Source organism: Prionailurus bengalensis, chromosome D3 (genome assembly GCF_016509475.1).
Source record: "Prionailurus bengalensis isolate Pbe53 chromosome D3, Fcat_Pben_1.1_paternal_pri, whole genome shotgun sequence".
NCBI classification, from domain to species: domain Eukaryota; kingdom Metazoa; phylum Chordata; class Mammalia; order Carnivora; family Felidae; genus Prionailurus; species Prionailurus bengalensis.
The window spans coordinates 18,096,306-18,215,444 of record NC_057356.1 but is presented as its reverse complement, the minus strand read 5'-3'; the positions used below and the strand labels follow the sequence as shown (position 1 = coordinate 18,215,444).

General features: G+C 50.4%; 1 protein-coding gene across 5 annotated transcripts; it reads right to left on the bottom strand.

The window, feature by feature from the left end:
- Positions 1-7,196: 7,196 nt before the first annotated feature.
- Positions 7,197-117,747, bottom strand: ACACB (acetyl-CoA carboxylase beta). Of its 5 annotated transcripts, XM_043557837.1 has the most exons (53): positions 117,499-117,741; positions 109,428-110,083; positions 89,257-89,389; positions 85,921-86,059; positions 82,810-82,919; positions 82,521-82,602; positions 81,171-81,269; positions 80,004-80,113; positions 79,797-79,907; positions 76,269-76,478; positions 75,799-75,969; positions 73,134-73,295; positions 71,586-71,749; positions 69,687-69,837; positions 69,484-69,587; positions 68,143-68,224; positions 65,635-65,780; positions 64,318-64,468; positions 62,163-62,297; positions 60,688-60,834; positions 59,176-59,364; positions 57,188-57,288; positions 54,715-54,803; positions 54,511-54,635; positions 50,109-50,222; positions 49,862-49,975; positions 48,905-48,994; positions 45,578-45,696; positions 40,749-40,886; positions 39,927-40,026; positions 39,730-39,837; positions 35,546-35,602; positions 35,264-35,305; positions 34,044-34,259; positions 32,290-32,445; positions 31,350-31,553; positions 30,355-30,510; positions 25,038-25,160; positions 24,665-24,934; positions 23,651-23,748; positions 22,428-22,548; positions 20,472-20,582; positions 19,466-19,609; positions 18,500-18,620; positions 17,019-17,115; positions 15,370-15,466; positions 14,684-14,819; positions 13,670-13,847; positions 11,738-11,850; positions 10,630-10,784; positions 9,837-10,007; positions 9,595-9,731; positions 7,197-8,937 (listed from the first exon to the last, which is right to left on the bottom strand). In XM_043557837.1, the coding sequence occupies exons 2-53, from the start codon at positions 110,072-110,074 to the stop codon at positions 8,811-8,813; spliced, it is 7,371 nt and encodes a 2,456-aa protein (XP_043413772.1). In that variant the 5' UTR covers positions 110,075-110,083; positions 117,499-117,741; the 3' UTR covers positions 7,197-8,810. The 5 variants fall into 5 exon arrangements, with proteins under 5 accessions (XP_043413772.1, XP_043413773.1, XP_043413774.1 ...); XM_043557838.1 differs by lacking the exons at positions 109,428-110,083; positions 117,499-117,741 and adding an exon at positions 104,797-105,055; XM_043557839.1 differs by lacking the exons at positions 109,428-110,083; positions 117,499-117,741 and adding an exon at positions 99,869-100,151.
- Between the last annotated feature and the right edge of the window lie 1,392 nt (positions 117,748-119,139).

Genomic DNA, 119,139 nt, shown 5'->3' with positions numbered 1-119,139 from the left:
GGGAAGAATGGCAGGGGCGTTCTGTGCTGGAATTAAAGACACTCCTGATGGAGGGCAAGCAAACTGAACCATGTAAAACTTGACCCATGCAGCGAGTGGGGGCCAGCAAAGCTATAATGCAGAGTATTTATTGGCACCTGTTTGTTCATTGCCCTGTGACCGTTTTATGTTTTGTTTTTGTTTTTTTTTCTTTTTGTCAACTACTGATTTTGCAAGTGGTGGATTCTGCAGACGGTGGGTTGGAGGAGGGACAGGAGAGGGGGGTGGGGAAAAGAGAAGGTAACTCGGGATCTTCCAGCTAAGGTGATGCCAAGAATCTGCTAGACTGGCTTGTGGCACTGCCCTCTCTTGCCCAGCTGGATGTTTGGCTCCTGTGTCTGCGAGTTCCCAAACCCAAGAGCCAGAATTTTCATCAGCCAGCCACCTGGAGGGTTCAGGGTTTAGACTTGTCTTGAAGGGCCACCTTTAAGTACTTCCTACCTGGTTCCGGAACTTTCTGCCAAGCAGCCACCGTCTTTCGACACAGCCCGGTGCTGTGCGTCTGAGCAGGACCGCTCAGCTGCTTTGTGTGATGTGCCCCCCCGATAAGTTAAGATGTTTGAGTCATTGTCAACAAAGACCCCGCGTTCGGGCAACACCAAGACTCTGTAAGAGTAGTGACGAATAAATGTCTTCTGTCAATAAAGGCTGAACGGCAGCCCCGTGGCTTGGGGGAAGATGGGGGAGGGGGGAGGTGAAGGACAAAAACACCGTTTGTCACAACCCTCACGGGTGAGGCCCCATTTACAGATGGGGAAACTGAGGCCCAGAGAGGCAACATCGAAGCCAGGCCTCTGATGCCAGGTTCCCGTCGCCCCAGAAACTGGGGGGAGTTGGCCCTTCATCGGTAAAATCAGCGTGGCCATCATTTACGGTCCCTCAGTGCCAGGCTCTCGACAGGCATTATCTCCGGCGGGGATGTGAAGCCCGTTTTTTGCTCAGAAGGCGGAGGCTCACGTGAGCTGAAGAGGCAGGACTGGGTCTGTGTGTGTCAGATTCCAGAGCTAGAGCTCAGAGGCGCTGCCTCTGGTGCATAGCTGGGGTCAGAGAAGGCCTCAAGGGCGAGGAGACACAACCTTTTGAGCACCGGGCCCTGTGCTGGTCACTCCTATCGATCAGCTCCTTCTAGCCTCGTGACAACCCTACCAGGCATGCCGTAGTTACTGTACCCATTTTGCAGATGAAGAAACTGAGGCTCAGGGGAACAAAGGAATGTCCTGCCATCCAAGATAACAGCAAAAGGGCGTATGAATTAGGCGTCTAAGTCTTAAGCCCTCCCAGGGAGTGGCCTGCAGCCTCACTGGGGAGACCGGTTCACACATAGGCAATAATTCGCAGGAAAGGAAGGGTAGGAGGATGATGGGGAAGTGGGGATTGGGCCTACCTTAGTGGAAACCAGGCAGGTGACAGGGAGAGGGTGCCCCCGGGGGTGGCCCTGTGACCCCAGCCTGGCCAATGAGAACATCACTGCCCCCACCGCCCCCAGTGATTGGTTGGGGGCGGAATGACACTGGCCATGTCACATGTGACAGCCGATCGACATCACCTGGGGACTTTGTAGAAGCTACAGGACAGGGCCGCCACACTGGAGGGTACAGTCTGAGCAGGTGGGTCACCACAGGGAGAGGGCTAAGGAGCCTTGGGTCTGACACCTACTCCTTACTATGGGCACTTGGGGCAGGTATGCACAGAATCAAGGCAAGAATGCCAAGATCATAAGGTCACAAGCTCTAGGCAAAGAGCCCCAGTCACAACCCAAGCCCCACCTGTGCAGGGGCCGTGCTGACACAAGGACGAAGCGTGAAGGAGAGACCTGAGGAATGAGGCTTCTCTAAGGTTCTCTCTGCAGCTGGTCAACTCAGGAGGAAAATACTCATCGATGTGAGCACCAGCTGTATACTCTGCACGAGCTAAACAGCCAGGAACCATCTCCTCGAGATGGCACAACCACCCTCAGAGTCAGGAGATGGTCCCATTTCCCAGGTGAGAACACTAAGGCTCAGCTCACGATCATGCAGCTTTCCTCTTCTCCCTCCAGAAGAAATCGTCCACATTCTAACAACAAAAATAGTAATGACACGGGGTGACATGCTACATGCACTGCCACATGGCTTATTTCGTTCATCCCGTTCTCCATGGGGCACAGCTGTCATCACCTGTGGGAGGCAGAATACTGGCTCCCAATGGTGGCCACGTCCTAATCCTGCGACTTTGTTCGGTTACAGCAAGGAGAATGAAGGGAGCAGATGGAATTAAGGCTGCATTAATGAGTTATTTCAAGCAGCTGTCTTAAATGAGGGAGAGTATCCCGGATTATCTAGGGAAACCCTGTGGTCATCACAGGATCCTTCTAAGTAAAAGAGGGAGGCAGGAGAGTTGGTGTCAGCCCTGGAGATGTAACCTTGCTGGCGGTGAAAATGGAATGGGGCCTCTAGATGCTGGAAAACACCAGAAAACAGACTTTCCCTTAGAGATTCCCAAAGGACCACAGGCAGGGGGCGCCTGGGTGGCTCAGTCGGTCAAGCGTCTGACTCTTGATTTCGACTGGGGTCATCATCTCACAGTTCGAGCCCCATGTCAGGCTCTGCACTGACAGTGTAGAGCCCACTTGGGATTCTTTCTCTCTCCACCCCTCCCCACTCGTATGTGCGCTCTCAAAATAAATAAATAAACTTAAAAAAAAAAAAAAGGAACCACAGGCTTAGCAGCACCGATTCTAACCCAGTGAGACCCATTACAGACTTCTGAGCTCCAGAACCGTAAGATGACAAGTTTGTGTTGTTTTTAAGCCACTAAGGTTGCGTAAGTGTCACAGCTGCCACGGGAAACAAACATCCCATTTTACAGAAGACAAAACTGAGGCTCAGAGTGGCTGAGCCGCTTACCTGTGATCAGGAAGGGGTGGAGATGGGATTCCAATGGCGCTCAGCTTCCCACAGCCTATCGTCCATCTCGGAGGGCTCAGCTAGCCCGTCGCTTGCCGGGGTTACTCTCCCGGCCCTTTGCACGGCCCTGGCGCCTCACCGCCTCACCTAGCATTTGCTCCCCAAGGCTCAGCTGGTGCAGGTTCAGGGAAAGGGATGAAGGAAACGGACAGAAGTAGACGATGAGATGAACGAGGCCGGTGTTTCCACCCCTGGGGGGGATCGCAGCACCCCCACCTCCAGGGCAGGGGTAGCAGCCGAAGACCAAACTGGCGGAAGGAAGGGAGGCCTGGCAGCCGGGGCAGGAGCCGCTGGGTGGGCGGGGGAAGCAGGAGGCACAGGAATGGAAAACTTAAAGGCGCACGCTAGGCTGCGTTTCCCCGCCACCGTGTTTGAGCGACGCAGGCGAAAAAGTCCAATGCCTTGAGTAGACAATTACTTCCAGGCTTGATCCGGAAGGATCGCTCCCGTGAAAACGAACAAAAAAAGCCATTTCGAGTGTCGGCGAGGTTATGGGGAAACCAGATCCCGGGCGCGCTGTCGGTGGGAATGTAAAAGGGCGTAGCCCCAACGGGAAGCGGGCTGGCGTTTTCTCACAAAGTGCAGCAATTCCACGTGTGGGCATGCGCTCCGCAAGGACCCGGAAGGGCGGACTCGAAGACGTATCTGCACGCCCACGCTCATGGCGGCGCTATTCACGAAAGCCAAAAGGTGGGAGCAACAGAAGTGACCACGGACGGAGGAGTGGATAAGCGGAACGTGGGTGCCACGGTCTGAAAGGCTGTGTGCCGCGGCCCCCTCCCCGCCATGCGTATGCTGAAATCCTAACGCAGATACGATGGCATCAGCAGGTGGGGGCCTCTCGGACGGATGTAGATCATGAGGGTGGCCTCTTCAAGAATGGGATTAATGCTCTTACGAGAAGCCCAAAGATGTCCCTGCCCCTTCTGCCACGTGAGGACACAGAGAAGTTTGCGCCCCAGAAGAGGCATGGTGTCACCCTGATCTTGGACTTCCAGCCCGTAGAACTGTAAGCAATGAATTTCCGTTATTTATAAGCTCCACACCCCCCTCCCCAGCCTGTGGTATTTTGTGATATATATATATATATATATATATATATATATATATATATATATTTTTTTTTTTTTTTTTTTTTTTTTTTTCCAATGGAATGTTATCTGGCCTTAAAAAGAAGGGAGTTCTGACACCTGCTACAACATGGATGAAACCTTGCGGACGTGGTGCTGAGTGAAAGAAGCCAGACGCAAAAAGACCAGCACTGGATGCTTCCACTTGTATGAGGGACCTCGAGTAGGCAAATGCATACAGACAGAAAGCAGCTGGTGGTTGCCAGAGCTGGAGGGAGGGGGAAACGGGGGTGTTTGAGGGGTAAGGAGTCTCCGTTTGAGGTGATAATGCTATAGAGACGGACGGTAGTGCTGATTTGCCCAACAGCGTGACTGCACGTAATGCCGCCGGGCTGTACATTTCAAAGACGGTTAAAACGGCTAAAATAGTAAATTTTGAGGTGATGTATATTTTACCAAAAATGGTAAATGGTAAAAAAAAAATGAAGAATGAGAAATCCTAGGCTACTGGCCTGTGTTTCCTGTACATGAAGCTGCTCAGAGATATACAAGGGTCAGAGTATCACAAGATACAGATCATCAGGGGAAAGCGGCCTTTTCCCTCACCTTCCAGAAGGGGCCACCCTCTGCCAATAAGACGGCTCTCAGGGCACCTGAGTGGCTCAGTCGGTTTAAGCGTCCGACTTCAGCTCAGGTCACGATCTCGCGGTCCGTGAGTTCGAGCCCCACGTCGGGCTCTGGGCTGATGGCTCAGAGCCTGGAGCCTGCTTCCGATTCTGTGTCTCCCTCTCTCTCTGCCCCTCCCCCGTTCACGCTCTGTCTCTGTCTCAAAAATAAATAAAACGTTAAAAAAAAATGTTTTAAAAAAGACGGCTCTCCAGCATCCCTCCTCAGCTCAGTAGCCAGAGGAATTTAGGGATTTCTAGGTATGTATTTCATTTTCAAATCCATGTTTCAGATAGATGATAGATAGATACATAGATAGATAGATAGATAGATACAAATCACACAAAAGGAGCAGCCCAGAGGCTGCAGGACCACAAGCCATGGTCTCCCAACCCACTGGGGAGATGGTCAGGGAGAACTGCCTGGAGGAAGCACCATGTGAGTTGGGTTTTGAGGGGTGAGTAGGAGTCAGCCAGACAAAGGCCGGAGCGGAAGAGGGTTTCTGGCAGGAGAAACAGTCTGCTCACCTGGCAGTGAACCGACAGGCTTGGTGGCTGGTGATGACAGAGTCCCTAGGAACGATGTGCAGGCTGGGTGTGGCTCACGCCAGTCCATGTGGGGTTAAGCGAGAACTCATCCCAGCGGGTACTTGGAGCAGTGAAGGGGCATTTTGGGGATAGACTGTTGGCAGAGAGCCTCGGCGTGGCTCTGGCCATCAGCTGCATGGATAAAACCCAGAAGGTTTGCTCATGCTATCAGAGTGCACAGGACCCTTTTCTGTGCCTGCTGGTCATCTGGGGACCCTTGCTGCGGTCTTGTGGGTGATCTTCTCTGTTCGGTTCCTATCACAGTGACCCTGAAGGGTGGACCCATCTCCGAAAGAATGACAACAGACCCTGGGCATTTGACGAGTTGTGGCCATGAATATCCTCTACGGTTAACCCTTTGCAATTTCCGGCTTTGGGGACCCTGGAAAAACAGCTCCCGAGGGCAGGAGTGGGCTGTCTTGCTCACGGCTGTGCCCCCTCACACATAGTACGTGCTCAATAAATAGTTGATGAAGATACGCTTGGCACAGACAGAACCCGGCACCGTGAGGCTGGAGATCCCCTCACCAGCCACACGATGGGCCACCTCACCTCAACACAGCTCTGTTCTCAACTCTCTACTCTCGGCTGCAAAGGAGCTCAGGACATGATTTAAAGGTAAAACAAAACAACAAAAAAACCCCGGTGTTTGGAAACACAAATATCCCCCTAGAGAAGTATACAGATGTCTGCCATTTACTCTGAAATGTGTCCAAATAAGAGAATGGGTTGACAGGTTGAGAGAGGGGCGGATAGATGGATGGACCAGGACAAGCACAGGAAAAGGACTGTGATAGCAGCCAGCACTGAATGGCTGTGTGTCTGCCACAGCGAAGTTGACCTGTTGGTGTTTGGAAATTTTTCATAATAAAGTGTCAGGGGAAAGTGACCTTGGGTTAAAAGGCCAACTGACTTTTGGATTTGGAGAATGAGGTGGGGGAGGCAAAGCAAGAGCAGAGGTTGGGATGACCCAAGAAGGGGGTGCCAGTTTGGTAGCACCCCGCTTTCGTGATGTGGACAAGCTGTACGTCCAAGGACACGGGGTTCCTTCAAGTGGTTTGGGGGGGGGGTGCGTGGTGCTCCAGAATCTGCTGATCCAGGGAGGGAGAGACTCCAGTGAAGGGAGAGGGTAGCTTGTCCCCCGCCGAGGCCTGGCCCTGGAGGGGCCAGGGTCTTGATGGGGATCCGAATGAGGACGTTGGTTGGATCAGCTGGGGTGAGGCGGGGGGCTGGTGTAGATGGTGCCCTCACGTGCCAGGACGTAGCCTTTGCAAAGGTTCAGGATTCACGGGACAGCAAAAGGCCTCGCAAGATCGGGTCTGGGTCAGCCTGGGTGCCTGGCCCCCACCTCACCAGCTGTGTGAACTTGGGCACGTCTCTTCTCTCTAAGCTGGAGTTTTCTTGCCTATAAAAGTGAGGAGAGAGTGTAGCATGCACTTGAGAGGCTCTCAGGGGTCACATGGGATGAGGTCACCACCCTGAGCATCCAGTTTGGACCCGAGCTGCCCACCGAGGCCTCTGGCCACACTCAGTGGCACAGTCCCTCCCCTCTTCCCTGGAGGGGGCTGCACTGAGTCCCCGGAAGCAGGGAAAGTACTATCAGCTGATTGCCAATGTGCTGAACTCCGCCCCATCAGCTGGCAGACAGCAGCACGCGGCCATTTTTGAAATCAAGCTGAAAAGACCAAGTCCGCCCGTGACTTCCGGGATACAAACTGTCACAAACTGTCTGACTTCTGGGAGACAAACTCTTTTCAGAGCTTTGTCTTCCTGGGATGGGGGCTTGCACAAGATCTCGGCCAATGGGGCAGGCCGGTGAGCTCCAGGGCAATCACCCAGGCAGGCGGCCTGCCTCTTCTGGTCCAGGTAATAAGTCAAGGCCAAAGTGCTTCCTTTAAAAAACACTTTATTCCACACATCTCCTGGCGGGATCCCCCACCCACTGCCCCTGGGGAGCAGCTCGTTATGGACTGCCTTTCCCTCCAAAACCAAGGGAGCCTCCCGCACACGGAAACATTCAGTTCCCAAGTCAGCGTGGAGTCCCACGCCCTCCCCGAATCGGCCCCAGGATGGGACGACAGATAATCCCTCTTTCTCCCATCCCTCACTGCCTCCATGACACCTTCATGTGCCAGGTCCGTCACTGGCTAATGGCCAAACTCTGTTTTTTTTTTTTTTCCACTCAGGCAGTGGAAGCATCCAGGCTGGTGGGGGGCTTCCCCTGGGCAGCCTCGTCGGTCTCTGAACCGGCAAGGTTCCTCAGACAAACTTCCCATCCCAGCAGTGGGGGGGGGGGGGGGGGGGGGGGGGGGGGGGGGGGGGGGGGGGGGGGGGGCAACTGCCCCCATCACCGGCACCCAAGAACTGATGGACGGGGCCGGGAGGACAGCATGCCCCCGATGCCCTGTGGCCTCCAGAACCCAGTGCTGGAGGGCAGGTCGCAGGGGCCTCCCTGAGCAAATTGGTGTGGCCCTCCTGGTCCAGTCCTTGCAAACCAAGAGCTCTGCCCCTTGGGGCCAGATCCCTGCCCAGACATCAAGGCACCAGGTGAGGGGGTGCCGGCAGAGGGGGCCTCCGAGGTGAGTAGTGGCAATCCCCGCAGTGACACTCACGAGCCAGCTGGGCTGTGAGCCCGGTGACCGTCTGCCTTCTGCCTTCGTGTTCCCAACCCGGCCACGAGGCTGCACGCAGGGGACCGGGGGGCCGTCCTTGTCCTCCTCCCAGGGAAGGGGCCGGCTGGGAGGGCTGGGAGCCACACGGAAGCTGTCCTCAAAGGTCCTGAAATGTGCGGCCAAACAGTTCTGCCCATTTCCTTTCCCCCTTTCAAAAACAGAATCAGCACGGCCTTACCAGCGAGACGTTCCTGGCGCCCCTCTAGGGGCCACGTGGGGGAACGACCTACCGTTTTAGTCTCTTAAAAAACCATTCATGCCCTTTCCCAGGTGACTTGACAGTTTCCGGAATAAGCATCATGACAAAAACCAGGCTGTGTCTGCGCTTCCTTCCTCGGCCTACTTTGCCGAACTATGTAAGACGCTTACAATCAGGAGTTGGTCTCAGAGTAGAAAAATACAAAGATTCTGTGATCTGATATAAAACGAGCCCAAGAGAACACCTGGAGCCCGCACACCAGGCACTGGAAAGCAAAAGGAAATGGGGGGGTTTGGGTTCAATGTGATTCAGGGATGCGGCAAAAAAAAAAAAAAAAAAAAAAAAAGGATGTCTCAAGAGACACCAGAGCCAACTTCCCAGTGATGGAGAGGAAGCTATTTCTGCTCGGAAGGGGCTCTCCTGAGCTTTTTATTGGGACAGGAGTGAGTGGGAGGCCAGCAGCCCTGCAGAGATGCCTAGGGTTTGGGGGGTTTGGGGGTTTTGAGGGTTTTATTTTTTTTGCTTTTTTCTTTTTAAAAAGCAAACCCCCACGGTCCTGATGAGGCCTGCGGTAGGCGGGTCAGCGTGGTTTCTTTTGCCCGTGGTCCTGAAAGCGGCCGGGTGGGCCGGGGTCAGGTGGAGGCTGGGCTGTCCATGGTGGACAGGAGGTGAATGACTTCGGCCCGCTCTGCTGAGCTAATGTGCTGGCTCAGGTACACGATGCAGTCCGCGGCCACCTCAGGGTTGTCTTGAACCAGGCTGCAGGGGGAGGGGAGAAAAGGGCAGGGGTCATTCCTGCCACTTAGGTCAGGGGGTCCTAGGGCGGTCGCTAAGAATTCCTGTGCAGGGCCATGCCATGTTCCTGGGTGGGTGACAACCCAGGGCTCCCAAGTCTCTCTGTGCCGTGGTCACCGTGGCAGGAGGGGGGGGGGGGTGTGGTCCTATACGGCAGGAGGGAATTCTGGGGGTCAGAACACTTGGAAGGACAGTGGACCCTGTCAGTCACTAGCTGTGTGACTGGAGACCCAGTATTTCCCCTAAATTTCAGCTTCATTCCCTAAATGGGGTCCCACATGATCGATGACCCATCTCACAGGGGACCCCATGGGAATGGGGTGAGCAAATCCTTTGGAAAGGCTGGCACCATTGGAAGCCAGCAGCCTACGGCCTAGCAGTTAAGAACTTGGGCTCTCCCAGATGCGCTCTAGCCGTGACCTTGGACCAGCTGTCCTCTATATTCCAGCAAGGAATACAGCCCCCGAGCCGTGGACCTCGCACGCGAGGCTGAGCCGTAGGCCCGAGGACCATGCAGCGTCATGGAGTCAAGCTGGCACTCTGGGATCAGGCGGCTGGCGGTAAATCCGGCGCTCGCCAAGAAGTCCAAGGCATGGGCGGGTGGGCGGGGTGGCCACTTACCGTCTGATGGTCTTGAGGACGGAGTCGCGCTTCAAACACTTGATGTTCTCGCGGATGGTGGAACGCAGGCCGCCCCCGCCCTGCCAGTGCTGTTCCAGCCACTTTACCACCATCTGGTTGTTATCCCACAGGTAGGCCTGGGGGCAAGGGGACAGGCAGCCTCAGAGAGGGACCCCTGAGCAGGCTAGCCCCGGGAGGCACGCACCGACCCACCCACCCGTCCTGTCTCCGCCCAGGCCCACCTTGACGGCCCCCTCCGTCTCCACGAACCACCGACGCAGCATGGACTGGATGTGCACGTGGCTCAGCTCACTGCTGGCCTGCAGGATCTCCTGCTTGACCTGGTCCTCCAGCAGGAGGCGGCGCAGACGCCAGTACAGGAAGGCGCGTGAGGTCTTCCACTCCACGATTTCCTGCGGACAAGCCCCAGGCCTGAGCCCTCTGAAGGGGCAGGGGCGGGCAGAGATGCAGGGTGCTGCCCAGGGCGGGGCCCTGGGCTAGGCGCAAGCTCGGTGATCATTCCCGTTTTACAGGCGGGGCAGCTGAGGCTCGGGGCGGGGGGTTGGCGGGGCCAAGATTTCACCGGGACTCTACTCGGGCTTCCCAGAGGCACGGAGAGGCTTAGGCTGGCTGGGAGGGAGCCCCACACACAGGGGTGGTAGGTGAGCGTAGGGTATCTTCTTAGGGGCCGAGCGATGGGGTGGGGCTGGTGAAGGCCAGTGCTGGGCGGCAACAATCCTTCCCAAGTCTGGCCCGGGGTTAGAGACACCCATGGAGGTCAGACTGGTGGTTCCCAAACCTTGCTGCCTGTTGGAATCGCTTGGGGATTTGCAGCCATACTTATACGGGGCTCCCACCCCCTGATACTCTGATTTAATTGGTCCGAAGAGCCACCTGGGCACTGGGATTTTTTTTTTTATTGCTCCCTGAGTGTTTCTAACATGTAGCTTTCGAGCCCAGATCTGCTCCGGTTGGAAACCAGGTGACCTTAGGATGGGGCATTCATGTGGGGCTCCCACAGCTGCAGGCTCTTACAGAGACGACACCCTTCTCCAGCAAGCCGTGGGCCCTGTCGTGGAGGTCGGCGAACAGCACCGCCACCTGGTGGTAGATGGGCAGGAGCAGGTCCTCCCGGGCCTTCAGCTGGCCCTCCAGGTCCTTGCGGTCCTTATCGGAGAGCTCGGACACTCCTGTGGGCAAGGGCACAAACCAGGGTTTGCAGGACAGGCCTGCACTCTGATTCGGAAGCTGCCCCCAAACCAAGCTGCTCGCACGGTCTCAGAAGTGTGCTTACCATGGCGAGACCGCATTCAGCGTGCAACTCTAAATGTGCCCCCTTCTCGGGAAGAACCACTGTGCTCACGGGCTATGATCACTTACTATTTTCCACACATATTGCAAAATACAATTAAGGGGATATTATGAACAACGCTGGGCCAATTTCACACCTTAGATGAAATGGACAAATTCCTTGAAATATACAAACTATGGAAGCTCTGCCAAGAGGAAACAGATCCCCTGAATAGTCCTACATATAATAAAGATGAATTTGTAGCCAGAAACCTCCTATCAAAGATTTAAAGACATAATGCCAGTTCCGACTCAGAAGACAGGAGGAAACACCTCCCAACTCATTCAAGAGATCAGCATTTACCCTGACATGAAACCAAAGAAATTACACACACACACACACACACACACACACACACTCTAAGAAATCTTGTGAAGGGCACAGTTATAAAGGCACTGTCACCCAATATGGACTTTTAAAGAGAATTACATCTAAGGCTACAAGTGAAACAAAACTATCACTCAGACAAAATTGGTAACATACTTCAGGTCTGATGGAAAATTCTAAAGGGACATTTTGCTGTGCAAATTCTCATCATCCTCACTGGCCCCAGATACTTCCATTGTTATATTTTATGTGTGTTCAGAAATAAATACACTAAGGCATTAAACATACTTTTTGATGGTAAAGGGCTGATTTTGCTATATGAACATGTTTAACACATCCCCCGATTTTTGGAGCTGACTTTTGGCATGCTGGCACTTTGTTTTTACCAGACTAGAACCCCCCGGGAGGGGAGCGGGCTGGGTCTCTCTTGCCCTCTGAGACCTGAGGCGTTTCCACCCCTCTCACCTAGCTGTTCCACGAGCTTCTTATAAACTGGGTCGATCCTCCTCATGGTCTTTATCAGATCTTTCTTTCGGAACTTAATCTCCACTGTTCCCTCCGGCTCCAGAATGCTCGCCCTGAAAAAAGAAGAGGAAGGGGTAGAAGTGTAGGAGATGTCCCCCCAACAAACTACAGCCAGGAGACATGGGGGTAGAGACAGGAGAGCCAGGAAATCCGGGTGTGAGTTCTTAGATCTTTCACAGACTCACTCTGTGACCTTGGGCAAGTCAGAGGGGACTCTCCAGTCATCTGCTTCTATATCCATAAAATATACAGGGGCTGAGCCAACTTCTTAAAATCACGTTTTCTGGGGGCGCCTGGGTGGCGCAGTCGGTTAAGCGTCCGACTTCAGCCAGGTCACGATCTCGCGGTCTGTGAGTTCGAGCCCCGCGTCGGGCTCTGGGCTGATGGCTCAGAGCCTGGAGCCTGCTTCCGATTCTGTGTCTCCCTCTCTCTCTGCCCCTCCCCCGTTCATGCTCTGTCTCTCTCTGTCTCAAAAATAAATAAATGTTAAAAAAAAAAAAATTAAAAAAAAAAATCACGTTTTCTGAACTCTGGAATGCCCTTTCGGCTCTGAGAGCATAGGCCTCTTCTCCAGAACAGCATAGCCCTCCTGTTCTTCAGCTATAGCCCTTTGTGACTTTCCTAATCTCTGCTCTCCTCGGGCCAGGGTACTGTTTCTGATCTCCTCCAAGCTCACAAAGGCACAATGAAGAACTCAACATGGTTCAGTATGAGCTGGCCCTCTCACTCACGCCCCACACTGCCCCCTTCATCCTCTTTTGATAGTTTGGAAGCCCCAAGAAATACTTGATGTAGCTCTGAGCTTCCTGGTGGCCAGAGTGAAAAGGTAACGATGACCCCACTTGAGGCTGCTCATGTCCCGAGTCATCCTGGAGGGCGGACCTCAACAGTCCCCCGTGATGGTCTAGGTGCACTGAAGGCGGGACAGGTGTCGCTCATGTGCACCATATCACGATATCTACCATGATGTCTGGTACATAGTAGGTACTCAATAAATAGTCACTGAATGAATGAATGGGTAACAGACATGGGAAGAGGATGCCTATATTTGGGGCAAAACTACTCCTGAGGTCTTGACATCCTACACAGCATGTAGCTTAGAGTCTTCCTTTTTTTTTTTTTTTTTTTTTTTAATTTTTTAACGTTTATTCAGTTTTGAGGAACAGAGCGTGCGTGGAGGAGGGGCAGAGAGCAAGGGAGACACAGAATCCGAAGCAGGCTCCGGGCTCTGAGCTGTCAGCACAGAGCCCGATGCGGGGCTCGAACTCATGAACTGCGAGATCATGACCTGAGCCAAAGTCGGACGCCCAACCGACTGAGCACCCCAGGCGCCCCAACTTAGAGTCTTCACTTTAAAGTTACTCAAGCACCATGTAGCAAGTACCACTGTCATTATCCTTTCTGTAAACGTTCCTGGAATGAATGAATTCCTCCTTAACAAAGTGCCACAGGTTTCTCTCTCCCGACGAACCAGTAACCTCTCAGGCAAGTATCTGTCAGTCATTTGTTCAGCCAGGATTTCCCAACCACCTGCTAGCGGTCAGGCATTGTGCGAGGCCCTGGCCTATAAAACTGAATAAAGCACAGCCCCTCCAGGAACTCACAGCTTGGGCAGAGACTCAGAGCCCAGGGAGAACTAGAGGACTGGTTATGTTTCCCTTTTTATCCTGGCTGCCAGGAAGCTCAGGTGCCATGAACTCTCCTGATAAAATCCACCTGTGCACTGGATGCTAGTTTCGGACTGGTAAAATTGGAGCCTCTCCATCCTTCAGAACCTCAGAATGCCCTGGCAATTCCTGGCCAGTGGCTCAAAGATGATGGGGCCTCGGGAGTGGGGGTGAAGGGAAATGAGGCTGAGGGTCACACACCCACCTGCTCTCCTTGTCTGCGTACGTTTCTATGCGCAGGGGGTTGATGGAGGAGTCCACGGCCACCCAGGAGCCCCCCCGGAGTTCCCCGTGGGGTGGGATATAGATCAGGATGGGCTGTTTGTACTGCCTGAAGCTGTCCACGATGTAGGCTCCAAACTTTAGCACCTGGTCGTACATGTCTGAAAGCAAAGCAGTTAGTTGCCCGGTGAGGAGGCTTCAGGCCCCAGCACCTGCCACACGCCAAGCCCCCAGCCGTCGCTGTCCTGGGGAGCCTGAGAAAGAGTGTTCAGCCGGGATGCTTCGCGGCACCACGGAAAGGGCAGTAGAGGAGGCCAGGTACAGACTGCACCCTTACTGTCCGTGTCACCTTGGCCAGGCCACTCTCCCCTCCCTCACACTGGGGCCTCTCAGTGCCTCCATCTGTAAAAGGAAGCGTAGGGCAATCTCAAGGGTCCCTTCCTTCCAGCTCTGACTCCGGGATGCCCTCACTGGTGACTGCCCCCCGCCCTGTCCTGACGTTCCTAGCACACGGAACCCTATCTATCCAGCAATAGCACAGATCCTTCCCTCCTGCCCACAGACAGCGTGGTCGTTATTTTCCACCAAGACGAGGCTCTCCGAGTACCAGGCACCTTATGTGGTTAGGCTGCAATAATAAAATTAACCATCATCATGCCAGGAGCCAACACCATGCACCCGTGATCAGCTCATATCAAACCCTCACTTCAGACCTCTCTCAGGTTGGTCTTACTCTTAGCCCCTTCACAGGAAGGAAAGTTCCCGGGGTCGCCCACCCTGCCCTGCCCCTCACAGGGTGACCTCTGGCTAGTCACACTGGGAGCCCTCAGTTCCTCATCTGTGAAATGGGTGGATGTTCCCTGAACTGCTCCCATCCTTGGAGGTTGTAGAGGGGCTCGGCTAAGATGATGACGCGACAGCGCCACCTGGAGGGGGTTTCCCCGTCCTGGGTGCTGACCCCACAGCTTTGGGACACCCACAGGAGAGGTGGCTTTACCTTTCATGCCACCGGAGAACCCCCTCCAGTTGGCAAAGATTATCAGGGGCAATCCCTCTCGGTTGAAATCGTTGATGGCCTGGGCCGTCTTGTAGGCTGAGTCTGGGAACCACACCTGGCCCGCCTGCTGGATTATCTGGAACACAGGGTGGCCTGGATCAGACTCCTCTGTGCAAGACCAGCGAGGGGACACGGGGACAGTCTTCTGAGCCACACCCTAGAGGGCAGGCAATCTGATCTGCGTTGGCACCCACACCAGAGCCAGGGCTCACAGGGAGGGCCCGAAGCTCACCTGCTGGGGGCCCTGCTTCTGCAGCCCAGGGAGGTTCCTTCTGCCTCATTTACAGGCTCAAAGGGGTGCCAAGCCAGTCCAGGCCATACCGAGTCCTAGGACCCACCCTCTGACTCCTGAGCTCCTCCCATATGTGCCATGGCCCAGCTAGAGTCAGTGACAGGGACAGGGACAGGCGCAGAGGGCAGGAGGGATTCCCAGGGACCTGTCACCCCCCTGAAGAAGAAAGACAGCGTAGGACATTTATGCATCCCGCAGAGACAGTGCTGGAGACGGGCGCCCCTGGGGCCAAGGACTCCCCTGAGGCTGGAAGGGCAGGCGTGTGACCGCCCAGGATCCACTCCGGCTGGCTGAGCCAGCTGAAACCACAGTCCCAAATTCCCAGCCCTCTGACCTGGGCCTCGGAATCCAGGTTGGCAGGGTCTGCAGGCACTACCACCTCCACGGTCCGCGTCTCCACGGCGATCACTCCAACAGGGATCCCCCCTAGCCTGTGAGGTGGAGCAGGGGCGAGCGGGGAGCTGGGCGGCAGCCCCCTTGGATCCGGGGGTAGACGGGTCCGCCCAGCCCCGGCTGACATTCTACGGGCATCCTGGGTACCTGGGCACTAAAGGCTGGGACGCGGGCATGCGTGCAGAAGCGTGCACAGCTTTTACTCTGGCGGGTTATTTTACTGGAAGGCAAAGAAGCCGTTCCAAAGCGGTAAGAGCCTCCTCGCCAGCCGGCGGGCTGGAAAGGTGCCATCGGCGCCCTTCTTGGGGCAGCAGCCATCGTGGTGACGGGGAGGGTGAGGCCAGTGCAGGAGCAGCGCTCTCCACTAGAACTTTCTGGGACGCTGTGTTCCCCCTGGCCCATCCAGAACAGCAGCTGTGACATGCTACCTCGGGCGGATGCTCAGCACCTGAAACGTGCCAAGGGCAACAGGGGAACGGAATACACCTTCCTCTCTCAAGTCACCGAGATTTGAATTGCTGCACGCGGCCAGCAGCCACCGCGCGGGACGGGGCGGGTCTAGGCACCGCGGCGTGCTTTCAAAGGGGTGGCGGATGTGGAGCCTGAAGGAGCTGCGGCTCAGAGGATTCCATGACATTAGTAACTGTCACCCGCCTGCTACCAGCCAGGCCTGAGCCAGGTGCATCCCTGGGTCACTCGTGTCTACGAGGCAGGTGGAGAGAACGTCTTTAAATAAAGGAAGGGTTTCCATGTAGAAGAGGGAGATCTCAACGCAGGTCTTAAAAAATAAAACACTTAGGGGGGAGGGATGAGCTGTTAGTACTAGGCTTAACATTTAGTATTTTAATACTTATTTATTGCCCGGGAGAGAAATAACAGCACCAACAAGGACAGGAATAACAGCCGCTGGCACTGACGGAGCACTTAGGGTGTTTTAAGAGCTTGACACACGTCCTCACAGCAGTCCTCTGGGGGCAGGATTATCATCCCCGTCTTGCAGATGAGGACGTAAAGGCCCAGAGAAAGTGAAGGACCTTAGATCGGACTCCAGAGCCTGGACTTGTAACAACTGCCTCGTGCCACGATCTGAATGCTAACTTATAAGGATAATTATAAGGGTCAATTATACGGAGAGGATCCCGCAGGTGGCCAGACATGTCTAAAATGGTGACGGCTGCACCACTGAGGGGTGAGCTGCTCAGCTCTGAAAGCATCCAAGCGATTAAGCCGTCCACCAGCTCTGCGTAGACAAGAGGGCTCCTGATCGTGGCCCTCGTGGAACAGACCTCATAGTTTTGAGTGTCTGTGTGGTTTTCTGGTGGGAGCACCCAGCGCTGTCTTCTGATTCCCAAAGGGGCAGACTCTGGCCCCCAGCAAGCAGATGGCCACAGAAAAATCCAGACTTTATGAAGAAGTTCAGCATCCAGAAAACCATCCCCCCCAAATTGGTTTTCCTTTTGGAAAGCCCTGAGGCCAAAAGGAAAGTGTTCTTGGGGGTCACCCAGGAGGAAAGGACCCACGGCTAGTGCCTGGGAGTCCCAGTGCCTGGTGAGGCCAGGCGAGTGCAGGCTGCCCCGTTCCCAGGGTTACCTCGCTCTTCCTGTCACCACCGTCTGGGCCCAAGGTGCCATGATTTCCTTGAAACTGCCGTGGTCAAAGAATCCACTCTGCCAGGATCCCTTCAGAGCTGTGGGCAGAAGGGCAGAGGCCCAGGCCAAGGGGCTGGGTTGATGAGGGTCCCCATGGTCTGCCTGGTGGGGCAGACAACCTGACCTTCACAGCCCAGACACCTGTTTCTCCAGAAAACCACACAGACCCCGACCCCATTAAAAGAAAGCAAAGCAAAGCAAAACAAAACCCTCCAAAAACACAGTTGCAGAAAATACCCCAAGTCGGGAATTCAGCCCATTTGGAACATCCAACCGTATCAGCTCCTGCCAATGCCAAATGCACGGACAAGGATCAGCCCAGGAGGCAAAGAGAGCTGACAGGGCCCCTTCAGAAGGTGGGATCTGGGGAAGGGACCACCTGCCCGGAAAACCTCATCCTCAATGTGCCGGCAGTAGCTTAATAACATTTAAATGTTAACTGGGGGGCATCTTCAATTTCAGAGAGAGAGAGAGAGACAGAGGGAGAGGGAGAGAAGAGGGGAGTCGGGGAGGGGCAGGGGAGGAGGGGAAGGGAGATGACTTGGGGAGGGGGAGGGGACAGAATATGATGATGCCAATTGCAGCCGTCCCTTTAAAGGAAGCATTGGCGCCCTGGTGTCCGTGACTCCGGTTTGGCCAAGGAGAAAGGAGCCAGGTGACGCGAGGGTCACAAGCCGCCAGCGAGGGAGGCTGGGTGCCTGAAAACAAAGCAGCCCAACTCCCGTGTCCACCCGAGGGCTGGCCTGACTAGATGGGGAAAATGGTCAGAAACAAGGTGGACATTTTTTTAGTCAAGATAAAGCCATCCCCCTCAGAGCTCACGGGGAGGAAAGCTCGAGAGAGGCACAAGAGGGGCAAGCGAGCCGCGGGGTATCCTGAGCCGGCAGCGCCCGGCGCGCCCCTGACGGGCACCCCTCCTGCACCACGCAGCTGGACGGGCAGGCGGATCCCTAAAGGCAGCGGCATCTGAAATTCCAGACTCGGGATCATGGTAACGGGGTTAGCTCAGCTTCCCTGGGGTGTTCTGCTTGCTCAGGAGGTAATCAAATACCTGCTTGCCCCTTTCAGAGAGGGGGTGGGGGTTGTAGTCTTGTCTTTGAAACCCTGATGTCTGCATCTTCCTATGTAACCACGGGGCAGCTCGGAGGGAGGCCAGGCCCCCTGTTGCACTTTCCCTGCATCTGCCAGCCCGAGGACCCAGAGCCTGTGCCCACCGCTTCTTTATTAACGACTTAGGAAAAGTATAGAGAAAAGTGGCCCCCACCCCCAGCCTCCACTCCCTCTGCGTTTGATCTCAGGTGTCCCCGTCCGGGATGTGTGACCAAGGGAGGATCGGGGCTTCTACCAGAGGGCCCCTTCACGCCTTCTTTTCAGAAAAGAAACCCAAGAGCCAGGTCTCCGGCAAAGCACTTAGGGACTCACTTGGGTGAGGCCGTCCTGCAAGCAGCCACCGGGGGTCGTAGGGAGCCCTGGACGGGAAGAATCCAATTTCTCGGTCAATGGGGTCCGAGGGTGTGGTGATGGGGACTGGACTGCGATTATCCTAGAAGAGAAAACGGCCTCTGTCTTCCGTGCCGGTCAGCCATGCCTGTGATCTGCTTCTCTCCTCCAACCATGATCATGCCTGCCTGCGCCACAGAACCCTGCCCGAATTAGCCAGTCATCGCCAGCATGAGTGGCGTTTGGTGAGGGCCTGCCAAGGTGCAGGCTCTCAACACCATTGTACTGAATCACCAAGGGAGCTCCCTAGGGTAGGTGCTATTGTTATTCCCATTTCACAGATGGGGAAACTGAGGCCCAGGAAGATGCACAGACTGTCCCAAGGTCTCACTGCTAGCGATGAGGAAGCCGGGAATCGGATCCAGCCCGACTGCAAAGCTTCAGGGTTCTCTATTGTTCAGCGTTACCTCTTTTGATGAGACGCAAGGCCACCCCTTTATAAAGGATCGGCACATAGCATCTTACAATGGCATTAAAATTTTCTTTTAATGTTTACTTAGTTTTGAGAGAGAGGCAGAATGCAAGCAGGGGAGGGGCGGAGAGAGAGGGAGACACAGAATCCGAAGCAGGCTCCGGGCTCCGAGCTGTCAGCACAGAGCCCAACGCGGGGCTTCAACTCACGAACCGTGAGATCACGACCATGAGCCGAAGTCAGATGCTTAACCAACTGAGCCACCCAGGCGCCCCAGTGGCATTTTTTTTTTTTTAAGCAAAGAACAGCTAGACAGAGCTGGGTGTCTGAGAGGGAAGGAGGGAGGAGTGAAGAAAAATTAAGCCCAGCCACAAGGGTGGCACTTCCTGGTTCCCAAACTCCCATACCACCCAGCAAGTGAACCTGATGACAAAGTCTTCCAGACTCTACGGTGCAGAGTGGGGGGGATACTGTACCTTTGGCATATAGGACAGCCACTCCAGGATGGTGTACACGCCCTCGAAGTCGTCTGGCACAGTGACGTGGGAGACACCGTTGTGATGCATGATCTGCACGCCGCCCAGCTGGTTGTTGGAGGTGTAAACCTCTCTGCCCAGGACCTGCTTTGACATGGCAAGGTTAGCAAGGGCCCGCCCGGCTCAGGCCCCTTGCACCTGCTCGGAAGTCATCTCCCTTGGCGGTCCTCAACCCTGGCCGCCCGTGACAGTCACCCGGGAGTTTTCAAAACTCCCAATGCCCAGGCTGCATCCGGACCAATTACAGCAGAATCTTTTGAGGCTGGGACCCAGGCATCAGTACTTTTTCCTTAAACTTCTAGGTAGTTGGAACTCCGTGGCCCAATTTGAGGACCAGCGATCCAACCGATTACTTGGGTCTTCTCCAAGGCGAAACCCTACTGGGTATTTCTGATTCGGCAGGTTGGCGCTGAGGCCTGGGAATCTGCATTCGTAACAAGTTCCCGGGGGATGCTGCTGCTGGTTCCGGGACCAGACTTGCAGAACTTCAGTGGGATTTTATCAGACATTATCTTACCAAGGCTTTACAGCAACGTGGGGTATGTTTTCATACAGTGAAAACAGAATCCCAAACCGCACGCTCACCAGGCGTCATGGAGACAGAAGATGGGATGGAAAGACACCAAAATTTTAGTAGGAGCAAAATTATTTTTTTGGGGGGTGGTCTTTTTCCAATTTTCTACAATATATAATGCCACCTTAATAATTTTTTAAAAATTTAAACTGTCAGCACACAAGAGTTTTAGCACAAGAGCCTAACACTTAGAAAAAAATTGTTTTGGCTCCTGAGAGACCCAGATGAGTACCAATTGGAAAAACAGCTCCTAGCTCAGTTGGAATGACACTGGTTTCATACTGAGAAAAGTCCCCCATTGGGAGACAGTGGTTATGTTAAAATGAGTCCTGGCCCCACACGCCCGCCCCCTACAGTCTCCTTTTCGGTCACCTTGTTGAGAGCGCTGGCTCCCGTCAGGATGATGTGCGAATTTTCCACCTGGATCACTCGCTGGCCCAGCCTCACCAAGTAGGCCCCGATCCCAAGGGCTCGGCAGGTCACCTGTGGAGACAGCAGCCCTTTGGAATTCCGGAGGCAGGTGTGGCTCAGGGCAGGAAAGCCCAGGAACCCACTGGGCACACGTGGAGGGTACGATTTGGCCACTGGTGGCCTGGCTGGTGACCAAATGACACAGGCACAGGCCACTTCTTCGGGCTCACCTAACCTTGGCTTCCAGAAAGAATGTGGTTAATGAAGAAGAGTGTTGTGAGGATAGACAGCAGACACAGAATGTTCTGGTTGTTGCTTCACACAAGGCATAGCTTATATGTAGTTCTTCTGAGCCATGGTAGCCTCTCACACAGCCACAGGGCATCTGGGAGTGCGTGCAAAACTGGTGATATCTGACTAAGGTCTATACCAAGGTAAGAGTGTTGTGCCAATGTCAATGTCCTGGGTTCGATAATGTATTATGTAGGATACTGCCTTGGGGGAAGCTGGGTGAGGGGGACAGAGGACCTCTCTATACTGGCTTGTAACTTCTGGTGAGTCAGTCGTAAACTTTTTCAAAATTATATATATCTCGGGGCGCCTGGGTGGCGCAGTCGATTAAGCGTCCGACTTCAGCCAGGTCACGATCTCGCGGTCCGTGAGTTTGAGCCCCGCGTCAGGCTCTGGGGTGATGGCTCAGAGCCTGGAGCCTGTTTCTGATTCTGTGTCTCCCTCTCTCTCTGCCCCTCCCCCGTTCATGCCCTGTCTCTCTCTGTCCCAAAAATAAATAAACGTTGAAAAAAAAAATTAAAAAAAAAATTATATATATCTATATAGCTATCTATCTATATCTATCTATATATACATATATATAAATAAATACATACATACACACATATATATGTCATCATATATAATTATATATGTGATATATGTCATATATAATTATATATTACATCATCATATATAATTATATGATATGTGATATGTCATAATGTATATAAATGTTATATCATTATATATGATATATGTGTGATATGTGTTATCATGTAATTATATATTATATATGTCATATCATGTCAAATATATGGCATATATCATGATGTCACCATCATAATGATATATATACATTATGACATATATCATATATATATTGATATAAATGATATTATATATGATACATATAAAAATACGTACTTTGGAACATATAAAAATACATATCTTTTGTAGATATTAATATATATAGATTTTGAAACATATATGAAATATATGTAAATGAGATGCAGAACACTAGCCTAAGGAAGACACTCATGGCCACATTTTCCACCCTGGAAACTGAAGATCCAACACCGAATGTAAAGATAAGGTCTTAAACGACAATCTACCATGAAAGAGCAGTATTACCAGAAACAGCAAACACTTTTGAAAAGGCCAAGGGAGGGAAGGGGGAGATATTCATTCGGTACCAATTAAAACCCGACAAAAGTTCTTCTAAATACTCAGTACCTTTTAAATAAGAAGACATTGGACTGGGGTTCAAACACAGCTCTAAAAAGATACATTTTGAGATAATTGTTAAAACTGACCCCCGAACCAGGTTTCAAGGATATTGAAGAATTGCTGTTGATGTTGGTGTAAGAACGGTACCGTCATTTTGTAAAAAAGCATGGCGGGGCAAGGTCTTTATCTAGTAAAGATCTGCATCGGAGCACCCACAGATGGAAAGACAGGGCCAGGGGCTTACTTTAAAACATCCCCAAACAGGAGAGCAGAGGGACCGAGGGGACAGGACGAGCTGCTGGCTGACAATCACCGGAACTGCACGATGAACGCACGGGGCTCTTTACTTCCGGGACGCTTACAAAGATTCCGTAAGAGAAAGGCGAAAAGGAAAAGGAAGTATAATAGGAGACTCACCATACTGATGGTGACGATCTCTTCGTAAGCTAGGGAGGACTCCCCTGCAATCATGCCCGAGCCCTTGAGGTTCTCCACACCCAGGCCACGGTCCTTCCCGATGATATCCGTGATGACATACCTTCAGGAACCGAACATGGATTCAAGACCAAGCTCTAGCCCAGAGAAATTCAAGGCAGACGCACTTCCCCGGGACCCAGGGCAGGAGGGACGGATGAGCAAGGTGAGGGAACAGAAGGTGACAAAGCAGCCAGGGGTGAAAGGAAAGCAGAGGTCTAGGACCTTCACAGTTGGTCCTGAAGTTTCTAGAAGGGCAAGTACAGCATCAGCGATTATCACCCTTCCAACCAAAGATGTCTGCCTATTTGGAGGCTATCCTCATGAAATGTTGCCCCCACCCTGCCTACCTCCAAAAACCATCTAGAATAGCGTTTGGTCTACAGAGAGATGGGGAAAGCCACTTAGTTCACAATCAATCAATCAACCAACCAGTCAGTCAAGAGATTCTATGGCCACAGAAGTGTAAGCCACTATACAGTCCAGCCCCTGTTAAAGATTCACAAGACACTGCAACCGTTAAAGGTTCTGAGAAGGTCTGCAGTAAAGATGCTTTTTAGATCTCCTTTAAATCCAGTGTTCCTCAACTTACTTGATTATGGAACTTTTTCTACACTACCCCCCCCCCCAACACACAACATATCACCAACTAACATTCCAGAAAACCTAGCTGGGAAATTCTGATTTTGTCAACCTCACTAAAACAAACCAAATCAAACCAAACCAAACCAAACCAAACCAAAACCTGCAAAATTCCCTGGAAAAGATAGCTGGTAGCTGGTAGCCTTGAACCTTCTCACTGGAGCAGACTCCCACCTTGCCTACACCTTACCAGCCTGCCAAATCGCTGCTGTGTCAGTCTGGCTAATTTGGGCACAAACATGAGCTGGCAGCTCGGGGGAACCCATCTAATTCTTCTTGCGTGAGGTACTATTTTTATGAAAGCTGTGACTCGTTTTGGGATGGCAAGGAAGGGCTCACCCTGGAGAATTCCCCAGGTGTCTAAGTCATCGGTGTCCAGAAAGCTCAGGGGTCCCCACTGTACAAACACCACCAGCCCATTTGAAAACGTCACCCACAAGCCCAGAGGCAAGGAGAGGGATTGCCCACTAGCAGCTGAAATCGACCGGAGGCAAAATGAAGGAGCTACCTGATAAATTACTTACCTGGACTCTCCCTCTTCCTCGATGTGTTTACAACGGACAGAGTTTAGGGAGCTGATTCTGGTGTAGTCTTGAGGTGTCAGGTACAGGTATTTAAATCCCTTAAAAATATATATACTCCAGTGAGGCTGTGAATTCAGCTCCCTGCACTCGACAGCCAATGTTTTTTATAAAAAACCACAACACTATAGGGGCGGAGGTTAATAACGAGTCAACAATGTGTTAACAGCCTAGGTAACATGTCTGATATTAATACCATATTCATAACGGCTATAAACTGAAGGTCTGATCAGTGCTAAGAGCTTTCCACTCATCTTTACACACAACCCCACATTTTTCCTGCTCTGATTCAGTTCCTCAACGATCTTTTCATCGTTGCTCCCCTGAAGGGTCTCTTTTGTTCCCTTATTGCCAGCTCCCTCCACCAAATTTTATTATATAGTTTACGAACCATGCGTATGTATGCGTATGTATACGTGTGTGTGTGTTTACTTATGTACACATGCTTTTTACATGAAAAGAATAATTTTTGCCCCTCTGGCAGAGGCAGGATCACCCCCTTGAGAATGCATGCTCTGCCTGCAAAAAATAACTGTCCCCTGCAGTTCCCCATCATGAAATGCGTGCTTTTCTCTCATTCACTGTGCCTTTATCGTGGCTGGTGCCTCTACGTCTCCCAGATCATTTCTGAGAATTCTCTGAGGCCAGGGACTATGTCTCATTCACCTTTGTATCCTTCATGTACAGTGCATTCAGGAGGTGCTCAGCCTATATTGGCTCAAAGTTTATAAACTTGTCTTCATTATCGTTCCCCTAAGGTGCCTTTTTAGACATTTTTTCCTAATTGCCACCCCGTCTCATGAAATGTTAATGCTGATCAACTTTATACGCCTTTTGTGTGCTGTTCGTATGTCTGTGCTTTGTACACAAAGACCGCTAAGATTTTTTCCGCCCCCTTGTGGGCGCCATCACCCTCACTGGGTGGCGCCATATCACCAGGCTGGCTTTGTGACGTACTTTGTGGGGGTCTCCTGGGTCCACCCAAGCCACCTGGAACATGTGCTTGATCTCCTCTGCAAGGCCGATACAGGCCCCGCTGTTGGCTGCGAGGTAGATTTTGGGGATACCCTCTGCCCGGGCCATCTCAGACGCACGCAGATACAAAAGGTCTTCTCCCAGGCCGAAGGATCCAATGCGGAAGGTGATGTCATTGCTGATGACGATCGCGTCCCGCCCTTCTGGATACTCTCGGGTCTTAAACCTCATCTTGAAGGCCACCATGCCCACCTGCCGAGGGGATGAACGCACAAGGAAAACGGTTTGTTTCTTCAGGGGGACATTTTTGGAAAGGGTGATTCCAGCCAGGGGCTGGGCTCTGCTGAATTCTTGCCTCATTTCCTCCAGGGAGGCGGTTCATCTCCACCAGCTGGCCCTGAGGGTCCAGCACGAGCTCAGTGTATGTCAGGATGTCTTTGGGGTACTTGTCCGTGGAGCCCCACAGTTTAAGGAGAGCCTGGGGACAGGGAAAGAAAGAGAAAACCTGAAGTCACCATTAGGGAGGCACATTTTCTAGTTCTCTCTTTTTTTAAAGCATCCACTCTTTAAAGCACGCACAGAAAAACCACACAGAATAATAAATACCCAAGCACCTACCTCGTGGTTTTGTCAAATCCTAATTTTTCCGTGGTTGCTTATGAATTTTTTTAAAGGAATAAGAAAAATGCAGTTGAGGCGCCTGGTGTAGCCCTCCCCAACCCGTCCCTCCAACCCCTCCCCAACCCCAGATAACCGTGTCTTGAACTTAGCGTCTACTAGTCCCGTGCATGTTTTTATGCATTATATATGCATACATTTAAAACATGCCGGGCGCCTGGCTGGCTCAGTGGGAAGAACACGTGACTCTTGATCTCGGGGTCATAAGTTCGAGCCCCACGTGAGGATCGAGAGTTGTGTGCTCTTCCCACCGCACCAGCCAGGCACCCCTGCATGATTTTAAAATTTAAATAAATGGCCTGGCCCTGGACACATCCTTCTGCACCTTGCCCCATCGGCTCCCCCATAGGTGTGAGAAATTTATCCATAATGAGAAATTTAACTCTGGTTCATTTTTTCTACTATTCAGTTTCCATGGTGTGAGTAGATCATAATTTACTTATTCATAGCCTTTTCTAAGGAACATTTAGGTTGCTTCCAATTCTGCAGTACTAACAATAAGGCCGTAACGAGCATTCTGATGGTCTCTTCTTATAAACCTGGATGAGTCTCGCCAGGTAGGTACCGAGGAGCGGAATTGCTGGGTCACTGGGTTGGTGAAGCTTCAAGTTTGATCAATATTATCAAACTGCTCTCTCATTTTTTTATGTTTATTTTTAGTTTTGAGAGAGAGAGAGAGAGCGAGCACAAGTGGGGGAGGGGCAGAGACAGAGAGGGAGACACAGAATTTGAAACAGGCTCCATCCAGGCTCTGAGCTGTCAGTGCAGAGCCCGACGCAGGGCTCGAACTCACCAATGGTGAGATCATGACCTGAGCCGAAGTCGGACACTTAACCAACTGAGCCACCCAAGCGCCCCCTGCTCTCTCATTTTTAAAGACCCTTTACAGGTCCAGTAAGAAGGCATAAGAATTCCTTTGTTCCATGCACTTGCCAATACCTGTTTTGTCAAATATTTTAACGTTCACCTGTCTGCTGGGTGTGAAATTATACTGCGGTATTAATCTGTTCTCTACTGATTATTAAGGAGAGCCTCTGAATACACTTATCGACCATGGGAGTTTCTTTTTTGCCAATTTCCTCCTGTTTGTAATTCCCGTCCATATTTTTTATAGTTTTCCCTGTTGTTTTTTTTTTTTCTAACTGATTTATACGTGCTCTTTAGATAATCTGTTGTAATCCCTCGCTGGTAATAGGCATTGAAACATATTCTTCCAAGCTGGGACTCATCTTTCCTTTTTTGCATCAAGAACTTCAAAATTTTAATATAGTCAAGTTTATGGGTCTTTTCCTGTACAGCTTATGCTTTAAACTGACTCCAAGTAGCTTTAATCCCCTTGAAATTTATTTCTGCGTGCTAGATAAGGTAGAAATCAAAATTTACTTTTTCCAATTAGATAAATCCTCCTTTACCCATGCAGGATATGCGCCAAGATACCCAGCGGATGCGTGAAACCCCAGACAGTACTGAACCCTATATATGCCGTTGTATTTCTATACATATGATAAAGTTTAATTTATAAATAGGCACAGTAAAATTAATAATAAAAGAACAATTATAACAATACACTATAATAAAAGTTATGTGAGCACAGTCTCTCTCTCTCTCTCTCTCTCTCTCCCAGAATGTCTTATTGTACTAAACTCACCCTTCTTCCTGTGATGGCAGGAGATGATAACATGCCTACACGATGGGCTAAAGTGAGATGCCTGATGTAGGTACTGTGACATAGCGTTAGGCTAACACTGAACTTCTGACCACACGTCAGAAGGAGGAACCTCTGGTTCCAGACTGCCGTTGACCACAGGTAACTGAAACCGTGGAAAACGAAGCCACGGATAAGAGGGAACTACTGTACCTTTCGGTGACGTGCACTCCCTTGATTCACAATCCCACCTCTGCCTTCGGTCAAGGCTGTTTGTGAGTGGGTCTGATTTTAGGCTCTATGCTGTTCCACTGGTCTACTTGTCTGGCTCTATTGCAACAGTACACCGAAAAAAGTACTGCTACTTTAAAACAAGTGATGACGTTTGTTAAGACAAGTCCTCTTGCCTTTAGTTCTTTGTTTTTGCTATTCACAGCTTTTGCTTTTCCATACGAATTTTGCAGTTTCACCAAAAAAAACCCTCTGGAATTATACTGAATTATTCATTTGGGCAGCACTAATGTCTTTACTATCGTCCCATCATTCATGAGCATGATATATCCCTCCATTTATTTAGGCTTAAAGTATTTCTTTTTTTTTTTTTTTTTTAATTTTTTTTTTTCAATGTTTATTTATTTTTGGGACAGAGAGAGACAGAGCATGAACGGGGCAGGGGCAGAGAGAGAGGGAGACACAGAATCAGAAACAGGCTCCAGGCTCTGAGCCATCAGCCCAGAGCCTGACGCGGGGCTCGAACTCACGGACCGCGAGATCGTGACCTGGCTGAAGTCGGACGCTTAACCGACTGCGCCACCCAGGCGCCCCTAAAGTATTTCAATAAAGTTTTAAAAATCTCCTCCACAAGGGTTTTGTATGTTTTTGGTTTGATTTAATCCCAAATAACCTCATTTTAATGTTGTTAATGGTATTTTTTTCTAATTACATTTTGTAATTACTGCTGGTCTATAAAAACACAGTTAAGTTTTATACACTGATTTCGTACCTAGTAATCCTGCTACACTATCTCACTGGTTCTATACATTCTTGGATTTCTTTTTTTTTTTTTTTCTTATTAAATTTTTTAAATATTTATATATTTTTGAGAAACAGAGATAGAGTATGAGCAGGGGAGGAGCAGAGAGAGAGGGAGACACAGAATCCAAAGCAGGCTCTAGGCTCTGAGCTGTCCACAGAGAGCCCAACACAGGGCTCGAACCCACAAACCATGAGATCATGAGCTGAGCCAAAGTCGGACGCTTAACCAACTGAGACACCCAGGGGCCCCAGATTTCTTACAAAGACATCTATATCATCTGCAAATATACCATTTTACTTTCTTCTTTTGCATTTCAGTCTTTATGTCTTTTATTTCTTTTTCTTGTCTTATTGCATTGGCCAGGAACGCCGGTAAAAAAATGTTGAATAGATATGGTAATAATGGATATATATATATATCTTCTAACATTTCACCATTAGGGGCTATTCATTTGAGATTAATATCTCAAGTATATCTCAAGTGTATCAACATAAACTCCCTTCTATTCCTAGTTTATTACAAATTTTTATTAGGAACAGATGTTGTCAAATACTTTTTTTGTATCTATTGAGAAATTTAAATTTTTTCTTAATCAAGTAGTATGGTGAATTACATTAATAGACTTCCTAATATCAAATCATAGAAGCAGTTACAGGATAAACCCTACTTAGTCCAACTTTAAAAATCATTACTGGGGGGTGCCTGGGTGGCGCAGTCGGTTAAGCGTCCGACTTCAGCCAGGTCACGATCTCGCGGTCCGGGAGTTCGAGCCCCGCGTCAGGCTCTGGGCTGATGGCTCGGAGCCTGGAGCCTGTTTCCGATTCTGTGTCTCCCTCTCTCTCTGCCCCTCCCCCGTTCATGCTCTATCTCTCTCTGTCCCAAAAATAAATAATAAAAACGTTGAAAAAAAATAATAAAAATCATTACTGGATTTCATTTACTAATATTTTGTGTCCATGTTCATAAATGAGACAACATATTTCCCTTCTCCTAATGTTCTAATCTGGGATTCCATATTAAGGTAATAATAACCTGATGAAACAAGTGAAAAAGCATTCCATTTGTTTTTCCTACTCTCTACACAATTTTTATACAAAGGTAATTATCTGTTCTTTGAAAGTTAGATAGAAATTGTAAAACCATCCGGGCCCAATTTTAATGAATAGACTTGCTGAACTATTATTCAATTTCATCAATGCTAGTAATCTGTTTAGATTTTCTACTTCTTCTTGAGTCAGTTTTCTTGGTAATTTTCCTTTAAGTTCTCAAATGTATGGGTTGTCCATACTATTCTGTCTCTTTATCTAAAAGAAAGGGGATGGGGGCACCTGGGTAGCTCAGTCAGTTAAGTGACCAACTTCGGCTCGGGTCATGATCTCGCGGTTTGTGAGTTCGAGCCCTGCATCGGGTTCTGTGCTGACAGCTCGGAGCCTGGAGCCTGCTTCCGATTCTGTGTCTCCCTCTTTATCTGCCCCTCCCCTGCTCATGCTCTGTCTCTCTTTCCTTCAAAAGTAAATAAAAAAATGTTACTGCACTGACAACGGTGAATGGATTCCATTAGGGTGGAATTTTATTTGCTGAGACCCATTTTCCTGTATTTTCCAATGAACACTTCAATCACTAGGAAAACACAACAAGACACTGTTTTTAAAAAGTAGACTAGGGGCGCCTGGGTGGCGCAGTCGGTTAAGCGTCCGACTTCAGCCAGGTCACGATCTCGCGGTCCGTGAGTTCGAGCCCTGCGTCGGGCTCTGGGCTGATGGCTCAGAGCCTGGAGCCTGTTTCCGATTCTGTGTCTCCCTCTCTCTCTGCCCCTCCCCCGTTCATGCTCTGTCTCTCTCTGTCCCAAAAATAAATAAAAAACGTTGAAAAAAAAAAAAAGTAGACTAAAAGTTCCTTAAAGCTAGTGAGGACCCCACCCTCTTCCTCAGGGTCGACCTACCCATAGCATGGTGCCTGGAATGTGGCAGGCACAGACCTTCACAAATGAGCTCTTAATAAACGAGCTTTCAAAAGGCCAGGAGGAAACACACCAAAATTATTAAGCAATGTGTCTTCAGGACACGGAACTATGAGTCACTTTTTTCTTTTTTTCCACGCTCCTTTATTTTCCTAAGCTTCTGGATTACGTGACTTTCTAACATGCGGAGGAAAGTAGGTTCATTTTAGACAAGACGCTAGGAAGCCATTCCCAATACGGAGTTCTTTAGGCTGGGGTCTTCAGGAGAGTAACTAAGGACGGGGAGGGGTGTGGGGCGGGTGGAATCCCTGGGGGGACCCGGGGTGGTGCCCCAGGAAAGCCACAGGACTTGCCTGCCTGAACATCTCTGGGAAGTCATACACGTAGGTGGTGCCCAGGGACTGGGCCTGGAATCGCTTGGCCTGAAGCAGATCCTTGGTGACGTAGGGAGTGTTGATCAGCATCCCGTGCTGGGGGCCCTGTTTGTTGCCAAAGGAGTGAAACATGATCTAGGAAGACAGAAAGAGAAACAGAGTGAAGGAGGGGACTCCCAGAGAGCCACGCTCCCGTCCAATTTACTCCCATCCTCCTCAACGAAAAGGCACCGGAAAGAAGCAAAGCACATCACATCACGTGACAAAGCGCACGCCCCAGAGAGCTAATCTTCTTTTCTCTGCCACTGTGGGCAACCAGCACGAGAAGGGACAGTGACAGGTATGGGAGCGTAGCTCCAAAAATGTGACTATCATAGGGCTTCACACACACGCAAAAACTGGTGAAATCTGAATAGAGTCCGCATGTGTGTTATTAGCGCTGTACCAACGTCAACTGCCTGTCATGACAAGGTCCCATTGTTTACAGTGCTATCATTGGGGGAGGTCGGGTCAAGGGTGCTTGGGAACTCTCTGCAGTAATGTTTTCCCCTCTACTATTTTTCCAACCTCCTGATACTCTTTAATCGCTTAAAAATAAAAAGTTATAGATGTAATGGAAGTCAATGGGATATTTGATTTGGTTTACAAAGATCTGTTCTAAAACACGGCTGGGGAAAATACCCATTGCCCTAAGTGAGCCAGCCTTATGGGAGCTGCACGACGGTGACCCACGGCACTCCGCATCTTATCCCAAATATCGGTCCTTGAATGGATCACATTTTGGATTGAGTCTCCTTCCCAGAGGAATGAACAACTGGCATTCAGAAGCTGACACGTCTACCGTAAACTCAAAGCAGCCACCCCAATCCAGCAGATGGTCACCAAACATCATTTCAGTCTGTGTCTTGCTCTCTCGAGCGGACAGACCCCGACTGCACTTTGAGGTGGGTCTCTGTGGGCCCGCCCAGCCTTACGTTTCCAGATCTGGGGTCGGTGACTTCTTTGTAGAGGCTGATGTCCAGGTAGTAGCCCGATTCGTTGGTGATGAACAGGCGGATGGGAACAGCACTCCCGGTGGTGGTCTGGCGGATGTTGATCTTGACCTCAGCCTGCAGCACGCGGAGTTTCCACAGCCGGCTGCCGTAGCGCATAACCATGGAACGCACGGACTCCTCGATCTGCCCCCAAATCACAGCAATTCCACTCTCAGGCCCCAATCCAGGAACACTGGTAATACATAGGTCTAGCTATTTATAAATAGTTGTGATAATAACGGAATGATGAGGGACACTGAAGGCAAAACACCTGTGACACAGTACGGACCCAGAAATAGCCACGTGCTAAGTACGTGAAGATCATGATCTCATTTCATCTCATAATTACTCTGAGGGCGGCATTTTTATGTCCCACTGACAGATGAGGAAACTGAGACTGGCAAGTAACAGAGCTAGTGTGCCTACATTATATCAATCTTTATCTGCACCGTGTAGCTCGAGCCTTTGCATTTTCTTTTCCTGGGAACTATGTGGGTTGATGGAGACGGGGCATCAGCACGGGCCCTCTGCACCCCACAGATGCTATGCTGATATCCCAGGACTTCTTTCATCCCAGAATCACCAGCACCAACCCTGCCTGTTGATGAAGAACCAGCCACGGGAGAACGGTTCTCTATCCCCTTCCCTCCTATACATGGTCCCCAAGAGCCCAAAGAGCCAGGAACCAGGGATGAAATTTGGGGCATTCGCGTCATCCCAAGAGTGAAGCATGCTGCCCGGGAAAGGGAGAACATCAGAACAGGGATAACCCTAAGGGGGTGGCAAAAACAGGGCTCTGGAACTTCATGGACAGGAGGTTGTCCACCTGCAGCCACAGGCCCAGGGAAAGTTGAACCCAGTGCCTCCCCAGAGGCGAGACCTTGAAGGGGTCCATGATGACGGTGGGCACGAAGTTCAGGAAGATGTGGTTGCAGTCGGTGCGCACACTGGTGTTGTTGAACGCCACCTCCAGCTCATCCATGGCTTCCAGGAGCAGACGCTCACCCTCGTTCTGCAGGTACTCAAAGGAGGCTTCCTGCCAAAGCGGGAGGGACAGACGCTAAGGCAAGGGGCGCAGGGCTGGAAACGGGGCCTCAGACACACAAGGAGAGAGGAAACATTTCCCCTCCCCCGAAAAGTATGCCCAGCGAGTATACGCCGAGCCCTGCCTCTGAAGGTGAAGGCACGTCAAAGGCTGTCCAGCGTCCTGACCCTGCCTTCTATCTTCTGTGTGTGATGCTCTGACCACTGGGGGCCTCCCTGACCCCGGAGGGACCTCCGCTTCCAGGGTTACCGATTCCGAGAGACAGTCAATGACTCACCCCAAAGTGAGTGCACTTTGCAAATGCAAACCAACCAATTTTCAGAGCACACACCTCCTCTTCGGGGCTCTCGCATTCCAAGTCACTGTCCACCTGCCCTAATCACCCGAAGGCCCAGGTGCCGGACAACTAGAGACAGCCCCTCAATTCCAGAACCTCCTGAGATTATTCAAACAAGCCAAACCCAAGCCGGCCTACCCTGCCGCACCTGATCCTTCCTGCAGAAACCACCACAAAGGTTCTTATCCACGTTTCCCCCTCCTCCCGGCCTCTCGGCCGCCCCTGGTGCTTCCCCATGTGGCTCCCTGTGTAAGGTGTGCCCCCACTCTTGGGATCTGAGAGTGACAATCTTTTCAGTGGTAACTGCTTCCTGAGCTATCAGCCTTACTGTACCTGAAAATAATAAGACCCCTGGAGGTAGCTAGTTGACTGAGGCAGCAAAAAACTGACATTAGCTTAACATCGATCAATAGAGGATTAGGAAAAAGAAAAAAAACAAAACAAAACCACACACACGGTACATCCAGGCAAAGACAGAGCATGAGGCATACCATCTTCATCAACACGGGAGATGAGGTCTACGAGGCCCTGACCAGTAAAAGAGCAACAGTATTCAAATGGTTGGTCCACCGGGAGCCCCGCCCACAACACTACACCTGCAACTCAGGTCATGATCTCACAGTTCCTTGAGTTCGAGCCCTTGAGTTCGGGTTCTGTGCTGATAGCTCAGAGCCTGGAGTCTGCTTCGGATTCTGTGTCTCCCTCTCTCTCTGCCCCTCCCCTGCTCACGCTCCCACGCTCTCACACTCTCTCTCTCTCTCTCAAAAATAAACATTAAAAAATTTTTTTCTAAGTAGTTTTCAGGGGTGCCTGGCTGGCTCAGTCATTTAAGTGTCCAACTCTTGGTTTTGGCTCAGGTCACGATCTCATGGTTCGTGAGTCTGTGCCCCACGTCAGACCCCAAGCTGACAGCACAGAGCCTGCTTGGGATTTCTCTCTCACTCTCTCTCTCTGCCCCTCCCCGGCTCGCTCTCTTTCTCTCTCAGAAAGTAAACAAATAACCATGAAAAAAAATTTTAATCAAAAACCATACTTTCCAGTGTGATTTGAAAAGCTCGCAACAGAATCACAGGTGACTTTTCTGGCTGTGTTGGAAAATCATCACGCACTCAGTAGGCACATACAAGCAACTCCCTGAGTACGCCAGGACTCTGCTACCTGCTCAATTCCCTTCACGCGGACAGAGCGAAGGGAAGGCCAGCGCGCGAGGGACAGGTTCAGGGGGAGAAAGAAACACTCCACGACGTTTTACCTTCGTAATGAGGTCCGAGTGCCTGATGATGGCGCGGATGAAGAATCTGTGGTCTGTCACCTCCGCGCCTTCTTTCACTTTGGCGGCGCCCAGGTACAGGTGCATCTTGTGGTTGGCGCAGGGCACGGCGGTCAGATCGAAGCTGCGCATCCGGCTGAGCTCCAGCTGGAAGGCCAGGGCGGGTTCCAGGTGACGGTAAATGCGATCTTCTGCAAACTGCGGGCCGGCCAGAGAGCGAAGACGGACAGACACACAGACAGACGCTGAATTTGACACTGGGGCCGCCCGCCTGTCTGGTGGGCGCCCTGTCCTGCAGACCCCTGGTGTTCGTCAGCTTAGCACTCAGGGGATGTAGCCTTCACGGTGTCACCCGTGGGCAGCTCTAGGGCTCAAGAGACTCGGGGTTTGGGAAGGTCCAGACAAGAGCCACGAGCACTGTAAGACCTGAGTGCCGGCACGAGCCTCTCAGCTCCCAGGTGAGCCTGCCCGGTCCCCAGCGCCTGCCAGCACGGCCTCTTCTCTGTCACAGCACAGGGTACCTCTCAGGAAGTCACTAAAGGCTTGTTTCTCTGTGGAAACTGGTCCCCGAAAGGAAGCGACAGACAGTGCTGGAGACCGAACTAGAGGAGAAGATGAAGACCCGAAAGAAAGGATGGGTCTTACGCAGAAATGGAAGGCTTTGGATAAATTAAACCACAACACGCCGAACAGGATGGAGTCCGGAGTCTGTGATGGGAATAAGCCTGCCTGTTCTAGAACAGGGATGAGCAAAAGCTTTTCTTAAAGGGCCAGAGAGGGAATATATGAGGCTGGTGGGCCACACGGTCGGTCAGAGCCACGTGATCTCTGCCACTGGCACAAGAAAGCCACAGCAGAAGACAGGAGATCAGATGGGTGTGGCTGTGTTCCAGCCAAACTCCGTTTATAAAAACAGGCAGCCGGTCTGCAAGAACGTTAAGAAAAAGAGGTTGGGAGAGCCATCTGAGGACAAAAGTGATCCAGATGAGGGAGAAACCAGAGTGAAGTCTGAAAGGGCAGGAAGCATGGGATCTCAGCTCCACAGAGAAACACAATCCCAGAGGAAGGCTGGAGTTTACACAAAAGTTACATGTCTGTTCTTGAAAACGGAGGTTACCTCAAGGACTGGGGACTATACTCTTCCCGAATATCAAAGATGCCAGGGAGGCAAGAACAGTATCACTGCTTTCTTTACATCATACCTCATCTCTTGCTCTGAATGTGAAAAACTTCGGAAATTCTTTCTGCAAAAGAAATCCATAGACGAGACAATGAAATCAAGTAAGACTCATACAAATACTTGTTTTGTGATTTTTTTTAAAAGCCATAACCCCATCTGTTTCCAGAATGAATCCTTTGAAAACCTTCTCTTTTCTAGTGATTGCTCTCTTCAACCCCCATCTACTAAGTAAACATCAAATCAACGGCACCGAGTCTTAAGGAATGTTAAAGACTCACACAGATGCGCTGAGAATCACACTGACCTCTTGGGCAATCAGGAATGTGATTCTTCGGAGTCCATATTCCACAAGGATGTTTTTCTGCATTAAAAACCAAATATGTAATGGAATAGTATTTAGCCACAAAAAGAAATGAAGTACTGATACAAGTTCCCACATGGATGAACCTTGACAACATGATACTGAGTCAAAGACACCAGTCACAAAAGACCTCACACTGCATGATTCCATTTATATGAAACATCCAGAATGGGCAGATACATAGAGACAGAAAGTAGATTAATGGTTGCCCAGGATGGGGAGGGTGTTTGGTTGAGGGAAAATGGGGAATGATTGCTAATAAGTTTTTTTGGTAGGTGGTGATGGTGAAAATGTTCTAAAATATATTTAGGGGTGCCTGGATGGCTCAGTCAGTTAAGAGTCTGACTCTCGATATCAGCTCAGGTTGTGATCTCACAGTCACAGGATCAAGCCCCATATCAGGCTCCATACCGGTCATGGAACCAGCTTAAGATTCTCTCTCTCCCTCTGTCTCTGTCCCTCCTCTCTCCCTCTTTCTCTCAAAATAAATAAACATTTAAAAAAAGTAAATAGTGGGGCGCCTGGGTGGCTCAAGTCAGTTAAGTATCTGACTTCAGCTTAGGTCATGATCTCATGGGCCATGGGTTCGGGCCCCACATCAGGCTCTGTGCTGACAGCTCAGAGCCTGGAGCCTGCTTTGGGTTCTGTGTCTCCCTCTCTCTCTGCCGCTCCCCCATTCGTGCTCTGTCTCTCTCCGTCTCTCAAAATGAATAAACGTTAAAAAAAATTTTTTAAATAATAGATAGAATAAAATATAATGATGGTTACACAACTGTACTAATATTCCAAAAAGCGCTGAATAATGTAGTATGTGAATTATATTTAATAAAGCTGCTATATTAAAATATATATATACACAGACATACAATTCTTTAACATATCATGAAATCTTTTTTTTTATGAAATCTTTAATAAAATTGAGGAGGGAGGTCACTGTTATATTAAAAAGAAAGACAAGTTGGGGTGCCTGGCTGCTGGCTCAGTCAGAAGAGCACGTGACTCATGATCTTGGGGTTGTGAGTTCTAGCCCCACGTTGGATATAAAGATTACTTAAAAATAAAAACTTTAAAGAAAAAAAAGATAAGTTGAGTAAAGAAACAAAAAAAGTATACTTTTTGTATATGCAGTATGACTGCATTTACACAAAATTCCAGAATAGATGAAACTAATCCAAACTGTTAAAACTCAGGCTAGTGGTCGGTTATCTCTGGCAAGGAGAAGCTGGGAACATTCATTTTTTCTATCTGAATGCTGGTTATACTTAGGAATTCACTATGAAAATTCACCAGGTTGTACATTTATGATTTGTACCCTTTTCTGTATGTTAAACTTCAATAGGAAGGCATCCAAGAAAAAGTACAAAACTGTTTTTAGTTAATCCCTAAATGAAATATTATTACATACAGTATTATATAAGGGGAAAGAAAAAACCCAAAAGACAAGGAAATACAGTTCTTGCTTAACTTGTCCATACGGTAAAGAAACTTATCAGGGGAGATGAGTTGTCTTAGCGCATTTCAGAAAGACGTAACTAGACAAACACAAAAGAATACTTAATGGGGGGGGTGCCTGGGTTAAGCGTCCAACTTTTGGTTTCGGCCCAGGTCATGATCTCACAGTTCATGGGTTTGAGCCCCAAATCGGGCTCCACACTGACAGTGCGGAACCTGCTTGGGATTCTCTCTCTCTCTCTCTGCTCCTCCCCTGCTCGTGCTCTCTCTCAAAATAAATAAACTTTAAAAAAAAAAGAATACTTCATGGAACGCTGGTTGCAAAGAGAACAAGATAAACCACAAAACAAAGAGGATGTGAATGCGGCAAAACTAACCTGGTTAGGGGGAGCCTGAATCATTAGTTCTCAACTAAGGATGTGCATCAGTGTGTGCGTGGGAATGTATATGTATATTAATGTGTGTATGTGAGAATATGTATGTAGGTCTCTGCTTCATGTAAAAAAAAATTTAAATACTCTAGCAATATATTGGAAAGGACATTAAAAGTCCTTCCTTTCCCCCAGGTATATATTGTAGCCCTCCTCTCTTTGATATGTTACGTATAGACATACACATATCACTCACTGCCCATACTTTTCCCTCCACTCTGCCCTCTCCAGGCAAGAAACACCAATTATCGTGAGCATCATTTGATCTGGTTATAGGGTAGGGCTAGCCGCAACCACTCAAATGTTGCCTTATCAACGCCATGGGACGCCACGTGTAACTTGAGTAAGAACATCAGCTATGTCAAGAAGAAACCAGCCAAAGGGAAACACGTCAATATCTTCATCCCGGGGCTGGACTGTAGGGCTGTGGGTTTCATTTTAAAACCTGCTTTTCAGGGGCGCCTGGGTGGCTCAGCCTGTTACTTCAGCTCAGGTCACGATCTCACTGTCCGTGAGTTTGAGCCCCGTGTCGGGCTCTGTGCCGACGGCTCAGGGTCTGGAGCCTGCTTCAGATTCGGTGTCTCCCTCACCCTCCGCCCCTTCCCCACTTGCACTCTGTCTCTCTCAGAAATTTAAAAAAGTAATAAATTTTGAAAAAATTGAACAGTTGAAAAATAAATAAATAAAACCTACTTTTCAGATTTGTCTGCACCTTAAACATTTTGTACAATGAACGTCATTACATTTATTTTATTTTATTTATTTGAGAGAGACAGAGATAGCGCAATTGGAGGAGAGGCAGAAAGAGAGGGAGGGAGAGAGACGACCCCAAGCAAGCTCTGCGTTGCCAGCACAGAGACGGACACGAGTCTCAAACTCCTAAAACCGTGAGATATGACCTGAGCCGAAACCAAGAGTTGGACGCTTAGCTGACTGAGCCACCCAGGCGCCCCCTACATTTGTTGATTAATCAAGTAAAGACTAAGTAAATCACTGACAATAACGTCCCTAAGCTTCCATGGCGTTATCTGGGACTCAGCATCATTCACCCCCATCTTCTGCCTAGGAAGCCCCAGGTCCCCTGAGGGACACCGAGTCAGAGGAGGTAATAAGTGTCCCTCCCACTTGGATACTATGGAGAACACAACAAATGTACAGGTAAATAGACTAAAAACCAACAACTAAAAATTTCCAAGTGGTCTCGAAGTTGGGACCAACTCAGAACTAACAGCCGGGCAGTGTGCCTGGGATTAATTTAGGAGTTCAGAAATCTCAGCATCCCATTTTACAGATGGGGAAACTAAGGAACAGAGAGGTAAAGTGACCTGCCCGAGGTCACACAGTACCTTCCCACTGTTTCCACCACCTACGCTTGCCAAGCTGCTCCACATCTGTTCGCAGCTGAGGTCTCTGAGCATATATAACAGCTGTCCCTACTGCCCGGGTGAGAAAACATGCTCACAACTGCCACACGGTTATAAAAGCAAGTTCTTTGCATAGATGGCGGTCAGCGTGACTATTTAAAGATTTGAGTTTTTTGGGTTATTTCGACAAAAAGCATTCCCCCCTAGACCCCAAACTATTCATCGAATGCCTCTGTGAAGTGGCATATATACACTGGCTCATTTCATCATTGTGCGGGCTAAGGAGTGTACAGGTGACCCTTGAACAACGTGGGGGTTAGGGGCACCGACCCCTGCACAGTCGATAATCCACGTATAACTTTCGACTCCCTGAGAACTTAATTATTAACAGCCGACTGTTGACCCAAAGCCTTACCTAGAACATCAACAGTCAGTTAACACGTATTCTGCATGTTGTATGTATTATGTGCTATACTCTTACGATAAAGCCAACGAGAAGAAGCGTTAAGAAAATCACAGAGAAGAAAAAAATACATTCATAGCCCTAATCCGTGTAGGAAAAAATCTGCGAATGAGCACACCCGCGCAGTTCAACCCATGTTGTTCAAACGTCCACTGCACATACTTTGCCTTTAGGTCGTTCCGACACCCGGGGAGGGAGAAACTCTGCCCCCACGTTACTGGGGGAGAAGCCAAGGCGCTACCACGTTCGGCTACTTCTGCCCAAGGTTACGGGCTCCCAGGAGTAGCAGAGCTAGGATGGGAAGCCGGGTCTGTGGCTCTGAAGTGCACATGAGGACTCGGGCCCATGGGATGCCTTGCCACGGCAGCCCTTCCTTCCTGTCTCAGTGACTTGGGACCAGAGGCACGGCCGGCGTACCTTGGACTGTACGAACGTCCGGAAAATCGGCACCAGCTCCTCATCTTCCAGGTGGTCCGCGTACTGGATGGCCACATTCAGGATGTGGATTGGCTCCTCTCTGAGGCTCTTGGGGAGAAAACAAGGGCAGGGGGCAGGAGGCGTCAGGGGTCCCAGGCTGCCCCCTCCTGGACAGGCTCCCTGCTCAGGAGACTTACCTTGTTCTCTTCTTCAGAGTACAAGGGAGTGCAGGCCTTCCTGAAGAGGGGGATTTCCCTGGGCACGTTGGCAAAGCAGGAGATGACTTCGTCGAAGTTTCTGGGGGTGTGGGGTGGAGAGGTAGGGCTGAGGGGCTGCCGGCTCCTTAAGGTCATAGGTCAAGATTTAACTCTGGCCAGACGGAAGGACTGGGCCCTTCCCCTTTCCCACCGATGGCTCTAGGAGCTCATCCAACTCCGCCCAGGGCTCACTGGGTTCCTGACCAGGTCCAAGGCACCACTGATGGGGTATTTCCCCAAAGGGAAGAAGGGACCTATGTGATCTGAGATCGTGAATAAAAGAAAGGGTGTCCGGTGCTCGGGGGCATCAGCTGGGTTCCCTGTCACTGGCCGGGAGACCCTCATACCTCACTTCACCAAATCAACTAAGGCCATTGCGGAGTTACAACAAGATAACCCAAGCACGAGGCACAGCACACGGGAACAGGTGGAAAATAGGCGATACTAAGAGGACTGATCGCTGATGTTTACTGAGAATGCCACCTATCCCTTAGCTACACTTTAAATACGATGTTTAATATACTCCATCTCATTTCATTTTCCTGGTGATCCATGAAGTAGATCCTTCTCTTATCCCCACGATAAAGATGACAAAACTAAGGCACAGAGAGGTTAAATAATTTGCTCAGAGTCTCACGGCGAGGAAGCACATGGCCAGAATTTAAATACGGGCAGGCCACACAAACGAACAGGTGGGGGCCAGGAGAAGCTTGCCTGGCCCGTCTGCTCAACGTGTCTGGGAGACTGGGCCACTCTGGGTACCTTGTGAAGTCCTCAAATCTCCTGAAGGCAACCATGGCCCCCATCCGCTGACACAGTGGGGCAAAGCCGCTGTCCATGAAGAGCTCGGTGCTGTGCCTCAGCAGGTCGGGGTTGGTGACACTGATGGGCACGGCCATCCTGCAGGGGGACCAGAGGAGGGGACTGATGCGGCTGCTTGAAGACCTGGCCCCAAGAGTTGCTCCTGCCCTGGAAGCTTCGATGAGCCAGACTAGCATTAGAGCCCTCCCACAGTGGGGCTTAAAATTGCACGTGGAACGGACTGGGGTCTGGGGCTGAGGAGTGCTTTTATTTTTTTATGTTTTTTATTTATTTCTGAGAGAGACAGACTGTGAGTGGGGGAGGGGCAGAGAGAGGGAGACACAGAACGCGAAGCAGGCTCCAGGCACTGAGCTGTCAGCACAGAGCCCGACGTGGGGCTCGAACTCACGAACCATGAGATCATGACCTGAGCTGAAGTTGGAAGCTCAACCGACTGAACCACCCAGGCATGGGGCTGGGAAGTCCTCTCTGATTGCTCAGGACCTGGTACAGACTAACTGCAACGAGCAAGGGAGGGAATGAATGAATGAATGAATGATCCAGACATGCATGCGTGCAGACAAGTCCAGCCTCCCCATGGTCCCAGGGAAATCCAGAACGGTGAACTCAGCCACAGAGCATGAACACTCTTAGTGCCAACTTCTCCTGGACAGCCCAGCCCTAGGCGGCTGGTGAAAGGGCAGGCTTGGTTCTAGAGAGACACGCCAGGCTTCTGCTCTCCCAGTCCCTCCCTCTCCATCAAACCTGCTCTTGGGACAGGGGTCCGGAACCAAAACCGGCCCCTAGGCCAGCTGCCCATGAGAGCTTAGCTGGCCACTGCCCCCAGGACTGGCAGCTCACCAGCAATAAACACAGACAGATCCCCTGGAGCCCTGGAATCAAGTGAAGAAGGGGTTACGAGAGGGGGTGCTGAAAAGAGGCCTGCTCTCCTGAAAAGGAGACCTCCTTGCAAGACTGGCCCTTGGCTGGTGTCTGGGAACTTGGGGAGGGTTCCCACCATTCCCTGAATCATACAAGAGGCTCGCCGTGCTCCAAATGTTTGTGCCGTGTGGTTTATGCAGAACACCTGCCTTCCTTCTGGAGTCAGGGATTTCAGCAGAAATCCCCGTGTTCGGCAGAGGGTGTCTACACGACCAGCTCCCAGCAGAAACCCTGGGGGCTGGATCTCTAACCAGCTGCCGGACCGCACTGCACACAGGCCATCACAACACGTTGCTGGGGGAACAGAGCGCATCCTATGGGGCTCCCTTGGGGAGGACTCTTGCACCAGGCGTCCTGGGGACTTCACCCCCGTGACCCTCTTCCTTTTGGTGACGGTGCCCCACTTCGCGGACTATCACTGCGACAAGTCACAGCCGTGAGCATGACCTATACGGAGCCCTATAAATCTTCCCAGCCACCTGTCAAGTCTGGGGTGCTCCTGGAGACGCTGGACCCAGGTGGGACAGGGCCTCTGTGCCTTCCTGTTGGGTACCCCTGAAATCACTCCCCACCCCCTCCCCCAGGCTCCCTGCTCTTGGACAGCTAAACACAGAGAAGCAAACCGGCATAGAAGCATGGGCTGAATTCAGCCCACAGGTGACTTGGGCCCCTGCAGCATTTTTAATTTTTTGTTTAAGTTTATTTGTTTATTTTGAGAGAGAAAGAGCAGGGGAGAGGCAGAGAGAGGGAGAGAGAGAATCAGGACAGAGCCTGACACGCGTTTCAAATTCACGAGCCTGGAGATCCCATGACCTGAGCTGAAAGCAAGAGTCAGACGCTTAACTGACTGAACCACCCAGGCACCCCAGTCCCTGCAGCATTTTTAATAGATTCCTACACATCACTTACCTGTTCAGAGCGAAAAGTTGAAGGATTTAATTTTTTTTTTCTTAAGTCTAGATGTCCTACTTCTCTTGGGGGAGAAAAAAAAAGGAAAGATGTGGGCCGGCTGGGCCATTTTCCTGGGGGTCGACCAGCAGCCCGCAGGCACAGCCACTCTCTCCAGATCCTGCCTCCCAGCTGTGCTCACAGCCCCCACCCCCACCCCCCCACCGTGGCCCTGGCCCTCAGTCCTGGCTGCACCCCGCGTGAAGGTCCGCTGGCCTCTGACCTCCCTGCACTGGTCCCCTGACCCAAAGAACAATGCGCCTGGCTCTCCAGCCGGGTCCTCCTGGAGGTGGGACTTCAGTCATCGCAGCCCTTCCCGAAGGCCCTGAGAAGCAGGGCTTGGTGGGGACGGGGAGGGGGGGAAAGCAGGCAGAGTGTGCCCTGAAGCCACCAGCCCAGAGCAAGCTTCCTGTGCTCCCAGCCAACAGCCACAAGGAGCTGAGAGGGTCAGGGAACCCCCTCCAGAGGCCTCAGTGTCTGTGCGGGTCAAAACAGGAGCCTGTATGGGGCGCCTGGGTGGCTCAGTCGGTTACGCCTCCAACTTCGGCTCAGGTCATGATCTCGCGGTTTGTGGGTTCAAGCCCCGCGTCGGGCTCTGTGCTGACAGCTCGGAGCCTGGAGCCTGCTTCAGATTCTGAGTCTCCCTCTCTCTCTGTCCCTCCCCCACCCATGCTCTGTCTCTCTAAAGAATAAACGTTAAAAAAAATAGGACCCCGTGACCACACTGGTGGTCACAACGAATAACCCAGATTTATATGTCGGTTCCTCCTAAGGAACAAGGTGCGACTGATCCACAGGCTTTAGGAAAGCAGCCCTCCTTTCCTAACTGGGTGGGACTCTTAAGGCAAAGAACAGAATGCCTCCTCACGGGCACAGAGTTTCCAAAGCCCTTTCACCGTGCCTCCCACTGTCCCCGAAACGATGCCAGGGCCACAAGTACTTTATCCCCTTTTCTCTCAATCAGGGAAAATACCATCATCTCCCCCCATTTTTTTTTTTTTGGAAATAGGAAGGGTAAAAATAAATGATAAATATGAAAAGGTGCCTCATGGAGAAGCACTTCTCTCCTTCACCCATAACAGAGCAACACCTGGGGCATCTGGGTGGCTCGGTCAGTTAAGCGTCCGACTCATGATTTCGACTCAGGTCATGATCTCACAGTTTGTGAGTTCGAGCCCCACGTTGGGCTCTGCGCTGACAGTACAGAGCCTGCTTGGGATTCTCTCTCTCTCTCTCTCTCTCTCTCTCTTTCTCCCTCTCCCCCTCTCTCTCTGCTCCTACCCAACTCATGCTCTCTCTCTCAAAATAAATTTAAAAATTGGTTTTCAAAAAAACCAAAGCAACACCCTTATTCTTAAAGGCAATGGAAAGAAAAACATAGATTTTGAAATCCCAAGAGATCCAAATATACCCCGCTCCCCCCCCCACACACACACTGGAATATTACCCAGAAATGAAAAAGAATGAAATCTTGCCATTCGCAACGTTGTGGATGGAGTTACAGGGTATTATGCTAAGCGAAATATGTCAGTCAGAGGAACACAAATACAATACGATTTCATTCATACGTGGAATTTAAGAAATCAAACAGATAGACATGGGGCAGGGAAGGAAAAATAAGATAAAAGCAGAGAAGGAGGCAAACCATAAGAGACTCTTGACTATGGAGAACTGAAGGTTGATGGAGGGAGGTGGCAGGGGGATGGGCTAGATGGGTGATGGGCATTAAGGAGGGCACTTGTGGTGAGCACTGGGTATTGTATGTAAGTGATGAATCACTGAAACCAATACTAAACTACACGTGACTTGAATTTAAATAAAAACTTGGGAGGAAAAAAAAAGAAATCATGAACGCTATTGCCCACACGGACCCAAGATCTGGTTAACTCAACGCCCCAGTCATGATGAGACCGTCCTCCTAGCCACAAGCAAAGCCTGCGGGGAGCCCCAGGAGAACCAGACACAGAGGGGCGAGGGAAGAGGGAAAGAGAACTCCACACTGTAGGGAGAGTGATTGCTTTAGCGGAAGGTGACACATTCTACCTGACCAGAACGGTACTTTGGGTCCTGAAATAAGATGGATTAAAAAAAGACATGATGAGGGAACAGCAGAGGCACGCCAGGATGTCCCCAACTGAGCACATCGTGGGGATCCAGACAGGCCAACACCGGCCCCGGCTGGTGGCTCCAGAGGTCCGTCAGGTGCTGCGGAGAGCACTCTGGAGCGAGGCATGTGGCTCGAATCCCTACCCTGCGTACAGCTGGGCATATACCAAGGGGAGGCCCCAGGGCCTAAATGGAGATAGGAACACAGTTTTGGCCAACAGATGGTGAGGGCTGAATGAAACAGGGTGTGGAAGTTCACGGTGCCCAATCAATGGCATAGAGATAACCATCACAGGGATCACTAATGCTCACCAACAGCTTTCTGCATGCCAGGCACGCCCCTAAAAGCCATGTGGGCCTTATCTCACTTATTCCCCATAATGATCTAGGAGCGTGCCACCGGAGCGAACGTTCTGCGGTGATGGAATGTTCTAGAACCGCAATATCCCACGTGGCAGCCACAAACCACATGTGGCTAGGGGGCACTTTAAATGCAGCAGGTAGGCCCGAGGAGCTGAATGTGTCATTGAATCTCACTCGATTTAATTTAAAGAGCCCACACAGGGGTAGTGGCTTCCACACTGGGAAGTACAGGTGCATGGGGCAGGCATCGGATTATCTCCTTTTGCAGATGAGAGAACAGAGATGTAGGGAGATCCCACGGTGGGGAAGTGGCGTTCCTGAGGTCCCTCCCCAGACATACTCGCTGGGTCCCTCCAGAGACAGGACTATGGTGGCCAGGGAGAAAAGAAACACCCACCACCCCTCCCCCCCGGGTGCGCCCCACTCCATACCGGTTTGGGTGGGAGGAGGGCAGCATGAACTGGAATTCTACCACGCAGGTGCCATCTGGGAGCTGCCGGTGCTGCAAGCTGTTTAACTCATAGGCGATGTAGCCCCTTCGCACGTAAACCTAACGGAGCAGAGGCACAGAAGACATTCTCGCAGAGGGCCCTCCAGACCAGAGAAAACTCAGGCTGGAGCGATACCAGAAACCCTCTCTAAATGAGCCCTACGAAGTAGCAGAGAGAGAGTCTGCTCACTCTTTACAAGGTTACCTTCTTTGCAAAGGGCTCGATAGTAAATATGTGTTTTATTTACCTATTTTTGTTCATGTTGAGAGAGAGTGTGCGCGCACGACGAGCGGGGCACAGAGAGAGAGAGAGAGAGAGAGAGAGAGAGAGAGAGAGAGAGAGATTCCCAACCAAGCTCCAAGCCTTTAGCACAGAGCCCAATGCGGGGCTCAAGCTCACAAACCTCGAGATCATGACACGAGCTGAAGTTAAGAGTCGGATGCTCAACCGACGGAGCCACCCAGGTACCCCTACGGAGTAAATATTTTGGACTTTGGGGGACAGATGGAGGATACATCGTCTCTGTCACAACTATCCAATTCTGTTGTCCCAACCTGGAAGCAGCCAAGGATGATATGTAAATGAATGGGCGTGGCTGTGTTCCAATAAACCTTTATTTATAAAATCAGGCAGTGGGCCACATGTGGCCCACAGGCTATCACTTCCAACTCCTACTCTAGAGTGCGCCATCCAGGAGAAATGTAACACAGCCACATGTGCAATTTTAATTTCAAATTTTCCAGTAGCCACTTTAAAAAAAAGGCAGCAGGTGAAAATGTTTAATCATAGACTTCGTTTCATCCCCAATACCTAACGTAATGTCATTTCTATAGGTAATCAGCAGAAAAAGTATTGATATATTTGAAATTCTTTCTCCACACAAAGTCTTTGGAATTCAGGGTGCACTTTATACTTAGAGCACAGCTCAACTCAGACAAGCTATGTTTCCAGTGCTCGTTAGCCAGATGTCACCAGTGGCTGCCATATTGGATAGCACAGTTCTAGACTTTAGACAGTGGGAGGTTTTTTTAACTGAATAGGGAATGTAAGAAGTGTGCAGTAAGTTAACATAGCAGGCCTAACTGCTATCCTTCGAAAGGCCCTTGGCCAGCATCAGGAACCTTGGATCTGGGAGGGCTCCCACTATTCCCTGATAAGAATGGTTCATGGCACCCAAGCTATACGATGATTTTATGTTGAACATATGCTTTCTTTCTGGGAGTTCGGAATTTAGTTACATGCTAGGACCAACCCCCAATAAAACCCCCAGGCACCGAGTCTCCGAGCCTCATTTCACACATGTTGTCATAACTCATTGCTTGAGGAATTAAAAGTGCCTACAGGAAGGGCGCCTGGGCGGCTCAGTCAGTTGAGCATCCAACTTCAGCTCAGGTCATGATCTCACAGTTTGTGGGTTCGTGGGTTCGAGTCCCGCGTCGGGTTCTGTGCTGACAGCTCAGAGCCTGGAGCCTGCTTCGGATCCCACGTCTCCCTCTCTCTCTGCTCCTCCCCCGCTCACGCTCTGTCTCTCTCTCACAAAAATAAACAAATATTTTTAAAAAAAAGTGCCTACAGGACCCACTGGAAGCTTTCACTTGGCTTCCCCCACACACTTCACCCCCACACGCTGTGTCCCTTTGCTGACCGTACTTTGCGTCCTTTGGCTGTAACAATTCACAGCCATGAGCACGCCTATCTGCTGAGCCCTGCGGTTCTTCCCAGTGAATCATTTGAACCCGGGGCTGGTCTGGGGGACACGCACGCATTTTAGCAGGACCAAAACTCTCCACATCTCAAGAGACCAAGTAACAATGTAATATTCAAGGTGCGCCTCTTGAGTCAGGGAGAAGAGGCGGGATTGTGTTCAATAAACCCGCCGGACAAAGTGAAAGAATGCTCAAAGAGCTGTGGAAAATTCTCAGACAGAAAAAAACGGGATTTAGCGCGCCGGAAAGCAAAGGTGGGGTGCTGCTTTCCACCCGACAGAGGACACCCCCCCCCAATAGGACAGGTGACTGGATAATGAGGACCAAGTGCTTCCCGCCAGTGCTTACTCATTTATCTTCCAATAACCCCGTGAGGTAGGTATTATTGCCCCCGCTACAGCAGGAGAACCTAAATGTCCAGCAAAGGAAAGCAACGGGCCACAGGTCACACAGCTCGGGACTCTGCACAGATTGGTCCCCCTGACTGGAACCTCTGTGCTTCTTCCCACCAATTCTGACTTGCTCCTTAGCTGCCTGCTTCCACATCACTTTCTCATCCGAGTCTGAGCCGAACCTCCCTCCCGGTGAGGTTAGACTCTGCTGTCCGATTCTCAGCATGCCCGTTGTATTTAGTGCGTGTGTGTGTGTGTGTGTGTGTGTGTGTGTGTGTGTGTATCTCCCCAGCCAGAGAGAAGCTCCATTAGGACAGAGACCGGGGCTGTTCCCCTGCTGTTTCCCCAGAGGCTGGCACACAGTGGGTCTCAACATAAGTGAAAATTGGAAGGGGGGCGGGGGGGAAGAAAGGCACTTAAGAGCGCTACGTGGCCTCACTGCCGGAAACAGGGAGACCTGAGAAGGATTCTTTGAGCTGAAACCAGGGAGGAGGTAAAGGCTGCAGGCCCAGGAGAGTCTGGGGCCATCGCATACGCAAAAGCCCCAAACGGTCTCCATGGAGACCCAGTCAACGTTCTAGCACCAGGATGGGTGACCCGTGGGGTCTAAAAGGTGGCAGAAGAGGGAGTGGGGACCACAGGGGACCAAGACTCCAAGATCGGAGAGTTTTGCTGCTGGTCACTGCCTTGTCTGCCCCATCGGGACCGGTGACAGGGAGGTCGCCTTAAATTGTCACCTAGGCTCCTTCCTGCTCTATGGCTCAAGCAGACAAGTCTTCCAAAGGTGTGTAACGCAGGGAATCAGAGACTCTGCAGGAGGCGCCTTGGCTCTTAGCGGTTAGCATTTCAACGTGCCCTGCCTGGAGGAGGCTGGACCGGCACCTGAGAAAACGGGGGTTACCAGCAAGCACCCTGGTCAGAGACCTCGTGAGACCCTGGTTGTGCCACTCCCCAGCCGGGGGACCTCGGGCCAGACGCTCCACCTCTCTGAGCCTCAACGCCCTTCTCTGTGAGATGGGCAGGTAACAGTACCTACCCTGTGGAGAGAAGGATAAGGTCCCGTTCGCGAGGCGCGTGGCCCGGGCTCAGGCGCACAGCAGGCGGGCGGTGGATGTCAGGACCGGCATGTTCGCTACGGGTGCTGTTACTGGGTCCTCCCTCCTACTTACCTCCAGGGACGCCATGCAAACGACCTTGTTAGCGTGGTAGAAGAAAGTGGGCAGGACGTCGAATATGGTCGTCTCTGACAGTATTAATTTCTACAGGATGGGAAGGGGGAAGAAAAGGCAAATGTTACCAAGTTTTCACCAAGATGAGTGGAGGGGAGGGAGCAGGGAGGGGAAGCCGGCGGTGGTTTCTGTCCGTGCTCCAGGCCCGTGGACCTGAAAGTGGGAGCAGTTCTGGGAGGATTACACCTGGGGCTCCCCGTTCCAGATGCGGAGGGGGTACCTGGAGGCCCGCAAATGATCCAAAGTTGGGGGCTCGGGGAACCCAAAAGATGAAGCCTTAACTCAGCCGTGTGAGTGTTCCTGGTTTCCTAGGAAGCTCCATCACATCTGAGTGTTTAAAACTGCACCCGGGGAGGGCGGGGGGTGGGGGGGGGGCGCCTGGATGGCTCCGTCAGTTAAGAATCTCCCTCTTGATTTTGGCTCAGGTCATGATCTCGCGGCTCGTGAGTTCGAGCCCCGCGTCGGGCTCTGTGCTGATAGCATGGACCCTGCTTGGGATTCTCTCTCCCTCTCTCTCTCTGCCCCTCCCCACCTCCCCCCTCTCTCAAAAGTAAATAAGTAAACGTTTATGAATAAATAAATAAATAAATAAATAAATAAATAAATAAATAAAATTCGATAAAATCAAATAAAATACAATTGCACCTCGGGGGGTGGGTGGGGGGGAGCCCTGCTGCCTGATACTCTCTGTCCATCCTGCAGGACTGAACCTCTCTTGGGCTCCCCGAGGTCCCGTCGGGCAGCCCTGGCCACACTGGATGGAACCACTGGTACCTGCAACCGTGCTCGGAAGGCAGGTGCCCGCACAAGGAGGGCACGGGGAGCCCACCTCCCCGAGGCCAGACTTGGGCCACAGTGTGAGCTCTGTGGCAGGTGGATGAGAGAAAGCGGCCTCACCTTGAGGTCTTCCGGGCAGAACTGGTGGCCATACATGTCGATGGCGGACAGGAAAATGGACTCCACCTGGTTGTGCCTCAGCTCGTAGGACGGGAGGTGGGAGGCGATCAGGACCTGCAGGGGGAGGGGACAGAGGGCTGGGGTAAGCCAAGGGCCGGGCCCTGGGATCAGGACGCGGGATGGCGGCAGAGGGGCCGTGTGGGGTGAGGGATGTGCGTGGCGGGAGGAACGCTCCCCAGGACCCTACCTGTCTCGCTCTGAGGGCCACTTTGCAATGCTCGCTTTTGCTCAGCTGAGTGAGCTCGTTGAGGATGGAGGTCAGCTCTTCCGACAGGGAAGGGTCTGGGCCACAGAGCTCATCCTTTGAGGGACACAAAAACAGAAATCCAAACGGCTTTGCTCCACCGGAAGGAAACACGCCCAGCCCTCACCCACAGCTGGGGCGTGCGGCCGCCCCAACAACCCAGACAGCTGCTCAGCTCTCTGCACATCCCCGGCAGAGCCTGATAATCATACCCTTGACCACTGTCCACCATGTGCCCCCCATTCACCCCTGACATGCCCTCCACACCTGCTAACATGAAAAATACAACCAAGTCCCTACCTACAGCACCATTAATAGGCGGCCATTATCAGGCATTTAATGTGTCCCAGGCGAGCAGCTAGACCCTTTACGTTCATTTCCCCAGATTCTCCCAGCCCTCTGAGGAGTTACATTACGGTGCCCATTTTACAGATGGGGAAAGTGAGGCTCAGGGCCAATCTGAAGCCAGGTCTCTTCTGTCCCCGAGGCTTCACTTTCCTCTCTACATTGCTGCCTGACTTAAGGGGTTCACAGGTGCAGACAAGAGGGACGAGGGGAAATGGAGCCCGGTACAAACAAAAAGTAAGGTTCACATGGGATGCTTCTAGCGAGGGTGTGGTAAGCCACCCTCTGCGAGTCCCCACGGGGAGAGTTCAGGGTGTGGGGGGGTCAAGGGCAGCTTCCAGCAGGAAGGAGGATCTGAGTTGCAGAAGAAGTAGAGGGGTGATCATTCCACGTGCATCCCTCCTCCTGCTTCTGAATGAGGGACCTGCTTGCTACAGACCAAGGCTGCATGCACCTGCTCTGGACATCTCCTTATGCCCGGAACACAAGAAGGGCTTAGGAATGGCTCAGAGCGGATGTTCCCTAAACACTCTCAGAAGGCAAATCACTGACTGCTGGGACTCTCAACGCCCCAGCAACTCGCCCCCACCCCTGCCGCAGCCCAGGCTGCTTTCCAAGAAGTCACCAGATGGTGGGGCCATGGGTCCTTTCTTCTACTCCTGCCTCTGCATCTCCCTAATTAGAATGAGCCTGCTCTGTTTCTACGGTCAGAACGATCAGCACACGTTTCTAACGCATTAACATTTCACACTTGGACACAAACACACGTGCTGAAGAAACTGCACAGGAGATTATTCTTAACCTTCTCTCCCTCCCCGTAAGTGATCTGTTTTAGCAACCAAGTCCCCCCGGTTGGTTGAGCGTCAGACTTTGGCTCAGGTCATGATCTCGCGGTTCGTGAGATCGAGCCCCGTGTTGGGCTCCCTGCTGTCAGTGCGGAGTCTGCTTCGGATCCTGTTTCCCTCTTTCTGCCCTTCCCCTGTTGGTGTGCTCTTTCTCTCTCTCTCTCTCAAAATATAAACTTTAAAAAAAAAAAAAAAAGAAAGAAAGACATGAAGGCCCCTTAAAGACTCAGAAAATTTCATTTCAAAGTAATCATGCAGTTAACAAGTCCTTCCAGAAAGTGTCCTAGGCACCATCAAATGCAAAGAACTCACCACTTTCAATAAATATTTTTAGGTGGTTTCTCTAGGGAGTATAAAATACCTCCCTCCATTCTTTACAGTTTCTACAGTGCAGTGCTAAAATATTAACTCTAAATCACGTAGAAACTTTGCAAACATTTTCAATAAATAGAACCAAGAGAGCCAAAAGAATAACGGATCTCACACATCCCCCCCCACCAAGCTTAGTACATCTACAGCCGCCGTCACTGAGAAGCCCCCGAGAGCAAGTGTCCTAGCTCTCTGCTCCGGGGGCCACCCCGCCAAGACTGTCCTCTGATGTCCATAATGTTTAGCTCTTTCTTTTTTTTTTTTTTTTTTTTACTTTTTTTTTTTCAACGTTTATTTATTTTTTGGGGGACCGAGAGAGACAGAGCATGAACGGGGGAGGGGCAGAGAGAGAGGGAGACACAGAATCGGAAACAGGCTCCAGGCTCCGAGCCATCCGCCCAGAGCCCGACGCGGGGCTCGAACTCGCGGACCGCGAGATCGTGACCCGGCTGAAGTTGGCCGCTTAACCGACTGCGCCACCCAGGCGCCCCTTGCTCTTTCACGCCCAGAAGAGAGTCAGTATGTGCACAGAGAGTAGCAAACAGCAGAATAATCCAAAGCTTTCACCCCTGGCTTCCGAACGGCGAGGAGATGGTAACACGTGACAGGCAGACCTTCAGGCCTAAGTTCCCAATCCCGTACTTATGGGCCGCACACTGGGAAGCTCTCCCTCCAAACATAATTTGGAAGAATTGCCAAAACTACACCAGAAATGAGGGTCGGTTTATGGAAAACCCCGATAATGATGATCCAGTTCCACCGGCTGCTCAACTTTGACCGTATGGCCACACCTGCTTTTTCTCTAGCATGCATACACGTGTGTGCACACACACGCTTTCGTTTTTGAAAGTCAGTTACAGACCCCATGATCCCTCCCGGTAAGAATACACCTCCTTGTGGGGCGCCTGGGTGGCTCAGTCAGGTGGGCATCGGACTACAGCTCAGGTCACGATCTCACAGTTCATGAGCGTGAGCCCTGCCTCAGGCTCTCCTGATAATGCAGACCCTGCTTGGGATTCTCTCTCTCCCTCTCTCTCTGCCCTCCTCCCTGCAAAATAAATAAACGTTAAAAAAAAAAAAATGGGGGCGCCTGGGTGGTACAGTCGGTTAAGCGTCCGACTTCAGCCAGGTCACGATCTCGCGGTCCGGGAGTTCGAGCCCCGCGTCGGGCTCTGGGCGGATGGCTCGGAGCCTGGAGCCTGTTTCCGATTCTGTGTCTCCCTCTCTCTCTGCCCCTCCCCCGTTCATGCTCTGTCTCTCTCGGTCCCAAAAATAAATAAAAAACGTTGAAAAAAAAATTTAAAAAAAAATGTACCTCCTTGAGAAAAAAGATCTCCTAGCTAACGAAAGAACCATTGAAACATCCAAGAAATTAAACATTAAACTGATAATATTATATAATACGCAGCCCACGAGGAAGTTTCGCACCGGGGAAAGCTTTCAGAAAGTACTGATGCCTGGGCCACATCCCCAGAAAGCCGGATTTAACTGACCAGGGGTGAGGCCAGGGTGTCTGTATTTTTTAAAAGTCCCCCTACACCTACCCCAGGAGGTTCTCATGTACAGCCAGGATTAAGAGATCCTCATGCCGCACTAGGAGATTTCAAAATGATTCTTTACAAAAATATCAGTATTTCTGAAACCATCTTGCTAGGGTGTTAACTATCCTATAAGCCCAGGCCCAAATTTGGCCCACCGCCCATTTTTGTAAATAAAGTGGGTTTTTAAAAATTTGTTTTAACGTTTATTTATTTTTGAGAGAGAGAGAGAGAAACAGAGAGAGAGAGAGAGAGACAGCGTGAGCAGGGGAGGGGCAAATAGAGAGAGGGAGACACAGAATCCGAAGCAGGCTCCAGGCTCTGAGCTGTCAGCACAGAACCGGATGCGGGGCTCGACCCCACAAACGGTGAGATCATGACCTGAGCCGAAGTCAGATGCTTAATGGACTGCGCTACCCAGGTGCCCCACAAATAAAGTTTATACATTCACTTATACACTGACCATGGCTTCTTTCACGCTACAACAGGAGAACTGAACTGTTGCAACACGGGCTGCATGGTTCTTAAGACCAAAACATTTACTGTCTTCATGAAAAGAAAAAAAAAAATCTGTCGGCGCCTTCTTGCTAAAACCAAGTCCAGATCTCCTAGTATCTCCTGACCCTGCATTTTCCAAGTGAGTCGGGTCAGAGACCATATCAAGGGAAGAGATCTCGAACTATAAAGGATGCTAATTACCATCTGGTAGGAAGAGAAATAAGAACGAAGAAATTCCGTGCTTCTCCAAGAAGGCAAACCCAAAGTCCTACCAGACTCAGAATCCAATAGCCCCTAATAACTCAAGAGTCCGGGGGGCGGGGGGCAGGCTCTGGGTTCCAATCCCAGCTCTGCGTTTAGCAGCTGTGTGCCCTTGGCAAAGTGACTTCACCTCCTTGTGTTCTGCCAGAGCGGGAGTGAGCACAGTACGCACCTTCCGGGCTTGCTCAAGTCAACGAGCCGGTTTTTGAAAAGCACGTGAGGAGTGCCCGGCACGTAGGCGGCGCTCTGTGAGCGTCAGTCGAGATTGCACCCAGGGGCGGCTGCATCCCACCCGCGCCGCGTGGTTTTATAAACAAAGTCTTATTGGGACACAGCCGTGTCCATTTGCAGGCCTTGACGTTGCACAAGGTCAGGACAGAGGCTGCACGGCCAGCAAAAGCTAAAATATTTCTACCCCGGCCCTTTCCAGAACGTCTGTGGACCCCGAGCTACTCCCGCTGTGGGTACAGGGTGCCCCGTCCTGCTTACGATCAACATGATCACCAGCTGGTTCTTCTTGGCCACCTGCGCGTGGGAAAAGATGCAGTCCAGCACCTGGGACATGTTTGGCTTCAGCTGCTCCCTGAGGTTGATCACACACTTGTCGTAGTGAGCTAGAGGGAGACAACAGGGGTGAGGCTCAGGGCCCCCCCACCCTGTGGGCTTGTCACCAGCGCGGGCGGCGACACTTGCCTTGTTGGAAATGGTGTTCCACGCGTAAATATCTTCTCAGGAGATCCAACACCACTGCCTTCATGTAGCCGCGGGTCCCGCTGCGGTACCTGGGGAGGCAGGGGAGGCTGCTTGAGCCGTCAGCCCTAGTTCCCAGAGTGCCTGGGTCTACAGCCGGGGCTTTTAGGACTTCCAAAAGGGGAAAACGGTAATAAAGTATCTGGAGGCTGCACTCCCCAATCCTCAAGCCTGGGAGGGATGTGGGAGTCGGTTCATTCACACTGACTCTGCAGGCCAAAGACAGCAGTGACTTGCCCAAGTTCTGACCACAAGCCAGAGTCCAAGCCTGAGCCTTTGGATGGCACCTGCCCATCCCCAGAGAGAAGAGACAGGGTCAGCCTGAAAACCAAAATGACTGACCACCATAGGCATAAAGGCAGCTTGAAAAATAAGTAAATGAAACTTGAGAGACATTGATCGATAGATCCTTATGTAAATTTCACTTCCCTTTTATTATTTTTTTAAAATGTCCGTTTATTTTTGAGAGAAAGAGAGCAGGAAAGGGGGAGAGAGAGGAGACAGAGAGAATCCCAAGCAGACTCTGCACAGAGCCCAACACAGGGCTCGAACCTACAAATCATGAGATCATGACCTGAGCCGAGATCAAGGGTTAGACACTTTAACCAAATGAGACATCCAGGCACCCCTCACTTCTCTTTTAAAAACCAAATTTTAACCTGGATGTTCCCTAAAACATTTTCTCTTCTAAATCATTTCTGCACATAGGGAACAGAATTCCTTAAGAGACGCGACACTGAGTTTTAAGGGCGTTGAGACCAGTTTAACCCCAGGGTCACTTAAATGACAACAAAAGAAAGAACCCAAAACATGCACTTATTCAAATGTGATTTTTTTTTTTGGATGTTTATTTTTGAGAGAGAGAGAGAGTGCCAGCGGGGAGGGGCAGAGAGAGAGAGAGAGAGAGAGAGAGAGGTGGAGACACAGAATCCAAAGCAGGCTCAGGCTCCAAGCTGTCAGCACAGAGCCCGACACGGGGCTTGAACTCAAGACCCATGAGATCATGACCTGAACTGAACCGACTGAGCCACCCAGGGGCCCCATTTTCCTTTCTTTTCTTTTTCTTTCTTTCTTTCTTTCTTTCTTTCTTTCTTTCTTTCTTTCTTTCTTTCTTTCTCTTCCTTCCTTTTTTTTTAATCAAATGTAATTAAAAAATATATATATACACATATATATATTAAAAAAAAAAATATATATATATATATATATATATAACAGAGCTTTGAGGGGTGCCTGGCTGACTCAGCTGGTACAGCATATGACTCTGGATCTCGGGGTTGTGAGCCCCATGTTGGGTGTAGAGATTACCTAAATAAATAAATAAAATTTAAAAAAAAAAAGAGCTTTGCTATTTATTTTTAACACAGAAAAACCTGCTAGGGAATTTAGCTAACTTAACATTTGTTCATTTTCTTCTAGGTGTTTCTCTGAAGCGAAAGGGTGGGTTTAAAGTTAGCGGTCAAAGTGTTCTGGGGGAGGGTCTCCCCTCCTAGCACTTGGCTGTGAAACTCTCTTCTTGTGGGGGATCCAAAGATATCCTGTGTCAGGTCGATCCTCTATGAGCAGTCCGAGTCCCCATGAGCCGAAGAGCTCCCTGAAGAGAGGGGCAGTCTCCCAGGGTCCTACCTCTCTGTGCCTCCAGTGGTTTCCAGCAGGTGGTAAATGGGCACAGACTTAATCTCCTCTGGCTTAAAAACGTTTGGATTCTGTCCTTACATGCAAAGCTTTCCTGCGACACCGTTTTCACACAACATGGCCATTCTTCCTGTCATTAGAATAGTTCTTGCTGCTCAATAGCTCCTCAAAATACAAATTCTTGGGGCACCTGTGTGGCTCAGTCAGTTAAGCATCTGACTTCAGCTCACGTCATGTTCTCACGGTTTGTGAGTTCGAGCCCCGTATCGGGCTCTGTGCTGACAGCTCGGAGCCTGGAGCCTGCTTCGCATTCTGTGTCTCCCTCTCTCTCTGCCCCTCCCCTGCTCGTGCGTGCTCTCTCTCTCTCTCTCTCTCAAAAATAAATAAACATTCAAAACAAAACATAGCCGAAAAAATCTTCATCATCTCTCCTCTGCAATGATTTCAAAACGACAATAATCCGTATAGCCCTTTATAAAGCCAACAAAACCACTGTATTCCCACTGTCATATAGTCAAAGATACCTTAAGTATGTGCCATGTGTCATCAGCCCTTTACAAAACTTAATCCACTTGTAACTCAGGATGACTTACTGTGCGTGAAGGGTCTTAAGTCCTATTTTACAACTTGGTGAACTGAGATCACAGGAGAAAAGGGTCTTGCTTAGAGTTTCTATGGTTAGGAATAAGTAACCCCATGGGCTGGGTCTTAGCTTCAGAGAGCCCCAGAGTGCCACGTTCGTGTGGTGACAACCACACCCCATGGGGGGCCCGGGACTCACCTCTGGACCAGCTGCACGATGCTCTGGGTGTTCATGAAGAACACCTCCCGGTCAGCTTTCCGCTGCAGGGTGGCCGCGTGGCAGTCCAGGATACTGGCTATCTAGAAGGGGAGACAGGATAGGTCTGACCACTCATCACCATATGATCCGGTCACCTCCAGAAGTCACCAGAAGGACCCACCGTGGGATTCCATGGAGGACCCATTCAAGGCTCATTCAAAAATCGAAAATTTCTTGGGTCACCTGCGTGGCTCAGTCAGTTGAGCGTCCGACTTCAGCTCAGGTCATGATCTCACGGTTCGTGGGTTCGAGCCCCATGTCGGGCTCTGTGCTGACAGCTCGGAGCCTGGAGCCTGCTTTGGATTCTGTGTCTCCCTCTCTCTCTCTGTCCCTCCCCTGCTCACCCTCCCTCCCTCCCTCCCTCCCTCTCTCCCTCTCTGTCTCAAAAGTGAATAAACATTAAAAAACATTTTTAAAAATCAAAAATTTCAGCTCCAAAGCTCTCTGGCCACCAGCTGTTTGTCCCTCTCAACACATGGCTGGAGGAATTCAAGAGCTTAGAAATGACAACAATCCCGTAAAGACACGTGTATTATTCTTCTCCACAAATATGAGTGGTCTGGGAAAAGGGAAGGGAATTTTCAACCCCAGGGAAAATGAAGGTGCTGGGGGGGGGGTCTTGTTTTTATAACTAGATTTATTGGTATTAGCATACTGCTTTTGGCAACAAAATTGTTTTTAATGAAAAAATCTACACTAACAACAAATTCCTAAAAGGTCCAAATGCATACTTTTCTCAACTGGGGTTCTTTAGAGTTGTGTTTTGGTTATTTTTCAGTCGAGATATCATTCACATACCACGGTATGTCTCCCATTCATTTTCTTTTTATTTTTTTAACGTTTATTTATTTTCGAGAGACAGAGCACGAGCAGGGGAGGGGCAGAGAGAGAGGGAGACACAGAATCCAAAGCAGGCTCCAGGCTCTGAGCTGTCAGCACAGAGCCCGACGTGGGGCTCGAACTCACGAACCACAAGATCATGCCCTGAGCCGAAGTCGGACGCTTAACCGAATGAGCCACCGGGCGCCTCTCTCCCGCCTTGAAAGTATGCACCTAATTCAGCATTTCTCAGTCTATTCAAAGTTGTGCAACCATTTGCCACTATCTAATTTGAGAGCATTTTCATCATCCCAGAAAGCAACCCGATAAGCATTTAAAAATGTCTGGATCCCCCCTCCTCCAGCCCCTGGCAACCCCTAATCCACTTTCTGTCTCCAGGGATTTGCCTTTTCTATGGAATCATGCAACAGGTGATCTTTGGTGTCTTTCACTCAGCCTGTTCCAGTATAAAATCCATATTAGATCCCTTTTGGTGTGGGATCTATTCCAACCTCTGGAGTGGCTGACCCCTAGCTCCCCAAATCACGAACATGTGGGTGGGGGAACAGTGACGGTATGAATCCCTTCTAACGAGACACGGGCAGGTTCTTCCAAAAGCAAATTGCCTTTAAAATGCTTGATAAAAGCAAAAAAAAAAAAAAAAAAAAAAAAAATCAGGCCAACATAGTATTATTAGAGATATTTTATACGACCCTGGAAGGCTTTCCATTACGTAAAAATGTCATATACACATCTAGCCCCAAGATGATCGCCTTACAGACACCAGAGGAAAGTCAAAGCTACCGTCTTGCAAGAAAAACCCACAACTGCCTCTCTTTCAGCCAGGTCAGGTGTGGAAAATGCACCCTGCATTTGTAGCAACCGCTCACTCCTATTCTGAATCTGAGTTCTATAGAGTGAGGCCCCCTGTGTTCATCTAAACAGCTGTTGCTTTGGAGAAAATGGTGGGGTTCTGCAGAGAAGGGCTCAAAAGGAAACTCTCAGCCCCCAACACCGTGCGTGCTCGGTCAGAGGCCACGGTGACCGGGAGTTGAGTTCCCGAGTGGCACCCGGGGGTCCCCTGGTGGGGCCGGGGAGGGGGCACGTACCTGCTGGCTGGGGAACTGGCACAGCACCGAGGTGATGTTGCTGGCATACTGAGCCATCACCCTGCGGACCGACTTCTCCACGGGGGCGGGGATGCGGCCCGACACGCTGGTCATGATCTCCTGCAGCTCCAGCAGCGGCAGGGACGGGTGCCGCAGGGTCGTCATGAGTTTCTGCACCCACTCCTTCAGCTGAAGCGGGGACCACGGCGTCAGCCTGAGGCCCTGCGGGTCCTTGGGCAACACCACCCTCCACGAGGCACCCGACATGCACCACCCAGGTCCTGTACTCGAGGAGCCCAAGAGCTAGACGCAGCAGCCTCTAGAACAGTCCCGAGCGGAATGGCCCCCTGACCACAAGGGGAATACTCAGTTTCCCTGCACTCCCCTCTCCATGCATCCGCCAGCCTGGCGTGAGGATATTGCACAAGGCCACACGAAGAGCTCACATCCGAGGACGCTTGCTCGGTGCCAGGCACCGCGCTAAAACTTTTATTTGTACCTTCCCACCCGATCCTCAGAAATAACCCTACAAAGTAGGGATAATCATTATTCCCATTTTAGAGTTGAGAAACCTGAAACAGAGAGGCTGACTGAGTTATCCAAAGTCACCCAGCTAGTGAGAAGCAAACTGGGGCCATCAAGCGCCCGAGATGCTTAACAGCGACACGAGGCTGCTTCCAGGGGTCCCAGCAGCCGAAATGTTGACAGTCTCTGAAGTGAGAAGGATAAGCGTGCTGCCACCACAGGGGCTGGGCGGTTTAAAACTGAAAGAACGCACACGCTGGCAAGTGCAAAGGCTAAAGAAGTGTGGCCGTCATGGCGATCACGATTCGACAACACAGCACAGGAGTTACGAGCACAGACCCTGAAGACAGATGGTCCGTGTTCAAATCCAACCCGATCTTTTTCACGGATGAAACGGGACAAGTTTCTTAGCCTCTCTGCGTCCCAGTTTCCTTACCTGTAAGGTGGAAACAATATCATACTGGCCATAAATACCACCGCACAGTCACCACCACTAAGAGATAAAAGGTGACGCACGATGTCATTGCCAGTGATGATGAATTTAGCATCGTGGGTCTTGCGCAGAAGCCTGCAAGTGTGAAAACTCATTTCTCTACAGAGTCAGTAGGCCAACGGGCCCCTGGAACGATGAACAACGAACAGAGCGTGTCTCGGGCCAAAGCGCCTTCCTTGCTCTCTAAGAGGGGACCCACGTGGACTCCTTTCCTCACGCACACCTTGAACACTCTCCGGGATGCAACGAACTGAACCACCAAAAAGCAATACAGCTTTCGCAACAGTATGGAAGCAAAGAGAAACGTACACCCGTGTTTACAATCGAAGTGAGGAAGCTCCTGAGAAGAGGTCCTTTGTAAAAACGGAGGACTAGCCGTTTTTCCATTCCTTACTTCAGTAAAGACCTCGGATCCGATGGTTTAAGCCCTCGTGGCTCTTCACAGACCTGCACACGCGTGCAGACTACATACCTATCCTTCGCACATGACCTACCTTTGTGCTAAAAATAGGCTCTGGCAGACAGTAGCCGTTCATGACGTTGGTCAGGTTTTCCAGGACGTTGTGGAAAACCTGGTGTAGTTTCTCTCCGATGATGGGCAGAGTTTGCTGGGAAGGGAGCTCTCCTGTGAATGGCTCGGCCTGATGAGACACAGCAAGAACCAGAGGTCAAGGACACCTGCCTCCTGAGGGAGACAAGATAAAAACGAGGGGCGAGGCGGATCTACCAATACGCAATATAATTAGGATAAGGCCTGAGGGAAAAAGAACGAAAAAACCCAGAAGACATCGTACTGGAAAGTCACAATTGCTACATTCACACCCCGATGCTGGCTTCCCAAATCTCCCCCATCGCAAATGCCGTGATCCGTGATCCGTTGTCAGGTCCCCCCCGTGATTCTGGAGGAGATTAGGTTCTTTTGTTTCACTTTGCTTTCTAATCACGACTATCTATTTTCCCTATTTATTTTCCGTCTTTATCCAATCCCAGACATAAACACCTAGCCGGATGAAAACTGAACGAAACTCTCATGCCAATGTGCCAGCTGTTTGTAAATCACAAACATTTAGCCTTGGAGAACCAAAAAACAAAAGCTCCCCCCAAGGGTTCACCCTGACCTCACACGCCCCTTCATTTAGTCATTCGTTCCACAAATGTCCGCTGACTGCCTACTTGGTGCAGCCCTGGGGCCCAGGAGGTTTGGGACGCGCCGTTCTGCTGGCCTGGAACCCTCAGCTTCCTGCCCCTTCCGCTGGCCCACCCCTGCGGGCTCCTCTTGTCCTTTGAGATTAACCAGAGGGTTTCTTCTGCATAGTCTGGGGCTGGTTCTCCAGCTGGGCCCCCACAGCGGGGGCCGAGGGCAGTCCCTCATCCTGCACTTACGGAGCTGAGCGACACTCGTATAAGACGGTAAGAGGAAAACTAGGTGCAAGGTATATAGAAACTCTCTGTACTATCTGGCCAAAATTTTCTGTGAATATAAAACCAAAAAAATCTATTAAACATTTTTAAAAGGTGGTCCAGAAAGGCCTCACCGCGGGGGGCGGGGGGAGGGTTCAGGGATGACGCTTGAATAAATGTCTACAAGAGGTAAGAGCGTTAAGCACTGAAAACATCTGGGGGAAGGTGCTTCTGGGCAAAGGGGGCAGGTTCTAAGTGGAAGATCCTGGCGTGTTCGATTAAATGAGGGGGAGAAGAAAAGTGGGTGAAGCCAGAGAAGACAGTGGGGGGGAAGAAAAAGCCAGTGGGGGACAACTCAGTTGGGGTCTTGTAGGAAGAACCTGAGTTTGACCCCGAGCCAGATGCGGAGCTGATGGGAGGGGTAGGAGCAGAGGCAGGCAGGCTTCTGTGCCCGTCATGCCGCTGCCGGGGGCCCACAGGGGCAGGACGAGAGTCAGGAGTCTCAAGCCAGCTCGGCTCCCTGAGCGGGCAGAGCCAGCCAGGGTGGCTGTGCCAGGGTGCAACATACCGGGCGCACTTTGGAAGGGTCATCGAGCTCCAGCTTGGCCACCACACAGCCCGCTTCCAGCACGGCCCCCGCGCGCTTGATGTACTTCACCCGGCCGCTTTCCTGCACGTTCAGGGTCATGATCATCTTCATCACCTGTTTTGCAGAAGGAAGAGACGAGATGAGCCCGCCAGGACTGGCTGTGTGTGCGTGTGTGACAGCTAGAGTCCCCCAGAACCGGTTTTCTGGAGCAGGTCCTTGGTCATTTAAATAGAACGACTCCCTGAGCAGAGTTCATGGGTAAAGGATGGAGGGAACTGGTATTTGCCAGAAGCCTGCTGTGTGCTAGGCTCGGTGCTGTTCATGAATTACTTCCGTCTGCAAAGGCAGCTGGGAAGGCAGGTGTTTATTGTACACATTTTACAGGCATGGAAGCTGCTTTTTTTTTTAATTTCTTTTTTCTTTTTTTTTCTTTTAAGTTTATTTACTTACTTTTGAGAGAGAGAGAGAGATTGAGATTGAGAGAGAGAGAGAATCCCAAGCAGGCTCCACACTGCCGGCGCAAAACCCGATGCGGGGCTCAAACCCACCAACTATGAGATCATGACCTGAGCCAAAATCAAGAGTTGGACGCTTAATCGACTGAGCCACCTGGGTGCCCCAGACACTGATCTTTATTTGTGATGTAAAGCCTCTCTCTTAGAAATACAGTTAAATCATTTTTGGCAGGGGGGTGGGGGGATTAACAGACATATTCTGAAAACATGGTGTATTTTGTGACCGGCTCCTTTCTTTTTTTTTTTTTTTTAATTTTTTTTTTTAACGTTTTATTTTTGAGACAGAGAGAGACAGAGCATGAATGGGGGAGGGGCAGAGAGAGAGGGAGACACAGAATCAGAAGCAGGCTCCAGGCTCTGAGCCATCAGCCCAGAGCCCGACGCGGGGCTTGAACTCACGGACCGCGAGATCGTGACCCGAGCTGAAGTCGGACGCTTAACCGACTGAGCCACCCAGGCGCCCCTAGTGACCGGCTCCTTTCTTAAAGGCAGTGAGAAAACCCTCTGGGGAACACTCGGTGGCAAGAAGAACGTGCTCCCAGCACAGTCACCAGCCCCTTTGACTGGCCTGACGGTCTGCCAACACAGACACGACGAGTTTTGCCACCGTGGCGTGGCCTGCAGGCAGCCGGCACTGTGACCCTTTAGGTCAGCAGCTCACAGCCTGGGCGCCCGAGACAGACTTGGGCTGGAGCCCAGCACCCCACCCATCGCTCCGTGACCTCTACCAGGTGCCTTGCCCTCTCTGAGCCTCACTCTCCTCAACCATAAAATGGAAGACAGCCACGCCTCACAGGCCTCTTGAGTAGCCAGGATTACTCGAGAAGAGGAGCCTGGAACATGGCGGGAGGTCAGCAAGGACCACCTCCTACAGCCGCCGCATTTTCACTGCCATCATCGTATTATTTACCGTGGCAGCGTGGCATGGAGGCCAGGTGTGGACCCTAGCTAGCTCTGTGTGACCTTGAGTGAGTTCCTCGGGCTGCCTGGGCCCGTTTCTTCATGTGTCATGTGGGAATCCTCTCTGTGCCCATCTCCTATGACGGTTGCCGGAAAGATTACAGAAGGTAATTAAAGACACGTAAAATGCCCACAGTAGCACCTGCCACAGGCAAGCACTTTATAAGTGTTGGCTTACGGCTTGTTAAATCATCACCGTCATTATTATTAATCAGTTCTTGGGGCACCTGGGTGGCTCAGTCAGTTAGACGTCTTACTCTTGACTTCAACTCACGTCATCAGCTCACAGTTCGTGAGTTTGAGCCCCGCATCGGGCTCTGTGCTGGCAGCGTGGAACCTGCTTGGGATTCTCTCTCTCCCTTTCTTCTCTGTCCCTCTCTCACTTGTTCTCCTGTCCTTCTCTCAAAATAAGTAAAAATAAGCTTAAAAAAAAAAATCAGTTCTCATGCGTTCCTGCAGAGTGTACATTTTGGAGGTTTTCCCTTTGAACACTGCAGAGAATTTGGGCTGAACCCCACATACTGGCTCTCTGAGGAGTCAGCAGGTGGCAGCCCAGGGGAGAGGTGTAGACTGGATGATGGCGGATGGTCCTCCCTTGGGGAGTGGGGGGAGGGGAGACCCGGCTGCAGCCTCACCCCAGGGGCGGGCTCTGTGCTCACCTCCATCTCCGCGTAGCTGCTCCCAGCCTCGACGTGGCCCCCGTCCTCCACCGTGTACTGGATTAGCTTCCCGGCCGAAGGGGACCTCAGGACCGTGGGATCGTTCTCCTTCTCAAACACACAGGTCTTGTTGCCAATGGTAACACGGTAACTGGGAGGGAGAACGGGCGGGCAGGCGGGTAGATGGGGAGGACCATCCACCGAGCATGCCCAAGTCAGGCTTTGGACGGTATCTGGTATCTCCCCCTCCCTGGAGGCAGCCATGAGCATGACCCTGCACGTGGTCTGTTGGATTCCAACTTTCCCAAATGCTAGCCTTTGACGGTTACGGCAGAGACAACTGGGAATGAAGCGGGTGAGCAAACCCTTTTCTGGCTGAAAACAAGTCCCTTTTACTGATAGAATTCTAACAGGCACAGAGAACGCAATCAATATTATTCGATACATAGCTAGCAATGGTTAAGTCTTCGCCTTATAACCGAACTGGGGAGAGTATGCCCCCGGGGGGAGCCTATAATAACCTTGAACATTCTTGGCAGACAGAACATGGCTGAAAAAGAGGTAATAAAATAGTGCTCTGGCTGGGGCGAATCCAGTCTGCCTTCTTCCAAAACTTCGAAGGTTGGGAAGGGAGACAACTCTCTAAGCGGAGCTTTCGCGGGCACTGGGCCTGACTCCCCTCGGCTGGAGCGGGAGAGGGGGTCTGTACTGCCTGCTCGTCAGGGCTGGTCCGCATTTCATTGTATGAGCTCAGTGTGGTCAGCTGCATCGGAATAGGAGGGTCTTTGGGTCTATCTCGTGATGCCCCCCTGCTACGTGCTTCCTGGGCCTCCTCCCTGTATTTCACCCACTCAGGTGCACAGAGACCTTTCCTGCCACTTCTGCTTGTTTAATGGGTCACATCCACCAACAGGCTCCATGGGTCGTGACCACGGTCTCATCCCAGCACCTAGCTCCGTGCCTGGTACGAGGAGCCGTTGCCCTAACTGGAGGGCTGCTTCTCCTCCAAGCCTGCGCTCAGCCCGGTGTGGGCACCGCAGCTCAGACAAGGGGCAGCTGACACACCGTCGCACGCCTCGCAGGCCACGGAGCTGGGAGTCGCATCCCATCCGGCTCTGAACCCCGCTATGTCACTAGACACGGGCGTCCTGGGAGCCTCCCCCCAAATGTCTGCCAGTTGGTGGATTTCCAGCCAAGAGATTAACCTCTCCAAGGGCCCCAGAATTTACTGGAAACGGTACTTTATCGAAGACTCTTGGGCGGCACACAGCTGGCTTTGTATTTTCAACCCGCGGCTCTGTGTACCCCGCCATGTACCTGTCAACCTCTTCTTTCATGTAGGTGGTATAGCTGTTGCCATTGTAGGACAGCAGTAACCCGCCGTCATTCAGCCGGTGGGCGTCGATCTCGATGTGACAGCCGTTCATGATGAGGACGAACATGGTCAGAGATTGCCGGGCCACCTGTAGGGACAGGCTCAGTGTCCCTGCCCGAATTCAGGAGGCCCGCTTGTCCCTGGGTGCCAGGGCGCCACGAGCAAGGGCTAGCGTCCACGGTGGGAGTGCCACGGTGGACGTTTGCAATCTCTCCAGTCTCGGCCCTCATTCGCCCCCAGGGAGCCGCTGCCGGAGCTGCAGAGGGCCTGCGTCAGTGTGCCACACTTGTCCCCTGGGTGGCCCGATGGCCACCGGCTACAGGCGGAGTTCCAGCCTGGCCACATCCCCACCAATCGCTTGCCCTTCCGATTCCTGTCTTCAAGCATCAGCCCCATCAAGCAGGGCCACCCTGAGTAGCAAAGAGATGCAGTGGGGGTCTCGCCGGGAGCGAGGCAGTCCTGGAGACTCCAGCAGTGACCAGGACTCTGTCCTCCTCAGACCCGGCTCTGCCCGGAGGCACACCGGACATTAGGGACACTCGAGAAAGGCACAGGTGGCCAGGCCCTGACCTCAGCTCTGTACTTCAACCGGACATACTAGCCCTCGGTTCGACGTGAATGCTCTCTCTCCGTGCACGAAACACCCTAAAGAGCCCTTGACCTGTAAAATATTCATGTGGACACCAAAGGTATTAAGAAGTATAGGAATGTCTATTGCAATACTATTCGTGGCAACAGGAAGACTGAGAAAGTAGCCATCTAACGACCTTGCAATGGAATACTCTAGACCAGCACTGTCCAACATGGCCGCCCCTGGCTAGGCTGGCTATTTACATGTAAATTAATTTCACTTAAAAAAAAAAAAAAAGGAAAATTTAGTTCCTCGGCACTCAGTAGATACAGGTGGCCCCATACTGGACAGCACAGATACAGAACATTTGCCTTCCTACGGAAAGTTCTACTGGACAGCATTAGAGACAACAACCTGATATAAGAAGCCTTGTTACTGACAGGGGAAAACATTATGCCGTAATAATATCAAAGCAGTACAACAGTATTCGCACCATGATCTCAATGTGCAAAATCGATGCCTAAGGGGAAAAAAATTTTGAAGAGATTTGCTAAGACGTTAATAGGGATCGCCTCCCGGAGTCAGCACCTGAAGGGCTTGCTCTTTTGATGTTTTGTGCTTGTTTGAAATTTTTGACTTTTATGCAATAAGCGTGTGCCATATTTAAAAAACACACTGGGGGAACCAGGGCCCCCAGAATAGCCAAGCAGCATGGAGGGGTAAAAAGTGGTTTTATAAGCACGCCCGCACGGATAACACGCTCGTTTGGCTGAACTAAACCTGAAAAACCCCAAAGTTGGAAGCGTAAAGTGCTGAGTGATCTTAAAGATAAGATAACAGAAGATAAATATTCTGCCTCAAAAGCTGACTCAAGTTCGGTTATCTTTTCCCTCTCTAAAGGCCGCCTTAGCTTCTTGGGGACACTTTGGCCCTACAGGTCACCCCGACTCAGAACGAGGGCCTGACCCTGTGACTGCACATCTCAGAGACTCCCTGATAGTCTCTGCTGAATTGACCTCGGGTGCCCCAGCAAGGGTAACCGGATACTTCTGAAGGGACAGCCACCCCGAGTAACCTTCAGGAAAGCCCTGAAGGTGGGCCAGGGAGAGATTAGAAAGCCACACATTGACCTTCGGTGCAGAGCTGGCCTCACCAGCCCTGTGGAAAGGGACCCACACACTATGCCAGCTCAGCACAGGTCCTGCTCATGCTCTGTACTGGACTGGATATCATCCCCCCAAATTCATGTCCTTCCTGGCACCTCAGAATGTGAACCTTATTTGGAAATAGTGTCTTTGCAGGTGTAATTAGTTGAAAGAGGTCCTACCGGAGGAGGGTGGGCCCTAAATGCGATCTGACTGGTGATTTTCTGAGAAGAGACCCAATGCAGAAGGAAGACACTGTGAACACATACCCACATGCAAGGCGGTCATATGAAGCCAGGGGCATAGATCAGGGTGACAGTCTGTAGACCGGGGAATACCAAGGACCACCCACAACCATCAGAAGCTAGGAAAGCATGAAGCAGATTCTTTCCTGGAGACTTCAGAGAAACAGGGCCCAGTGGACACCTGGATTTTAGACTCTGGCCTCCGGAGTGCGAGACATAACCTTTCTGTTGTCTGAAACCACCAGCTTACAGTATTTTGTTACTGCGGCCCCAGGACGCTAACACATGCTCCGTCGTACCTTGTGCCTATCGCTCAAGTCTGTGCATTCTGAAACCCAAAGGGCTTAGGTTTCAAGATCACAGGACTGCCTGGGGCGTCCCAGGACCCAAGCATGAGCAAGTCCACTCCGGGCATGGCTCACTGCAGAAATAAAAACTCCCACCAGCCTCCAGAGTGTTGGAGACATCCAAGAAACCCGGGGCCTTCACCTTGAGAATGTACTTAACACCATCATAAATTAATTCCACATCCACGATGTTCAGCAGAGAAGCGGCAGGAAGGACCTGGCCCCTGAAAGAGAAGACAGACTCACAGTCGGCTGTGGGAATGAACAAGAACTCTGCAGCCGTCCTCTGGATTTGAACCAATCACTCAGCTCTTTGCCTTGCCTAAGCATCAACCCACCTGACTGTACTAAAAAAGCTAAAACTGATGAAAAGGCAAGGAAACTGACATTCCTCAGAACTTAAGGAAACAGCACTTACTCAAGGATGAGAAATTTCCAGAGGGCTTCCCAGGAAGCAAAATTCATAATGCTTGTTCTTGGAAAAACTCCCCATGTGGGAATCCTGCCACCTGCTTATGAAAGAAACTGGGTGCACGCACTGAGATTCTATTACTGTTCAGAAGCATGATAACCAAGTGCTAAAATCTATTCTCTTTTTAATTTTTTTTTTTTTTTGTAGTTTCATTTGCCTATCACAATGTTTCTCCACGAGGGGTGACTTCAGCCTCTACTCTAGGACATTTGGCAATGTCTAGAGATGTCTTTGATTGTCATGACTTCTGGCGGAGTGAGGGGGTGGGAGGACACTGGGGATAGAGGGCCAGGGATGCTGCTAACTTCCCACAGTGCACAGGACAGCCCTTGCAATAAAAAATGAATCCGCAGTAAAAAATGAATCAGCTCAGGGGCGCCTGGGCGGCTCAGTCAGTCGAGCATCCGACTTCAGCTCAGGTCGTGATCTCACGGTTCATGAGTTTGAGCCCCGGATCGGGCTCTGTGCCAGCAGCTTGGAACCTGGAGCCTGCTTCAGATTCTGCGTCTCCCTCACTCTCTGCCCCTCCGTGGCACGCACTCTGTCTCTCTCTCTCTCAAAAAATAAACAAACATTAAAAAAAAAAAAAAAAAAAAAAAAAAAAGAACTCAAAACATCAAGGGTGCTGAAGCTGCGAAATCCTGGCCCATTCTAACAGTGAGCGACCTGGCCCCTTCCATTTCACTAGTCACCGTCTGATTCGGGCGAGGGACCGGAAAGAACATTTGTAGAGGTGACCTATACCCTGCTTTGCTTCTCAAATCCACCTTCTTTCTGAACTCAAGTATTATGACGTCGCTTGCACAAGTCAGCATGAATAAGCACCCCTCTGTCTGCTGCCTTGAGGATCCCATCCCCAGCGACTCTCCTCCAGGGCAGACTCGGTTCAGGCGAGGAATTTCAGAGGCAAGCAAGGAGGAGGGATTCCCTAACTGCCTGGGGGCTGGTCATCGCCTTCCTCACCACTAACGCGCATCCCACAGGGGGAAAAGAATTACCATCGTGCCCTACCTTTCCAGCGAGTGTAAGAAATCCGTCATGCAGGTTCTGAACATCACATCGGCCACGTTCAAGGCTCCACACACCACCCCAAGCATGATATCTGGCTTCTCAGCCTAGGAAAGACTCCACGCTTCAGTGTCGGTGGTGACCGAGCCCACGAGGAGCCGGGGGCTCCACGACCCCGAGGGGAGAAGCATGCAGCCCCCCCCCACCTGCACTTTCTCAGCGATGAGGTGATCCAACCACCCTGTGTCGATGTCATTGTTCTGGAAACGCTCGGTCTCCAGCAGGTTAATGAGATACTCCACGGTGGTCCTGAAGTCGCCCCGGATGGACAGCTCCTTCAAAGCCACCACCATGTTCCTTGAGGGGAAAGGCACATTGATTGTTTTCCAAATTAATATACCGGCCAACAGAGTTCCTGCGTGCTTCTCAGAGAGCCAGAATAGCACAGTTGAGAGAGGGGGGCCTGAGTCCACTGGCCCAGGTGTCAATCTCGGCTCCAGCATTTACTGGTCAGGCAATCTTGGGCAAGTGGCTTAACCGCTCTGGGCCTCAGTTTCCTCATCTGGAAAATGGGGAGAGAACTCTGACTTCCAATGGGTGCTTGAGGATTAAAGTGAGACAATCCACAGAGAGCACACAGTCACCGATAAAAAAGGTCGGCTGCTACAAACAGGATTAATTACCGTGATGGTAATGATTATTAACCACGGCCAGTAGCTCTGCCTCTCTCCGGCCAGCCCTATTCAAATCCCCAGCACCCAGGGCAGCTGCTTTGCTGGGTATGCCCGGGGTGGGCCTACGGATGGCCAACGCTGTCCCTCCACTGAGGGGGTGGCGGTCACCCATCCACCCGTGCTTGGTTGGTCACCACCTCCCATCTCCCAGAGGGGTGGCCTTCCCCCAAACAGGGCTCCAGTCCAAAGGGCTGACACCCCTACTCCCTATGAAATCACAGGGAGAGTGTTGGGCACCAGAGAAAGAGGTGGGATTAGAACAATTCTCTTCCCGGGAGGGAGCTTTGATATCTGACATTGGTGTCCCAGTGTGCATTCAACAGGTGGAGCAAAGGGGCAAATCACAAGCCCAGTTCGGGGGGGAGAGAAAATACACAAGTTGCACTAAGATCAAATGAGGGCGTCAATAGTCTACGGAAGGTCAGCTGTGGCACCGGAATCTGCATGTACGAGACGAGCTACTGGGCTCAAGGGTGACCCACTTGTTCCAATTTGCGCAGGACACGCCCAATTGTAGCAGTGAGAAATCCCAAATCCTAGGAAAGCCTCAGTCCTGGGGGAACTGGCACCCTTGATCCCCCCCCCCCCCACCCGCCCCGCACCAGACTCTGGCGGCCATAAGAAATGCTGAAATTCTTCCCTCTGAATTCTGTTGAAATGGATACTGGTCATTCACAGCATGGGACACGCAAGCCACAGGCCGTTTGCATCGGCATGGGCTGGGATGGCTGGCCTTCCTCCTCCCCCTTCAATTTTACACCCAACGTGGGGCTCAAACTTAACGACATTGAGATCAAGAGTCACATGCCACGCCGACTGAGCCAGCCAGGCACCCTGATTTTAATGCCTTTGAGACACAATGACTGCAATGTCTTTGGGACTTTTCACTCTCAAGGACAGTTATTCATCCACACGAGAAGGTTTAATCACAACGTGAGCTGGTTTTTACCTCTCTGCGCTCGGGGCAAGGCAGGAGAAATTATAAGATGTGGGTATTTCGGGATTCGGGAGCCCCTTTGTCAAGGGGCGTTTCTCCAGGACCTACTTAAAAGGTTTGTATCTAAAGAAGTCCCACACCGCATCTTTTTTTTTTTTTTTTTTTAAAGCTATAGTACTTGGCACCTTTTATATGCGACCTGTAATGATCCCAAGACCAAAATGCCCTTGGTGAGCTCACTGGCCTTTACGGATCTCGGACACAGGAAGAGGGCAGACTTCGCTCTTGGATTTTAGCAAAGGGTATTTGACACAGGGTCTGCTCGGTGATTCGCCTCCTTTATCTCCTGGTGCCGCTGTATCTGAAGCCACAGGCTAACATTTAGTTTCCCGAAGAAAGGAGGGAAAGGAGGAGGGAAGGAGGGAGATACTGACGAAATGGCCTCTTCCCGGTTCTCTCCCCAGGAGAAGCAGTGCCCGAACTGGGAATCCGCAAATTCGTGTAAGCCGCCAGTAGCAGCCACGCTGAAATAACCCCACACATTCTTGTTGCTGCGGAAATTCAGTTCCTGAACCGTTCCGGAGCTTGGCTTAAACCCCTGGAGCCCGGGGAAGAAAAAGCAAAATGGAGAAAAAAAAAAAACAAAAAAAAATCGTCACTCCAGCCAAATGTGCATCAGAATTAAATCCTAGGAAAACCCAAGAACACCTATCACAACTAAAAGCTTAGCGTCATCAACAGAACATTGATATCTCCCACTGCGGGTGTGGGTGTATCTACCCTTGGGCGTACCTACATCCGCAGGTCAGTGCACGCAGGTAATCTCTACTTTAAAAAAAAACTATAAAAATAAATAACCCAGTTGGATGGGCTGGGGCGGGGCGGGCGGGGGCGGGGAGGGGCTGCGCGCAGAGGAGGTACAGATACGATATGGGTGAACGTTGCTCATGATGGAGTGGAATGAAAATACATTCTGATTTTATCAGCTTGACATTGTCAGTAATAAAAAGCTTTTGAACTCTGGATTATGAAAATTCCAGCAGATAAAGAAATCTAACGCTAACACACACCGAATACACTTATGGGGGGGGTGGAGGATGGCCCATCCCATCCCCCTGAAAATAATTTTGGTAAGGGGGGAGGGGACATGGACCCTGGCTTGCTGTGATCAGGGCTTCTGACGCGCATAATGGAGGCATCCGTTTGGGCACAGGTACCTGGAGGTGAGAGCTGGAGAATTTCAGGTGCCTGAGCTGTTTCCACACCTGGTTCTCCGCCCTCCCAGGCATCATCCCCCTGAAAACCTCCCATTTTCCTTAATCACCACCAGAGTCGGTCGTTTGCAGCCCAAGATGCCAAATGAATAGAGCTACCACACCTTACAATCCTTTCATTTAAAGGGGGGTGGGGGGAGACAAACCTCTTACCCCAAGTTTCTTGAGTGTAATCATGGAACAGTCAGGCTGTGGTAAATTATGGAGATTATGTGACAATCAACCGTGAGCAACTATGTCAAGTGGCACAGAGGCCAGCTGGCTGATTTTTAAGGCGCACGGAAGAACAAGTCGCAAAGGAACTCCTCACGGGGGATCAGACTCCATTTATGTTGTAGCAGAGAGTGCGTGGGGCCAGAAAACCAAGGCCCCGGGTTCTAAACCTGGCTGCTCATCCCCAAAATGGATGTGGCCTTTCGAGTCCAACAATGGGGCCCGGCCACGGCCTCCGTCAGCAGGTCCCAGGCACAAAACCCTACCTCAACGCGTTGAGCTGTGGTGCAGGGCAACAACGCCCGGTGGGGTAACTGTCATGTAACTGACCAATGAGACGCATGAAGGGCTCACCCCCGATCAAACCGTGCGCCTCCCCACGCCTGTCTGTACCCTGGGAAGCCTGGGCGTCTCATCCAAGGCTAACGTCTGGGATGTGTCCCACACTGGGAGGCTGGAGACGGCAGACGCGGGGTGGGGAACCTCCCAACTTGCCTCATCTGGGTTCTCGCTGGTGATTCTGGCCGCGATGACATGGCCTCGGGCGAGCGGAGGGTTAGAAGGAGTTTCAAATGAAATGGGTGTCACCCCCCATGGTGACTCTCCGTACAGAAGCCGGATATCCTTCAGCCGGTGCAACGGCACCCCCATGGCGATCTGAAAGGAAGAGATCCACCCCCCGTGAGCCTCAGCCCCACCGGAACCCCGCCCCTCAAACACCGAGTGCACTGCCACGGAGGAAGAGGCACGGTGAACGATTTCAGGGATACCGAGCATGTCCTGAGCGTGCAACACTGTGGCTGCGGTGGCTGGCGGGAGAAGCAAAGCAAGAAAAAGGCAAGAGGCTTGACTCCGCCCCCAGGGAACAAACAGCGTCCCCCGAGGAAAAGCAGCCACTTTCGTAAAACCACCTCACGCCACCACAACACCCGTGCGTCAAATAAAAGTTACAGACTCCGGGTGCCATCCGTGCAAGGGGAGATATAACGGTGACCGGCTGCAGACTTAAAGGTTTTACTACTTTTAAAGTTTTTATTTATCCGTTTTGAGAGAGAGAGCAAGAGCCAGCAGGGGTGGGGGGAGGGTGACGGAGAGGGAGGGGACAGAGGATCCAAAGTGGGCTCTGTGCTGACAGCAGAGAGCCTGACCCGGGGCTGGAACTCATGAACCGTGAGATCACGCCCTGAGCTGAAGTCAGCCGCTTAACTGACTGAGCCACCCAGGGGCCCCGAGCTAAAGGTTTTAAAAGGACTCAGAGGAACCTGAGCCTGCAGAATGAGTATAAGACACAAACGTAACCTCCTGGGTCTTTCTGATGAGATGCACTAAGAAGGGCCCAACGCCCGCCTAGGTGGTAAGCTGCCAAAACCCTTACGGGACTTTTCCACCAGGAAGAAGCCATCAGACAAATCCACACTGAGGGGTGTTCTGCCTGAACTCTTCTCAAACACCAACATGGAGAACAAAAAAGTATGTCTGAGGACAGAGGAGAGACTCAAAAGTTGTGGCGGTGAAACAGAATGTGAGGTCCGGGAATGGATCCTGGGTTTTTAAAATAAGCAAAAAAAAACAGCCATAAAAAGAGATTACTGGAACAGAGGGGAAACTCTTAATGGTATTAGATTGTATAAATTTGTTGTTAAGTAGGCTCCACGCCCAATGCGGGGCTTGAACTCATGACCCTGAGATCAAGAGTCGATGCTCTCCTGGCTGAGCCACTCAAGAGCCCCTAAATTTTATCAATTTTTAAATTTTATACTTCTTAACTTCAGACAGACGTGTGGTGACATCAGTGCTTTACCAAGCGTCATTTTATGGTGGTGTTGTGCCAGAATGATCTTTTTTTTAGAATGATCTTATTCTTGGGAGTTCCTTTGACTCAAGGATTTAGAGGCAAAGTGCCATGAAGGTTCAAGTCAAAACATCACTCAAAAACATAAGCTGCGGGGCGCCTGGGTGGGTCAATTGGTTGCTTAACCAACTTCAGCTCAGGTCATGATCTCACAGTTCGTGGGTTCGAGCCCCGCGTCCGGCTCTGCGCTGATAGCTCGGAGCCTGGAGGCTGCTTCGGATTCTGTGTCTCCCTCCCTCCCTCCCCCCCGCCCAAAGGTAAATAAACCATTAAAAAAAAGTTAAGCTGAAAAAAAATTAAACAGACACACAAATACAACACAAACCTGGCAGAGACTAACAATGGTGGACTGAGGGGTAGGGCGTGGGTGTTAATTGCACTATCCTTGCAACATTCCTGAAATTTTCCAAACTAAAAAAACCAAAACACAAAAAACAAAACCCCACAAAATAGAAAAACAATAAAAATGCTGGTGGAGGGAGGAAGCAAGGAAAGACACACATATTTTACAAATTTGAGTTCCCACTGGTGCAGGAGTTCCTAACTGTGGGTCACAAGTTCTCGACGGGGGTGATACTGCCCCCCAAGGGGGCAAATATTTGCTCCTGGGGATGAAATAATCTTACTCTTTGTATGCGTAAGATGTGGATGTATCTACAGTAAAAACAGGTATATCTGTGATGTTAAAATTTCATAAGGGGAGGAATTAGGGGGAAAAGTATCTACAAAGGCTCCTGAAGGGAGCTGTAATGAAAAAAAAAAGGCTGAGGGGCACCTGGGCGGCTCAGTCAGTTAAGCGTCCGATTTTGGCTCAGATCATGATCTCACGGTTCGTGAGTTCGAGCCCCACGATGGGCCCCACGCTCACGGTGCAGAGCCTGCTTGGGATTCTCTCTCTCTCCCTCTCCTTCTCTCTCTGGCCCTTTCGTGCTCTCTCTCTCAAAAACAAATAAATTTTTTTAAAAAGTTAAAAAAAAAAAAAAGGTTGAGACACACTTCTCTGGGAGGGACTATGAACGGGTACAGGGGGTCTGCAAATGCCCTGGAACTGTATAAAATAGTTTTTTCCCAGGGAGAAGTTCAACAGGCTTCTGCCCGTTTCTCAAAGAGGTCTATAGCCAGACAAAGGGGACGAGCCACTTCTCAGAAGCTTCTCAGCCTGTGTGGTTCTCAGTGCTACTCCCGCAACAAACCAGTCACTCCCCAGGGACGGCCAGTCAGGACAGAGTCGGGAAGGGCTGATATGAGCCGGACAGGGCCCCCACCCCAGGCGGAAGAAACCCCAGGGCCTGGAGCCCATTTCCTCGCCTGTAGCTGGGCGGCCGGCAGGTTGACGTCGGCGATCATTTCCGTGCACGGGTGCTCCACCTGCAGGCGGGGATTCAGCTCCAGAAAGTGGAAGCTGCCATCCTGGCTGTAGAGGTATTCCACCGTCCCCGCGCTCACGTAGCCCACGGTCTTGGCCAGGCGGACGGCACACTGCACAGAAACGGACACCGAAGGGTTTCCAGTGGTTTTCCTGAACCGTCTCAATGGTGGCTTATAAGTTCCCCGCACCAAATGCTGAGGACCTGCTGTGCGGGAGCTCCTTTGGGACCTCAGGGATCACACTCCCTACGATGGCTTTCACCCCGCCGACCGTGTCTTCACGGGCACCCACCCCGCTCTGGCAACGCGAACTGTAGGGCGCTTTTGCTGGCTGGGTGGAGACGGCTCTCCCCGCGGCTGTCCGCCCCGCGCCACCACCCCCCCCCCCACCCCAGCTCTGCAGAGCTCACCTGCTCCATGAACTCGAACACAGCCGGTGTGGCGATGGTAGCCGGTGCCTCCTCGATGATCTTCTGATGCCGCCGCTGGATGGAGCAGTCACGCCCGAACAGAGACACAGCGTTCCCGTACTGGTCGGCGAGGATCTGGACCTCCAGGTGCCGGGCGTGCTGGGCCAGCTTCATGAGAAAGATCGGGGAGCCCGGGATCTCACTCTGCACCTGGGGGGACAGCAGAGTGGCTCACTCTTCCCCGGGGGACCAGGGCTGGAGCGCGAAGTTCTCTGAAGATACGTCCACGATTTTGCTGATCTCTTAGCTTTGTTTTACCTCTCTCACAGACATGCCCTTCTCCTTGATGTTTTAAGTCCGATATTGTCAAAAGTCTATAATGGAACAAAGGCAATTTCCCCACAACCCCATCTCCTGAAGATAATGTGCTGTTAAGATCTGGGTGCGCGTTAGAGTTTAATGTGCTAAGAGTGACTGTGGTTAACAGTTAACTGGTTAAGTCAATGTGCTGGTGAGGGCCGGGGGCACGCTCAGGAACACACACAGCACACGGAATGTTCTTGGGATAAAAATAGGACCGAAACATGCTACCCTGCAACTTTCTTTTCCTCCTTCTTAAATAGTACTCTCTCACTTCATTCTTTTGATGGCTTAAAGCCAATCGTCCAGAAATTCTTAATGACGATATAAAAACCAGTGGTCCCATTTAACGACGCCTAGGAAAAGTTTTTAAGTTTTATTTTATTTTATTTTTTATTTCTTTTGAGAGCAAGATAGAGAGCAAGCAGGGGAGGGGTAGAGAGAGAGAGAGAGAGATCCCATGCAAGGCTCTGTGCTGCCAGGGCAGAGCTCGACACGAGGCTTGATCTCATGAACCCGGGAGATCGTGACCTGAGCTGAAACCAAGAGTCAGATGTTTAACTGACTGAGCTGCCCAGGCACCCCTAAGAAATTTTTTTAAAAAGCAAGCTGCAGCTATATAGGGGATGACCCCACTTATAATACAAAAAATAATAAAACAGAACTGTATGACTACCTATATAAAAGTAGATACAGAGGCACCTGGCTGGCTCAGTCGATAGAGCACATGACTCTTGGTCTCAGGTTTGTAAGTTCGAGCCCCACATTGGGTGTAGAGATTACTTTTAAAAATTAAAACATCTTTTAAAAATGTTTTTTCAAAAGTGTATACTGTCGAAGTGCTGGAACCAACCCAACTGCTAACTAGTTACATCTGAGAAGGGGGAGGAGTTCAGAGGTGGTGATAAAAAGAGAATTTTCCACGGGGCGCCTGGGTGGCTCAGTCGGTTAAGCGTCTGACTTCAGCTCAGGTCACGATCTTGCAGTCCGTGAGTTCGAGCCCCGCGTCGGGCTCTGGGCTGATGGCTCAGAGCCTGGAGCCTGCTTCCGATTCTGTGTCTCCCTCTCTCTCTGCACCCCCCCCCCACGTTCATACTCTGTCTCTCTGTGTCTCAAAAATAAATAAACATTAAAAAAAAATAAAAAAAAGAGAATTTTCCTTTTTTATGTTTAATATACCCCAAAAGTGTTCGGATGTTTGTATAAGAACAGTTTCATATTGCACTCACGTAATCAAAAGAAAAACGCTTGGGGGAGGCTGGGCATGTGTGGGGACAGCGCGTATGCAGGAGCTCTACACTTCCCACTCAGTTTTGCTGTGAATGAAAAACCACTCTAAGAAGCAATGCCTATTTTAAAAGACTTTTTTCTTAATGTTTTCATTCATTTTTGAGAGAGAGCGTGGGGGGGGGGTGGTGGTGGACAGAGAGCGGAGGACAGAGGATCCGAAGCAGGCCCTACATCGACAGCGGTGAGCCCAAGTGGGGCTCGAACTCACAAACCCTGAGATCATGACCTGAGCTGAAGTCGGACACCCAACCGATTGAGCCACCCAGGTGCCCCGCGTCTATTTTAAAGAAAGGGGGGAAAAAGCTTTAGAACCTATATGACTCGTAAATGTAATAGAGGATCCAGGACTGGATCCTGAAACAGAAAGAAGAGATTAGTGGGGAATATTGGTGAGCTCTGAATCAAGTCTGGAGTTCACCTAATAGAAACGTATCACTGTTGATCTCTTAGTTATAGCAAACGTGGCACGGCTGACGGAAGATAAAGGCGGGAAACCAGGTGAAGGGTAGATGGGAATTCTAACACCTACACAACTTTCCTGTAAATAGAACTTCTTCCCCCCAAAATACCCCAAAAACCTGTTCAGCCCAATGGAATCACGTGAGAGCGAAACCACTATGTTATAGAACATTCACACACTGCCCACAGCTGTTTACCTGGTAAACCTTTTTAGAAAGCAATTTATTGACCCGTTTTGGTAAACGCACGCGCCCTCTATCTGACTAAGTCCTTCTTGGCACGTCATCAAAATAACCGTCAAGACTGGAACAACATGGGAAAAATGTCCGTGATCTACAACTTGGAATTTTTTTTTAACGTAGAACAAAACACCGGGCAGAATGAATGCAACTCTTTCAAACACGCATGGGAACAAGTTCTGGAAGAAACCCTAGAAATACTAAAATAGTCGTGTTAAGAATGGAAAGGTTGAGGGGCCTGGGTGGCTCATTCGGTTCGGTGTCCAACTCTTGCTCTCGGTTCAGGTCACGATCTCACAGTTTGTGGGACTGAGCCCCACATCGGGCTCTGCGCTGACAGCGTGGAGCCTGCTTTCGGATCCTCTCTCTCCCACTCTCTCCGCCCCTCCCTCTCTCACACACACAGTAAATAAATAAACATTTTTTAAAAAGAAATCTTCGAGGGGCGCCTGGGTGGCGCAGTCGGTTAGGCGCCGACTTCAGCCAGGTCACGATCTCGCGGTCCGTGAGTTCGAGCCCCGCGTCAGGCTCTGGGCTGATGGCTCGGAGCCTGGAGCCTGTTTCCGATTCTGTGTCTCCCTCTCTCTCTGACCCTCCCCGTTCATGCTCTGTCTCTGTCTCAAAAATAAATAAACATTAAAAAAAAAAAATTAAAAAAAAAAAAGAAATCTTCGAAAAACGTCTTTAAAAAGAATGGGAAGATCATCAGCCTACCTTTTTTAAGACAATGCCAACGGGCAGCTGCAATAGGGCATAATGTTGGCAAAGTGAAAACCCAGCTACAAATAAGCAGATACGCAGTTCATTCCTACAACCAAAGTCAATCACCTAGAAACATTAAAAACACCAAGACTACCAAAACATACACAATGTCCCATCTTTCGAGGGACAACTATAGTCACAAGCCGATAGATACTCTGGCCCTGCTTCTCTGAAATCATTTAAAGTCACTAGGATTCACAGAATCGAACATCTAAGTTAATGGTGTGGGGATCAACACGAGCCACGGACTTCCGCGACGTCGTAAAAACGTACACATTTGCTTCGGAAGACAGCAGAGCAATATTCCAGCTCCTGCACATGTCCTCTTGATTTCTGACACGGTAACGCAAATGAAAAGAATCTGGCGGCCAACAACGAAATGCACACAATTCCCAAACACTCAGCAAGAACAGCTCACTTGTCTGAAAAGGATTGGGAAGTCCTCAGCACTCTCTGCTTTCCGGATTCCTTTCCCTCCACCGCCTTCAGAAGCTTTGATCATCAAGGGAAAACCAATTTTCTCTGCCACCTGGGGGCGAAGGACAAACAGACCTCTTTAGAAGGTAGACTGTTTCCAGGATGATGAGAAGCCTCCAGCACCTTGACCTCCCAGCCCCATGTTTACCTCTAGGCCCTCATCCACATCTTTCACACAACCCTGGTCGTAAATGTCTTCTGGGACACTGATCCTTTTCCCCTCCTGCAGATTATCTTCTGCCCACTCTATCATCAGACCTGGAGAGTCACAAAAAAAAAAAAGAAAAGAAAAAGAAAAGAAAAAGAAAAAAAAAGCTGAATCCTCCTGAGGATGCGGGAGATACATAATACGGAAACCACGGGGCCTTTCCTCACCAAAGCCTCTCAAGACCTGGCCTCCGGACCAACAACATACACACAGTCCTTCAGCTTCGCACAGTGGCTTTTAATTTTCCTAAGGACTGACTTGACCTCGAAAGGGAAATCAAACTTAAGAAATTCATTCAGACTGAGTCTACCAAGAACAATCATATTAACCTGAACTGAAAAAAAATTCCAATTCTACCCACGGATGACATTTATATGTGAATCGCTGTTTTCTAAAACCCTTTCCATCCCAAATTCGCTGTCTTTGAGGAAAAAAATCAGATTGAATAGGAAACTCCTGAGATTTTTTTTTCCTGTTCATTTTTAATTTATCCTAGATTTTTTTTTCCTGTTCATTTTTAATTTATCCTAGAAATTCTATCCTAGGATTCCTTAGGAATTCATCCCAAGGAAATGATTAAAAACTACATCGAGATTTAGCTATAAAACTATCAAGATTCCATTACTTTTAGCTCTTAAAACAAAAAATTGGAACAAAATAAGCTGGAAACAACCTAAATATATAACTGTAGAGAACTGTTAATTATGGTAAGTACCTCTCTACGATAAAATCCAATGCAGATATTTTAAATGTTGTAAAGTGTACTTACTGACAAAGAAGGATTAGTGAGAAAAAAAATAAGTCACAGAGTAGTCAATACAAGATCTCTGGCTTTTTAAAGGATATGCCTAGGAAAAAAAGGCCGGAAAGGTAGGCTCTTTGGCTGTAACAGATGTTTGACATCGGGGCATAGGATTATGGATGATTTCTATTTCTTTTTTGTAATTCTAGATTTTCTAAGCTGTCTGCAATGAAACTGTGCCATTGGTTTCATCATTTTAAATTTTTTAAATGATAAGGATAAAAAGAAAAAAGCATATTTCTATCACCCCTTCTGGGCAGATAGGGTGGCAGAGCTCCCCGCAGAGTGAGGCTCAGGTCACTTACCACTTCCGCTCCAAGGCAGTGTTGGGACCTGCAGCGTCTGGGCCACAATGGTGGAGGCGATCTTATCTCCCAAGGCCCACATGGCCTCACTGGGAGGGCCTGAGGGATCAGGGACAAAGGGCGAGGCAGAATCGAGTTAGTCAATGGCCCCTTGCAGCCCCGTGCCAACCAAATGCACAAAGACAAGTACTCAGGTCCTAGCTCTCAAGGAATGTAACGACAAGTTGGGGAAGGAAAAAAATCTATCGGTCTGCTACTTCATCAGATGGGGATGAAGTATGCCATTTTTAGTACCTGTGGAATGTAAACCTGATCTGAGTTACAACCTGAGGTATGTGGCATGCGCAAAATTCACTTGTCAGGAAGAAGCCAAAGAGTTAGACCAAAGGGCCAAGCTAGCACCTCAGAAAACTAGACCCTAGGTTAGCAAACTTCTATAATGATCCAGATGGAAAACATTTGGAGCTTTGCGGGCCTGTCTCTGTCACGAATATTCAACTTTGCCAATGTTGGGCAAAAGCAGCCATAGGCAATAACTAAATGAATGAGAGGGCCGTGTTTCAATAAATCTTTATTTACAAAAGCAGACAGTGATCTGGACTTGGCCTATGGGCTATAGTTTGCCGGGCTGGCTCATCAACCTCCAGAGGAGCTAAGGGATAATGAGGGTCCCACGTGATGGCCAACCAAAGACAATAGACAGCGAAAACATAAACAGGCCTGGGTCACTAAGCAGACCCGTGGAATGTCAGGTGCTGATTTGCCCTGAGTTGCTTCATACAGTGTGTGTTGCAGGCCCAGAGATAAGAAGCAGCACGGGGATTTAGTGTGCATGGTCAATGATTCCCCCAAATCATGCAAAGATGGCCAACAGCATAACTGCACCCACAGAGTTTACAAATACATATCCTATAACAAACAGATGCCCTACAGAGTATTGCTTTACCTAAAAAGCTATAGCGATGAGGGACTCTGGTCCTAAGATGCTAGGACATTACAAAGCCCTGAGAACAGCCCAAGGAAGGTGTGGGCTTATCAGAAATGTGACCTCCGAACCCAGTCAGAAATCTGAACATGGCTGGGATCTCGGTACCAGCAGGAGCATGAGCAGAGGGTTCCGCTTGTTCCAGTATCATTCCGCGGCGGTACCCATGGTAATGCCTCCTATGTCCCTGGGCTGCCCAACCTCCCCTCCACCGGCCGGCCCTGCTTCCTCGTGACAATGAAAGGGTGAGGTGGGAATGTAAAGTGACCCCCACCTTGCAGGGCTACACTGGAAAGAGAACCTGACCCAGCAGACCATCCCGCGAACGCCCCGATTCCCGCGTATCTGACGGAGACGTACTCTACCTAAGAAAGCAATCTCATGCTTGCACAGGAGCTCCGGGAGTTTGGGGTTTTCGGAAGCATGGCCCCAGCCGGCCCACACCGCCTGTAAATACAGAGAGGTGTGAAGGAAGATCTTCGAGAATCCCCCTCCTGTCACGCACAGAAAGCTCTTCCCCAGGGTCACATCAGCCCCGGATTTCAGGGTCCCGGACGATCTGGCTCCTCCCTCCCTTCTGCAGGAGTGAGTTTTTGCTCCGAAGTTCAGAGCGTCATCCCCCTGTAGACAGACTGGGCACCCCATCTGACTTACCTGCACGGGGATCCTCTTGGCAATGTCCACAACCAGCTCCACGTTGGCATAGTTGTTGTTGTTGGGCCCTCCTGGGACAGGGACGTACTGATCTGCCATCTTGATATACTCTGCAATTAAATGAGAAAAGGAAAGAAAAACTGAGACGCTGAAGGTCACTGCAGGACTACAGACAGCCACCGAGAGGATGACCAAGACTCTGTGGCAGCAAGGGACAAACGCGTGTGGGCACTTGAAGAAAACCGGACGTGACTTTCACTATGTGAAAATATATGTGCATCAGGACAAGGTCTGGAAGGGACTAAAGAAAGAAGGACGCAAGCTTCTTGGGGACGGTTGGGATAAGAGGTGGCGTGTTCTATTAATTCCCTTTTTCAATGTTTATTTATTTATTGTGTGTGTGTGTGTGTGTGTGTGTGTGTGAGAGAGAGAGAGAGAGAGAGAGAGAGAGAGAGAGTCCCAAGTAGGCTCGACGTCGTCAGCACAGAGCCCGACTCAGGGCCCCATCTCACGAACCCTGACATCATGACCTGAGCAGAGATCAAGAGTCTGATGCTCAACGAACTGAGCCACCCAGGAGCCCCTATTAATGCCTATTTAAAGTTTACCTTAATACTGTTTTGCCATTAAGCAATACAATGTGTCTTTTTTACATTTTTGTTTATTTATTTTTTGAGAGAGAGATAGAGTGAGCACAAGTAGGGGAGGGGCGGGCAGAGAGGGAGGGAGGGAGGATCCCAAGCAGGCTCTGTTAGCACAGAGCCCAGCGTGGGGTGGGGCTTGAACTCGCAAACCATGAGATCATAACCTGAGCCGAAACCAAGAGTTGGATGTTTAACTGACTGAGCCACCCAGACGCCCCAACAATACGATGTTTTTTTAACCACGGTAAAAAACAAAAAACATAAAATGGGTCATCGAATTCATTTTTCCAGCGTCCAGTTCGAGGATTTAGCACATTCACATTGTTATGAAACAGATCTCCAGAACTTTTTCTATCTTGCAAATCTGAAACCCTGCCCATGAAACAACTACTCCCCTTGTTCCCTCCCGCAGCCCCTGGCCACCACCATCTACCCTCGGTCTCTACGAATCTGACAACTCTAGGGACCTCATATATGTGGGATCCTATTTGTCTTTCTGTGACTGGTTCCTTGCACTTAGCATCATGTCTTCCGGTTCACCGACGCTGTACCACGTGACTGGATTTCCTTCCTTTTTAAGGCTGAATACAATGCGATGTTTTGATTTCAAAACAGTCATGCCCTTTATGCCAGAAACTCCACTTCTAGGAATATGTCCTAAAAAACCCTACTCATGAACGAAGGCAAAGGATGATGTAAGAGGATGTTCACCGGGCAGTGTTTTGGAAAAGCCAGACTTAAGCCAAAGGCCAGGGTTGGTACCCCTGTCCCATGGGATTCTTGTGGATCCTGAGAAGGAACAGTGTGGAACTTCATGTGCAGGCTCGCAAAGAAACCCAAGAGTGGTGGATTCCTTCCAGCCTGCCTGCCTCCCATGTTGATGGAGCACACAAGCATTGGCCACGGGGGAGGGACCACAGATTACAAAGTAAGGAGTCAGACAAGCTCCCTCCCGTCCCTGGGTTTTACTCCACTATCTGAGAAGATAAACAAGAAAACAAACACAATAGCACCAGAACGGGGTCAACGCCAGGGCTCTCTGTAAAAGTCACACGGGAGAACACGACTCAAAGGCTAGGGCAGGGAGGGGTGGAGGCAAAAGATCCAGCATGTTCCAAGAGTTCTTGCACAGGAAAGAGCTCAGCCAGCCCAGCAACCGATGAGGCCACTGTGGCTGGGACCCAGGGATGGAAGGTGAGAGGCACTAGACGGGGTCAGGAGGCCAGCAGAGTCACGTAGTGAGGCACCTTAACTGGCCTGAGTGAGGACGTGGAATTTTAGTCTGAGTGTGATGGGAGCCCCCACAGAATAAGGCTGTGGATTCAGACAGCCTGGGGTTCCAATCCTGCCATGCCACATACTGGCTCTACAACCCTGGACGAACGACTTATGTCCCCGTGCCTCGCTGCCTTGTCTATAAAATAGGGCTGACAATCAAATCTGTCCTCTGAGTTAAAAGGAGGCTGCATCCTGAGGCACCTGGGTGGCTCAGTCGGTAAAGCGTCTGACTCTTGATCTCGGCTCAGGTCATGGTCTCATGGTTCATGACTTCGACTCCCACATCAGGCTCCGTGCTGACAACGTGGAGCCTGCTTGAGATTCTCTCTCTCCCTCTTTCTCTGCTCCTCCCCTATTCATTCTCTCATCTCTCTCAAAATAAATAAATAAACATTAAAAAAGAGAGAGAGAGAGAGAGAAGGCTGCATCAGTGCGGGGTCAGGGCCCAGGGCCTCTGCTCCAGGTTCGGGGGGAGGGCAGGGGACAGGCCCGCAGCCTCAGAAGCTTCGAGGAGGAGCTGACAGGCCCTGAGGCTGGGTTTCTAAGAGGTCACTCTGGCTACTGTGTGGAAAAAAGTCTGTAGAGGGATGTGATGGTTCAGGGAAAAAAGCAAACTTGTCCGACAGTTATTTACAGGATGAGCTATGCTAACAGACATAAACAGTGAACAGAAAACTGAATGGTTGAAACACAATATATACATCTGCAAGAAAGAACCACCCCCCCCCCACCGCCCCACCCCACTGGGTGAGAAAGACCACTCTGATGGAACACTGGGCACTTCTCCAAGATAGGATTTCTACTTTGAGTATTGACCGTTTGCATTTTTTCAAGTTTATTTATTTGAGAGAGAAAGAACGCGAGAGTGAGTGAGCAGGGCAGAAAGAGAAGGAGTGAGAGAATCCCAAGCAGGCTCCACACCGTCAGCACAGAGCCAGGTGCGGGGCTCGATCTCACAAACCGTGAGATCGCGACCTGAGCCAAAGTCAAGAGTCGGACGCCTAACTGACTGAGCCAGCCAGGCGCCCCTGCATTTTTAATTAAATGAAGAACAGGCAAATAATGCAAGCTCAGGAGAGGTACCCTGGGACTCTGGGGTCCAGGATGGACGTGGCCTAGGTAAAATGGAGGAGGAGAGGGCAGGTAAGGACAGGGGGTGGCGGGGGGGAAGGAGTCAAGGCCCGGGTACCTGCATTGGCCTTCAGGTCCTCTGGGGTCACCATGACAACAAACCGGATGGCCCGCTCGTTGCGGAACATCTCATAGGCCCACCTGCGGATGGAGCGCATGCACTTCACGGCGGCGATGCCGTTGTTGGCGATGAGCACCTGGACCGGGAAAATGGGGAAGGGGCCAGAGCTGCACACCTACCTGTGCTGGGAGCTGCATGCTACCCCGGTGTCCATCTCACAGCTGCAGAGCCTCCTGAGGTAGCTCTTTGAATCTCTAGAGCACACAGCCTGGCAGAGAGGTGCTCAAAATCTGCTGGCTGCATGAATAGATGATGGGGGGATGGATGGATGATTGGTCAGGTAGAGGACTGGATGGATGGACAGATGGATGGATGGATGGCTGGATGGGTGAGTGGATGGATGGATGGACAGGTGGATGGATGGATGGATGGATGGATGGATGGATGGATGGATAGATGGATGGATGAGCAAATGGATGGATGGGTGAATGGATGAAAGAGTGGATGGATGGATGGATGGATGGATGGATGGATGGATGGATGAGTGGATGGGTGAGTGGATGGATGGATGGATGAGTGGATGGATGGATGAGTGGATGGGTGAGTGGATGGATGGATGGATGAGTGGATGGATGGATGGGTGGATGGGTGAGTGGATGAATGGATGGATGGATGGATGGATGGATGGATGGATGAGTGGATGGGTGGGTGGGTGGGTGGGTGGATGGATGGATGGATGGATGAGTGGATGGATGGATGAGTGGATGGATAGATGGGTGGATGAGTGGATGGATGGATGGATGGATGGATGAGTGGATGGATGGATGGATGGATGAATGGATGGATGGATGGATAGATGAGTGGATGGACGGGTGAGTGGATGGATGGATGAATGAGTGGATGGATGGATGAGTGGATGGATAGATGGGTGGATGGGTAGATGGGTAAGTGGATGGATGGATGGATGGATGGGTGAGTGGATAGATGGATGGATGAGTGGATGGATGGATGAGTGGATGGATGGATGAGTGGATGGATAGATGGGTGGATGGGTAGATGGGTAAGTGGATGGATGGATGGATGGATGAGTGGATGGATGGGTGGATGGGTGGGTGAGTGGGTAATGGATGGATGGATGGATGGATGGATGGATGGATGGATGGGTAAGTGGATGGATGGATGAGTGGATGGATGGATGGATGGACAAGATGGGCAGGATGGACAGGCTGGGATGAATGAATGATTTTTGATCTTCTACTGGCACCATCACGATCACTTAACATTTCTGAATGCTTATATGTACCAAGCTACAGTACCATATATTTCCCCAGCATTATTTCATTTCATCCTCACAACAGCCCTTGACAGTGGCTGTATTCTTATCTTTATTTGGGATTAAAGATATTAAAAAAGGAGTCGAGGCACTTGCCCAAAGTCATACAGCCAGTACGTAGCAGGCATGGGACTCGTGAGCCCTGCACACTGTGACCTGTGCTCTGAACTGGCCCCCTTGGCTGCCTCTGCGTCCTGGAGGTTAAAGGCCCCAGACTTGGTAAGGAGGAAAGGCAGTAACGCCGGCCATCCTCAGCAACTGAAAGCAACAGAAAAGGTCCCAGTTTCCATTCCTAATGTGCCTGAACTTCCTGTGTGGCATTAGGCAGAACCCCACATAAGGATCTCAGACTGGCCAGCCTCCTGGCTTGGTCTATAAGAAATAAAACCAAGGTCTAGTTTTCCTGTTAAAAAGAAATAGGCACATGGCCTCGAACCTCTGACTGACGTAGCAAGAACATAATTTTAAGGCTCGGGAGGACAAGTCTCATTAGAGATGGGGAATGCAATGGCTGCCATTTTACAGAAAGGGAAACTGAGTCCAGGTGTCATATCCTTATGAGTGGCCACAGCAGACGGAGCCCAGCGCTCTGGGCTCTGGTTCAGTGCTCCCTCCTTTCGAAACTGCCCCCTGGAGAGCAATGACAGAATGGCAGGCCTTCGGTTCTCTCAGTCTTATCATCAAAGGGAGGCTTGGTCAAGAAGGAAGGGCTCTGGGTGAGCCTAGGACAGCCCGTTTCCCTGGGCCCCATTTGTCCCAGCACATTCTGGGAGCTCCACCAGGGGAGAAGGCCACTGTGGGCTGGCTGGCTGTTCTAGTCTCCACAGGTGCAGCTTTCCCACAAGGAGTCTAGGGGAAAGGGCAAGCCACGGTCAAGTCCAAAGTCATAAAGTGAGGCAGCTCCCGGCTGAGGCCTTCAGCGGCCACCCAGCCTCTCAGCTCCCCAGGGCTGCGTGCCAGCCACCATCAGTTGGGCCGGCTGCAACACAGTCCCCTTGGAAAGTGTGACAAAAGCGTAGCTTCTGGATCCCCGCCCGAGTTTCGAACTCTGAGGCTCCAGGGCAGAAGAGTCTATTGGCTGCCAGGCTCAGGAGCCCATATGAGTCTCTAACGCTCAATACTGCACTTAGGACGCTGGAGAGAGGACGTGGGGTCTGGACTCTGACGACCAGAGTCCAAATCCCAGCTCTGCCACTGACCAGCTGTAAGACCCAGGCAAGCCACCTCCCTTCCCTGGGCCTGTTTCCCCTTCTGCAAAATAATATCACCCGACAGGACTCGGCGGGGGGCGGGGGTATATAGTTAAATGAGGTAAGATAAGGTAAAGCAGTTCCCAGGGTGCCCGGCAGAGCAGGCCCTCAAAAGCCAGTAGCTGCTCTTGTTATAATTACCCACCACCACCCTGGAGTAATAGTGGAAAAGAACAAGGCCTTCTGGTCAAACTGACCTGGGTTCAAATCCCGACTCCGGCCCTCTCTGGCCACGGGACTTTGGACAACCAATGTCAAGTCTCTGCATCTTTGTTCTCCATGAATACGACGGGAATTACCAGTCTGTGGCCCAGAGCCTTAACCCGATGGAACGGGAAATGATGCGAAAAGCCGTTCTAAATGGCCACAGGTAGCGGTTTCCCTTCATTATCGTTATTCAGTACGTGGGCCTCCTCTCCCGGAAGGAGCTCTACACCTCAGAAGGGCAGGGCGGGGCTTTTAGGCCTGCCCCCCAGTAACCGAGAAAGCAGCCCCTTGCATGAAAGCACCGTGGGGTCTTTTCAGACCTCAGTCTCCGTTTGTGTGAAATGGGGGTGATGCACCTGTTGCTTCCGGCTGTTGAGAGGGTAGAAAGCTGATGAATTCCAGCACGTGGCACTCAGCGAGTGCTCACGGAAGGGTGGCCTGGCCCTTTCTCTACAGAGTTATGTGAGCCTGAAGTAGGTTCTCTCCCCTCCAGCTGGGAGGAGGGGCCCCACCCCACCCCGACTGCCAGGACCCCATCTGTACCTTCTCAATGACCCGATCCCCCCCGAAGCGCGTGACAAACTCAGCCGGGGAGGCCACGGTAAAGTCTCGGTGCAGGTCCACCTTCTTTAGTTCTCGGCCCTTCTTCACCAGGTGGAGTCCGGACATGCTGGGTCTGCAGAGGGAACAGGACAGACCCCGATGAGCCATGGAGCCTGGGATGCGGGGGAAGGGAGTCGGGAGGCCAGCACCCATGAAGTCAACATCAACAGAGAAGTGGGAGCCCATCAGACCCCCTCTTGCTTTGTAGTCTCCACCAGGGACCTTGAAGCATTTCACAAGGAGACTCAAGAACCCAGTACAAGAATGAGCAGGAGGGATCCCTGGCGTGCCCCAAGCTGTACATTTCAAATCTTTAATCTCCAGTTAATTTTTACTTCATACGCTCCCAACTTAGAAACTCAAATAATACTGAAAAGCTTATGGGGAGGGGTTTGTGAACAGGGAGCAAGCCCACACAGTCTAACACTTTAGATCTTTCTTGCCCTTTTCTGCAGACACATATCAAAAATTGGGGGGCTGAAAACAACAAAAAAAAGTGTGTAACTTCCAGGTGGTGGTTCCTTGCCCTCCCCCTCCAGAACCCCACACCAGAGGAAAGCACTTCTCTGGCATTTCCATCTCTCCATAGTCCTGAACAATGCATGAGTACCACCTTGTGTGACATCTTTTTTTTTTTAGTTCATTTATTTATTTAGAGAGGCGGGAGGGGCAGAGAGAGAGGGAGACAGAGAATCCCAAGTGGGGTCCATGCTGTCAGTGCAGAGCCTGATGCAGGACTTGAACTCACGAACCGTGAGATCATGATCTGAGCCAAAATCAAGAGTCAAACACTTAACCAAGTGAGCCACCCAGGCATCCCTCTTATCAACGTTTTTTATATTGACTGTACGTTGAAATCCTATTTATAGCAGCACTATTGACAATGGCCAAACTATGGAAAGAGCCCAAATGTCCATCGACAGATGAATGGGTAAAGAAGATGTGGAATATACAATGGAATATTACTCGGCCATCAAAAAGAATTTGTAGGGACGCCTGGGTGGCTCAGTCAGTTAAGCTCTGACTTCGGCTCAGGTCATGATCTTGTGGTCCGTGGGTTCGAGCCCCGCGTCAGGCTCAGTGCTGACAGCTCAGAGCCTGGAGCCTGTTTCAGGTTCTGCGTCTCCCTTTGTCTGCCCCTACCCCGCTCATGCTCGCTCACTCTCTCTCTTAAAAATAAGTAAAACATTGGGGCGCCTGGGTGGCGCAGTCGGTTAAGCGTCCGACTTCAGCCAGGTCACGATCTCGCGGTCTGTGGGTTCGAGCCCCGCGTCGGGCTCTAGGCTGATGGCTCAGAGCCTGGAGCCTGTTTCCGATTCTGTGTCTCCCTCTCTCTCTGCCCCTCCCCCGTTCATGCTCTGTCTCTCTCTGTCCCACAAATAATTAAACGTTGAAAAAAAAAAATTTTTTTTAAATAAGTAAAACATTAAAAAATAAATTAAAAAAAGAATTTGTAACAACGTGGATGAAACTAGGGTGTATTATGCTAAGCAAAATAAGCTAGTCACAGAAAGACAAGTATCATATGATTTCACTCATACGTGGAATTTAAGATACAAAACAGATGAACATAGGGGAAGGGAAGCAAAAATAATATAAACACAGAGAAGGGGGACAAAACATAAGAGACTCTTAAATACAGAGAACAAACCAAAGGTTGCCGGGGGGGAGGAGGGGGGGCAGTGGACTAAAGGAGTGATAGGGATTAAGAAGGGCACTTGTTGGAATGACCACTGAGTGTTACATGTAAGTGATGAATCACTAAATTCTATTCCTGAAAGTATTATTATACTATGCAATAACTGACTTGGACTTAAATTAAAACAAATAAAAACTTAGTATAACTATAGCAAAAAAATAATAAAATACAGTAAACATATTGATTATAAAAAAAGAAATTCTGAAAAATAGTTTCTGAGCCTTTGAGATTTTAGATATGTAGTTTTAAAGGCTGATATGGCACATACTGTGTATACATATGATTTTATACTTACATGATCTATAAAACAAAAATCCACAAAAAAATATTATCTATATTATCTATCAAAAAATATTATCTATTTTAGATAATATTAAGAAATATACTCAAATACATATCTTTTTACTTTTTTTATGTTTATTTTTGAGAGAGACACAGAATGCGAGTGGGGGAGGGGCAGAGAGACAGGGAGACACAGAATCTGAAGCAGGCTCCAGGCTCCGAGCTGTCAGCACAGAGCCCGACGTGGGGCTCGAACTCAGGAACAGTGATAGCAGACCTGAGACGAAGTCGGACACTTAACTGACTGAGCCACCCAGGTGCCCCTCTTTTTACTTTTTTTTTTTTTTTTAATTTTTTTTTTCAACGTTTATTTATTTTTGGGACAGAGAGAGACAGAGCATGAATGGGGGAGGGGCAGAGAGAGAGGGAGACACAGAATCGGAAACAGGCTCCAGGCTCTGAGCCATCAGCCCAGAGCCCGACGCGGGGCTCGAACTCAGGGACCGCGAGATCGTGACCTGGCTGAAGTCAGACGCTTAACGACTGCGCCACCCAGGCGCCCCTCTTTTTACTTTTTAAAGTGACTATTAGAAATTAAATTACATGGGGTGCCTGGGTGGCTCAGTCGGTTGAGTGTCCGACTTCGGCTCAGGTCATGATCTCATGCTTCATGGGTTCAAGCCCCGCGTCGGGCTCGGTGCTGACAGCTCGGAGCCTGGAGCCTGCTTAGGATTCCGTCTCCCTCTCTCCATGCCCCTCTCCCGTTCGTGCTTTGTCTCTCTCTCAAAAATAAATAAACATTAAAAAAAAAAAAAAGAAAGAAAGAAATTAAATTACATGTGTAGCTTACATTATGTTTCTATCAGGCAGTGCTGATCTGGAGTACAGCTCCAAAATACGGCAAGAAAACCAGAGTTATGTGTCTTCCGTATCTGAGTTTTGAGACACCATCTATGGCCCTCGGATCTCAAGGGACGAGAATGAGAGCTCTTACTCAGCTGTCCCATCTGCTTCCCGTCCCCCAATCTCTCAACACAGGCATGCTGCACCCTGGCAGATTCAGTTCGTGGTGTTTCATGAATCCAGGATTATTATTCACAGATGAGGGCTGGGGTAGACCAGATGTGCCTTCCTACCTACCTTCCTTCCTCTTTCTTTCCTCTCTCTCTCTCTTTCCTGGAGACAGTGGGGTTTTCATTCACATAGCTCTTTTTAAAATTTTTTCTAACGTTTATTCATTTTTTGATAGAGAGAGACAGAGCATGAACGGGGGAGGGCAGAGAGAGAGGGAGACACAGAATCGGAAGCAGGCTCCAGGCTCCGAGCTGTCAGCCCAGAGCCCGACGCAGGGCTCGAACTCACGGACCGCGAGATCGTGACCGGAGCCGAAGTCGGAGGCTCAACCGACTGAGCCACCCAGGCACCCCTCCCTCGCATAGCTCTTGCACCTGTTGCTAATGCAGCCCACTAATTGCAGCGAATTGAGCAGCTCCTTTATTTTTCATTGGTAACATCCCTCCTGGAGGCCTCTGCTCTCTCCTCCCGTCCTGACTGCCGGTTCTCCAGACCCCCTTACCCAACTGTCATCCTGGGCCTTCTTTTGCTGACCTCCTCGGGATTCCTTTTGCCTCTCCTCGGGTCTGATCCCTCATTTGGGGGATCACACGGCTCCCTCTTTCTCCCTCGTTTTGTTGGGACATAGCGTCCAGTAGTTCATCTGGTTAAAAAGATGGTACCATGGCAGGACATGTGACGAGGACGTCCTCGCGTGCCTGTCCTCCTCCTCACTGCACCAGGCTACTTCATCACTACCGCCCTGGAGATTCCATCTGATTCTCTGCTGGATGTCAGTTTATTCTCTTGCTTCAGGGGGAGATCGCTAGCCTTCTCAAAAAAGGCGTTCGGGAGTGGGGGCTGGGGGTGGTAAATGTGTCACCAGCTGGCGTGGCCTGAAACTTCCTTCTGCTTATAGGACCTTGTCTCTGTCTCCTGTAGTCTACAGTTTCACAGGGATGTGCTCAGGTGTGCATCTGCTTCCGTCAGTGGGGCTGTGCATCTATCAGGCTCCTTCAATGTGAAAACTCACATCCTGGAATTTATCTTCAAATATTTCCTTCAAATGATTTCCCTGCCTCCTTTTTCTCTATTCTTTCCAGAAGCCTTATCATCCGGCTGCTGAAATTCTTAGACTGGCCGGCAAGTTTCTGTATTTTACCCCTCCCCTACTTCCCATCTCGTGTCTTCCACTTTCCGGGCGATTCCTTCAGCCTTCTCTCCTAACCCGCTGTTGTGTTTTTAAATTTGTTTTAATGGTTGTTTGTCTTTGAGAGAGACAGAGACAGAATGCGAGTGGGTCAGGGGCAGAGAGAGAGGGAGACACAGGATCCGAGGCAGGCTCCAGGCTCCGAGCTGGCAGCACAGGGCCGGATGAGGGGCTCGAACTCACGAGCTGTGAGATCATGACCTGAGCGGAAGTCAGACGCTCAACTGACTGAGCCACCCAGGAGCACCACCCACCACCCATCCCCCCCTCCCCGCCGCCGCTGTTGTGTTTTTACAACCAAGAGCTTGTTAATGACCAGCAGAGTTTCCTTTTCATGCCTCCTATGCCTATGTGTGCAACATCCTCCCTGACTTCAGTGAGGGCAATAATGGGAGCTTTTTCACGTTCCCTTCTCCCGGCACGATTTCTGTTTCTTCCAAGTCTCTTGCGTCTCTCTGTTCGGGGCCTGCCTTCCATATCAGAAACTGTCCCCAACTGTTTGTTAAGCCTCAGTCACTTCCTTGTGGCGAAGAGCGAGAACCAAAGGGCTGACAGAAGGTACTGAGGTGAGGCCGGCGGACCCTGAGCTCCACGCTCGGGACCTTGGGGGAGGGGGCTGCTGTATACCAGGGAACCCCAAGTACACTTAGAGTCGTCTTCTTTCAAGGGTCCAACTCTCAATTGGCCAACAGCTGGGAAGAGGGTGGGTGGGGGGGTGGACATAGCAGGAAGGTCTGGGATGGGGGGCAGGGAAGGTTTCAACACCTATAACCTATACGGACCCTGATCGTCGTGTTTGGATACAGGCCCCACACCCTCCACCGTGCCCATCGGTCCCCAGCGCCAAGACCCTCTACTTTTCCCTCTCCAGGGAATGAATTGCCTGCTTTCTGTGGGGGTGGGAGTGGACAACCCCTGCCAAGCAAAGCAGACAAGATCTGGGCATTTTGTACCCAATTCTTACGTTGGTACCTCCCCACCTTTACCCCCAGGCGCACAGGCACGTGATGTCGCCAGTCCCTGCGCCTTTCAGGGTACAGATCCAATAAGTTCTCAGCCGTCCTCACGGCTGCTTTAGGACTCAGCCCTCTTGGTTCTGCTAAGCCAGTTACTGCTGGCTCACCTGCTTTGGGGCCTCCAAAATAGTATTGCTAATCTCCTCTCCTGTCCTGCCAGCCTTGATGGTTTCCATCTCTCTAAAAAAAAAAAAAAAAAAGAATCTAGGGACGCCTGGGTGGCTCAGTCGGTTAAGCATCCGACTCTTGATTTCTGCGTAGGTCAGGATCTCATGGTTCACGAGATAGAGCCCCGCATCAGGCTCTGTGCTGGCAGTGAAGAGCCTGCTTGGGATTCTCTCTCTCCGGCTCCCTCTCTCTGCCCTTCCCCTGTTTGCACTCTCTGTCTCAAAATAAATAAACTTATAGAATAGAATAGAATAGAATAGAATAGAATAGAATAAAATAAAATTAAATTAAATTAAATTAAAAAAAAAAATCTCTTTTGCCGTCACTTAGTGGGATGTTGACAGGACCTTCTCCCGGCATGGAAGAGAATCAGGCGCGAATATTCAGTCCACTTTTGTAACGCAGCAATGGGACATTCATCTGCCAGGAATTAAGCCAGAAGTTAACCACCCACAGGTGTGTCCAGTGGCTGTGTCACCAGGCAGGTCGAGGGCAGGGATGAGTGGGTTCAGGGGACCAAACTTTTGGTGAAGAACTGATTGATCATGGGGCGCCTGGGTGGCTCAGTCGGTTAAGCGTCCGACTTCGGCTCAGGTCGTGATCTCGAGGTCTGTGAGTTCGAGCCCCGTGTCAGACTCTGTGCTGACTGCTCAGAGCCTGGAGCCTGTTTCCGATTCTGTGTCTCCCTCTCTCTGACCCTCCCCCATTCATGCTCTGTCTCTCTCTGTCTCAAAAATAAATAAACGTTAAAAAAAAATTTTTTTAAATAAATAAATAAACTGCAAGCAGCTTTTCTTCTAGAACCTCCTAGGGCTGAACTACTGAAACAAAACAGGACTTACAAGGGTACTTTGGAAGGGCAGATATTGTCTTGCCAATTACATCCTATCAATCAGCAAGGAGCTCAGTTTGTTTCGGATAACTTTATTTATTTACAAAAACAAGCAGATGTGGCCTGAGGGCCCTAACCTGCAGGCCTCTGATCTAGGGAAAGAGACGCCAAAATGGTGAGCAATTATGGGTGGTTTGTGTTTTCTTCTCTTCCTTTATGTTTGTTAAGTTTCCCGCAGTGATAAAATTTTAAGCATATGTATTTTGAGAGCGACTGAAAGAGAGTGAGCGGGAGAGGGACACAGAGAGGGAGAATTCCAAGCAGGCTTTGCGCTGTCACTGCGGTGACGCGGGCTCGAATTCATGAAACCGTGAGATCACAACGTGAGCCGAAATCAAGAGTCAAATGCTTAACCGACTGAGCCACCCAGGCGCCCCGATAAATTATTTTCAATAAGAAAAAAAAAAAAAAAAGCTATGACTTTTGTTAATAGGGATGCTGAAAGCCCTAGCCATTCTGGCATCCATGGGGCGAGGCACCCAGTATCCTTAACTGTAAGATAAGGTTATTAACACGTACTTCACCAGGTTTAAAGGTTAATATATAGAAAGTAAAAAATGGCATCTGACACACAGTAAACTCTGTATTATCATTTCAGTGCAGTGAAGCCAAGAGGATCAGGGGCTGTTGACCTCCCAACCTCACCAGGAAACGCTTCAGCCACTCCTCTGCCCGGGGTCTGCTCCCCATCCATCTGCTCTCCCGACCCCCCACTCTTATCTACAGCCTTCCCCGACTGGCTGGCTTCATCTTTTGGCTTCAGATAGCCTCAGACATCCCGTTTCCATGCACGCAAACACTAAAACTCTAGCAAACTGACCTAAAGCACAACAACAACAAAAAGTCATCCAGGAGAAGAACACCATTTTGTGGCCTGGAAAAACCATTCCCGGCCGCCATTTTGATTTCAAACATGGCACAGAGCCCCTCCATCAGGTGGGTCGCAGCCCATCACAACTAACTAGGCGGGTGAACACACAATGCTGCCGGAGGGGCCTTGTTTCAGACCCAGTCTCCAGGCCAGTGGCTATTTTTATTCGTTTTTGACAAAGTTGGAGGCCAACCAACATTGGCTCTGGAGGGCCGACTGTCAACCGGCATTTGTTCCAAGGCCAGTGTGAGGGCTGAAATATTCCAGGGTGACTTTGGAAATGGCTTCAGGTGCAATCAACTAGGCCACAGAGCTATCCGCCAAACACCAAACACAGTCAGCTGCTCAGGCACAAGACCAGGCAGAAAACACCCGCAGGGAAGGAATAAACATCTCAAGTGTCACTATGAATCAGACACAGGGGGCTTCTCACTGAATCCCCAGAGCCCCGTGCAGGGGAGGCCACCATTTCCTGCTCACAGTGAGGAAACTGAGGCTCCGAGAGGCCCGATGACCTCAGGTCACACAGACGGCAAGTGTGGGCTTCCCATCGGACTCTGACCTTCTGAATCTAAGTTTGAGGCAGGAAGATATTTAAGACAAATGGGAGTATCTCTATTGTCTGAGAAACAAGCACTTATATTTGAGAGGCGATGTGTGTACCACTGGGTTCTCAGCTGGGGGCAGTTTTGTCCCCCGGAGACACATGGCCATGTTTGCAGACATTTTTTTTGTGGTCACAACGAAGGAGGGGTGGCCATCTAGATGCTGCTGAATGTTCTAGGATGCTCCGAACAGCCCCTCACCGCAAAGAATTACAGGGCCCCACGCGTTAGCCGTGCCTCAGCTGAGAAACCCTAATGGTTTCTAATAGATCTAATCGTAGATTAGAGCCATCCTTCTAGACTTTCAATGCAGAATCTACCATTCCTGACCTGTGTAATCCTGGGAAAGTTGCCTTAGCAGGTGTCTCTTAGTTCCCTCATAAGACGAAAATATTAACAACATTAATTGCGTCTCCTTCCTTGAGTGTGTGTTCGGGGTTCAGCACTGGGCCTTGCGGGCAGTAAAGACCTTAAGCTGAGGGGCCTCTCCACAGGGAAGCCATGGGAAGAGCCCAGTATGGGGCCACTGGGCCCTGACATCAACCAGCCCTTGCCTCCCTACCTTTCCTTTCTCTTCTGTAAAATTCGGATGGTAACTGCTGACAGCCGATGCCCTGATGGAAGTAAAGTTATTTACTTACTATTTTCACCAAGCAAGTAAGGAAGAAAGGACATTGCACAGCTTAGTAAAAGGCTGATAATTCTGAACTCATCTTTGGGCTCCCAGACACATAGACCCTTGGAAATCTCTCAGGCCTCCTGTCCCCCTCCCCACCGGCCCAGTGCTTCCTGGGATGGCCACCTTGGCTAGTCCTTAAAATAGGGTCCAAAAACCAAATCCAGGCTGCCACATGCTTTTGTACCTCCCACAAGCGAATAATGGTTTTTACCTTTTTATTTATTTTCTATTTATTTTTTAAGTGTTCATTTATTTTTTGAGTGCAAGCGAGGAAGGGGCAGAGAGAAGGGGACAGAGGATCTGAAGCGGGCTCTGTGCAGACAGCAGCGAGCCTGACGTGGGGCTCGAACTCACGAACCGGGAGATCATGACCCGAGCGGAAGTTGACTGCTCAACTGACTGAGCCACCCAGGTGCCCCTGGTTTTTACATTTTTAAATGGTTGAAAGAATCTTACTTTATGACAGGAGAAAATAACGTGAATTTTCAACCTCAGTGTCCATAAACACAGTGCGATTGGAATACAGTCAGGCCCTCTCAATCATGATGTATCATCTGTGGCTGCTGGGGCAGTAAATGGCAGAGCTGAGTAGGTGTGACAGAGACCATATGACCACAAAAGCCGAAAATATTTACTATTTGGCCCTTGATGGAAACAGTTCACCAACTCTGAGTTAAGCGGTGCTTTTTGGCCCTGACTGTGCACTCCATCACGAGAAGCCTTAAAAACTGCTGATGTCTAGGCCCCACCTGGACTAATTACTCAGCATCCCCAGGATGGGAAGGATTATTGGGGGTGGGGGGGTGGGGGGGAGTAGGGATCACCCAGGCATCTACCTTTTCCAAAAGCACCCCCCCCCCCACAGGAAATTCTAACATGCAGGTGGGGGCGAGAACCACCAATCAACAACCCACATTTCAACCAGGCAGCTGGCCTTGGTTCTGAGCAGCATTCCCTTGGCAGCGAAGCCACTTGCAGTGGGGGGATTCCAATTCTTGCAGGTTTATTCTTTCAGCTTAAGGTGGTTTTGATTCAATGTGATTCAAGATTCGTATGTTGAACTTTTGTGTAAATAGCCTTACAGATCAGGAAAAAAAAATGTATCCTTTGGAGGCCACACAGCCAGCTTTGGGCACACCGGAGGACTTGAGGGGTTTTGCCAGAGGGGTTAGATGGGGGTAGAAATGTGACTAACATGCTCTACAAAAAGCTCAGTGTACAACAAAGACCATGATCTAAACAGGGTACCGGTGCCCGTCTGCAGGCCCTTTGCCTTCAGCAATCCAAGGAGGGTCCCCCGAAAGGCTCTGTTATTCTGCTTTGCAGAGGGACCAGAGAACTTCAAGGTCAGCCTCCTTCCTGGGGCATGTCTCCTGCCCTCTCTGAACCCTCCAACCTTGAACCCAAACAACCAGGTCCTTCTGGCTCCAAGTGACCTCACTTCCCTGCACTAACTATCCAGCAACTGTTAATAAAGATCATGGGGTGGGCGGGGATGCATGGGGAGAAGTGGTTAAGGGTGATTTTTGTTCCTCCTTTTTGCTTATCTAGAATTTTCTGACTTTTCAACAACAAACAGAACGTGACTTTGGTAATTTTTTCAAGTGCAATAAAATGAAAACAAGAAATCAAGCAGGTGGGGCTAGGAAGCACTGGGGCACAGAAGTGCCTGCACTAATTGCTCAGAAAATAACCTTAAATGGGATGCGCGCTCAGATGCACATTGATTCGCCCCGGGCTTCGCGATCATTTCCAAAGTCCTGCCTTCCGCAACCAAGGCTTCACCAAAGCAAAGGGGAGGAACAGGAGGACAGCGCGGACCCCCGCCAGCGGGTCCACCTTTGTGTTCCTGAGCGCCCCCTTCCAAACAACATCACCGCCAAATCCAGCCTCCCGGGTTTTGCAAGGCAGGCTCCATCTCCCCAGCTGCCAAACTGAAGCCTGCATTTCTTTAGTGGGGGCGGGGAAGAGGAGGTGGAGCGAAGGGGTCACATAGCTTGTCTCTACTAGGGGCGGGGGGGACACGCTGCGTAAGTTTGCAAAAGATAACGGTCATTAGAATTGCAGGCTTACTTACTTTACTTTGCGATCAGGGAAACAGACCTTGCACTTGGCAGGACTCATATTGACCTGCCCGCCGACCAATCCCACCCGGCTCCTTCAGGAATGCCGAGCATGCACCCCTGGACCCCCTGAAGCGGACCCCGGTCCCGGGGCCCAGCAGGGCAGCCACAGGGAGGCGGAGGCGCGGTCCGAGAGCGGCTCGGGCCGGGTTGTGCTGCAACCTGCAGATGCCGGCCCAAGCGCTGAGCTTCCTCCATCCCGAAATGAGTCCTGCGCGCAAGTGTCCGGGGCGGACGCGCCCGCCGAGGCCCCGCCCCCAAGCGGACCCCTCCTCCCAGAAGGGTCCTGCCCCCTCACCGGGCCCCGCCCCCTATCCCCGCCGGCCAGGTCCCGCCCCCCCACGCCGGCCAATCACGGAGCCACCGCTGCTGACCTTGGGCGCCGGGAGACGACCGCCGGAGATGTTAAAACAAAACAAAACAAAAAAAAAAACCGCAAAAAACAAAAACCCTCTTGGCTGCTTTCCTACCCAGCTCGCCTGACTGGAGTAGAAGCGTTCCAGGATGGCACCCACTAGCTACTGGCAGCTGGGCAAAACTCACAAGTGCTTGAACACACCCGCTAGGGAAGTGGTGGAAAATATGGTTTATTTAAAATATGAGTCAGGGGCGTCTGGGTGGCTCAGTCGGTTGAGAGCCCCACTCTTGATTTCGGCTCAGGTCATAACCTCAGGGTTAGGGGGATGCAGCCCTGCCTCGGGCCCTGAGCTGAGGGTGTGGAGCCTGCTTGGGATTCTCTCTCTCCTCTCTGTCCCTTCCTTGCACGCTCTCTCTCTCTCTGATAATAAATAAACCTTAAAATATGAGTCAGATGTCACCACAGTGCCTAGTAAAAGCCCCCGAAGTCAGGTCAACTTCTGGCTTCCAAGTTCCTGGTTTTGCTCATCCTTTCACCTCTATTCCCAGGGACAAGTTTGTTCCAGGTCCCTCTGTCCCCACGGAGAGCTCCCAACACACACTTCGGACCACATGGGTCACCTGGTACAGTGAGTGCTTTCAAGGCAGGGAAGACCCCAGCTGCCCTGAGACCCTAAAAAGGCTTCTTTCTGGCTTCCAGCTATGGAATGAATTAGTCACAGGAATGAAAGGGACAGCATAGGGAATATAGTCGGTGATAGTGTAGTAGTGATGTATGGTGACAGATGGTGGCTACACTTGTGGTGAGCAGAGCATAACTATATAGACTTGTCTGATCACTATGTCCTACACCTGAAACGAATGCAACATTGTGTGTCAGCCACACTCAAATGAATACATCTTTTCTTAAAAAAATAAGCTTTCTGCTAAGACCAGCATACCCTGAGTGCTCTCTTGTGCCTTTGTCTTATTTAATAGCGATCCTATTGTTTTTAATTTTTTTTTCATTGTAAGTTTATTTATCTTTGAGAGAGAGAGAGAGAGAAGAGAGCACTAGTGGGGTAGGGGAAGAGAAAAGACGGGAGAGAGACAATCCCAAGCAGGCTCTGAGTCCGACGCGGGACTCAAACTCATGAACCGTGAGATCCTGACCTGAGCTGAAATCAAGAGTGGGATTCTTGGGGCGCCTGGGTGGCTCAGTCGGTTAAGCGTCCGACTTCAGCCAGGTCACGATCTCGCGGTCCGTGAGTTCGAGCCCCGCGTCAGGCTCTGTGCTGACAGCTCAGAGCCTGGAGCCTGTTTCAGATTCTGTGTCTCCCTCTCTCTCTGACCCTCCCCCGTTCATGCTCTGTCTCTCCCTATCTCAAAAATAAATAAACGCTAAAAAAGCCTGTTTCAGATTCTGTGTCTCCCTCTCTCTTTGACCCTCCCCCGTTCATGCTCTGTCTCTCCCTATCTCAAAAATAAATAAATGCTAAAAAAAAAATAATAATAAATTTTTAAAAAAGAGTGGGATTCTTCATGGACTGAGCCACCCAGGTGCCCAACAATCCTATCGTTTTTATTTCCATAATGCAGATAAGGAAACAAGACCCAGAGATGTACATTTCCTAGGGGTGACAGAGCTGGAGGCTTGAACCCACGCAAACTGATTCCAGTTAGAATAAATGAATGAATACTTCTCCAAGTAGTTTTCATAAGTTAAAAGGACCCAAAACACTGCCTAGAAAATATTGCAATGATAATAAATGTAGCCTACGTTCACAGCAAAGCAAGAAGCCAAAAGCTAATGTAAAAGTCTGCAAATATGGCCACAATGGCAGCAGTGACCTCTCCTAGGAGCTGTAGAAGCAGCCCTGCCTGAGGACACCAGTTAGCTGTGCTCTAGCCATATATCAACTGTTTCAACAAGGGGATTAAGAAATAAATACATAAGGGGCGTCTGGGTGGCGCAGTCGGTTAAGCGTCTGACTTCAGCCAGGTCACGATCTCGCGGTCCGTGAGTTCGAGCCCCGCGTCGGGCTCTGGGCTGACGGCTCGGAGCCTGGAGCCTGTTTCCGATTCTGTGTCTCCCTCTCTCTCTGCCCCTCCCCCGTTCATGCTCTGTCTCTCTCTGTCCCAAAAATAAATAAAAACGTTGAAAAAAAAATTTAAAAAAAAAAAGAAATAAATACATAAAACAGGTGAACACAATTCTCAGTTCTTCAGAATTTCTAGAATGTTCTCCACGGCCTTGTCTTTCCCTCCTCCAAAACAAACTCCACCTTAGGCTGATGCATTTTTTAAAGTTTCAAACCAACCCCCTCCCCCCTGCAAATTCATCCCCGACATGACCCAAATTTAATATATTCACCTCAAAATAGGGAAAACAATTAAAATCAGGAAATGAAAGTATTTCAAAAGACCCCAAGTCAGTAAGGATCAAGTGGGAAAGAGCTTGAATCGGTTTACTTGCATCGCTCTGGATTTTTATCCTCTAGTGACAAAACCCCAACACCTGTTGGACACCGTGGTGATGCTAACTTCTCCGCCAACCCAGCCCGAGAGACGTCGTAACACAGCTCGCTTTCACGTGGGGGCTCTCAAGAAAAGGATTTCACTTAGATGTCCGCGCTTGGCACGTCATCAGAGTGATAACGACTTGGGTTTTTCTCTGCCTGCCTTATTAGGGAAGAGAAGATCCGAAGGAAAGAATAACACACGCCCCTATGCTCGGTACCGCCTTTATACAAACATCTCCTCTAAACAATTGTCACTGTGCTTTCGATGACAGTTCAAACTTGGCTGTAGATGCAGTCTCGTGTTACAAGCCCTTCTGCTCAGGCTCATCAGAGGCTAAATTTAACTTGTTGGTATGGCAGAGGGAAAAGCCAGGTCAATGGCGAAAGGCACACGCAAAAACAAGAAATGGTACACGTACAAGTGACTAGCAGCACAGTGGAAATTCTGGAGCCGTGAGCGGCCTCAAGCCTGGCCCTGTGCCCTCTGGGACCCCGAGCAAACCTCTTCTCTCCACTTCATCTGTAAAACCATCCATATACCAAGTGCGTTCATTCAGACAAAAACAAAATAATGCCCTGGGGCATTAACCTGGGGGGCCCAGTCCGTTAAGCGTCTGACTTCAGCTCAGGTCATGATCTCATGGTTCGTGAGTTCAAGTCCACTGACAGCACAGAGCCCGCTTCGCATCCTCTGTCCTTCCCTCTCTCTGCCCCTCCCCTGCTCCCCTGCATGCGAGTGCAAGCTCTCTCTCTCTCAAAAATAAAGAAACATTAACAAAATAATTTAAAATAATCCCTTTCAATATGTGATGGGAGGAAATGTTCCATTAAGCATAGAGCAGAAGTGAAAGATTTTTCTAAATTAGGATACAGACGGGGCCCCTGGGTGGCTCAGTCTGTTGAACATCTGACTCTTGATTTCAGTTCAGGTCACAATCTCATAGTTTGTGGGACTGAGCCCACATTGGGCTCTGTGCTGACGGTGCAGAGCCTGCTTAAGATTCTCTCTCTCTCTCTCTCTCTCTCTCTCTCCCTCTCTCTCTGCCCCTTCCCCGCTTGTTCTCACTCTGTCTCTCAAAATAAATAAATAAACTTAAGGGGCGCCTGGGTGGCACAGTCGGTTAAGCGTCCAACCTCGGCACAGGTTACAATCTCAGCATTTGTGGGTTCGAGCCCCATGTCGGGCTCTGTGCTGACAGCTCGGAGCCTGGAGCCTGCTTTGGATTCTGTGTCTCCCTCTCTCTCTGTCCCGCCCCCGCTTGCACCCTGTCTCTCTCTCTCTCAGAAATAAACATTAAAATTTTTTTAATTATAAAAAAATAAACTTTAAAAAAATAAAAATAAAAATAAAGCGGGATCTAGATATTTAAGAGAGAGAGAAAGGAATGTTTAGTTTCTCTGGATCCTGTATTAATAGCCAGCCTCTTCCGAAACTCAATATCCAGTCCACCAATGAAACAATGTGAAAACAGGGACCCCCTTCCCCCGAACCTCCCAGAAAACATCTTAGGAGCTAAAAAGAGTTGAAAACGGGGTTTCTGCCAGCCTCCCCCTAAATCAATAAAGGAATAAGTAAATTAAAACATTATCAAAAGATCCATGGCATTTCACTGAGGGACAAATAACAAATATCTATAGACAATTTAAAGTTTTATGACCTGCTTGCTACTTGGAGCAGAGGAAAAGAGATACGGAGGGGAGATCATGAGCAGGAAGGATCTGGAAGAGGCCCGATGCAAGCCCACCCAGGACGTTATCTGGGACAGAAGTGCAGCAAGGTCCCGGGTGTCAGGGTGCTCGCCTGTGGTGTCCCTTGACTGCGGTCCAGACCCCACCGACCCGCACTCGCCTCCCTGGGCTCTGCGGTCTGCCTTGAGAAGCCTCTCTTGAACTCAGCACTCCCACCAGGGAAGTGAGTGGTTGGGAAAGCACCCTGTGGACTGCCTTGTGTTCTACCATTTTGTTGGGGACACTTCGCCTGCCCCCCCCTCCACTTCCTCCCCTGCGGACACAGGCTGCTATACCTTAAGGATGTGCGCCCGGAGGGGCCTGGGAAGAGCCATGGCCACAGGCGAGAGCTTTGGAAGATGCCCATTCAGCGGCCGGCCCCCGAGGCAGCCCCTGGGCCACCCACACCCGCCACTCCTTCTCCCGTGATCTCAGCACACTTGTGAGGTAGACACCAGCATTGCCCCGCTTCGACGGAGAAGGAAATTGCAGCTGAGAGAGCTCACGGGACTGGTCTGAGATCCGAAGCCAGACCTGTCTGCCTGCGGGGCCTGGGCCCTCGCTATGACCACTGTGCTTGGCACCCAATGACAGTGATCACGCCATGGCACTGTGGGCTCACAGTAGCTCAGCTAAGCGTGGCACCGGGCCTGTGAGGTAGGCAGCACTGTGACCTCGTTCTGGAGGATGCTGAGGCACAGAAAGGTTAACGGCTCGGCCCCGGGGGCACGTGACAGCTGAGTGGAGGAGAAAGCATGCGCAGTGGAAAGTTCTCTGCCCACGATGGGAAGTTCTCTGGGCTAGCGTCCTCGTAGGCTCCTGCCTGGCCTGGCCTGGCCTGGCCTCTCTGAGGCCCTCTGAGCACCCACAGTGCCTGCACAGAGCCTGGCAACCAGCAGGCCTATGATAAATGCTCCCAAGCCCATGAATGGATGGGACAAACCTTAGCTTCTCCACTGGACCGTTTCATCTCTGAATTTGTCCTAATGTTTACCTAGGAGGACCCAGACCATCCACCGGCAACCGGCCCAGGAGAAAATGGTTCGAAATTAACAAACTTTCCCCAAGCTCTCTTCCCCCCTCCCCCCCCCACCTCCGTTCCTCCAGCACCGCCCCCCTGCCCCCCACCACGCACCGCTCCACACACAAAGAAACAAAAGCAAAGGCTGCTGGGGCCACAAAGGATCTCAGAGCATCCAGTCCAGCCCCCTGAGAGGGTAGGTGACATCCTCAAGGTCACAGAGCTTAATGGCTGCCTCCCCTGCCTCATTCTTCTCACTAAGGCCAAGAACGGGTTAGGAGGAGGGTGGAAGCATCTTTGCCGGAGCCCAGGTTAAGCATCAATACCGGGAGTTCGCAGACCGCTTTCTGACCTGCACCTGCTGAGGGTCCGGGCTCGAATGGCACTGAGGGCCTATGATTATCTCTGATAGAGATATCAGAGACCTCTGACAGACCCCTGAGGGTGAGGGCTTCAGCTTTTTATCTAGGAAGTGGGATGACTGGTTCACTTTCCCCCCCCAATATTTTTTTTTAACGTTTATTTATTTTTGGGACAGAGAGAGACAGAGCATGAACGGGGGAGGGGCAGAGAGAGAGGGAGACACAGAATCGGAGGCAGGCTCCAGGCTCTGAGCCATCAGCCCAGAGCCTGACGCGGGGCTCGAACTCACGGACCGTGAGATCGTGACCTGAGCCGAGGTCAGACACTCAACTGACTGAGCCACCCAGGCGCCCCTCCCCCCCAATATTTTTATAAGGTTTTATTATTAAACATTGTTAACACTTGTTGTAACAATATCTACAGCAGAAAGTTGGAAAACACAGAAGAAAATTTAAATGACTCATAATTGCACCATATAAAAACAATGATTATTAACTATTTTGACACATTCCTTATAGACTTTCCAGCCACACACACACACACACACACACGCACACAAACATTAAGCACCCTCATTTTCTGTGCTTACTAATTGGGCAGAAATCTAAGCACATTACATTCATGTGTCCACAATCCCTTATCTGAAACTCCCAGGACTCAATATGCTTTGGAATTTGGGAACTTTTTTGGGGGGTGATGGTAAAGCTTTACATGATACGTTTTCATGTTACTATTTCAGCAGCAGAAGGCATGAATATTCACAAAATGGGATAAACACTACAAACAACTTTACATCTATTCAAGGTGGATTTTGCTGCTAAATGAGTTCACCACCAACTAATGAATTTCCAGGTCATAACTTTATTTTTTTTTTAAGTTTATTTATTTATCTTGAGAGGGAGACAGACAGAATCCTAAGCAGGCTCCACACTCAGCACAGAGCTTGACACAGAGCTCAATCTCATGAACTGTAAGATCGTGACCTGAGCCAAAAGCAAGAGCGGGACGTTTAACTGAGTCACCCGGGCACCCCCTGGGGTCATAACTTTAATTTTCAGGACTACAGCTGTGCGATCCTGAACCTGTCCTATCCCACCCATTCAGTCCACACACGCACCCACAGGAGAGAAGTATCAGGGCAACAGTGCTCTGAATGGGCATCTTACCCCAGACCCACTGTATACTAATCACATTGCCACTGTTGACCAAAGTGATTACCTCGGAACCTTCATTTCACAGCATGTGAGCATTTTGTCACTTGTAATGTTCTCACCAGCTTTGTTCTCTAAGGGTTGCATGGGAAGTCCGCCATCTGGGGACTATTTCCAAGTCCACACAGGGCCCAGTGCAAAATGAAAACATGGAGCCCTTGTTGAAAAGTTATTAAGAATTTCAAGAGGGAGGCAGCAGAGGGTCACATGCCTTGAAGTAGGTCCTGGGGGGAGGTGTAAGGAAACGGTGGCAGGGGGAGGGGGGTGTGGAGGAGGGGGTGGGGGCCATTTCAGTTCAGAGGGAACAGCAAATGTGAGTTTCCTGGGATGGCGAGGGCACAGGGGGAAGACAAAGGCTCTCTGAGATCATTCAAAAAGAGCTCCTCCCACGCCACAGAATTAAACATGTGCCGTTTCTCTACCCAGTCTCCTGGCTGGTGGCCTGGCAGGAAGACGCCAGCATGGGCCACAAGGTGACCTCTGGAGCGACACAGAGGTCACACGGTCTGTGAAGAACCTGTTACCAGCAGGGAAGATCCGCAGACCTATCAATGCCTTGGCTGTGGCTTCTGCCTGAGTGTAGCTCCCTGGAATAAACCACCCCCCACCCCGGTCTTAGGTTTCTGTCTGCGAAATGGGAAGGTTGGAAGGACTAGCAAAAAAAAAAAATAAAATAAAACCCCTGCTCCCTACCTCCATTTTGCAGAAACAGAGCCCCGGAAGGTTAGGGGATTTGCCTGAGGGTGCAGATTATTTAGCAGCTGGCCGGGAAAGAATAATATTAATAAAGGGAACTCCCCGGACTCCAGCAGGGGCACTTTGCCCACACACTGGCCTTCTCTAAGTCAGGCTTCATTTCCTCACCCCTCCGGCTGGTTGCAGGCCACCTGCCCACATCTGAACGTGGCCTGGGCTTTTGACCTGGGGGCCCCGGGGACGAGGCATGACCACCCTGTGGAAGAGGGAGAGCACAGCAGTGGCTCTCTGCAAAGCAACACTCTGGAGGGTTTTGGTGGGGGGGGGAGGGGGTTGGGAGGCTCCCCCCTGAATATTTCTTCAGAGTTGACCCAAGATGGACCAACGGATGTGAGCAAAAGGGTCAACGGTAGCCAGGGCGGGGCGGCGGTGGGGGGGACGCCACGGATCTGAGCCCTGGTTTTCTCATCTGTAAAATGGGAACCCACCACCAGCCTTGTGCTGCTGTTCTAAGGGATCAATGGATAATTTATATAAACTGTGAAGTGGTGGGTGAAGTGGGTGTTGGGGGGACAAAGAGCAAGCCACAGGGAGGGGCTATGAAGGAATCGGGGGCTTATTAAGTACCTACTATGTACCGGTCTTTGCATACGTTACAATCGTTATGCCATTTAATCAGGTCAGTGTTTGGCAGATGAGGAACTGAGGCCGGGAGAGGCGAACGCCATGCCCAAGGGCACACAGTGGGGCGTGGCAGAGCCCAGGTGGAGCCAGCTCTGCTTCCAACACCAATGACTGCTCTTTGTACCAGACCCTAAAGCCCTCCCTTCCTTTAACCCTTCCGGAACCTCAAACTGAACTCCCCCCTGAGGACGGTCAGTACAGGGAACACTCGCATTTCGTCTCTCTCTACCTTCTATGTGCTCACCAGAGCGCAAATTAAGCTCCCTGGGAACGTGGGCACCTATGGAAGAAGCCACCTCCTCGTCCAAGTTGTTCACGTTCGAGAGAGAGAGTACAAGAGGTGTGCTGAGACCGACAGCCAGTGGGATTCTACCTCCCGGAGAAAGGAACAGACCGGAAGGAGGGAAGGACACTGGAAGGAAAGCAGAGGACCTGGCCAAGTTACGGTTGGTGGCTCTTCTCTTTTCTCTGCTTGTCTGTGTTGCCTGAGTTTTCCACCCGGTACTACCGTATTCTGTTTGCAATTCTGTCGCCCGGAAGGGAGGCGGCAAAGCTCAACAGCAACAACAGAAACAAACAAAGCCACCAACTGCACACCCGGACTCGACACTCCCGCCTGTGACGGACCTATGGGCATTTGTTTCCAACAAATTGCTGGATGCGGTTACAGTATCTGAGTTTTTGTTTTGAAGGCATCCCTAAGGGGAAGGCATGTGCCTTTACCTGTTGAAAGAATCAAGGAACAAATGAACGAAGGTCTCTTCAGGAGGCAGGGAACCTGTCCCTCCCTCCAGCCCCCATCATCCCATCCCGCATGGCTCTTGTCAGCCTTGGCTCATTCGGCTTAAATTACAACCGGTCACACTCAAGGTCGGCTTCCCAACTGGGCTAAGTTCTTTCTACAAAGACAGTCTCCTGTGCCTCCCAGTTAGAAGGACACAGGGCACGTTACCTTATGGTGGGGACGGGGTTCTCCGGCTCGCCTGCAGTGAGAGCAGCCTCCAGAGACAGAGTCCCCAGGCTGGCCCGGCTGCCCTTCCGGGGAGACTCTCGGAACAAGCCGGCACTGGGGTCCTCATCAGAGGAGTTGTCGTCGAAGGAGCCCAGGATAAAGTTGGTCATCAGCTGCCTCTTGATGTGCTCCTGCTTCTCGTCTTTCTTGGAGAGGGGTCTGGCTCGCGGGCCCTGGGGCTTGGCTGGAGACGACGGGCCATCGGTATCTGGGGTCTTCAGGTCTGCGGTCCCTGTTGCATTGGCTTGGGGCGCTGGGGAGGTGTCATCAGAGGAAAGGGAGTCTCCTGGGGGATTCTGGCGTGGGGGTGGCCCGGAAGTTCTTTGCTGATCGGTATCGTCGGCACCTCTGTGGGAGGCTGGCTCAGCCCGCTTAGGAGTCTCTGGCAGAGGGCCGTTGTTATCATTTTTCTGCGGCGGCTCCCCTGAGCTGTCTGAGGCTGGAAAAGGCGCTTGGCTTGGGCTACAGCTCCCTTCGGGTGTGCTCTTGGTGACTTGCTTGGAGTCTGTCATTTCCCCCCAGAATTTTAACCAGGAGAAGGTCAAGCAGGAGAAAATCAAACAAGATAGGAAAAGAAGCAAGGTCATTCAGAAAATCTGTAGGGGAAAAAAGGAAAGGCATTTTAGAGTCTACATAATGGAGTTATTCCCACCCTAAAGGGGCTCGCGGGGCAAGGGGCAAGCTAGGGTTCTGTGGGTTCAGCTGGCCGTGCCAGAGAGGAAAGGCAGTGGACAGAGTGGTTCTGCATAGAACACGCTCTGTGGTCCTAGGCACGTTCCTGAACGCCTCTGGATGTCCGTTTCTCACCTCTCATTTAGGGACACTAACACATGCTCACCGTAAATCATCAACATGCACCTAAGAGATGAGTAGATCATGCCTGTTATGAATCCCGTTATAGATTCCTAAGACCCAAAAAATAGAAGCAATCCAAATGTCCGTTACCTGAAGAATGGGTAAACAAAAGGTGATCCATCCATACAACGGAGCCTTATCTGGTCATAAAACAGGACTGAAGCATTGACACACGTTACAACACGGATGCATCTTGAAAACATTATGCCAGGTGCCAAAGACCACATTGTATGACACCATGTATCTGATACGCCCGGAACAGGCAAATTCATAGAGACAGAAAGGTGAGTGGTTGCCTAGGGCTAGTAGGATGGGGATAGAGGGTACAAGGGTTGTGTTGGGGGGGATGAAAATGTTCTAAAATTGACTGTAGTGAATGTACTTGGGGAATGTACTAGAAACCACGGAAGTATATAGGTTACATGAATGAACCGAATGGCATATGAATTATGTCTCAATAAAGCTGTTACCTAGAAAGAAAAGAGAAGACTCTACATATTCCAATTCGTAGATGTAAAGGGACTGTTACGTCTGTCGCCATTATCTTATCATCGCCACCGCCATCATCGCTGTATTACTGTCACAATCGTCATCATGGTTCTGGAAGGGGGAAGGGCACTTTGCCTTATTTTCTTCCTAGCGCAGGTACGCCCGGGATGGAGTGTGCTTAGAACCGAATGAAAACCCAGCAAGACCGAAGGGAGTCTGTTCTGTTCCAGGGTCTAAAACAGTGTCCGGTAAACAGGGCGAGCTTAACAAGAGACAAAAAGTCATTTTGCCGAACGCATGAATTCAGATATTCTGATTTCTAACCCATGCCTCTTCCCTCCACGCTAACTCTGCCCTATTAATGGAGTCGATCATTGCTATTTGAAGTAAAGATTGCTTAAAAGCAAACAAACAAAAATACGACCTGAACGTGTTGAAATTTCGGAACCAATTTGCCACAGGGATACAGTAGAAGCATTTAGAAAAAACAAAAAACAAAAAAACAGGACCACAAAGCTCAAACACATCAATATAGTATCTAAAAGGCTTTTGTCTTTTTATAATTCAATATTATGTTCTTAAGGGAAGTAGAAACGTTCTCAAGATTTCCCAGAACGGCACGACCTTGAGTACTTCTTGTGCACTTTGGGCAACAGAAACTGTTGAAATGTCATCAGGGTATTTTCCAGGTAATACACAGGGTCAGGAGGTTTTTTCCCTTTAAGGTCATCAAGTTTCTTTTTACGGAAAAGGCAGTCAAGGGTGGCTCAGCCTCTATCAATGTAACAAACCACATCCATAGAACAGAGTGGAAACTGACAGGATGACCTCAATGAACACCAAAAAAAAAAAAAAAAAAAGCATTTGGCCAAAATCCAACACCCTTTCATGATAAAAAAAAAAAAAAAGTCAGAAAAGTAGGAATAGAAAGGAACTTGAATGCAATAAGGCACGTTATGAAAAAACCTATAGCTAATATATAGTCAATGGTGAAAGACCAGAAGCTTTCCCCTGAAGATCAGAAACAAGCCAAGGGTGCCCACTTTTCACCTATTTCACCTATTTTGCTATTGTACTGGAGGTCCTAGCCAAAGCAATTAGACAAGAAAAAGAAATAAAAGCCATTCAAACAGAAAAGGAAGACCTGAAATCATTTCTAATCATAGACGGCATGGTCCTATACAGGTTTCCCCGCTATCCAAAAGTAGAGAGGTTCCTCTGAAAACTTTCATAAGTTGAAACGGCATAAAGCAAAGAAGCAATTACCATTAATTGATAAGAAAACACTTTTGAGCATTCCCAGGCCCATAAAATAACCTCTCTTAGGCTTTTCTGGTAGTTTAGGACACATCTTGCTAATGGATACACAACATAAATCAAGACAAAACTCAGATGCTCACAGACACAGTTCAAAGCTATGGTGGCTTTGGTGCCGAGGTGCTGAGTGTGGTTCTCACCAAAGCAGCTTGGCTATTTTAACTCTTCCACTTTTTTTCCTAAAAGCAAAAATCCTCTTCAGATTTCCTCCAGTTAGCAAAAACAGGTACTAGTGTAGGTCTTTCACAAAAACAAAGTGGCATAATGTGAACTTTCAAAAAGCAGGAGATGCCTGTGTATAGAAAATCCTGAAGAATCCACACACACGAGGCCCCTGGGTGGCTCAGTGGCTCAGTTGGTTGAGCAGCTGACTCTTGATTTTGGCTCGGGTCATAATGCCAAGGTTGTGGAATTGAGCCCTTCATCAGGCTCTCTGCTGAGCATGGAGCCTGCTTAAAATTCTCTCCCTTTCTCTCCTTCCCTCTCTCTCTCTCTCTCTCTCTCTCTCTCTCCCCCTCTGCCCCTCTCCCCCATTTGCACTCTCTCTATACATGTAATTAAAAAAATTAAAAAGAAAAAAGAATCCACACACACACACAAAACCCTAATAGAAGTAATGAACAAATTAAGCACATTTGTAGGATACAGGATCAATATGCAAAAATTAATTGTGTTTCTTGCACCAACAATGGACAATTTGAAAAGGAAATTAATAAAACAATTCCATTTACAATAGCATCCAAAAGGATAAAATATCTAGGAATAAATTTAACCAAGGAGGTGAAAGACGTGTACAATGCTGGTGTATAAAACATTGCTGAAAGAAATTAAAGAAGATCTAAATAAATGTAAGACATCCCATGTTCATGGATTGGAAGACTTCCTACTGTTAAGATGGCCATACTACCTGAAACGATAAGCAGATTCATATGGAGCTGCAAGGGGAACCAATAGCCAGAGCAATCTTTAAAAAGAACAAAGTTGGAGGACTCACACTTTCCGATTTCAAAGCTTACTGTAAAACTACGGTCAAAACAGTGTGGCACTGGCATCAAGAGCAGGTATATAGATCAATGGATTAGAATCGAACGTCCCCAAATAAACCCATATACATCTATGGCCCATAGACTTTTTATGAAGATATCAAGACCATTCAGTGTGGGGGGTGGGGGGATGCCTCGCTGGCTCAGTCAGAAGAGCACGAGACTCTTGATCTCAGGATTGTGAATTCAAGCCCCACGCTGGGTATAGAGATTACTAAAGAAAATAAACAAACTTGAAAAAAAAAAAAAGACCATTCAAGGAGGAAAGAATAGTCTCTTCAACATATGGTTCTGAGACAACTGATTTCTACAAGCAACAGAATGAGGTTGGACTCTGTGGGGAATAAGCTTAGGGATTCCCCAGGCTTACACCGATGGGTTAACAAGGCATAAAGAATTAGAAAGCCACAGATGCTCACACCCACGTTTGGGTAAACAAGATTAGTTAAATAGGTATAGAGAGGGCGGGGTAAAGGCCCCAACACAAAGGTATATGAGGTAAGTAAGATTAGGTATTCAGGGCAGATATGCCCCCCAATTTAGTACTATAGCAGAAAGCTTGTTCCACAGGAAGGAAGAACCAAATTAGGTAAATAGGTAAATAGGGCTATAGACCACTGCGGGGTAAAGTTGCCCTGAACAACCATCTGCCTGTCTCCAGGATTTTGTTTTATATTGACCCAAACCTCTAACACCGTATATCTTCAAAACCCTCTTTCCCTCACGCCCATGAGTTAATGTTCACAGATTTATTATCTCTTTGCGCACGTCCATCATCACGTTCGTAAGCCTTCTGATCCTAATAAAAACGGAGCAAGGACCCTTAATCGGGGCTCTCGTCTCCTCCCGGACATTAGCCATCTCTCGCATTTTAATCCTGCGTCCTGCTTTCTTGCTGGACAAGAAAGAACTCTAGACCCAGAGTCTACGACAGGACTCCTAACTCAGACCATAAAAAAACTCAACTCGAAATGAGTCAACAACCTAAATAGAACTAAAACCGCAAAAAAATTGGGGGCACCTGGGTGGCTCAGTCGGCCGGGCGTCCGACTTCGGCTCAGGTCACGATCTCACGGTTCGTGGGTTCGAGCCCCTCGTCGGGCTCTGTGCTGACAGCTCAGAGCCTGGAGCCTGCTTCGGATCCTGTGTCTCCCTCTCTCTCTGCCCCTCCCCCGCTCAAGCTCTGTCTCTGTCTCTCTCAAAAATAAATAAACATTAAAAAAAATTGAAAAAAAAACACAAAAAATTTAAAAGAAAACATGGGAGCAAATCGTTGTGACCTCAGAATTGGCGATGGATTCTCAGATGTGACAGCAGAAGCATGAGCATTAAAAAAAAGTAGATAAATTGGACCTCATTCAAATTAAACACTTTTATGCATCAAAGGGCACTACCAAGGAAGTGAAAAGACAGCCTACCGAAGGGGAGAAAATATTTGTAAATCACACATTTGCTAACAGTTTAGCATCCGGAACAGATACAGACGTCTTACAACTCAGCAACAAAAAGACAAACAAGCTGATTTAAAATTTTTTTGTTCTGTTTATTCATTTTTGAAAGACAGAGAGAGAGCAAAAGCAGGGGTGGGGCGGAGAGAAAGGGGGACACAGAAACTGAAGCAGGCTCCAGGCTCCGAGCCGTCGGCACCAGAGCCCGACGCGGGGCTCGAACTCACACACCGCAAGATCGCGACCTGAGCCGAAGTCGGACGCTCAACCCACTGAGCCACCCGAGTGCCCCCCCCAGACAAGCTGATTTTAAAATGAGCCGAGGACACGAATGGACATTGCTCCAAAACAGATATACAGATGGCCGATAGCTCACGAAGAGATCCAACCTTAGTCGTTCTGGAAATGCAAATCAATATACTGCCATGTACCATTTCAGACCCACAAGGGTGGCTGCAATCAGAGAGACAGAGAAGCAGGGAAGGAGGGAGGGGGGAAGGAGGGGGGGCGGAGGGAAGAAAACAGCAAGGGGCTGGTGAGCACGTGGAGAAACCGGAACCTCTGTACGTTGCTGGGGCCACTGGGAAATGGTGGGGCTGCCGTGCAAAACAGTTCGGTGGCTCCTCAAAAACTTGAACATGGAACTGCTCTCTGACCCAGGGCTTTCCCTCCCTAGACGTAGCCCCACAAAAACTGAAAGCGGGGACTGAAACAAGCAGAGGTACACGCCTGTTCACAGCAGCACCCAGCTTTCTGATCCCCTCGCCTTGCTCTCTCCCCAAGGCTCCCCAACCGCGGCACTATTGGCTTCCGGGGCTGGAACGTTCCCCGTTCCGTGGTGGGGGCCGTCCTGCGCATCGTAGGGCGCACAGCCTTCACCCACTAGACGCCGGGAGCACCCCCTTCCCTCAGCTGCGACGATGCAAAATGTCTCCAGACGTCGCCAAACGTCTCAGGGGACAAAACTGCTCTCGGGTGACCACCACCGGGTCCAGACCCCCAGGTCTACTCCCTCCCTCCCTCCTGCTTCTCGATGGTGAGGTCCTTCTGGGGACTCCACTCTTGCACATAGCAAGTTCTCAAGAAAGTTTTAAAAAGTGCCAGCGAGGGGCGCCTGGGTGGCTCAGTCGGTTGAGCATCCGACTTCGGCTCAGGTCACGATCTCGCAGTGTGTGAGTTCGAGCCCCGCGTCGGGCTCTGTGCTGACCGCTCAGAGCCTGGAGCCTGTTTCCGATTCTGTGTCTCCCTCTCTCTCTGCCCCTCCCCCGTTCATGCTCTGTCTCTCTCTGTCTCAAAAATAAATAAACGTTAAAAAAAAAATTAAAAAATAAATAAATAAATAAAAAGTGCCAGCGAGAAAGGTCAGAGTCCTGACATTGCTGGCTCGCGCATGCCCTTAGGACAGATTTAGAAATTAGTCACTGGCAGGGGACAGTACCAAAAATGTTGCAAAGGCTATTCTGGCTCCCTTAGCGAGCCCATTAGGTTAGAGTCCTACACCTTCCCCGGGCAGGAGAGCGTGACAGGGTGCAAGAGCCCACAGACCTCCAGCACGGAAACAAAGACAACACAGCATGGAAACGGCACCGCCTGGTCTCTCCGGGCCAATTCGGCTGCCCTTGTAGACAGGGACGAACTGTCATTCATTTCGGGATCTTGGTGCCCAGCTTGGGACATTGCAGGTACCCCCAAGGCGTGTACAAAATGAACGATACCTCCGGGCACCCACACTGAGCACCAACTGATGGCTTGAGGCAAGCTGGAATTTGGATTTGGATTTGGATTTGGACTTTGGAATTTTCCATCTTGGGACCTTTATCAGGGGTGCCGGGATACAAGCAGTGTCTTTCGCAAGAGTGTCAGGCCTGCGTCAGGCTCTTTGCTGGCAGCTCAGAGCCTGGAGCCTGCTTCCAATTCTGTGTCTCCCTCTCTCTCTGCCTCGCCCCTGACTGCTTTCTCTTGCTCTCTCTCTCCCTCTCTCAAAAATAAACATTAAACATTTTTAATAAAATTTGTTTTAAATAAACAAATAAACATAATAGTATTTATACATATTACACCGTCACGAGTATAGGGTGCCTGCTAGCCTCAAACCTCAGAACCACTGTGATGGATATTATCATTGCTGTTGTCATTTCACTTCCATTTCACAGTTCAGTAAATGGGCTCGGAGAAGCTCAGGACCTTGACTTCACTCAAATCCGGCCCCCGCACCCAAACCTTTCACAGCGTCCTAGCATGAAAAGTGGGCGTAGATAAATTCCCTAAAATGGACGGTGTTAACCCCCCAGCATGTGGACACCCGACTGTAAAACCAGACACCTGGCCGTGTCCCTGGAAGACGGAGCATCAGAGCGACATGTAAACTAACAATGCCAGACGTGCACAGTGGTCCAGGAGGAGCACTGCGCGGGCGGTTTGAGTCCATAGGCAGGAAAGGCCAGAGGAGTCCCCGCAGTGAAGCTCTGGGGCCCACGCCACGCCAAACTGTCACCCTTCGCCGAAATCGCCCAGCTGACCCGAAAACTGAGCACAGCCAGAGCTATTTTTATGTCTTGCAAAGCAAACCTTGCCAGGTGTCAGAGCAATCATGGGTCCAGCCACCACGAACGCAGGAAACCGCTCGGCACCTACAAGCACAGGGCAGCGACCAAATGAAGAGTGGGGGGGGGGGGGTGCGGGGTGGTCGGGATCTGTTGGCCCACGGCTCCCCACCCCTGCAACACACACCCCTCCCTGGCAAGGTCTGTGCGGGACCGAGGGGGGCAGAATGCCAGCGTGAGGACAGCAATTCTGTTCCACGCTCGGATTTTTCCTCCCACCAAGAGGAAGAGCACCTGGGTGTTTGCTTCCACTTACCACCACCGTGGCCACGGCCGCCAGCTCCATTCTCATGTGGGTCCTGACAGGCGCCCACGGGGTGACTAAGGGAACCCGGCCCACAGGGTGTCACCTTTCAGCAGGAGGCTGGTGTCGTGCATCAGGCCATGGGGGAGGAGTTCAGACCGGCCGGTGCTCCAGCACGGGTGAGTTTTTACTCGAGTCAGCCATGCGGCACGCCCTCCTTTGTCCCCCACGGATATAAGCCACTCGTGAAGGTCCGTGCTCAGGTCAGCCCTCCCCTGACTCGGACTCAGTGACTCGGGAGGCTGTCTACGCTCTCTGGGGCTGGCCAGCCCACAGGGCCACCTCCCCCGGCTTGCCACATTCCTGTACGTACTTAGGCCTATTTCACTGCTTGTACAATTGATCTCTGGCCCAAATCTGCGTCTCTCAACTGTGTTTGAAACACTCCCCTGATCAGAAGCACCTTCTGTGCCCATGTGCTCACCTGCGGGACGCTTTGCCTGGGTTTGGCCACGTTGGGACGGAAAGAGAAGCAGAGTGTCAGGATAAAGTGTGGGCAGCCAAGAACCCTCCAGCTGGCAGGCGGGCGGCCCGATGTCCTTTTGCTAAGGCAGAGGTCACACAGGTGAGGGGAGCCAGCCGCGTGAGGCTGCCCGGGCGTTCAAAGCTGACCGGCGGATACCTTAACCTGCACGCCAGCCTGCAGGAACGGGGGTGTCACGGGTCACTGTGCTCCCCCCAAATCCACCTGCTCCACCCCACAGCCTGGGAGGGGACCCTTGGAGGTGAGCACGTGCTTATTAAGGAGTGTCCTTATTCTATAGATGAGCAGAGGTCGGAGGTCCCGCGTGAAATTAGCAACACAGCCATGATCAGCACCGCGGTCCCAGCTCTAGGCCAGGACGCCTCCTACACCAACACATCATTCACGGCAAAACCCCACTGTCCTTGGGCACCTTGTTCGGTGCCCTGGTAGCTGACCTCAGCTCTGCCACCTACAAGCAGGGTGAGCCTTGGGCAATACTTAGGATCCTCATCTACAAAGTAGGGTAAGGACGTGCGTACCTCGCGAGACAGAGTGCCGAGAGTCCAAGGTGATCCCACGTGGGGAACCGAGCCAGTGCCGGATGCAATTCATCCCGACGACCGCCACGGATGACCACACCGAGAGTCCAGGGCAGCACGAGTCACTGCGCAGCGAGACCCCGCCACCCACGGAGTGCTATCTCGGACAAATCACGTTCCCTCTCTCTGGACCTGAGGTTCCCCGTCTGGAAAAGCCTCGCCCACCTCAGAGGACTATTGGAAGGACCAACCAAGATCTGTTTAGTCACTAAACACAGCCCTCCCCTTCTTGGTGCGGCAAAATGCAAAGAACGAGGCAGGTGACCATGAGTGTCGTTTCAGCTGTGGGTCCTCCTCCACAAAGGCACACAAATGGACTCACATTTGTGTAATGGGGGCCAGTGTGCCGCGGGTCAGGCCTCGGGGCCACTCCCGGAGGACCGGCCGGCCCAGATGGGACAGGCAGACTCCTATGGGACAGTCCCAGGACTCACCAGCTCCTCAGCTCCCAGCCCCAAGCTGCTTAGGGAGGTCACGGCAGGGCAGATGTTTTCCCAAAGGGCAGAAATCTGGGGCCTCGGCAGCCTA

Bases quoted from the DNA above. Each gene is read 5' to 3' on its own strand.
- ACACB (XM_043557837.1), bottom strand. From the start codon at position 110,074: ATGACCTTGCTTCTTTTCCTATCTTGTTTGATTTTCTCCTGCTTGACC. The intron at 81,270-82,520 runs GTAGAGTACGTC...CTGATCCCTCAG, and splicing joins GCATGAGATTGCTTTCTTAG to GCCCTCCCAGTGAGGCCATG. The intron at 76,479-79,796 runs GTGAGCTGTTCT...CTGTCCCCCCAG, and splicing joins TCCCAATCCTTTTCAGACAA to GTGCAGAGTGAGATCCCGGG.